This window comes from Trichosurus vulpecula, chromosome 3, assembly GCF_011100635.1.
Source record: "Trichosurus vulpecula isolate mTriVul1 chromosome 3, mTriVul1.pri, whole genome shotgun sequence".
Classification (NCBI taxonomy): domain Eukaryota; kingdom Metazoa; phylum Chordata; class Mammalia; order Diprotodontia; family Phalangeridae; genus Trichosurus; species Trichosurus vulpecula.
The window spans coordinates 30580746-30724924 of record NC_050575.1 but is presented as its reverse complement, the minus strand read 5'-3'; the positions used below and the strand labels follow the sequence as shown (position 1 = coordinate 30724924).

The 144179-nt window shown below is 39.0% G+C and overlaps 1 protein-coding gene across 1 annotated transcript; it reads right to left on the bottom strand.

The window, feature by feature from the left end:
• Positions 1–67329: 67329 nt before the first annotated feature.
• Positions 67330–129278, bottom strand: TGFBI (transforming growth factor beta induced). The gene is made up of 17 exons (XM_036751571.1): positions 129022–129278; positions 119474–119572; positions 102101–102165; positions 99964–100124; positions 99461–99625; positions 98310–98456; positions 94876–95017; positions 90834–91046; positions 90481–90618; positions 89416–89561; positions 86528–86664; positions 85345–85475; positions 80658–80782; positions 79225–79327; positions 71370–71449; positions 68954–68978; positions 67330–68018 (listed from the first exon to the last, which is right to left on the bottom strand). The coding sequence occupies exons 1-17, from the start codon at positions 129153–129155 to the stop codon at positions 67978–67980; spliced, it is 2052 nt and encodes a 683-aa protein (XP_036607466.1). The 5' UTR covers positions 129156–129278; the 3' UTR covers positions 67330–67977.
• Between the last annotated feature and the right edge of the window lie 14901 nt (positions 129279–144179).

The following is a 144179-nucleotide window of genomic DNA, read 5'->3' as shown; positions in this document are numbered from 1 at the left end:
TATACAATATCTGCTTGTAATTTCTGTTTGTGTTTTCTCTGAAGTTCAGGGTGCTGACTTTTTCCCCTGAACTAAGTAAATGATATATGTATGTTTAATTAAAGTGAGATTGTGAACCCCTTAAAGTTGCTTTCCTTAGAAAAGCAGATCAAAGAACCTGTGCTAGCAGCCTTCTTGTGTGCTGGTGTTATTGGCCTTACACCCCCACAGCATCTGCAAGCAGCATTGTTGTTACAATGACTTTTCACTTATTACTGTATGTTATGGCTTTTCCCCAATTGGGATCCCACAGAGACAAGAGGAGAACAAGAGAAAATAGAGATGATAGAGGGAGCAATACACTGGAGGAAACGGTGGAATGAGATCACTTGTTTATGTAGAGGGATTTGTCTTGCCAAGCAAAACGGCCACCTCTTCATGTGAGACAAGAGTAAAGAAGGAGATAGTAATAGAAGGCATCTGAGTAATGTGAGATGAGGAGGAGAAGAGAAGAGGGAGCCTTCAACAAATCATCTCTATTTTTTTTTCAGTAAAATATAAGGCAAGATGTTTATCTGGGCATAGGGAGGAGAAACCATGGGATACTTGAAAAGAAATTGAAGGTTTGGAAAAGCCGCTGTAGTGAATGGGATAATGAAGTAATCAGAGATGTGTAAAAGGATTGCCTTGCTTCAGGGAAGGCCAAGTTTATGTTATTTAACATAAATATGTAGTGGACTTAGAACAATTCCATTATTTTCTCTAGATGCATTCAGGCAGCTTGTGTATAGGAGCAAATGCAGCAGATGGTGGGTCAAAGGCTGAGGCTTGGCACAGCATGATAGGTGATAGGATAAGGGACTCAAAAGAAGAGGACAGTATAGAGTTGAACTGGTTCACCCAGGATTGAATCACAAAGGATTCAAGATGGGCAAAGGAAAAGGGTATAACTAGTACAGGGATCATGGCCTGGGAGAGAAGTGAGAAGTCAAGTGATGGAAGATCATAGTATGGACAAAGTACAGGGTTTGGGGTTGCAAGGTAGAGACAGAGGCAGAATGACAGCAGATTGTAATCAGATAAAGGAATTTCAGATCTCATGAGAATGAAACATTGGTGGGTGGTAACAAGGTCGAGGATATGATCTACTTTGTACGGCTGAGGTAGGTTTGTAGAGTAGGTCATTGTGAAATGAGTGAGTTGATGGACTTAGAGGTTAGGTTGTTTGATGGAGCATCAATATATACGTTGAAACCAAACAAAAGATTTGATATTTGATGCTGGAGGTAGTATGCTAAAGCATATTGATTGGGGAGGGGAGAGGGGTGCTATGGTCAAAACTGAACTTTAGGAAGACCATTTTGATAGCTTAGTGGAGGACGACTATTGCAAATAGCCCCAATTTGAGTTGATGAGGGCCTGCACCAGAGTGGTGGCAGTATCAGAAAAAAGAAAGGGTATATGCAAGAGATCTTATAAAAGCAAAATCAACATATCTTAGAAACAGATTGAATATGGGGGTGAGAGACAACGATGGGTTGATGACACGTTGGTTAGAAAGATTGCTCCAGATGGTGGAGAATTTTGAATGATGCCTTTACCCCTATTACACACAAATCTAGCCATATGAATTCCCTACTTAAAAATCATTTGACTCCCTGATCTTTGGTACCTGGGGCTACTTGTGGGGCTCAGCAGCTGTAAGTCTTATCATTTAGGGATGGTGTAGTAGTCCCTGGGTCCCATTACAATTGTAAGGATGGGGCGGGGAGCTGTTTTAAAGAGGATTAGTCAATGAGCCAGGAAGAACTTTCCACTCAGTAGACTTTAAAAAGAGATTCTGCTCTTGCTCTCTTCCCTTCCTCTTTCTGGAAATGTGAAATGGAACTCTCTCTGGGACTTCCCAGCAATAGTATCAGCTGCTCACACATGGCTGCAACCAAGTGGGTTACCTTGGCAAGCCTGAGCCTGGGCCTTGGGCCCCTGGCTGCCTCTTTTCCTTTATATTTCTTTTCTTGAACAAAGGTTATCAGTGATACTGAGACAGAGGTTTCTACCCTTGGAGATAACCTTATGAATGTGAGGTCAGTCAGTCAATATGCATTTATTAAGTGCTTATTGTATGCTAGGCACTATGTTAAGCACCGGGGATGCAAATATAAGCAAAAATAAAGATAGTACTTGCTCTCAAGGAACTTACATTCTAATAAGGGAAGACAACACATAAAAGGGAGCTGAAAAATGGGGGGGGAACGGAAGAAGACAGGGTGAATGAGAGAGAATGAAGGAAAGGGTCTGAATCCTTTCTTAAAATGGAAGTTCTAGGAGAAGCTCATTATTGGGAGAAGGGTCTCAAAAGTCAGGAGCACTTGGGTCCCTTAAATGACATTAGCTTCATGGTGTAGTGGGGGAGGGGCTGCCACCCCAATTACTACAATACATTTATAGGAAGATGAATCAAAGCACTTGGCTCACTGTAGCCATGAATCTTAAAGGAATTGTTCAAACAGTGAAGAACTGAGGAAGGTGAAATGCCTATTGAACATTCCCACTAAATGACCAGTTTTTAGTGTTTGGAACTCTCTACCTGCTCACCTCAGGCTTTTAATTATCAGTGTCCTGAAAGAGCACAGTGAGTATAACAGCAGTTATAAGTTACTGTACCATGTTTTGAGTCTTTGTAAACATGTGCTGACAAGTCATTTACATGGAGAAAATAAATAGCTGTCCTATACCTGATCTACATTTTACATTGAGTCCCTTTCTATGCCCTTTTTAGAGAAGCTGCAGACACCAGTTAAATCTAAGGTTCCAGTGATTTTCCCCGGTGGAATATTGTATTGGCAATCAAAATGGGCTCTTAGCACTTAATTCAACCACACATGCCCTTGAGGAGTTTGGCCTTTATTTCCTTGATTAAATTAGGAGTTCTTGATGACCTCCTTCCCTCAAGGGAAAGCCTAGTTTAAATGGGTTTGAGGGACATGCTTGTGACATCAGAGGCTTTTAGACCACATGGGTTTAAGTCTCATTTTTGTGACGATTTTAGGTCACAAGGGTGAGTCTCATGTGTGACTCATGCTTGACCCTGAAAAAGATATAAAACCAGAAGTTGGCTTTCTTTTTTTCGGAGCTCTGACCCACAGCAGGAGCTCCCAGGCTGAACTTAGATGTTGCTAACTATGAATTGTATTTGGCCTGTGTGTTGATGTTTGTAATTTGTTTGTATTTGCTCTGAAGTTCAGGGTGCTGGCTTTTTCCCCTGAACTAAGTGAATGGCATTAGTATGCTGAATTACAGCAAGCTTGTTAAACCCTTAACATTGCTTTCCTTAGTAAAGCAGATCAAAAGAACCTGGGCTTGCAGCATTCTGTGAGCTGGTTGTTGTTGGGTTTACACCCCCACAGCAGCTGCTGGCCACATTGTTGCAACAGATATGGAGGAGAGAGTGCAAGACAGGAAATGTTAAAGAGACTTAAAGAGTTGGAATATCAATTAAGTTAGGTGTCTTTGATTGAGTCTTACTAGGTGCTAAACCCCAGGCCCAAACCCCTATCTACTAGGTGCTAAGCCTATGTGGGCGTGAAGTCCTCAGGGTCCCAAGGGGAATTGCTAAGACCAGAGCCAATAGTAGGAGCCTAAGTTCTGGTTGCTCAGATGACAGTTGATGAAGGCTAAAGAGTATATAAAAAGAGAGAACGGAGCTATTTACAGAGGCTCTCACTCCTAGAGGAGCATTGTTGTGGGACTCTGGGCAGCTGATCTAAAGGCCTCCTGGCTGAACTCAGATGTTGAGGGCTTCTTGGTGACTATGAATTGATTTTGGTTTGTCTGTTGATGTTTGTAATTTGTTTGTATTTGCTATGAAGTTCAGAGTGCTGGCTTTTTCCCCTGAACTAAGTGAATGATATTTGTATGTTGGATTGAAATAAGATTGTAAACCCCTTAATGCTACTTTCCTTAGTAAAGCAGATCAAAAGAACCTGTGTTGGCAGCTTTCTGTGTGCTGGTTGTTGGTGGGTCTTACAGGAGCTGCTAGCCAAATTGTTACAACAAGACAAGTGAAAAATGAGTTCGACTTCTTACTTTAGAGATCAGGTTTCCCCAAGACTGAACCTTAGTCTGTATGTACCTAGTGTTTGTTTTCTGTTTCATGCATAAGGAGGAACAATCTGGCAGTAGTAGAAAGAGGATAAACGTAACTCACTGGGGTGGAGAAAAGTGAAGGGTTGGAATAAAAAAGGTAGTAAAACAAAGATACCAAATGTACTATTGTCAAAAAGTGCTATTGGAGTAGAGTCACCCAACACAAAATGCCACGAATTTAATTCATTCAACAATCAAGAAGCAGCATGGCATAATGCTTGAAAAACTGTCCTCAGAACCAGGAAAACCTGGGTTTAAAGTTCTTTTCTGATACATTCTAGCTATCTGACCTTGGGCAAGTCACTTAACCTCTTAGAACCCAAGGGAACTCCCAGAAAAGTATGTTGGTAGAAGACTGTTCCTATACAATGAAATCACAGGTCAGGTCCCTATGTCTATCTGTAAATGCTGATTTTAAGTGTTTACTGTGTATCTGGCACTGTGCTAGGCTCTAAACCTAAATTCCCAAATACTTCATAGCTAAAAATATTATCAAACAGTAAAAAACTTGGCCTTTCAAGATTATGGAATGAGGGAATAGTTATATTTTGGGATTAGAACCCGACCAAAGACCAAACATAATTTTGTATCATCTTAACTGATACATTCAGGAAATAAAGTGATCAAAGTAAAAAGCAAAACTCGTTTGCCAGTTTATCTGATCTTTTTGTTCATTGTGAATGCTAAAGGCTGTTTCAATACTTAATTTAATCTCTTCTGTAGAAATATATAATTTTAGAACTATCTAGCAAAAAATGCTTTTGGCACCCTAAGGCCAATATCTTGGACAATTACGGATGTATCTGAATTAGCAAGATAATTACACCTTTTCACCACTTTACTCTCACATAATTTCACAGTTTATTGAAACATTTCTTTCTCTGTCCAACCTTACTTCCATAAAATTAAGACTGTGTTTATATTACCAAGTAGAATATGAAGATAATTATTCAGGTCATCCAAACTTATGAAAAGTTTCACTTGAAACTTTTCCAGTTCTTGATTCTGTGATCATAAATATCTGAATAACTGGGGCGAAATATGAAGTAGAAGGGTTTGAATCAACCCAATTACTTTAATTTGTAACTGTGCAGGGTCCACCTGAGAGATTCCTCCACGTAAGGAATGCACACCCAGAGGAATCAGAAGGATGTTGTAATTTAATTGTTTATGACACTCCAGACCAAATTCATCAGAATCAGCAGTGCTATTGCATTACATGAGAGACTTGACTACTTGAGTCTTCTTCCTTCCTCAGACTGTCATGACACATTAATACAACAGGCAAAATTCAAGCTTTGTTTCTCAAGACCCTGTCTTTTGAAAAACAATCGTTACAATTTGCAGAATCTAAAAACCTAAGTTAATATCTTCAAATCAGGAAAATTCCACACATTAAATCCTTAGTGAAAGAAGCAGCTCAGTAGCTTATGTTGAACTCACATAAGTTACCTTCCTTCCTTCCTTCCTTCCTTCCTTCCTTCCTTCCTTCCTTCCTTCCTTCCTTCCTTCCTTCCTTCCTTCTTTCCTTCCTTCCTTCCTTTTTTCCTTCCTTCTCTGTCTCTGTCTCTGTCTCTCTCTCTCTCTCTCAGCATTCCTGTCTTACCCAAGCTGGAAGTGCAGTGGCCATTTGCAGGCCTAATCCCACCCCTGCTACTAATTAGCATGGAGGCTTTGACCTACTCTGTTTCTGACCTAGCCTAGTTTACCCCACCTTAAGCATCCCTATTTCACAGCCCACTCTCTTCCCTCTCCACCCCTATAGTGTTTGACTTAATGAAGACACTGGAGTGGTTTTACTCAAGCAATCCCAGCAGCCTCAGTTTCCTCAATAGCAAGGACTATAAGCATGTACCATTACACTCAGCTTGTCTAATATGTAAAAGAGGTTTTTTCACCTATAATTACATGATCTAGGCCTAACTTTTCTTGACTTCTCAGGTACTTCATTCTCAAAACTTACAATGTTTTTAACTTCTAATTGTAAATTCACCAGGTGCCATGAATTTTGGATGATGAGATAAACTTCGATACTTAAAGCATCTATGTGAGTACTTCCTTCAGTATTGCATATCACAGTTTAGTCTTCAAGTACTTCTATGGCTGGTAAATTTTATGACTTATAGGGAAACCTGTGAGAAGTCTTTAGCTAGACTGGCCTTCCAATACCAGCTAAAATCCATAACTAGGTCCCTATTTAAAGCCTTTCCACTTGATAGGACCTTGTAGAGTTTGTGTCTTACTAGCATAGACCTCAGAAACCTTCTCTGTTGCGGGGCAAGATGCTATGATGCAGACCAGGGTAGCTTGAGTTAATATTCTCCTCTCAGGCTGTTGGGAACCAGAACATCACAGGACAGACTTTAACTTCTCACACAGTTGAACTGACTTGCAATCCACCCCTGGGGCCTTTGGGCAAGGAGCAACAAGGCTGCTCTAAGTATGGGGCAGGAAGCTTCCTAGACTATATTTAACAAATCTCCTTGTGGGCTCTTTTTACCGTGTGTGGGGGGGTGAGGGCTGGTGGTGGTGGTTGATCACAGAAAATGTTTTATAGAAGATGGAGGGAAGTTGTTCTAGTCTTTTGTATTTCTTCTCAGCTTAATTGTTTATTTGAACCTTTAGGCTCAGAATGGTCCATTGCACCAGGTGTAGAACCCCTCCTGAGACAAAGGGTCAACTCCATACCATGATGAGGCACTGGAGAAAGACTAGTGGAGGATGAAGAAAAAAAGCATGAAGGAAGTCAGAACTTAAAAAGAAATCTGCACCTTATGGATTTATCAATGTGTATTTAAAATAAGGTGAGACAGAGGGGCAATACAACATACTAGATAAGTTGCTGTATTTGGAGGCATGAAAACATAGGTTCGAATGCCACTTCGCATACTTTCTAGCTGGGTGACCCTGGGCAAGTCCTTTAATCTTTCTATGCTTTCGCTTTTTCATATGTAAAATGAGAGGGTTGGAGTCTAAGGCACTTTTTACCATTAAATCTATGATTGAAATTTTAAACTTCCATGACATTCTCTCTCTCTCTCTCTCTCTCTCTCTCTCTCTCTCTCTCTCTCTCTCTCTCTGTATATATATCTATATATATAATATATATCTATATATATTATATCTATATACATATATATGCATACACACACACACACACACATATATATTTTCTCTTTCCTTTCAGAGAAATTTAGTTAGAAAACCTTGTTTTCAGCAAAGGGTCGATAGCCTTTCCTGCCTTCTTTCCTAAATGATTTTGTAATGTAGGGTATAAAAGTTTAGCCTGGCTGTATTCTCTGGACATGGACAGTCCCTGGTCTCCAAGCATCTGTTACATTAAGGGGGTCTCCTGTGGTTAGGATATGAAATATAAAATCAAAAAGGGTTTACACGGAATCACAAGACAAAGAACCTTTCTGGAACCAAAGTTTAAGAGGATACACCTTCCCTGACTCAGGAAACATACAGGCCTCCCCACCCCGCCCGCCCCAACACCACACATACCCAGAGATTACTTCTCTGAAGGTAAAAACTTGGAATGAAAGAGAGGAAAAGTAAGTAAAGTTGTCTTGTCTTGACTAAACACTTGTTGACTTTCCTCGACGTCAAGCCAGGTTCTTCTCTAGTCATCATTCCAGGTGTTTGGGACCATATAATACCACTAGTAGTATTATAACTAAAGAATCAAGTGAAATGGAGCTTTGACAATGACCTTGTTAATGTTTTCAGTACACACAGATATAGTTAGTCTGTATGATTTGTATATCAAAAAAAGGAGAGTTTAAGCTCTAAAATGAAAGTGGCAATTATTTTGTCTGGCTGTCTATTCTGATCAAATTTGATGGATTTCTGCCTCATCTGCATAGATGTAATACAACATGTACATAGATAAGTAAATATAAGATAACCGAAAAATATTAACATCTAGGGGATCAAGCAAGACTTGACACCATAAGGGATAGTACCTGAGTTGGTCCTTGAAAGATACTATAAATTCTAAGAATCAAAGGTGAGGAAGAAATGTCATCTAGACATGGGACATACCCTGTACAAAGGCTTGGAAGCAGAAAATTCTCAGTTCGTGAAGCAGCAGATAGGCCAGTTTAGCTGGAATGTAGAATGTACAAACTGTGAAATATTATGAAAGGTAGGATGGAGCCAGGCTGAGAAGAGCTTTAAATGCCTTGGTGAGGTGTTTGTATTTTATTTTAGGGATAGCTGGGAACCATGGAAGATTCTAAAGAGTTGAATGACATGGTCAGACCTGTATTTTAGAACTATTAATTTGGCATCTGTGTGCAAGATGAATTGAAGAGATGAGAAAATGGAAGCAAGGAAACCAATTAGTAAATAGTGCAATAATCCAGATTAAAGGTGATAAGGACCTGAGCTAGGGCAGTAGCTGTGGCTCATGTTAAATAGAGAGCAAAGAGTCTGTGGAGGCAGAATTTACAAGATAGCTATTAATTGAGTATTGATGGAGTGGAGATAGGAATGAGCAGAAAGAGAGGGAAGAATCAAGGATGACACTTCCTTAATGAAAGGAAGAATAGCAGCATCCTCAACAGAAATAACACCTCCGATAAAACTAATCTCATCCCATTTATACCTTTCCATTCCAGGTGATTCTTTTACATTTTTCATATAAATCCTTCACAAAGTTGATGCTGAATGTTCTAGAGACCTTCTTCAAGATTTCTTGAAAATAAATGGGCACCAGTGACATAAATGGGCTGTCTACCACTTATCCTTGGCTCTCATATTTCTTTATGTTATTTATCCTAAACATTTTATTGTTAATGTGCTGTACCTTACTCATACGCACAAAGTACCTAAATACCCTTTAGTTCTTTAGGAGACTGATATTCCATGCCTAATGGTATAACCAGATGAATACTCACATTAAAACATAGGCCTTAGGTCCAAGTATAGCCACAGAGCAAAGAGATCATATGACAGGAACCTGGGCACTAATAGCACTCGGAGCATGGGCAATTAACTGTCAGAAGAGCAGATTAGAGAATTTATAGAAGCCTTTTCACTATTTGACAGTTATGGGGATGGTATAATAAAAGAACAGTTGAGGACTCTAACAAGGTTGCTTGGGAGGAACTCCATGGAAACTGAGTCACAGAATATGTTTAACGAAGTAGGTGCTCATGGTAATGGCACAATTGGCTTTCCAGAATTTCTTACAATGATGGATAAAAAATAAAAATGAAAGTCCAGAAGGAGTCATACCCTGAAGGTGACAAAATATAGGCCATGCTAATTTTATGATGGACAATTGTATGATGACAGACCTCAGTGGTGGGTACAACATATGGCTCACAATCTAAGAGTGACAAGGTTAGGGAAATGGCAAAGGGGGAAAATAAAAACTTTTTCTGCCTCATTTTCTGCCTTTGGAAGCACTCCTACCAGTACCCATTGATAGAAGGGAACTTTAGCTTAATACTTGCTGATCACAGTCCATCTACCTGGCGGAAGATGCAAGATGCAAGACACAATTTTCAAAAGTCTTTCCACCAATCTATATATTCTATCTACAAACACCTCCCCCCCATACCTTTTCTGGGGAAAAAGATGAGAGAAAAACTGTCTGAGGATTGGATAGTACAGTAGAGTCTTATAGGGAAGGGAAAGCCCAATAGACAATGGTTAAAGGAAATGAACAGATAGTTTTCTTTTTTAATTATTATTTTTAAATTCTCAAGAATTTGTTTTCTGTCTCTCCCACATACCCCATATTGGAAAAAACAAAGTAAAAACCAAACTTTTGTAACCAGTATGTGTAGTCAAGCAAAATAAGTTCTTAACCCTGGCCATGTGCAGAAATATATTTCATTCTGTATATTAAGTATATTACCTCTTTGTCAGGAGGTGGTTAATATGTTTCATTTTTGGTCCTCTGGAATCTAGTTGGTCATTACATTGGTCAGAGTTTTGAAGTTTTTTCCACAGTATCTTTTTTTTGTGATGTTGTTACTGTAAAATTGTTCTCTTGGTTCTGCTCACTTTACTCTGTCTGCATCAGATCTTACAAATCTTCCAGGTTTCTCTGAAATTGTCTCTTTTATAATTTCTTTAGTACAATGGTATTCCATTATATCTATATACTATAATTTCTTCAGTAATTAGCCAGTTATTAGGCACTCTCATAATTTCCATTTCTTTGCCACCAAAAAAAGAGCTGCTACAATATTGTTTGCATACATAGATCCAACAACACCGTATTCATGTCAATGGGTTGCTCTGAATTGCTCTAGCCTTTCTGGAAAGTTATTTAGAAATATATCCCCCCAAAGTCATTAAACTATGTATACCCTATAACCCAGTGATTCCACTAGTTTCCCGCACCAAAGGGATTTAAAAAAAGAGGGAAAAATCTATCTGTCTATCTATCTACACCAAAATGTTAATAGTAACTCTTGTCATAGCAAAAAGCTGGAAACTAAGTGGGTGCCCATCAATGAGAATAGCTAAATAAATTATTGTATATGAACATCATGGAATGTTGTACAGTAAGAAATTATGAAAGGGATGATTTTAGAGAAATCTGGAAAGATTTGTATAAACTGATAGAGAGTGAAGTAAGCACAGACTGGACTGGAGGACAATTTATTCTGTAATAACAACACTGTAAAGAAAAATAACTTCAAAAGACTTAAGATGCAATGATCAATCATGATTCCAGAGGACTGATGATGAAACATGCTCACCTTCTCTTGATAAAAGGATAATGAACCCAAACTACAGAATGAGACATACACTTTGGACATGGCAAAAAGAAAAGCAGACTATGCAGGGAAAGGCACATTTGAAAGAAAGTGCAGTATTAAGGTGCAGAGCACAGACTAATACATATGTACTAAGTGCAATCATACATAACTTTCGTAGAATCACAGGCTCTGGAACAAGAAAGGATCTCAAAATTAATGTTGTCCAGCCCCCTCATTTTAGAGATAAGGGGCCCTAGTTGGTGGAGTGTTTTGTCCAAGGACACAAGTAGTAAACATCAGAAGCAGGATTTGAACATAGGTCCTTTGATTCCACAACCAGTAATACTGTCCCTGGATTTTGATAATCATTGGATCTATTCCTTTCTTTAAGATATCTTGCAAATCAATTCCTTAATGCTTTTAAACATATATTCCCTCCAGCACAAAATACTTCTATGTGTACTTGTTTTGGGAAAGTGTTCTATTCAATGTCACTGTCCTAAGTATATTTTCTACTTTCTCATATAGCACATTAGGTTTTGGGGTGTTCAAATCCAAATACGGCAGTTCTGTGGTTTGTGAGGTTCTATCACTATTTGAGGATGGTCTATTTTTAATTTTAATTTTTTTGCCCTCATTTCTGCTTCATCTATAAATGTTTGCAGTATAAACTGGCTTAGTTAGATGCTACATCAAGCTTTCAATAGACTTCTTTTTCCTTTGACCACCTTTGCCGTTTTGTGAAACAACATTGCTAATTATCTCTGTGATCATCCTCCATGACATCAAAAAAATTTACACTTTTAATTTTAATACAGATACTTCACAATGAACACAAGCTGTTCCCCATGCCTAGAATGACATGCCTCCTCATGGATATGTTTCCCGTCTTTTTCCTTTGTTCCAATTTAATTCTTATTTCAACCTTGGTCATATTACACTTTGATAGTTTATAAGTACATAGATAGAATAAACACATTTTACATTTCTTTTTTTCAGAGATGAAAGGGAAGTACTCCATGATCAAACAAAAGGCATAGCAGGTCCCCAAAGGTTCAGTTTAACAGAGTTTTCTGTAGTCTCAAGTCCTCTTCCTTGCCGACATGCATTAGTTCAACATATCTTCCTAATAAAGTGGCCTTTATCTTTCTTTTTGCCAACAAAGATATCATAGCCAGCTTTTTTGGTCACTTCTATACCATCCACTTTGCTTATTTTTCCTCATTCTGTCTACCAGGTTTGGTGTAATTTCTTTACTGACAAAGAATTACATACTCTTCCTCACATACTACTTGCTAATAATAGATCCATATTTGTAGTCTGTGTTTTTCAACAATTAAACAGATACTAATAAGCTATATAGTTCTGGAAATATAGAAATCTATTTAGAAAACTTGTTTCTGAGCATAGAGTTTGAAGGAGATTAGTTTCTTAGAATAGCCTTCAACAAGATGAGAAAAATAACACCAAAAAAGGAAAGTTTTTCACCCAGTCACCATAGGGCAGCTGCAAATGGGTCTTTCAGATCTGGAGGGTGGAGTCAGATGGCAGTGTCCTCCCATCAATACTCAGATTAGGATTCACAAAACATTTTACATTCAAATTGTTGAATTCAATCAAATAGGACATCATTTGCACCCCAAAATCTACAGCACCAGGATTTATCTGCAAGATACAGTACCTCGGAGGCCACTTTTATTCAAGATTATGATCCTCAGAGTATCGAGGGATTGGAAGATACTTCATGTATCTTCATCACATACTACATTTACTTCTGCCTTGCAAGTCCCCAGTCCACATCTCTTTCCCTCCCAGTACAGTGTCCAGTATATGATAGGCACTTAAGTATTTGTGTTGGTGATAGATTATCTCCCCTACTAACTTGTTACCTGATGTCGACTTTACCCATGCATTCTTCAGAGGTATGGGAGACTACACTGTTTAATTCACTTAGCCCATATTGAACACTTAATATTGAGGAGTGGTCTAGGGTGGCATGGTAATCTGATCTCCCAACTAATTGTCACTTGGTACTACTTGTTAAAAAATGTCAATGTTCAAATTTTACCAGTGTGGCTGATGCAGATTTCACACGAAAAAAATTACCCCAATTCTCCAGGAGCAAAAGATTCCTTTCAATCAAAAAATAAAATAAATTGCAAAGCTGCAAAACAACAATACTAGAAGAATTATTTAAAAAAAAGCCAAAGGGCTCTGGAGAATGTTCTTATTATTCGAAAAACTCAGCAGACCTAATTTCTATATTGCTGGACTTTTCTTAGAACTTTGAGGAGGCTGTTTTTTATTTTTTTTAAGACCCCAAAAAAATCTTAGTTTCTTTTTCTTTCCAACAAATGACAAATATAGCTTCTAGAAACAATAGCTGACCTTGGAGCCTGTTGAATTTGGACAGCTCTGCTTTTCCATTGTCCTTCACTATTCCAGCCCAGTGGAGAAGCTGGTCACTGTTATTCTTTCTTTGCCAATGCCAAGGCTGAGGGAGAGGGCATGGGGAAGTAGAACCAGAACCCAGCCAAGTCGATGTGCTTCAATTTAATTTGATTAAACAGAAGACACGAAAGTGGCTTTACATGACTATTAGATGCTTGGCACTAAGGATTCAAACCCAAAGATGAAAATCTCTCCCCTCAAAGGGTTTATGTTCTATTGGAATCATAATCCTAATATATTTCTTTTGGAAATGCAGAATTATGGGCAACCATAGAAGAGTAACACACACACACACACACACACACACACACACACCTCAATATGCCTTCAACTTGACTGTTTGCTTGTCAACTCTCTTATTAACTTGATTGAGGGAGGGGTGCAGAGCCAAAATGGAGGAGTAGCAGGAAGAAGTAGTGATATCTGCCCCATCAAACTCTTCCAAATAGATCTAGAAACTGTATCAGACCAAATCCTGATGGGAATATTCCCCAAAAGTCACAGTGAGTAATTTTTCCAACTCACGTCAACATGAGGAGACAGACAGAGAAGTCTATGGACACTAAGGATAGGATCTGACCAGGACCTTGCCAAAAAGAGCACTCCAGTGTAGGAAAGGCTATGTGCCAGGGGAAGAGACCATTGAAGATTCATACCAGGGCATCTCAACCTCTTGTGGGGTATAGGAACAGCTTTATCTCTCAGTACCCAGTTCTGGGTCACAGATCCAAAGTGGTTAGAAAGGACCACTGAAGGAAATCTGTGTGAGGCAAGGGCAGTCCTGGGTGAGGAGAAATCATAGTCTGTGGGTGATCTATCCAGTGAGAAAGAAGCTCAGAAGCAAGCAGTAGCAATGTGGCTCAAACCCCAGGAGTGGAATAGATACTTGGTTCCAAATTTTAATCCAGTCTGAACCCTGCAGAAGAATAACCAGGGCAGGAATCCTGGAACACAGGGAAGCTTACAATTCCACCATTCTGAACCAGTAAAGCTTCCCAGATGGCTAATAGTGGCTGAATCCAGGCAGCAGCAGTCTACTGCTGCATAGACCCAAACCCAAGTCAGGAGCTTGCAGAGCTCACAGGAGGGAAGGGGAAATGATCAGGCTTTGCCCTGAATTAAAGCACTTTGGGAGCATTGATAGCACTTGTAGATCCCCTGCTTAAGCCATTTCTGGGAGCCTAGAATAATACAATATTCAATATCCCAAGAAAACAGCAACAGGACAAGCCCAGACTTTTCCTACTGAAGTGTGCAAAGCCTAACCCTGACACTGAGTTTGAAATCTACTTGAAGAATGAGAGAGAGAGAGAGAGAGGGAGAGAGAGAGAGAGGGAGAGAGAGAGAGAGAGAGAGAGAGAGAGAGAGAGAATTTCTCCATAACTCAAGAGAAGATAATAACTCCAAAGCATCCATGACAAAAATCTCAAAAAAAAACCCAGATTGAGAACAAATTCAACTAGAATTTCTGGAAAAGATGAAGCAAGAGTTTAAAGAAAGGAGTTTTCAAATGTTTTTTTCATAAATACAATGAGAGTGCTAAAGGAAAAAAATGGAAAAGATATGAGAGCTATGGAAGAAAAATTTAGAAAAAGAATTAGTAGCTTTGGCACAAAAAGTTCAAAACTTTGCCCACAAACAAAATCTCAGAAAATTAGAATGAACCAAAAAGAAGTAATGAGACAACAAAAAAATATTAAAGTAGATTCAAAAAAGCTGAAAAAACCCTAGAAAATATAAGATATCTCATAAAAAACAACTGATCTGGAAAACAGATTGAGGAGAAGAAAATATAAGAATAACTGGACTATCTAAAAGCCATAACCAAAAAAATAAAAGAACCTAGATATCATATTCAAGAAATTTCACAACTTCCCAGATCTCCTAGACTAAGAGAGCAAAGTGAAAACAGAAATAACCTACTGGTCACCCCATGAAAAAACAAAACAAAACCCAAAATGAAAACTCCCAGGATTATTATAGACAAAATCCAGACCTTCTAGGTCAGAGAAAAATATTGCAAACAGAAACAATTCAGATGCTGAGGAGCCACAGTCAGGATCACACATGATTTAATAATCATCACTATGAAAGAGCAGAGAACTTGGAATACAATATTCTAAAAGGCAAAGGCTATAGGCTTAAAATCAAGAATAAAAACCTGAAAAACTGAGCATAATCCTAGAGGAGGAAAAGTAGATCTTAAACGAAATAAAGGACTTCCAAACATTCCTGATGAAGAGAACAGAACTCTGTAAAAACTTTTGAAGTCAAGCATAGCAGTTAAGACAAACATAAAAAGGTAAACAATAGTGAACAATCATAAGGGACTAAATAAGGATATACTGCTGACATTCAAATATGGGGAGATGATATATGTGTCCCCTCTCAACCCTGTCATCCTTGGGGTCGTAAAGAGAGTCTAATCAGATAAAATTAGAACAGAACCTTGGAGTGGTTCTGTTATGTCATAAGATCATTATCTTAAAAGAAGAATGGAAAGAGAGAGGAAAAGGAATATATTAGGTGGGATGGGGAAGGAAGAGGAAAGTTAGAGAAAATTAACTCACATAATCAGGAGTGAGCAAGTAGAAATCTATAAAAAAAAAGAAGGAAGGGAAGGGTGTTAGGGGCTGACACTTGAACTTCATTCTCATCTGGACTGGTCATAGGAGGGAAGAATACAAACATACACAGCTGGATACAGAAATATGTTTCAATTAACAGAGAAATAAAAGGGAAAAGGGAGAAAAGAAAAGAGGGAATTAGGGGAGGGTAGTTAAAGGGGGCACTAGTCTTTTTTATTATTAATTTATTTATTTTTAGCTTTCAACATTCACTTCCACAAGATTTTGAATTCCAGTTTTTTCCCCATCTCTCCCCCCTCCACTCCAAGACAGTGTGCACTCTGATTACCTCTTCCTCCAATCTGCTCTCCCTTCTATCATCACCACCACCACACCCCACCCCCACCCCACCTCCCTCCTTCTCTTATCCCCTTCCCCTCTATTTTCCTGTAGGGCAAGATAGATTTCTATACCCCATTGCCTGTATATCCCATTTCCCAGTAGCATGTAAAAACATTTTTTAACATACATTTTTCAAACTTTGAGTTCCACATTCTCTCTCTTCCTCCCTACTCACCCACCCTCATTGAGAAGGCAAGCAATTTGATATATGTTATACATGTGTAGTCATGCAAAACACTTCCATAACAGTGATGTTGTGAAAGACTAGCTGTATTTTCCTCTATCATGTCCCACCCTTCATTTATTCTATTCTCTCTTTTGACCTGTCCCTCCTCAAAAGTGTTTGCTTCCCCTTCCCCCAATCTGCCATCCCTTCTATTATCCCCCCTCTCTTATCCCCTTCCTCCATGCTTTCCTGTGGGGCAAGATAGATTTCCATGCCCAATTAAGTATGTATGCTATTCTCTCCTTAAGCCAAATCCAATGAGAGTAAGGTTCACTTATTCCCTCTCACCTCCCCCTCTTCCCATCCATTGTAAAAGCTCTTTCTTGCCTCTTTTATGTGAGATGATTTATTACATTCTACCTCTCCCTTTCTCTTTCTCCCAGTACATTCCTCTCAACACTTAATTTTATTTTTTAGGTATCATCCCTTCATATTCAGCTCACCCTGTGCCCTCTGACTATATCTATCTATCTATCTATCTATCTATCTATCTATCTATCTATCTATCTATTCCCTCCAACTACCCTAATACTGAGAAAGGCTTCATGAGTTACAAATATCATTGTTCCATGTAGGAATGTAAACAGTTCAATTTCAATAAGTCCCTTATGGTTTCTCTTTCTTGTTTACCTTTTCATGCTTCTCTTGATTCTTGTATTTGAAAGTCATATTTTCTATTCAGCTTTGCTCTATTCATCAAGAATGCTTGGAAGTCCTCTATTTCATTGAAATTCCATTTTTCCCCCTGAAGTATTATACTCAGTTTTGCTGGATAGGTGATTCTTGGTTTTAATCCTACTTCCTTTGACCTCTGGAATATCATATTCCAAGCCCTCTGATCCCTTAGCGTATAAGCTGCTAAATCTTGTGTTATTCTGATTGTGTTTCCACAAACTTTAATTGTTTCTTTCTGGCTGCTTGCAATATTTTATCCTTGACCTGGGAACTCTAGAATTTGGCTATAATGTTCCTTGGAGTTTTCCTTTTGGGATCTCTTTCAGGAGGTGATTTGTGTATTCTTTCCATTTCTATTTTACCCTCTGGTTCTAGAATATCAGGGCAGTTTTCCTTGATAATTTCTTGAAAGATGATGTCTAGGCTCTTTTTTTTAATTACGGCTTTCAGGTATTCCAATAATTTTAAAATTATGTCTCCTGGATCTATTTTCCAGGTCAGTTGTTTTTCCAATGAGATATTTCATATTGTCTCCTATTTTTTCATTCTTTTGGTTTTGTTTTATAATTTCTTGATTTCTTATGAAATCATTAGCTTCCATTTGCTCCATTCTAATTTTTAAGGTAGTATTTTCTTCAGGGGTCTTTTGGATCTCCTTTTCCATTTGGTCAATTCTGCTTTTTAAGACATTCTTCTCTTCATTGGCTTTTTGTACCTCCTTTGCATATGGGTTAGTCCATTTTAAGGTATTATTTTCTTCAGCATTTTTGGGAGTCTCCTTTAGCAAGCTGTTGACTTGTTTTTAATGATTTTCTTGCACCACTCTCAGTTCTCTTCCAAATTTTTCTTCTACTTCTCTTACTTGATTTTCAAACTCCTTTTTGAGCTCTTCCATGGCTGGTGACCAATTTATATTTTTCTTGGAGACTTTGGATGTAAAAGCTTTGACTTTGTTGTCTTCTTCTGGTTGTATATTTTGATCTTCATTGTCACCAAGGAAGTAAGTACCTTGTCACCAAGAAAGTAAGATTCCATAGTCTGATTTTTTTTCTGCTGTTTGCTTATTTTCCCAGACAATTACTTGACTTTGTTAAGCTCTTTGTTAAGTGGAGGGTGCACTGCCCCAAGTTTCAGGGGTTTTGTTCAGCTGTTTTCAGAGATATTTCTAGGAACCTGTAAGTTTTCAGTTCTTTCAAGGTGGTATGATCGTGCAAGAGGTGTTTACTCCTCTCCATGCCTATGCTGTATTCTGTGTGCAACCACGAGCACTCTTTTCTGCCTTGGAACTGTGAGGGGGAATCTCTCTCCACTGCTGCCATAAGCTCCACCATACCAGCACTTTTCCTCACCCCAGGGCCACCATCCAGGACTGTGATCTAGATCCAAGCATGGGCAAAGCAAGAGAATCCTGTCTCATAGCCTGCAATCTCCCTCTGATCAGAATGCTCGATTCCTCCATGGTCTATACGTAGGCCAAGAGCTCCAGAAGTAGCCACTGCTACAGCAGCAGCTGCCACCGCCCTGGGGCTAGGGCTGGATCTCAACCACGGTCCTCAGTCACCAAGGTGAGAGACCTTTCCCACTGACTGAAGCTGTCTGTGGCATTTATGGGTTGAGAAGTCTGGAAACTGCCCTCACTGCCAGTGATTCAGTCCCCTAAGCCCTGCTCTACCCCCATCTGTGCAGGCACAGCCCATGCTGGACTGTGCTCCTCTCCCAGTCTGGTGCAATAGACCCTTCCTGTTGACCTTCCAGGCTGTCTTGGGCTGGAAATTTGTTTTAGTCTGTCATTTTGTGGCTTCTGTTACTCTAGAATTTGTTTAGAGTCATTTTTTACAGGTATTTTGAGGGGCTTGGGAGAGAGTTCAAGCAAGTCCCTGCTTTTCCTCCACCATCTTGGCTCCACCCCAGCAAGGAGGCACCAGTCTTAAGTAAAACAAATTTTAACTAAAGGAATAGTATTTTGTGTATTGTCCATCAGCTGAGTAATGCCTAAACAAATCACACTGTATAAATGTGATAGAATACTAACTACCATGCTATAAGAAATGATGAAAAGGGTAGTTTTAGATAAACCTGTGAAGACTGTAAGAACTGCTGCAGAACGAAGTGAACAAAACCAGAACAATTTATAAAATGAAAGATTTGAGGAACTCTGCTCAGTGTAATGACTAGCCTTGATTTCAGAGGACTAGGATGAAGCATGCTACTTACCTCCTGATCAATAGGTAAAAGTTTTATATCAGAGGAATGAGACCTGGGTGCATACATGCTTGCATACACATACCCATACCATTTTAGTAAATATCTCTTTCTAAAAACTGCTTAAGGCTGCCTAATTAAATGATTCTCAGATGTTAACCAAATCAGGAAACACATTCCCTGGGCTTTGTTAACTACACAGGATCAGATAAAAACAAGCCCCTCCTCCCCACCCCTGGGATATGCCCTGAGGAAAAGCAGTAGCCAGGCTATGGGGACACAATTCTTCATTGTGAATCAGAGTCTGGATAAGTGCCTCAGAGCATGTGTTGTACTAACTAGACACTAAGCTCAGTTGTTTCTATGGAATTCATCCTACAGAGCTGGGTTGATTTACCATTCTAGACGGGAGAACCCCTAACAGATGGAAGAGTGGGGCACATGAACATCCCTGCATCTGGACATTTTGTATGCATGTTGTATAAATGTGTACCACAGGTGCATCAATACTTATATACTTGGATACCTGTGGTCCATAATAATAGAATTGATGTGAGCTCTTCCTTTCCATCTTCTCTAACTAAATTAAGTCTCATCTGATAATAATGCTGTTATACTTTGTCATTTTATGCTATTTTTTCCCATGAGTCTTTCTCTACAGAGGACCTACACAAGGTATTGCTGCTTACCTGCACGATCTTGAATAAGTCTCCTCCCCTCCATGTGCTTCTATTTCCTGACCTGTAAAATTAGGAGGTCAGACCAGATCATGAGGTCCTGTCAAGATCTTCCTCTGATTGTTTTGTGATTTTGGGGGACGCTCAATGTATCAGTAAGGCAAAATTCATGACCTCAAAGATGACCATGAACATGCCTGTAAAGTTCAGAATCGCAAAGTATACGAGATTTTCTAGGTAGAAGGCAGAGGAAGTATAACGTTTATTTAGACACCAGAGGATCAAACCCTAAGACCAATAACTGCAACCTGACATAGCAATAATTGTATTCCAAAGCCAGCAGGTCCACCTCAATGTAACAACAAGGAAATTATAACACAGCATTACAGCAAGGAATCAAGTCATCCTGTTACCTTCTGCCTTTCTGGGGCCTTCCTATAAACACTCACGAATCCCAACTGTCTGCTTGCCTGCATTCTCTCCCCACCTCAGTTGTCTAGTCTCCACAGTTCCCTGGTTTCCACTCTCCGCTCTGCAATCTCTCTGCAACTCTGTCTACTCAGAGTTCTTCTCTTTGGGTTGAATTCTGACTTTACAATGGCTACCTATTGGGTAAATATACTCTTTTTAGGGCCTGAGAGCTTAACACCCAATCAGCAAAAAGGTATAGGCCTGGGGCTTAGTAATTAGTAAGTAAAGAATGTAGGCCTGGGGCTTAGCGCCTATTATGTAGAGGGTATAGGCCTGCTTACAAACAAACCTCTAATCAAGCTTCCCTTAACTAGCCCCACCTGAGGACTATTGAATGGGTAGGAAAGATCTTTAATCATTGATTGGCATCACACTCAAGAATGCCCAGAAAAGAGATAGGTTGATTATGTATTGAGTTACAGATCACAGGTGGACAGCCTCCCTTTGTTATCATATGACATTTCTAACATAAGTGTATTAGATTAATTATTGATGCTATTAAGCTGCATTCTAGTTATACCTGCCACATTCCTTGCCCTTTGGATCACCTGTAGTTTTGCTTCCAAGATCAAGGTGTTAATTTCCTCCAAAGACAGCTGAACTGGAGTCAGGCTGCCCAGCCACATCACAACGACTCCAGCAAAATCCTTAAGTCTGCACCACACGTAATAGTGACCAAGAGATTTTATGAGAAACTACAGTAAACAACTTCTTCCACCCCTAAAACGGAACAAAAAACCTGTCAACAGCCTACAAATGATAGGAAAGGGGGAGCCCTCCATCAAAGCAATTGTCAGCACAACCATATACATGTAGCATGCAAGGCTCTGTGTCAAGAGGCAGCAAGAGCAGTGACTTACCCTGCCCCTTCTTCCCAGAGAAGGTAAGGGCAGGGACCTTGGAAACCCTGAGGAGGCACAGCACTCAGACTGAGGTGGCTCAATCCCAAAGGCTTTGAGATCACTAAAGCTCTCTTCTGAGTAGCCAAAGAAGGCACCAAAGATCCAGAGCTCTGGACCTTAAAAGTTCCTAGGGGAGAGTAGTTAGTGAAGAAGGTGCAAGTCAATTTAAGAACCCAGGAGAATCCAGAGTGAGACCAAGAAGGGCCCACCCAAAAATAAACCAAGAGGCAGAGACAAGCCCTCATACAAAGTTCCAATTTAGGAACTAAAGCTGGAGAGATGAGTAAATCAAAGAATATAACAATCAGTTTCAAAAAATTAGTGCAAATTTAACTCCATAATAACTGCAAGCAGACACTCAATGGCACAGCTAGGGAGTGCCCTGGACAAGGCACCAAGCCTAGAGTCCAGAAGACCTGAGTCAAATCCAGCCTCAGATGCTTACTAGCTGTGCAACTTTGGGCAAGTCACTTAATTCTGTTTGCCTCAGTTTCCTCATCTGTAAAATGAGCTGGAGAAAGAATGGGCAAACCACTCTAGTATCTTTGCCAAGAAGGCCCCAAATGGAGTCAGAAACAGTATGAAATGACTTAAGTGACTAAACAACAACAAAGACACTCAAAAGAAAAAATAGGGATTTTTCACAGGGATTACATACAAGAAGTTTTTTCTTCTTTTTTTTCCTTTCAAATGGTGGGATGGCATGGGAGGGAGAGAAGATAAATTTATTAACTGAAAAATAAAATATAATGAAATTTAAAAAAAGAATATGATATTCAATGATTTATAGCTATATAGTATTTGGTCATTGTAACCCATGTATAAACCCTGTAATTATATATCTGCCTGGCACCTGCAAATCTGAGGGACATAGGAACATGTTTGTACAGTAGATTTACTGTTAGAAGAAATCCCTGGAGGCCTTTAGTTTTACTCCTTTATTTTACAGGTGAGGAAAGTGGTGCAGTGACTTGCCCAAGGTCTTCAAGTAAGGAAGACTTAGGTTCAGGACCCACTTTGGTAATTTATTACCTCTAAGTCCAATGCTTTCTCTACTTCACCATGCTGCCACCACTCATGAATGAATGGGTTTTGTCCACATTGATGTTTTTTTTTCATTTCTGACTTAATGGTTATAATTACAGACAATTGCTTTTCCAGGTGCTAAACCAATTATGAATATTTCTTTCTTTCCAAGGCCAAGTTATTTTGAACGCTTTCCTGATGTACTATGGACTCAACACTCCTAACTTTATCCATGGCATATTCTAATGTTGCTTTGCCTGGTATTTGAAGTTCATAGGACAGACTGCAGCACTGTGTGTGGGTACGTGCAAGTGAACAGACTGAAGTGTGGTTGCAATCCTTTTCATATTATATGTGTGAAAACTCTGTGATTTGTAGTTATAGCTTCCATGGAGTATATGTAGACCATAAAGATCTTCTAGTTTAGGTCAGGATCTGGCTATAATTCAGAGGATGTTCTCCCTCTATTAACAAGGGAATTCTCATATGACTAGGGATCTTGGACTTAGTAAAGCTGTTCTCTCCAAAAACCTTCCTCATCCTGGTCAATGCTTTTGCTTATGCCGGGTACTTTTCCTTTAGATTTAGAGCTGGAAGGGACTCAGAGGTAGACTAATCCAACTTGAGCATTTTATGGAAGATGAGGCACAGGCCCAGGGAAGGTCGGGTACTTTGGCAGAGGTTTTACAAGTAGAGAGCTAAGAAGATTCAGCAGTGAAGCCTCTGATGCCAAGTCCAGTGTACTTTTCACTGCTGCCTCTTTAGGCAACCCTTCTTTTTCTTTTCTGCCTTACCCAACCTATTCATCTTTACAGGCTAAAATAAAGTCCCATATCTTTCCAGAAGTTTTTTTTAAATATTGGTACATGATAGTACCAATTAGTAAATTCTTGCTTACTGAATTGAGTACTAGGGGAGCATTCCTTTTGGTTTCATTTGCCCAACTCACACCGCACCTACTGTTCCCTTCAGGGTTGAGGGGTTCTGGCTTCTAATACTGTAGATCAGAAGCTCCCATGTGGCTTGCTCCCTCCTATTTCAAATCAACCAGTAGAATTCTAATTGCTTCTAAAAAGGGAGTACTTATTTGAGAAGATATAGCAAGAACAGTAGTTACAAAACAATCCCCCCAAATGCAGGTGAGGGCTACTCTTTCTTTTTACACAGATAAGAGAAATTGGGCTCAAATGTAAAGGGCAAAGATTGTCAGGCACAGGTGTATTGAAAATTCAGGGCTTGGGGATATGCCGCTAAACTCCTGGTTTGGTGAATCCGTTCCTCTCTTTATAGAATTTCATGAGGATTTCCCCTTAGATGTAGTTCTCTGCTGGGAGGATCACTGCCTTTCCATCCACTGCCTTTCGTTTTTCTCTATCACAAGGGGTCAGGGTCCCTAAAGCCACCACTATCCCTGTGTAATTGGCTTTCCACATCAGTCTTCTGAGTCTTCTTCCATCACAACCTAATGCTTCCGCTTTGGTGAGGGAATTTTCAAAGGTGCTTTGGAATTCTTATAGTTAATAACTCAAAAGAAAAAAAAATAATGTTGTATTGCCAGGTCATAACCCGGTAAATTCCCTCTCCAAATACTGGTTCAGCTACGATCAGGAAAGAACACATAGATGCGGAGACACTTGGTGTGTTCAGACACACAGGGGTAAGTAAAGTATAAAACGGCAACTTTTCTTTTCCCAAACTCTTGTGGCTCACAGCAGTCCTTAGGAGTCAAAAGCCATCAGGGAAGAAGAGATTGTCTTTTGGATCTTTTTGTATGCGTTCTATCCCTACTTAGCTTCTTCTGAGTCATTGATTCTTCAAAAAATCTTTTTATCATTACTCAGTCTCAGATCCTCAGTAACTGATGACCAGAAATGGGCTCATGAAAACTCCATGGGTTGGATCAGAACCTGGTAGGACAAATCTGAGCATGTTCTACTATTCTAGCCCACATTTCTCTCTCCTTTCCCTTGTTTGTAGCTTATCTTATTCTCTAATTATTTCTCGTGTGTGCCTTCAAGGTAAGGTTCATGTATTTCTTCATGCCTAGTGCTTTAGACAAGAAGAAAGAAAGGAAGGAAAGAAACAAACACACATTTATTAAGCCCCTACTTTGCCCCAGGCACTGTTATAAGCAGTGCTAAGTACTTTACAAATATTATTTCATTTGTTGCACACATATATGTGCCATTGTTCCCATTTTGCAGTTGGGAAAATTGGGTCAGACAAAGATTAAGAGACTCACCCAGAACGAAATAGTTAGTATATGCCTGAGGCTGATTTGGATTTGTTTTTCTGACTCCAGGCTCCGTACTTTAACCACTACACCATCTAGCTGTCTTACCATGCTAGGCTCTTAGTGTGTGCTAGTTAAATGTCTAGGGCCCTTAAAAGGTCATGTACCAGAATTATCTATACAATTTTGTTTAGGCAAAACTAGAGACAAACGCACTGAAATGAGGTGGGTCTGTAGGATTCACAGTAGTTAAGGAAAGGGGATAAAATAGAGGAGAAAATTCAACTTTCCTCACAGTCTCCCAAATTTTTGTGTTGTTTTTCCTAAGTATACCACCCTTTCACAAATAGTATGTTCTTTAGTGAACAACAAGCTGGATAATTAGATTCTTGGAGTGGGCTGGAGGGAGGTTCCCACCCTGAGAATGAAATCAGACCTTTTGCATAACTGCCTTGAGATTGATGCTTCAAATGGTTTTTGCCAGTAGAGGGGAGTATTTGAAGCAAAGCAGAATTGAAGTAGTGAATGTGTACCAGACAGCCTAGAGAGGGGACTGTTGAAAAGCCTCCTTCTGGCTTTCTATTGTCCCTGGGGACAGGTTGCATATTTAAGGGTGAAAAGGGTAAAGTTGATGAACTTGAGTCTAAATTAACTTTTGGGGAGGGACTCAGCGATGGGGTGGGACTGACTTAGTACTTCTGTGGGCTTGAATTCAAAGCAGGCTTCCTTAAAAGCAAAACAAAATAAAAAAAACCCAAAACAACAATAAAACTAGTCACTGGCCTTCCTTCCTGAGGTCCACCTTTCTCTCGTTATCCCTTCCTATATTTATTGTGGAAATGCTGGCCCCCTTATTTATTTAAATGGCCTTAGAAATAAAGGTATGCTTGGGGGAAAAATCTACTTAGCTCAAATAGAAAAGGTCATTCCTACTTCAGGTTGATTGCTACCAGAAGCCCTGAGTAATTGTCTTGGCTGTTCCAAGGACTTGTGTGATGTTGCCCCTCTCTGGATTTCAGCTTTCTCCTCTCCTGTTATACCTAAAAATCTTATGATTTCATTCATCTTCTGAAAGGAGAGGACTTGGCCATGATGTTAAAATCTCTTTCCTCCTTTGATGTTTTATGATTCCAAGAAATCCCATGAGATTGTCTACTGTAGTGTTGGAGAGCTATAATAGGTTGGGGGAAGAAATGTATAGTATGATAATACAAGTAACAGATTCTATTTAAGTCCCTGATAACTTCCCAGTGACCCATAGAAAAGGACAGATGGTCTTTATGTTCATTTGGTTTACATTATCCTTCCATCCTTCTCCTGAAGATGGCAGCATTGCTAAATCTTAAACATTCAGATGTCTTTGAAGGAAGAGAGCCAGGCCTAGGAGGCTCTCAGTCACTCCCTCTGTTGGGCGTGGACAGGATGGGTATCCATGAGATAGAACTGCCCAGCAAGACCTCAACTTGACTCCAAAGGGAAAAATCCCTAGGGAATTATTTTAAGAAGATAGCCATCCTAATTAGAGACAGAGGGTCTGTTCTCAAGTGTTTCCAAAGGCATTTCCTCAATTAGGAAATCTTTGGCCTCCTAGTTTAAATTGAATTAATTTGGTGGAAGATAAACTAGGGATGTGCTATCACTCAGTCAGATACAACTCATAAATAATAGCTCTTGGTGAAAAAATGCAGGGCTGGTTTTGTTTGGGGTTCCCTGTTTCTGTTGTCTGAAAAGGTTACCATAACAACTCCAGCCACATTTAGCTATTATATACCATGAAAAGCCAAAGGGATCCCTCTAAAAAAGGGGGCCCTTGACTGGGGAAATTGAGAATTGCATTTAAGAAGCCATCAAAAGGCAAAGTAAGAGCTAAGAAGACTGTGCCTCCCACTTTGTGTCAAGGTTATTTGACAACTATTGGATCGTTTCTTCAGCCTTCTACTGCATGAAAGTTTAAGAATATACCCATTTCATGTCCATTCCGTGGTTTGATGTAAGCAGAACCAGGGGTCCAGGCTCTGCTGTGGAAAGTAGATGGGTGGAAGAGGGATCTTTGAGAACTTAGGCCAGTTTGTCCAGGTGGGGTATATATAGCCCCTAGGAAGAGAGCAGCCAAGATCGACCCCTGTTCGGCAACACAGACTTATTCTGATCAATGCTAGATAGCTGTGATACCATCTGCCTCTTCGTTTATTGTGTTCCCTCTATCCCAGAGAGAATTCAGACCAACCTAATGAGGGAGTTAAAACACCTCTTGCCCCATTTGAGAAAAGGTTGCCGTTTTCCAGTCTCTGAAGGATTCCTAGATCATAGGGATGAAGTGTCCAAAAGGATGGCCATCCCTGAGAAAAATCCATTAATAATACAAACACCTTCCTCTTCCTTTTGCTGTTTGGAGTTTACAAATGTTTTCTCACAATGGCCCTCTGTGTGAGGTCAGTTGTGCAAGTAGGAGTGTAAGACAGCATGATGTAGAGCATGGGAGCTTGGAGACCTGGGTTCAAATAAACTTTGGAGTAGAACACTTACTACCTGAGGGCCCTGGGCAAAGTACTCAATCTCTGTGTTAGTTTTCTCATCTGTAAAATGGGGTAATACTTACACTGCCATTTTGAGGAAAGCATTTTGTAAACTGAGTGATAAATGATTATATCATCAAATACAGATAACGTTTTTTGTTCAAACCTGTGATTTTAGTGTTGCTGGGAGCTCCTTCAACCAAGGTAGATTAGTATATGCTCTGTAGTTTAGCCTTGAGAATTGCATTGAGATGTCAAATGACTTGCCCCAGGTTCACACAGTCATTTTGCATCAGAGGCAGAGCTCAAACCTGAGTTTTCCTGACTGAGGTTTGTCATCTCTGTTACTTGCCTCTGGCTGCACCACTATAAGTGTCAATGTTTAGTTGCAAATCCAAGCTATTTCTGCCTAGAATGCAAAGGAATTTTCCATTTTGACATCTTCAAGAGCAATCACCATCTGGCAACTGGCCACCACTGCCAAATAGCTCAGATTTCATTATGTCAGAGGCTAGCTCAACTAAAGAACTATGGGAAGCACAGAAACTTTCCTTGAAATGGCTAGAGTTCCTTGTATTTTTTTTTCCAAACTTGGGAACACGAGGCTCAAAATCTATTCCTGGAAGAGGCTACTTAAAAGAATTCCAGGAGAAATTAAAGAGTGGAGGGAAGGGGAAAGTATAAAACACTCCTTTTTTGGGCAATGCTATTTTTCTAATCATGTAAGTTCATGACTTCAGTCACCTGCACCTGTTTACTCTCACCCCTAGATCCAATCAGTTGCTAATTTCATTGATTTTTATCTCTACAACATCTGGCCCATTCATCCTCTTCTTTCCACTCAAATTACAACCAACCATCTTGGTTTGGGTCCTCATTACCTGGACAATAACTTCCTAATTAATCTCTCTGCATTTATTCTCTCCCTTATTCAATCTACCTTCTGCACACGTGCCAAATTGGTATGTTTAAAGCCCTGATATGACCAAGTCACTCCTCTGCTGAAGATGTTTCTGTGACTCCCCATTGCCTTTGGTATAAAACACAAACTTCTTTAGCATTTTAAAGTTCCTCAGTCTGTCTCCAGCCTATCTGTCCTGGCTAATCACATGATAATCCACCTCACACATTTTACAATTAAGTCAGACTGGCCTAGGAACTGTAGTATCCATATACCTGACATTCCATTTATTACCTCTGTGCCTTTTCATAAAGGATTTCCCAATTCTGGAATATTCTACCTCTTCATCTTTTCCTTCTTGGAACCCCTAGCTCCCTTCAAAGTTTTCACTCAAGTATCACCTCCTTTAAAAGGCCTTTGCTGGTTCCTCTCTCCACTGAAATCACCTATTTTTTGTGTATATGTTCTGAAAAGCAATGTGGCATAATGGCTAAAAAGCTGGTGCTGCCTTACACATAGCCAGGCTGTGAACCTGAGCAAGCCACTTTTACTTCTCTGTTAATCTATGGTATCTTCCCAGAAGAAGATAAGCTGGAGGAGTGTTCTCATTTGAATTTGTATTCCCAGCATCTAGCACATTGTTTGACACATAGTTAGTGTTTAATAAGTGCTTGTTAATTGATAGTTATCTCAATGTAGATGGGTACAAGAAATAGATTATACCTTTACCCTGGCACTCCAAGGCCATAAAGAGAATGGCTAATTACAGATTGAACTCAAAAGCAGAATTTTCTGCCATGGTGGAAGGTCTCTAAGAAAGACCCAGGGGGATGAATGGTCAAATGGACACAGATGGTAGCGGAAAGTGGGAACAGAAGCAGCAGCAGCAGCAGCATTGTGACTGGGACTGCAAATAAGTGGGGCAGTCTCAGCTCTAAGGGAAAAAAGAAAAAAAAACAAAACACAGATCGCACCTTTTGGGAGGTAACCGTATCTATAAAACACAGAGTGAGTAGACAACTATTCATTCTGATGGACTGGTTCACTCCTTCCAATTTACTCTTAAATTGATAGGTTTAGGTTCTCAGAGAAGAAAAACCATTAGAATTCTTTGTTGTACTACAGACCTGCACAGCTTGGCAGTAGCTAGTGGCCAAAATTAAAATAGGCTAAATTTCTTCAGCTTGCAGATAGATTTTTAGTGGCTCATTTTCTAAGTAAAGATATCATTAAGGATTAAAATGTTTCTCAAAAACACTTTTTTATTGGGACATAATCCAGAAACTGCAATCGGCAAACACTTCTCTATGAAGTTACCTTCATCAAAAGACTTTCCAGCAGCAGCAATTTCTTTAGAAATCTGAAAACTAACATTAATAGCTGCCATATTTACTGAGTTTACTTTAAAAAAACCATTGTCCCCACTGAGATTTTTCAACAATTTGGATGCTTTAATTTGTTTTTCATTGGTGTCCAATTTGCTTACTTCAGGATATTTTGATTTGAAATGGTGAAGATTTTATTCCTTCAGAACAGCTATTACTTCTAGGCAAACAAGGCGTGATATTTTGTCTCTCATGTAAGTAAACAAGTGTCTATTTGTCCACTCCTGATTAAACACTTTGTTCTGATTCAATCTTCCATTTCTACCACTCATTTTACAAAGTCACCCCAAAAACTTTAATGTTAGAGTCAAAATATCTCCATAGCAACTGCTAACGTACAATGAAATATTGAACTCAGTGTCTGACCTTGGAGAGAGTACCAGACACTCACGTAACTTGGAGGGTGGCAGCACAGTGAGGGTGGTGCAAGCTGCACTTGCTTTGTCCCTGTTCAGCTCCAGTAATGACCAAAAACACAGGGAAAAGATTTGACTCTTGTTCCTCTCAGACTAGAGACAGACTGACAATGGTTGGTTGTTGTGGGTCATGTGAGAAACAGGAGAGAGTATGCAGTGGTGGCAACGCACCTGCCAAGTTCCATGATGGGCACAAAAGTGACTGGTAGAAGGCAGGTTAAGTGGGGCATGACAAAGCATGCGTTACATATTAACTTTCTTTTACATCACATTTTTTCCATTGATTCCTTTCATATTCTTGACTGTTTGTTCTTCCAGATAATTTTTTAAAATTTTTTTCCTAGCTTTATAAAATATTTTTGGTAGTTTGACATAGTATTGAATAAGTAAATTAATTTAATTATAGTTGTCATTTTTATTATATTGACTTGGCCTACTCATGAACAATTAATATTTCTCCAATTCTTTAGGTTTGACTTTATTTGAGTGAAAAGTATTTTGTAATTGTGTTCATATGGCTCCTGGGTTTGTTTTAACAGATAGATTCCCAAGTATTTTATATTGTCTACAATTATTTTAAATGGAATTTCTTTTTCTATTTCTTCCTGCTGTGTTTTGTTGGCAATATATAGAAATTCTGATGATTTATGTGGGTTTATTTTATATCCTGCAACTTTGCTAAAGTTGTTGTTTCAATTAGTTTTTCAGTTGATTCTCTAGGGTTTGCTAAGTATACCATCATATTATCTGGAAAGAGTGACGATTTTCTTTCCTCTCTGGCAGGATTCCATAAGCAATAATCTGGGACACAATATCTGCACAATTCTACCATCCCTGTAGACTGCGCCCAGACTTATAAGGGGGGCCCTGACTGGGTGGTTTCTGAACTGGGTCCTTATGTATTTGATTTTGTTGTTTCCCTATTACCAAAAGAAAGGAAGGGGGGGCAGCTAGGTGGCACAGTGAATAGAGCACCAGCCCTGGAGTCAGGAGGACCTGAGTTCAAACCCAGCCTCAGATGGTTGACATGCTTACTAGCTGTGTGACCTTGGGCAAGTCACTTAACCCCAATTTCCTTGCCTTCCCCCCTCCAAAAAAAAGAAAGGAAGGAATCTGAAACTTAGCAAGAGGACAGGTGTGTTACAGGGGTAGGAGGAGAGATGTGCTCAAGGTGCAATCCATACACCCCAGCTCAATGATTTCTGTCCATTCAGAGAAACATTTAGGATAGTTCCTCTATCAATACTGGGAGACTTCAGAAACCATCAGAGGTCTTAAGAAAAGAGAAGATATAAATGTGAGTAGATTACTAGACTTTGAACAAAAGAACTAAAGTAGACCAGTACACTATGCCAGAGGTGGAAGATTCCCTGGACTGTCTACTAGACAGACAATGCCTTTTAGCCTTGGACTTAGGTAGTGGATATTGCCCAATTCCCACGTCTGAAGAAAGCAAGGAAAGACAGCATTCTTCTGTCATGAGTCTGCTAGTTTGAATGTAGTACCTCAGGGGCATCAATCATTTTCAATGTCTAGAGAAAATAGTTGGAGTTATGAACTGCCTGAAAGTACTTTGTATGATTGTACCTTGATGATATAATTTTCTTTGGTAAGGTGCTGGGAAAACATGGGAAGATACTGATGAAAGCATTGTATCAACTGGAGAAAGGTAGTTTTAAGTTAGCAATTGCTGTTCCGTTTTTCAGAGCTTCTGTTATATGGGCCACATTATGTCTCAACAATGGGTTAGCACTGATCCAGAGAAGTTAAAAGCATTTCTGAAGTGGCCATGCTCACAGCATCTTAGAGATGTAATTTGTTGGTTATTATCTCAGATTTTTAAGAACGATTTTGCTACGTCTAAATCAATGAATAGTCTCACTTGAACACATGTAATCGAAAAGAAACAGAGGAACAAAATTGTCTTAAAACTTTCAATACCTTTGGGATAGATGGACAACCAAATGTGATAAGCCCTACAAGGAGTTAATAGTCTTCCTTCCCCATGTACCAGTAATGCCTTATAACGTCCCAAGTAAACCTTTTGTTTTTCACCTAATGCCAACCTGTAAGTCCATCCTACACCTGAAGAGTAATGGTCATCAGGGATCAATTGCATTTGTCAAAAGAGATTTAATTAAGATTGAGTTCTTGACTTTATAGTGGGTAATTACCAAAAAGTTCCAACCATTGATGTATTTTGACCAGTACCAAGTATTTGCCAGGGATAAGTAGCAGCACTGGCCAATTATGAGTTCATAAACCCAGAGCAGGGACTGCAGCCTTAAGGCTACTTGTGGTCTTTAAGTGCAGTTTTTTGACTGAATCCAAATTTTATAGAACAAATCCTTTTTTAAATTTTTATTAATACATTTTTGTTTGTCTTTTATATTTTTATTTCATTTTTAAAATGAAATGTATTTAAAATACCAAAGAATAAAGTAAGTTTCAACAAAAGAATCCTCCCAGATTGACCAGCACAATTAGAACGTTAGTAATACATAAGGACTAAATTGACAGCTGCTATGTGCATTATTTAGTTCTAACTTCCCCCACCTGACTAGCACCACCACCACATGAGGCTAGTTGGCAAGAGTTTGTGGGGGTCAAGTACACCAGTCAGTCATTAGCTTTTGACAACGGTACACTGTGTTTCTGTTTGAAGTGGAACTCATGAATAGTTGCACAGCTCGACAGTATTTTTTAATTCTGTCTGCATCACTGCCCATCATGTCAAAAAGACCAAGAGAACACTGACGAAAGAAAAGAGATTTTTTACTGAGGATTGGGAATTGTAATATTATCTTATTTCTGCTAAAGATGATTTGCTTGCTTTGTGATACTGCAATATCAACATTAATGAAATTTGATGCTCATCAGCATTGTAACACTCATAAGGACCAAAAATATTTTAAATTAGAGGGAGAGAGGTACAAAAGGTTATATTGCAGAAAGTAAAAGATGAAGAGCAAAGACGATTCTTTCAAGTAGCAATAAGACCTGGAGATAATGCCACTGAAGCAATTTATAAAGTAGCTTATATATTCGGGAACAAAGAGAAGCCATTCGGTGATGCAGAAATTGTGAAAGAATGGATTATTGAAGTTCTAGGATACTTAGACCTTGATAAGGTTTCAAAGTACAAACAACTACCTCTTTCAAGGAGAACCATAACTGAATGGCAGCATGAATTAGGCTTCAACTTGACAGGACAACTTCATGCAATGCTTCAAAGGGAAAATATATGTTATTCAGTTGCTTTGGATGAATCGACTGATACTATTGACTTGTGACAGGTTTTACACTTTATTTGGGTCATAACAGAATATTTTCTTTTCTGTGGAGAGTTAGTTGCTTTGGGCACCCTTGTGAACAGAACACAGTGAATAGATAATCTTCAACAACTTTCAAGATAAATGTTGTGAAGTTGGACTGAATTTGGTAAATTTAGTGAGTGTATGTATAGACAGTGCACCTTCCATGACAAGAAATAATGAAGGGTTTATTGCATAGATTAAAAAAAGTCTTAACAGACCCAGATGCTTTCATTTCTTTTCATTGTATCTTGCATCAGCAAAACCTCTGTGCTAAAATTATTAAGTGAAACTTTGTAACAAGTTATAAGTATTGTTAACTATATTCATACAAATGCAACACAATATTATCAGTCTCATAACATGCTGAAGCTGAACAATGAGGATTTGCCATATCATTGTAAAGTGTGTTGGTTATTACGGGGATAGGTATTAGCCAAAATTTTATCTCTGTGAGAACAGTTAAATTTTTATGAATAGAATCAGCAATGTGAATTATCAAAAGAAAATTTCTATAGGAATGCCACATTTCTGTGTGATATCGTGTCAAATCAAAACAACTTGAATATTTTTTGCAAGGTAAAATTAAGTCTACATATATGATATGAGGCCAAAAATCCAAGCATTTCAAAAGAAGCTATTGTTTTGCAAAACACTTCTTTTTCAAAAGAAAATTTTTGATGAACATTTTCCCCAGCTAGAAAAGGTCATTGGAAGGTGACTGGGGTATGGAGCCAAATCTCTCCAGACACCTGTAAAAAATGTTTCTGAACAAATTCTAGAGCTGCGGAACCCACAAAATAGCAGAGGGAAACACATCTCCAGCCCAGGAGAGCCTGGATGGTCACCAGGAAGGGTCTATTGCATGGTGCTGAGAGCAGAGGGCAGCCCAGTGTGGGCCATGGAGGGGCAAACCAGACCCAGAGTCAGCCAGCCAGAAGAGGCCTTGGAGCCATGAAACAGTGAGCTGTGGCAGTTATCAGACTTCTCAACCCACAAACGCCAAAGAGCAGGTTAGGGGGAAACTGCAGGATCGAGTTCAGAGCAGTCCGGCTGCCAGCTCTGGGGGTGGAGGAGGTGCTACAGCTGTGGCAGTGGCAGCAGCAGGAAGCTCCTGAGGCTGCCTCCAGAGCGCCAGCTCAGTGGCTTCCCGAGTCTCTGGCTCACAGAGTGGGAGGTATCTACTAGCAGATCAGAGCGGGAATGCAAGGAGCACTTTGTGGGCACAAAGGCAGATTCTCTTGCTGTGCCCTGCTTGGATTTGAATTGTGGTCCTGGTTGGTGGTTCTTGGGGGAGGAGGAATGCTGCTGTGACAGAGCCTGGGGTGATGGTGGAGTAGACGTAATTCTGAAAGCAGCAGTGCTTAGATTGTAAAGCTCGGGACAATACTCTCTACTCTACAAGCAGTCATATCCTGATAAAAAACTCAAGGGTCAAGTAGTTGGCTGGGAGCATGTACAGGCAGCGAAATTGAACTCAGACTCAAATGCAGACTCAAACTCAAACTCTAGATTCCTTTTTTGGTGACAAAGAAGATCAAATCATACAGCCAGAAGAAATCAACAAAGTCAAAGAGCCTACAGCAAAAGCCTCCAAGAAGGATATGAATTGGGCTCAGGCCTTGGAAGAGCTCAAAAAGCATTTGGAAAAGCAAGTAAGAGAAGTAGAGGAAAAATTAGGAAGAGAAATGAGAGGGATGCAAGAAAACCATGAAAAACAAGTCAACAACTTGCTAAAGGAGACCCAAAAAATAGTAAAGAAAATAACACCTTAAAGAATAGACTAACCCAAATGGCAAACAAGCTCAAAAAAGCCAATGAGGAGAAGAATGCCTTGAAAGGCAGAATTAGCCAAATGGAAGAGTAGGTCCAAAAGACCACTGAAGAAAATGCCACCTTAAAAATTAGATTGGAGCAAGTGGAAGCTAGTGACTTTATGAGAAACCAAGATGTTATAAAACAGAACCAAAGGAATGAAAAAATGGAAGATAATATGAAATATCTCATTGGAAAAACCACTGACCTGGAAAATAGATCCAGGAGAGATAATTTAAAAATTATTGGACTACGTGAAAGCCATGATCAAAAAAGAGCCTAGACATCATCTTTCAAGAAATTATAAAGGAGAACTGCCCTGATATTCTAGATCCAGAGGATAAAATGGAAATTGAAAAAATCCACCGATTGCCTCTTGAAAAAGATCGCAAAAAGAAAACTCCTAGAAATATTGTCACCAAATTCCAGAGCTCCCAGATCAAGGAGAAAATACTGCAAACAGCCAGAAAGAAACAATTTGAGTATTGTGGAAACACAATCAGGATAATACAAGATCTAGCAGTTTCTACATTAGGGGATCAAAGGGCTTGGATTATGATATTTCAGAAGTCAAAGGAGCTAGGATTAAAACCAAGAATCACCTACCCAGCAAAAGTGAGTATAATGCTCCAAGGCAAAATATGGATTTTCAATAGAATAGAGGACTTTCAAGCTTTCTCAATGAAAAGACCAGAGCTGAATAGAAAATTTGACTTTCAAACACAAGAATCAAGAGAAGCATGAAAAGATAAACAAGAAAGAGAACTCATAAGGAACTTCCTAAAGTTGAACTGTTTTGTTTACATTCCTACATGGAAAGATGATGTATGTAATTCAGGAGACCTTTCTCAGTATTAGGGGAGTTGAAGGGAATATAGACAGAGGGCACAGGATGAGTGGAATATGAAGGGATGATATCTAAAAAATGAAATAAATTTAAGGGGTGAGAGAGAAATATATTGAGAGAGGGAGAAAGGGAGAGATAGAATGGAGTAAATTATCTCACATAAAAGTGGCAAGAAAAAGCAGTTCTGTTGGAAGGGAAGATGGGGCAGGTGAGGGGGAATGAGTGAATCTTACTCTCATCGGAGCCAACTCGAGGAGGGAATAACATACACACTCAATTGGGTATCTTACTCCACAGGAAATTAAGGGGAAGGGGATAAAAAAGTGGGGATGATAGAAGGGAGGGCAGATAGGGGGAGGAGGTAATCAAAAGCAAACATCATTGAAAAGGGACAGGGTCAAGGGAGAAAACTGAATAAAGGGGGACAGCATAGGATGGAAGGAAATATAGTTAGTCTTTCACAACATGAGCATTGTGGAAGTGTTTTGCATAATGATACGTGTGTGATCTGTGTTGAATTGCTTGCCTTCTTAGGGAGGGTGGGTGGGAAGGGAAGAGGGGAGATAATTTGGAACTTAAAGTTTTAAAAACAGATGCTTAAAAAAGTTGGTTTTTGCATGCAGCTGGGAAACAAGATATATAGGGAATGGGGCATAGAAATCTATCCTGCCCTACAAGAAAATAAGGGGAAAGGGGATGGAGGGAATAGGGTGAAAGAGGGGAGGGCCGACTGGGGAATGGGGCAATCAGAATATATGCCATCTTGGAATGGGGGGGAGGGGAGAAAATTTGTAACTCAAAATCTTGTGGAAATCAAGGTCGAAAACTAAAATATTAAATAAAGTAAATATATATATATATATACAGAGAAATGAAGGTGACCTAAGAACAAAATTATCAATAAGAAGTCCTATGCTAAAATAACAAAAGAAAAGGTCATTGATGAGTGGGATGATTTATGTAAATCATTTGAAGAACACGCAGCTGTCATAGACCTATTAATTAGAAAATATAATGAAAGTCTCCCTGACTTTGAGAATCATGATATCACACTCAGATTAGCATTCCAGCCTCACCTAGTTGCTATCACCAAGGCACTTAAAGAACTACAGATGGAATTGATGGAGCGCACAGTAGATAACATTGTAAAGTCATTGTTTGATGCTAAGAAAGATCCAATTGAAATATGGAAAAATGCAGCAGAAAACCCATGCCCTCAGCAATACGTCAAAAAATGCTTTCTTGCTTTTTCAACCACTTATTGCTGTGAATCTGCATTCTCCTGCCCAACCCAAATCAAGATGCCCTTAAGGTCACAAATGACTGATACCCATCTAGAGGATCAACTGAAACTGTGGACCTCCATGCTGCAACCAAATATTCAAATGCTTTCCAACAAAGAAATAGACATAACAAAGTCATTAAAAGGTTAGATAATTTTAAAACTAACAAATAGCTTTCATTTTTTTGAAATTACTAAATACATAGTAGTTAGATTTTTACAGAATAATGTACATTTTAAGTATATCCACTTGAAGTTTCTTGAATGTGGCCTTATTTGATTACAGCTAAATATTAATGTGGTCATCTAAAATGAAAAGGTTCCCCATCCCTGCCTTAAAGGCTTGGTAAGGCTAGTGTGGATGTATATGTTTTGCTCACAATGCCACAAAAAAACTTGAGCTGTGGTGATACCAGCAGGTGTGAAAGCAATCTGTGATAACCCAAGGAGTTCCACTAAAAACAAGTGGAAGTAGAGCTAAGAGCTTGGAATTTCCCCTAGATAACACAGCAAATTCACATGTAAACTTTGTTTAATTGAATAATCTTCCTTGCCATGGTTATCTGCATATGACTGGCACTGAGAACAAATCACAGAGCCTGAGGACTAAGAGAAATAATAAAAGCTAGAATGAAAGGTAGTGATTAAGTTACGTTTAGCAGAAGGCACTTTATTGCTGAAAAAAAATGGCAGAAGTGGGAGCTGTGAAATGTGGTGCTGCATCAAACTGTGACTGTTCCCCTACATGGAACCAAGAAGGAATTAATGCTACTCCTAGCATACTGCCTAATACCCATGAATGTATTCAGGATAACTTTGGATACATGGATCAAGAAAGGACCCATAAGCTGGTAAGGAACAGATTTTACCAGAACAGGATGGTTATAGATATCACTAAGAAATGTGAAATTTGTGCCAGATGTATACAAAGAAATGAATTCCCAATTGATACTGAATATTTGGAGAACATAATTAGCAGTAAGCCTTTAAAATTTTTTCTATGCTAACTTTATATATTTGGAAGGAGATAGCAAAATATAAGTTTTACCTTACTGGTGACCAACTATTTCACTAGGTGGGCATGACCAACTAGAAACCAGAAAGCGTATGTTGAAAAATGTCATGGGAAAAATTTTTTTTTCCAATGTATCTATTTCTTTTCAATGGTAGCTAGGTGGTTCAGTGGATTGAACACTAGGCCTGGAGTCACAAGTTCAAATCTAGCCTCAGACACTTACTAGCTGTGTAATCCTGGGCAAGTCACTTAATGCTGTTTGACTCAGTTTTCTCATCTTTAAAATGAACTGGAGAAAGAAATGGCAAAATGGGGTCATGAAGAATTGGACACAACTGAAATGACTAAAACACAAAATTTCCTTTTTGTATTTACTCTTTTACTCTGGTTAAAGTAGATACTTTGAAACCAAGTTACTAAAAATACTGGCTTTGGTAGTGTGTCCAGTACTATTCCATATTGTGACAAAGACACCCATAGTCTGAATGTTTTAACCTTACACTGTTGAAGATGTTGGGAACTTTGATGCCTGAAAAAAAGCTTAAAGAAGTCAACATGTGTCATTTCTAGTATATCCATTTGATTACACCAGAAATGATACTCATTGCTCATATTTCGTCAAGAAATTCACCTATCAGTAAGTTTTGGTTCATTCCCCAGATGAAGGAAGTGACATAACTATTCACACTCAGTACATCTGTCAGTTAAGGAAGATAATGAGAGAAGTCTACCAACTAGACAAAGCTTCAGCTCAGAAAAAAATGTGATAGAATCAAAAGATGATGTGATGCTCTGGTGCAGGGTCAAGATCATTAACAAAAGACTGAGTTCTATGGAGAAATCTTGACATTCAAAGGTCTCACAAGTTAACTGAGTGGTGGAAAGCTTACTCATGTAAAGTTGTTCAGACTAGTCAGCTTGCTTATTTACAAAACAGCCCCAGAAAATAGAGAGGCCCTATCAAGACTATTCAATGCAACTTCCTATTGCCTAAAGGAGAGTTACTTGGAATTTCTAATGAGCAGGTGGAGAAGATAGATAGACACTTTGGTGAAGGCTGAGAAAAAAGAGTCCACTCCAAAGACATTCTAACCCAGAAACGGGCACTGACACTGAAGTTTCCAGAGAAAGAGATTATATATACTATTGCAAAGCAGGAGCACTGAACTCAGAGGCAATCACTTCCTTACCTAGAACTGTTACAGAGACTCCTAGGGTATGGATTCAACGCACAGAACACAAGCATACTGACAACCAGTGCAGAAAAACAAGTCTATAATGATCCTGATGGCCAGTCCATAGCATCTGCTAACTTGGATAAAATATTGTGGATCAGTCAATGGAGGCTGACCCATCAGACTAGTGGCTAGACTAAAGTACAGGTAAACATAAAGACATAGTTAGACATATATTTTTGATAATGATGCTAGAGTTTTCCTGTGTGAAATGTGCCTTACATATTTATTACTACATTATCACTACCATATATTCATTACTGCATATTACTATAAGTCAGAGTATGCTTATTTCTTTTGCTGTTAAGCTCATTTGACTATGTTTTGTGTTCTGGGCAATATAGGTTCATTGTTTTGTGTATATGCTAAAACTCACAGTTAAACTGGGCAGCTAGGTTGTGTAGTAGATAGAGTCCTAGACTTGAATTTAGGAAGACTAATATTCCTGAGCTCAAATCTAGCCTCAGACACTTATTAGTTGTGTGACTCTGGGCAAGTCACTTACCCCTGTTTGCTTCATGTATAAAAGGAGCTAGAGAAGGAAATGGCAAACCTCTAAAGTATCTTTGACAAGAAAATCCCAGATAGGGTCATGAAGAGTTGGGCACAACTGAAATGACTAAACAACATCATAGTTAAATTATATTTTTACACAGGCCTACTGATAGTATTGTCTTACATCTAGCTATTTTTGCTTGTTGTTTATTATTAGTTGTAATGAATTTGGAAATTCATGTGCTTTTGATCTATATATGTCATAATAACAGTGATCACTTATATAATGCCTACTATGTTCCAGACACTGTGCTAAGTGCTTTTTACAAATATTATCTCATTTGATCCTCATAATAACACTGTGGAAATAGTTGCTATTATTACCTCTATTTTATCGATGAGGAAACTGTGGCAAAGAGATTATTTGCCCAGGGTTACCCAGCTAAAAAGTGTCTGAGGTCAGTTTTTTTTTAAATATTTATTTCTTTATTTTCACATTAGTCATGTTGTAAAGAAGAATTAGAAACAATGGGAGAAATGATGAGAATGAAGAAACAACAAAAGAGAGCAAATAGTCTGCTTCAATCTGCATTCAGACTCCGTAATTCTTTCCCTGGATGTGGACAGCATTTTCCAACATGAGCCTTTTGGAATTGTCTTAAATCCTTCCATTGCTGAGAAGATCTAAGTCTATCAAAGTTGGTCACTGCACAACGTTGCTGTTACTATGTACGATGTTCTCCTGGTTCTGCTCACTTCACTCAGCATCACTTCATGTAAGTCTTTCCAGGTTTTTCTGAAGTCTGCCTGCTCATCATTTCTTATGGAACAATAGTATTCTATCATATTCATATACCATAGCTTGTTCAGCCATCCCCCAATTGATGTATATCTCCTCAGCTTCCAATTTTCGGCCACCACAAAAAGAACTGCTATAAAAATTCTTGAACACGTGGGTCCTTTTGCTATTTTTATGATCTCTTTCGTATTTCTGGGTCAAAAGGACATAGTTCCAATTTGTTCTCCAGAATGGTTGGATCAGTTCACAACTCCACCAACAATGCATCAGTGTTCCAATTTTCCCATATATTCTCCAATGTTTATCATTTTCCTGTTTTGTCATGTTAGCCAATCTGATAGGCGTGATGTGGTACTGCAGAGTTGTGTTGATTTGCGTTTCTGTAATGCAAAAGTTATAAAGGCATAGTGATCTAGAGCATTTTTATATGTCTATAGATAGCTTTAATTTCTTCATCTGAAGACTGCCAGTTCATATCCTTCAACCATTTATCAATTGGGGAATGACTTGTATTATAAATTTGACCCAATTCTCTCTATATTTTTTAAATGAGGCCTTTATCAGAGATACTGATTGTAAAAATTGTTTCCCAGCTTTCTACGTCCCTTCTAATCCTGTTTGCATTAGTTTTGCTCGTTCAAAAGATCTTCAATTTAATGTAACCGAAATCATCCATTTTGCATTTCTTAATGTTCTCTATCTCTTGTTTGGTCATAAATTCTTCCATTCTCCATAAATCTGACAGGTAAACTATTCCTCGCTCTCCTAGTTTGCTTATAGTATCAATCTTTATATCTAAATTGTGTACCCATTTTGACTTTATCTTGGTATATGGTGTAAGATGTTGGTCTATGCCTAGTTTCTGCCATACTATTTTCTGGTTTTCCCAGCAGTTTTTGTCAGATAGTGAATTCTTATCCCAGAAGCTGGAGTCTTTTGATTTATCAAACAGTAGATTACTTTAGTCATCGACTACTGTGCCTTGTGTCTATTCCACTGATCCACCACTCTATTTCTTAGCCAGTACGAAGTAATTTGGAAGATTGCTGCTTCATAATACAGTTTAAGATCTGGTATGGCTAGGTCACCTTTCCTTACGTTTCTCTTCATTGATTCCCTTGATATTCTGGGCATTTTGTTCTTCCAGATGAATTTTGTTATCTTTTCTACCTTTATAAAATAACTTTTTGGTAGTTTGATTTGTATGGCACTCTCTTAGTCTAACTGAGAACTTATTTTCCTCCCAGCAGAAGAGTTCATTTATTCTTGTCTATTTTTCTGGCACATAGTCATCCTGATGAATATCTGGCCACTGGACCCAGATACATCTGGAGGAGAAAGTGAGGTTGGTGCCCTTTCACAGCCCTTCCTCCCTCACTCAAATCAAAGTCAACTGTGAGTTGTATCATCATCTCCCTGATATCATGGTCCTCTTCCAGAATGAAGGAAAAAAACAACAACAATCTGTAAAACTTCTCCAAGTTCTGTCTGTTGTTTTGCCTGGATATGGATTTACTTTACTATTTGTGATGGACTTTTGTGTAACAAATGTTTCCCTTGAGGGGTTAGGGCTACTCTTTCCCCTTAAAAGCTAACAACCCAGGAAAAGGCTTTTGTCCTGAACTGAAGAAAAATCATACTCTTAGACAATGATATTTAGTTGTGGAAGATAATGTAAGTCTTGGCCAGTGCCACTCTCAACTGAAGAAGAAAAGCGCCCAACCTCATGGCCCTTCTCATAGTCTCCCTTGGGGAGGGCTGGGTCAGATTCCAGAGATATTTGTTCATATTATCCCCAGCCCCATTTTAGTCAACACATGAATATATATATATATATATATATATATATATATATATATATATATGTGTGTGTGTGTGTGTGTGTGTGTGTGTGTGTGTGTGTGTGTGTGTATACATATATATATATGTATGTATATATATGTTCTTATATGAGTGTACACGAAATCTTACACAAACAAATATGTTTTATTTCTATTTTAGCCTTTATGGACTGTTAAAAGACTTTCCTTCCTTCCTATGTTATAAAATTCATTAGTTAAATCCGTTTGGATGGGTTGTGGTTGGAGGAAGCTAAATGACCATCAGGACTGGAGGGAGACAGTATTGGGCCATTTGTCTTTAATCACTGGGATTCTGTCCATCAAAAAAGGACATGGCAGATCATGGACTAGCAGTTCTGCAGACAGTGTTTGATTCATTCGCTAAACCTTTGGAGCAAAGTTCCCCTCTCTAGATTTTGTCTTTGTTCCTGAAACCTTTTCCCCAGCTACTCAAACAGGAAGCAGAGTTGGGGTGTAGGGGACAGGGGAAGGAAAAGGAGAGGCCATAGGAATGAATAGACTGCCTCTTGAGGCAGAAGCATGCTTTCAGACAAAAGAGTGGAAAAATACTAGACTCCCCTCCTCAGCTTACAGTATCCCTATTGCTTCATGGCCTATAAATAAACAAGCTAGAGCAGCAGCATGGAACAAATCTGTTTACCATGACATTTGACTGGCAAAGGGCTATTGGGATGATAGGTTAGAAAATTACATTCAAAGCTTATGTAGGAAGACTTGGTCATATGCTTGATTTCAGTCTCCTGTAATGGGGGTGAGAATCCTAATAGGGTCAGAATATAATGGTTAACTCTTCAAGAATTGATGGGTTCTAAGGTTAAAGCAGCGATGAGACTGGTTAGTACTCTGAGATGTCTGCCTCAAGTACCCAGCAACTTTAAGTATCCTGAACATAGTTAAGAATGAAGAAGTATAAAGAGCCTTTGAACAGCCAAATAGACATCACAAAGCATATATCCCCTCTTCATCACACCTCTCAGTTGGTCCCATTTATACAGGATTTTTCCTGGGGCTATTTTTTTCTGGATTTTTAGAGGTCAATAAGGGAGAGTGAGAGTGACTTATTATTTACTCTGCCATCTTGGATCCTAGAAGTCCCTGAGGTGAGTTTTGAGCTCAGGTTTTCCTGAACCCAGGCCCAGCATTTTGTTTGCCAAGTATACGGTATATCCTGCACATTTTTGTTTAAAGGTACATTTCTAATAAGCCTGATAAGAAGACTTCCTAACCCATTATGATTAGGAGATGGGGTAGGTGCCATAAGAGGCTGCTGTACATACCGCTGCCAGAAAAGTTGCAGCCAGACAACAAAGGAAATGCAAAAATTATAAAGGCATAAAATGCATCATTTAAAGGTTAACAATCTGGGGACATAAAGCCTAATCCACTTCAGATGGAAATGAACATCAACTTTGAAAGTTTTACATCTAAGTGATGAAAGTAGACCCCATCAAAACCTTCCACCCTTGTGTCTGATCTTGCTCTTGCAAGGAAGAAGGGGAAGCTGAAGTATCTGATGACCTTTACAGGGAAGTATTTTCATGCTTCCCGTTTTTAAAGATATAAGGGGAAAGTCAGCTTGCCATCTTCCAGCCCCCCTGATCCCCTGTAATTATATGGTCCATGGTGAATGATTTCTACCTCATGTCTGGCAGCAAACCAAAAATGACAAATCTGAGACTTCAGATGGTGTCTCTTGGGTGCCTAATCTAAGGAATCTGTAGGGTGAAAAGCAGAAACTTACTGTGCAGTGGGATGGCCAGAGCCAAAAGAGGTGTGTATGCTATGGAAACTATAGAAATCACCTTCTCTCTTAGTTTCCTACTTTTATGCTTCGTCCCAAGACTCAAGAATTTGTTTATTCAAGGAGAACAATGACCTCTATTCCCAACTTCCCAGGATCAAGTTCTAGAAAGCAAGAATAATACCAACTGGCATGTCTATGTCTCTTGAAGGTTTACAAAGCACTTTCCTCACAACAACCCTGTGACGTAGTGTAGCATAAGTACTATGCCCATTTTACAGATGCAACAACTGTGGCTTAACAAAAGAAATAATTCAATAATTCAAAAGACGAACTTTATGAAATAATATTTGACTCTCATTTTTTAGAAAAGCATGCCACAACATTTTCTAGTTACCATTGCTTCTTCTTACTAGTCTTCCTGTCAAAAAATGATTTGTAACCTATGTTTTTAAGTGTACGATCGAATATTTTAAATCCGTTAAATCATTCACATCTTGGCTGCAAATGGAAATTTAATAATCACTATTCTTCATCTTTTAGTCAAATAAGTATTAAAACTTTCATGAATGTAGAATATTATAACTTTTTATTTTAATCATTTTTCTTACTCTTCCTATTTGAATGATGTTGCTCAGAAAACAAATCCTGTTCCTATCTGATTCAAAATCTGAACTTGGGTCTTGTGACTTTTGGCCCAACATTCTTTCCACTTCACCCCCTTAAAGTAGGGCTGGTAACACTCATGTTAACAACCTCCCAGGGTTGTCGTGAAGAGAGCCATTCGTAAACTATAAAGTACCACAGGAAAGTGAGTTGTTTGGAATCATAACCACGGAATGACAGAGCTGGAAGAGACCGGAACATCATCCAGGCCTAGGCTGTCATTTTGCAGAAGAACCTGAGACTCAGAGAGAAGTTATTTGCCCAAAGTTCCTGGCAGAACCAGGAGGAGAACCCTGGCCTTCTGATGTCTACGCCCTGACCATCAGACCACATTTTAAGTACAGCTCTTTTTGGTAGTTAACTCTGAGTTTTTAATCATTGGATCGGTTTTCTTGGGCCCCTCAACTCCTCTTAGCTCTCTGGTACATCTAGAACCTTAAATGTCTACCAGGTTAAAAATAGTCTGTGCATAAATGAGAGGGATTTTATTTCCCCTGAGGATAGATTTTTATAAGTATTGCCTTTTTAATTAGTGTTCCTGAAAGTGGAGAATTTTAGATCAGTTAGGAGGAGAAGGGGCGCTCCAGGGGCTAGCTAAAGGAGGAAGCTTTAAATCTGAATGATTTTTCTGGGGTCCTTTAAAGTGCAACGCTAATCTGTGGCCAAGGTAAAAGCCTAATTCTAAAAAGTGACTGTGACTCCCAAGAATGGCTAGTCATGTGGGGCAGAAAACAGACTGCAAGCTTCTTTCTAGTGCTGATACTTTGGACTTAAAGGCAAAACAAACAGAGGCAGATAGATATTTAAATAAATGAGAGATAAACAAGCAAATAAATATGACCACTGATTTCATCTTTGGCTTGGCTTAATTTGATTAAGAAGATGTTTTTAATGTTGTTTGCAAATAACATAGTGTTCCTCACTTCTCCAGTTTCATGACACTTTAGGGGAACAGCAATGTTGGTGTCATTATGGAAGCATGCAAAAAGCAGCATTTCTTGAAATGAAGCCTTCGATTTTCATTACAAATTGCAGATTGGGACTCCACTCAGTCCTTTGTTCAAATACTTATTGTAGGCCCAATTGGCATCTTGAAAGGAAAATCGGTTTAATAGGTTGTCTGGTTCCAAGACCAGATATCTCGCCAATGTAATGGGATGTTTCATCCCCTGGGGCTGGTGGGAAATATATCCTCTGTAGTGAGCTGAAATTTCAGTGTCAAATTTGGGAAAGAAATAAGACCAACTACTCCCTTTTTCAACCTGTACCAGTGACTGATGCTAGGGACATTTGACTAGGGCAGGACCCTAGTTACCCTGCACTCTGTCCCTTCCAAATGTCTATCCATTTCCTCCCCCAATTATTTTATCATGCATAAATAATGGCTATAGCTACAAATGTGCTAGCCTAGATAGACTGCCCAACACCAAAGAGATTGTAGATTTTTCAGAGTCCCATGTAGCAGATGAGGGCAGAGTTACAGGTAGATAAACTCTGTGCTAAACACTTATTATGTGGAAGGCACTGTACTTAATGCTGGGCATTCAAATACAACTATACAGACAAATCCCCGTCCTCAAGGAGTTTACATTCTAATGGAAAGAAAAAAATGGGGTAGAGGGAGGAGGTGTGAACCACAGCATGGTGAGAAGATATTTGGGAAATGGAATGAAGGCCCGGCTATGGGCAAGAAAAAGACAAAGTTGACCTGTCAGAGCCAAGAAACCCAAGGGCAGACGTCCTTAAACTTCAAGTTTTACTGTCCATATCTTCCTGTAAATAATTTAGCTTTTCCTTTAACATTTAAATTTAATAATGTCATCTGTTGCATATATGTTAGGTATTCATTGTCTAAGAGTATGTACCTTTCAGCAAAATGCAATTTCCCTGTTTCTTCTAATTGTCTGTTTTTTCTGATGCTTTTTTCCCCCTGAAATCATAATTACTCCCCCTGCTTTTTAAAGTCAAGCTTATGAATAATGGATTTTGTTGCAACCCCTTATTTTAACTCTGTGAGCCTTTAAGTTTCTTTTTTTTATTTTATTCTGAACTTAAGAAATAAAACAAGCATTTCCATAGCAAAGGAGGGGCAGAAAAACAGGAGATTCCACCTGAAATTACAGCTCCATTATGTAGAACTTGCTATTCCTTTTAAATATACCACAAAATTATCATGTGATTTTCTTTTTTTCCCCTTCTCCCCACTCTAAACTTTGAGATGACTACCATTAGAGACCAATCTGCATGTATGTATGTGTATGTGTATACACACACACATATATACGCACACAATATACATACACAAATATATGCACACACATATATGTATATATACAAATATATGTCAGTTCTTTCTCTGAATTCAAACAGCATCTTCCTACATTGAATCTTTGCAGTTAATTTGGGTATCTACAATAAAGGACTTGGTTGCTGAAAGTTGTTCTTAAAAAAATACTGCTGTAACTGTATAGTGTTCTCTTGGTTCTACTTATTTCACTCTTCATTTTTTCATGGAAGTCTCTCCATTCTTTTCTAAAATCATCGAGCTCATCATTTCTTATACCAGAGTAATATTCCATCATGCACATATACCACAATTTGTTCAGCCATTCCCCAGCTGATGGGCAACCTGCAATTCCCAGTTTTTTGCCACCACAAAGAGAGCTGCTATAAATATTTTAGAACATGCAGGTTTTTTTTTTCCATTTTCCCTAATGATATATATAGAAATAATAATTTATATAATAATTTTGCTAGGTCAAAGGATATAGACAGTTTAATAACTCTTTGGGCACAATTCCAAATCTCTCTCCAAGATCAGCTTATAGATCCACCAACAATGAATTAAGTGTCTCAGTTTTTACATATCCCCTCCAACATTTGTCACTTTCCCTTTCTATCATTTTAGTCAATGTGATAGGTATAAAATAATATCTCAAGGCTGTTTTAATTTTCCTTTCTCTAATCAATAATGATTTAGAGTATTTTATATGACTATAAATTATTTTTATTTCTTCATCAGAAAACTGCTTGTTCACATTCTTTGACCATTTATTAATTGGGGAATGGCTTGCATTCTTATAGATTTGACAAAGGTCTTTTTATGTTTGTGATATGAGACCTTTATCTGAGGAACTGTCTACACAATTCCCCCTACCCCCAGTTTTCTGCTTTCCTTCTGGTCTTGCTTACATTGTTTTCTTGTATAAATCCTTTTTACTTTAATGAAATCCAAATTATCCATTTGACATCTCACAACACTCTGTCTCTTGTGTTCATAAATTGTGCAATTCTCCATAAATCTGATAGTGATATGTTCCATATTCTTCAAATTTTCTTGCAATATCTCCCTTTATATCTAGGTTATGTATCCATTCTCATCTTATCTTGGTAAATGGTGTAAGATATGGGTCTATACTTAATTTCTGCCAGATTGCTTTCCAGCTTTCCCAACAGTTTTTACCAATAATGAATTCTTATCCCCTGAACTTAAGGATTTACACTTGTCAGACACTGGGTTATTACATTTGTTTTCTGCTGTAGATTATATGTCTACTCTGTCCTACTGATCTACCTTTTTTATTTCTTAACCAGTAACAGATAGTTTGATAATTACTGCCTTACAATATAGTTTAAGATCTGGTACTGCTAACCCTCCTTCCTTTACATTTTTTCCCATTAGTTCCTTTGATATTCTTGATCTTTTGTTCTTCTGAAAGAATTTCGTTATTGTTTTTTTCTAGCTACATAAAATAATTTTTTGGTGATTTAATTGTGATGGAATTGAATATGTAGATTAATTTTGGCAAAATTGTCATTTTTATTAAATTGCCCCTGCCTACACATGAACAATTAATATCTCTCCATTTATTCAAATCTGATTTTATTTGTGTACAAAATTTTTATGGTTTTGTTCATATAGATCCTGGATTTGTTTTGGTAAGTGTATTCCCAGGTATTTAATACTATGTAGAGTTATTTTAAATGGGGTATCTCTAGCTATCTCTTCTAGCACAATCCTGTTGGTGAGATATGGGAATGCTGATGATTTATGTGGATTTATTTTATATTCTGCTATTTTGCTGAAATTATTAATTATTTTAATTAACTTTTTAGTTGAGTATTTAGGATTTTCCAAGAATATTATCATATCATCTGCAAAAAGAGATGGTTTTATTATAGCATTCCCTATTTTGATTCCTTCTATTTCTTTTTCTTCTCATATTACTATTGTTAAGATTTCCATTACAATATTGAATAAAATGGGCAATAGTGGGCATCCTTGCTTCACACCTGATCTTACTTGGGGTCTGTAAAGGAAGCATTTAATATTTCTGCTTTTCTGTTTTTAGCTATAAAGTTGTTGTCCCCTAATTTATAGTAAATCTTTGTGAAGGTAACATATGTTGCTGAGAAAAATGTGTGTTCCTTTCTATTTCCATTCACTTCTCTCCAGATGACTATCATATCTAGATTATCTAAAATTCTGTTCACTTCCTTAACTTCTTTATTTTTTTTTTAGTAAGATTTGTTTAGTTCTGAGGGGGGAAGATTAAAGGCCCCCTTTCTTATAGTACTACTATCTGTAGTTCATTTAACTTTTCTTTTAAAGATTCTATGGTATTCAGCACATATAAGTTTAGTATTGATATTGTTTTATTATCTATGGTACCTTTTATCATAACATAATTTCCCTGTTTATCTCTTTTAATTAAATCTATTTTAGCTTTGACTTTGTCTGATATCATGATTGTGACTTCTGCTTTTTTTCCTTGGCTGAGACATAATATATTGTGTTCCAGACCTTTATTTTAACTCTGTGTGTATCTATCATTTTTAAATGTTTCTTGTAGGCAGCATATTGTTGGATTCTTATTTTAAGCCATTCTGCTACCCATTTCCATTTTATGAGTGAATTTATCCCATTCACGTTTAAAGCTACAATTACTTCGGGTATTTCCCTCCAACCTACTTTGCCTCAGTATTGTCCTTCTCACTCTCTCTTTTTACCTTTTCCTTCTTCTAGTTTCCTTCTAACCACTACCTATTTATTCCACATCCTTTTAAAAATTTCTCCTTTATTCTCTCCTCTAACCCTGCTTTTCCTTGTTCTACCACTATTCTGAGTCCTTCCCTTTTCTTCTCCCCTGCCCTCCTAAATCTTATTCTACACACTCTTCTACCCCCAATCCTATTCCATTACTCTCACATTTCTTTGTACATTTAGAAGACTTTTACACTCTTTGATACGATTCTAGATGTATATGTTCTCTCTTTAACCCAGATCTGATGAGAGTAGGGTTCCAGCTCGACCAGCCCTCCACCCACACCAATGTAGTTAGCATCGATGTTAAGATTTTTCTTGTATAGTTCTTTTGTATATTCATAACTCTTAATCCCTTCTGCTTCAGTTAAGTTTATCTCATTTTTGCCTTTTATCATGTCAATTTTTTTTTTGCATGAAATGTTCCCTTACTGCCTCTAATTTTCTTGAAGAACTCTCTTGTCTTTCTCATCCTATTGTTTTCTTCTATTTCTTTGCATTGCTCATTTAAGAAAACCTTCACCTCTTTCTCTGGAAATCTGCATTCAGTTGAGTAGATCTTTCCCTTTCTCCTTTCTCTTTCCTTTTCCTCCTTTCCTTAGTTATTTGGTTTTTTTTTAATTAAGATTTTTTTAGTTTTTAGTTTACAACACTCAATTCTGCATGATTTTGAGTTCCAGATTTTCTTCCCTCACCCCCTCCCCAAGACAGCATGGAATCTGATATATCTTCTACATATAACTTCGCATTGAACTTATTTACATGATAGTCAAGTTGTAAAGAAGAATTATGACCAATGGAATGAATCATGAGAAAGAAGAAACAAAACAAAACAACAAAAAAACAAAAACAAAAACACAAAAGAAAAAAAAGGAGAGCAAATAGTTTGCTTCAATCTGCATTCAGACTCCATAGTTCTTTCTCTGGATGTAGATAGCTGTCTCCATCGTGAGTCTTTTGGAGTTGTCTTTTAACCTTCTGCTGTTGAGAAGAACAAAGTCTGTCAAGGTTAGTCATCACAGAATCCATATATCTGTGGTTGTGTATGATGTTCTTCTAGTTCTGCTCTGCTCACTCAGCATTATATCATGTAGGTTTTTCCAGGTTATTATGAAGCCCATATCTTCCCCATTTCTTATAGCACAATAGTATTCCATTACATTCATATACCACAACTTGTTCAGCCATTCCCCAATTGATGGGCATCCCCTTGATTTCCAATTCTTTGCTACTACAAAAAAGAGCCGCTATAAATATTTTTGTACACATGGGTCCTTTTCTCACTTGTGTGATCTCTTTGGGATATAGCCCTAGAAGTGGTATTGCCAGGTCAAAGGGTATGAACATGTTTATAGCCCTTTGGGCATAGTTCCAAATTGCTCTCCAGAATGGCTGGATCAGTTCACAACTCCACCAGCAATGTAGCAGTGTTTCAATTTTCCCACATCCTCTCCAGCATTTATCATTTTCCTGTTTTGTCATTTTAGCCAATGTGACAGGAGAGATGTGGTACCTAAGAGTTGTTTGGATTTGAATTTTTCTAATCAGTAGTGATTTCGAGGATTTTTTCATATGCCTATAGGTATCTTTAATTTCTTCCTCTGAAAACTGCCTGTTCATATCCTTTGACCACTTCTCAATTGAGCAATGACTTGTATTCCTATAAATTTGGCTCGGTGCCCTGTATATTTTAGAGATGAGGACTTTATCAGAGAACTAGTTGTAAAGATTTTCTCCCAAGTTTCTGCTTCCCTCCTAATCTTTGTTGCATTGGCTTTTTAAATACAAAAACATTTCAATTTACATAATCAAAATTATCCATTTTGCATTTTGTAATGCTTTCAATCTCTTGTTGTGCCATGAATTCTTTGCTTTCCCATAAATCTGATAGGTAAAGTATGTCTTGCTCTCCCAAATTGCTTAGAGTATCAGCCTTTATTCCTAAATCATGAACCCATTTTGACTTTATTTTGGTATGCAGTGTAAGATATTGGTCTATGCCCAGTTTCTGCCCTACCATTTTCCAATTTTCCCAGAAGTTTTTGTGAAATAGTGAATTCTTAGCCCAGAAGCTGGATTCTTTGGGGTTATCAAAGAGTAGATGGCTGTAGTTGCTGACTACTGTGTCTTGTGTACCTAACCTATTCCACTGAACCAAGACTCTGTTTCTTAGCCAGTACCAGGTAGTTTTGATGACTGCTGCTTTATAGTACAGTTTAATATCTGTATGGCTAGGCCACCTTCCCTAGCATTTCTCTTCATTAATATGTTTGATATTCTAGACCTCTTGTTCTTCCAGATGAATTTTCCTATTATTTTATCCAGCTCTGTAAAATAACTATTTCGTAGTTCGATTGGTATGGCACTGAATAAATAAATTAATTTAGGCAAAATTGTCATTTTTATTATATTAGCTTGGCCTAACCATGGGAAACTGATATTTTCCCATTTATTTACATCTGACTTTATTTGTGTGGAAAGTGTATTGTAATTATGTTCATATAGGCCCTGGGTTTGTCTTGCCTGGTAGACTCCCAAATATTTTATAGTGTCTACTGTAACTTTAAATGGAATTTGTCTTTCTATCTCTTGCTATTGGACTTTGTTAGTGATGTATAGGAATGCCGAGGATTTATGTGGGTTTATTTTATATCCTGCAACTTTGCTAAAGTTGTTTATTATTAAAAGTAGTTTTTCACTTGATTCTCTAAGTAAATCATCATATCATCTGCAAAAAGTGATAATTTAGTTTCTTCCTTGCCTATTCTAATTACTTCAATTTCTTTTTCTTTTCTTCTGCTACAGGTTAACATTTCTAGTACCAAATTGAATAATAGGGGTGATAATGAACAACCTTGCTTCACCCCTGATCTTATTGGGAATGCATCTAGCTTATCTCTATTACATATAATACTTGTTGATGGTTTTAGGTAGATGCTATTTATAATTTTAAGGAAGGCTCCATTTATTCCTATGCTTTCTAGTGTTTTTAATAGGAATGGGTGTTGTATTTTGTCAAAGGCTTTTTCTGCATCTATTGAGATGATCATATGGTTTCTGCTACTTTTGTTGTTGATATGATCAATTATGCTGATAGTTTTCCTAATATTGAACCAACCTTGCATTCCTGGAATAAACCCTACCTGGTTGTAGTATATTATTCTCTTAATAAGTTGCTTCCATCTTTTTGCTAATATTTTATTTAAAATTTTTGCATCAATATTCATTAGGGAAATTCGTCTATAATTTTCTTTCTCTGTTTTGACTCTTCCTGGTTTAGGTATTAGTACCATATCTGTGTCATAAAAAGAATTTGGTAGGACTCCTTCTTCACCTATTTTGCCAAATAATCTATAAAGTATAGGAATTAATTGTTATTTAAATGTTTGATAGAATTCACATGTAAAACCATCTGGCCCTGGAGATTTTTTCCTAGGGCGTTCATTGAGGGCTTGCTCAATTTCTTTTTCTGAGATGGGGTTATTTGGGTATTTTATTTCCTCTTCTGTTAACCTGGGCAATTTATATTTTTGTAAATATTCATACATATCCCTAAGGTTGCCAAATTTATGGGCATACAATTGTACAAAATAATTCCCAATTATTGTTTTAATTTCCTCTTCATTGGAGATGAGTTCGCCCTTTTCATTTTTGATGCTGGTAATTTGGTTTTCTTCTTTCTTTTTTTTTTCAGTCAAATTGACCAAAGGTTTATCAATTTTATTGGTTTTTTCATAAACCAGCTCTTGGTTTTAATTATTAATTAATAGTTTTCTTGATTCAGTTTTATTAATCTCTGCTTTGATTTTTAGTATTGCTATTTTGGTATTTAATTGGGGATTTTCTATTTGTTTTTTTTCTAGCTTTTTCAGTTGCATGCCCAATTCATTGATCTCCTTTTTCTCTATTTTATTCCTGTAAGCATTTAGAGATATAAAACTTCTCCTAAGAACTGGTTTTGCTGCATCCCATAAGTTTTGGAATGTTGTCCCATTATTGTCATTCTCTTGAATGAAGTGATTAATTGTTTCTATGATTTGTTCTTTGGCCTACCCCCCTGTTTCAAATGTGTTTCTTGTAAACAGCATATTGTACGATTATGATTTTTAATCCATTCTGCTCTCTGCTTCCATTTTATGGGATAGTTCCTCCAATTCACATTCATAGTTATGATTACTATTTATGTCTTTTTCTCCATAGTATTTCCCCCCTGTTTATTCCTTTATTTTTCCCTTTTCCCTTCCACTCCTCAACAGAGTTTTGCTTTTGACTGCGGCCTTCCTCAGTTTGCCCTCCCTCTTGATTCCCCTCCCTTATTTTACCTTTTCCCCCTTGCTACTTCTTCCCTCCCTTCTAACCACCCCCTCCCCTTTCTTTCCCCTTTCCCCTCTCCCCTCCTACTACCTGTAGGACAAGTTAGATTTCTATACCTATCAGGGTATATTATTCCCTTCTTGAACCAAATCAGATGAGAGTAAAGCTCAAATACCGATTTTCTCCCTCCCTTCTTTCCCTCTACTATAATATGTTTTTGTGCCTCTTCATGTGATATAATTTACCGTTTTCTTCTACCTCCTTACCTCTTCTCTCAGAACCATCCCTTTATATCTCTATAATTATATTTTTATCATTATATTGGTTATTTTGTACTGACACCCACAGTCTATGAATATCCCTTTCAATTGTCATAATAACTATAATATTCTCTTGATTGACATATATACACACACACACACACACACACACACACACACACACACATATATATATATAAAACAAAGTAATCCTATATTAGGGTGTAACTAATTAGCCTTATTGATTAACTAGGGTCCCCCCCCGCCCCCGGCATTCACCTTTTTATGTCTCTCTTGAGTTTTGTATTTGGAGATCAAATTTTCCTTTGAGTTCTGGCCTTTTCATCACGAAGGTCTGAAATTCCCTTATTTCGCTGAATGTCCATCTCCTTGCCTGGAAAATTTGTTGGGTAGTTGATCCTTGGTTGTAATCAAAGCTCCTTTGCCTTTCAGAATGTCATATTCCAGTTTCTCCTGTCATTTAAAATATAAGCTGAAAGATCCTGCGTGATCCTGACTGTAGTTCTGTGATTTTTGAATTGTTTCATTCTAGCTGCTTGCAGTATTTTCTCCTTGACCTGGTAGTTCTGGAATTTGGCTGTAATATTTCTTGGAGTTTTCAATTTGGGATCTCTTTCGGGGGGTTATTGGTGGATTCTTTTGATGACACATTTTTCTTCTGGTTCTAGGACTTCTGGGCTATTTTCCTTAAGGATTTCGTGGAAGATACTGTCCAGGCTCTTTTTTTTTTCATCATAGCTTTCAAGTAGACCAATAATTCTTAGATTATCTCTCCAGGATCTATTTTCCAGGTCAGTTGTTTTTCCAATCAGATATTTCACATCTTCTATTTTTTCATTCTTTAGATTTTGTTTGATTGATTCTTGATATCTCATAGTCATTAGCTTCTACTTGCCCAATTCTAATTTTTAATGTTTTGTTTTCTTCCTTTATCTTCTCTATCTCCTTTTCCATTTGGTTAATTTTACTTTTCAATGAGACATTTTCTCCATTTATATTCTGATTCTCCTTAACCATTTCACTGATTTTGCTTTTTAAAGATTTGTTTCCCTTAGTGAATTATTTTCCATTTTTCCATTTTTTTCTTTTACCTCCCTAATTTGGTTTTTAAAGTCCTCCTTGAGTTCTTCCAGGAATGCTTTTTGGTCTGGAGATCGGTTCACTTTCCCTTTTGAGGTTTCATATGTGGGTGTAGTGTCCATGCTGTCCTCTTCTGAATTGGTATTTTGATCTTCCCTGTCTCCATAATATGAATTAATGGTCTTCAAAAGCTTCTTACTGTTCTTTTTCATGGCGTTTTTTTTTCTCCTGGTTTCTAAAGCGGATCTCTGTTTCTGGGGCTCAGGGGGCTCTGTCCCAAGTTTCTTGTGTTGGGATCTAGCTTTATGTGCTATGGCCTCTGGTTTTGTGAGGTGTGGGGGAGGAGTGGTCTGGCTGCTGGGAGTCTCCTTTTCCTTTGGACTGTTCTACAGCATGGGTAGTCTCAGCTCTCATCTGCGCTGGTGTCTGCCACTTCCCCTGGCTGTGTAAAGCCATGTCTGGAGTTCTGGCATTGATGTTTGTTACCTCCACCCCCCTGGGGCTGGGTTACTCTCATTGTACTGCTGAGGTAAGGGCTGTTGGTACACCTCTCTTCCTGCACTAGTCTCCTTCCATCACCACAAGAAGGGCCCTCTCCCCAATGTCTCTCACTACTGAAGCCCCGCTTCTGGCTCCTCTGTTTCTCTTGAGATAGTATTCTCTGGGTTTATTCAAGGGACAGATGAGAGTCATTTTACCTGGACATCATGGCTCCTGGAAGTTCAAGAAGGTGAGTTTCAAACCTTTATACTGTGGGTTGGAGGCCTCCAGGCTACCTGCTCCTACAGGTGCAGGCTTTGCGCTCCGATGAACTCCAGTCCTAGGTTGAGAGGCCTGGGGCTCGATTGTGGCCATAGCAGGTGCTTCCACCCTGGGCCTGTTCCTGCTACCATGTTTTGCTCACCCAGCAACCTCCCAGACTAGTGCACTGGCTGGATTCCTCTGCTGTTGCCGGTTGGTTTGGTCTGCTGTCCTTGCATGTTCCTGGTGCTTCTACCCCTCTCAGTCTACTAGTGGCTTCTAACTCTCTCAAATCTTTTTTAGATGTATCTGACAGATTTTGTGAGAGACCTCTGGTAGTTCATTCTTTTCACAGCGCCATCTTGGCTCCACCCCCCTCCTTAGTTATTTGTAAAGCCTCATCAGACAGCCATTTTACTCTTTTGCTCTTCTTTTTCTTTGAAATGTTTTTTTTCTTGCTGCCTTCTATACAATATTGCAAACTTTTGTCCATAGTTCTTCAGGCACTCTATCTATGTGACATAATTCTTTAAATCTATTCATCATCTCTACCTCATATTCATAAAGGATGTTATTTCAGTCATACCTGTATGGTCTGATGGTTTTTCCTACTTTCTCAAATTTAAATCTGAATTTTGCAGTAAGAAGCTCATGATCTGAACCTCAGTCAGCTCCAGATCTTGTTTTAACTAATTGTATAGAGGTTCTTTACCTGTGGCTGCAAACTCTATAATCAATTTGGTTTCATTTTTGACTATCTGGTGATGTCCATGTGTAGAGTGGCCTTTAGGTTTGTTGAAAAAGAGTGTTTATTATGACCAGCAAATTATCTTGACAAAATGCTATTAGTTTCTGCCCTGTTTCATTTTGTACTCCAAGGCCAAACTTGCCTGTTATTGCTATTATCTTTTGATTTCCTGCTTTAATATTCTAATCCCCTATGACGAATATGACATTTTTTGGGTGTTATTTTTAGAACATGTTGTAAGTCTTCCTAAAACTGATCAATTTTGGCCTCTTTGGCATCAGTGGTTGGAGCATAGACTTGTATTACTGTGATATTGAAAGGTTTGCCTTGGATTTGAACAGATATCATGCTGCCATTTTTGAGATTTTATCCCAGTACAGCTTTTTTTTTAACCCTTTTATGGACTATGAGGGCTACTCCATTTCTTCTAAGGGATTCTTGCCCAGAGTAGTATGTAGTGATCAGCTGAATAAGATTAACCCATTCCTATCTATTTAAATTCACTGACACCCAAGAAATTCATATTTGATCTTTTGTATTGGCAATCAAGATGGGCTCTTAGCACTTATTCAACCAAGTGGCCTTGAAGAATTTGGCCTTTGTTTCCTTGATTAAATTAGGAGTTCTTGATGACCTCCTTGCCTCAAGGGAAAGCCTAGTTTACATGGGTTTGAATGACATATTTGTGACATCAGAGGCTTTTAGACCATGTGGGTTTAAGTTGCATTTTTGTAACAATTTTAGGTCATGTGGGTGAGTCGCATATGTGACTCACCTTTGACCCCGAACAAGATATACAAACCCAGAGGCTGGCTTTTTCTTTTGGAGTGGCACGTGACTCTGGGCCAGCTGTTGTCGAGCTCCCGGCTGAACTCAGATGTTGATGGCTCCTTGGTAACTATGAATTGTATTTGGTCTGTTTATAAATGTATGTTTGTAATTTGTTTGTATTTGCTCAGATGATCAGGGTGCTGGCTTTTCCCCCTGAGCTGAGCGAATGATATTTGTATGTTGGATTAAAGTAAGATTGTTAACCCCTTAACGTTGCTTTCCTTAGTAAAGCAGATCAAAAGAACCTGTGTTGGCAGCTTTCTGTGTGCTGGTTGTTAGCATGTCTTACACCCCTACAGCAGCTGCTAGCAGATTGTTGCAACATCTTTCCATCTCCTGTTTGACGATCTCCTGCTTACCTTGGTTTATAGATCTTACATTCTAGGTTCTTAAGTAATATTGATCATTACAGCATCAGACTTTCATTTCATCAACAGATGCATCTGCAGCTGAATTTCTTTTTGGCTTTGGCCCAGCCACTTCATTAGCACTGGAGCTACTTGTAGTTGTCCTCCACTCTTCCCCAGTAGTCAATTGGACTCCTTCCTACCTGAGGGATTCATCTTCCAATGTCATTTCTTTTATCATATTAGTACTATCCATGGAGTTTTCTTCATACCCAGTTGAGTATGTATGTTATTCCTTCCTTAAGCCAAAGCTGGTGAGAGTAAGGTTCACTCATTTCCTCTTACCAACCCCTCTCTTTCCCACCATTGTAAAAGTTTTTTCTTGCCTATTTTATGGGAGATAATTTACCCCATTCTACCTCTCCCTTTCTCCTTCTCCCAATACATTCCTGTCTAACCCCCAAATTTTACTTTTTAAATTTCGTCCCTTCATATTCAACTCACGTTGTGCCCTCTGTCCGTCTGTCTGTCTGTCTCTCTCTCCACACATACACACATATACATACATATACACATATACGTATCCACATATACATACATGATACACACATAATACGCACACACATACATGTATATTTCCACCAAGTACCCTAATGCTGAGAAAGGTCTCATGAGTTACAAATATCATCTTTCCATGTAGGAGTTTAAACAGTTCAATTTTAATAACTCCCTTATGATTTTTCTTTCCTATTTACCCTTTCATGCTTCTCTTGATTCTTGTATTTGAAAGTCAAATTTTCTATTCAGCTCTGGTCTTTTCATCAAGAATGCTTGGAAGTCCTCTATTTCATTGAAATTTCATTTTTCCTCCTGAAGTATTATGCTCAGTTTTGCTGGGTAGGTGATTCTTGGCTTTAATCCTAGCTCCCTTGAACTCCAGAATATCATATTCCAAGCCCTCTGATGACTTAATACAGAAGCTGCTAAATCTTGTATTATCCTGATTGTGTTTCCAAAATACTTAAATTATTTCTTTCTGGCTGCTTGCAGTATTTTCTCCTTGACTTGGGAACTCTGGAATTTGGCTACAATATTCCTAGGAGTTTTCCTTTTGGGATCTCTTTCAGGAGGTGATTGGTGGATTCTTTCAATATCTGTTTTCCCCTCTGGTTCTAGAATATCAGTTTTTTATCAAGTTTTCCTTGATAATTTCTTGAAAGATGATGTCTGGGCTCTTTTTCTGATCATGGCTTTCAGGTAGCCCAATAATTTTTAAATTATCTCTCCTGGATCTATTTTCTAGGTCAGTTGTCTTTCCAATGAGGTATTTCATATTGTCTTCTATTTTTTCATTCTTTTGGTTTTGTTTTATAATTTCCTGATTTCTCATAAAGTCATTAGTTTCCATTTGCTCCATTCTAATTCTTAAGGAATTATATTCTTCAGTGAGCTTTTGGACCTCCTTTTCCATTTGGCTAATCCTGCTTTTTAAGGCATTCTTCTCCTCATTGGTTTTTTTGGACCTCTTTTGACATTTGGGTTAATCTATTTTTAAGGTATTATTTTCTTCTGTATTTTTGGGGTCTCTTTTAGCAAGTCATTGACTTGTTTTTCATGATTTTTTTTGCATCCCTCTCACTTCTCTTCCAAATTTTTCCTTTACTTCTCTTACTTAACTTTCGAACTCCTTTTTGAGCTCTTCCATGGCCTGATACCAATTCATATTTTTCTTGGAAGCTTTGGATGTAGGATCTTTGACTTTTTTGTCTTCTTCTGGTTGTATGTTTTGATCTTCCTTGTCACCAGTGTAAGATTCTATATTCTGATTTTTTTCTCTGCTGTTTGCTTATTTTCCCAGTCCATTACTTTACTATTTAGCTCTTTGTTAAGGTAGGTCTTTGGTTCCAACATGGAGGGTATACTGTCCCGAGCTTCAGGAGTTTTGTGCCGCTGTTTTCAGAGATATTTCTATGGACCTGTAAATTTTCAGTTTTTCCAACATTGTATGATCAAAGGAGAGGTGTTTACTCCTCTCATGGTCTGTGCTCTGGTCTGTGAGTGACCAAAAGCACTTTTTTCTGCCTTGGAACTGTGAGGAGGATTCCCTCTCCACAGCCACCACAAACTCCACCACACCAGTGCTCCTCCTTGCCCTAGGACCGCCACCTAGAACTGTGACCCTGACTGAAGCACGGGCAAAGTAAGACAAACCTGCCTCAGTGCCAGCAAAGAGATCTCTGCAGTCTACCTCTGATCAGCAGCTTGATGTGCCCACTGGTTGCGGGCTGAGAGCTCCAGAAGCAGCCACTGCCACCCTGGGGCTAGGGCCAGACCAAGCTCCTCTCTCACCCAGATCTGACATACCTTTCCTACTGACCTTCTAAATTGTCCTTGGTGTTTCTGGATTGAGAAGTCTGGAAACCATCACAGCTTCCAGTGATTCAGTCCCCTGAGGCCTGCTCTAGCCCTGTCTGTGCCTGTGTGGCCAGCATTGGTCTGTACTCCTCTCTCAGTCTGGTGCAACAGAACTTTCCTGTTGACCTTCCAGGTTGTCTTGGGCTGGGAATTTGTTTTACTCTGTCATTTTGTGGGTAATCCTGCTCTAGAATTTGTTTAAAGTCATTTTTTACAGGTATTTGGAGGGATTTGAGGGAGAACTCAAGCAAGTCCCTGCTTTTACTCTGCCGTATTATCTCCACCCCAGCTATGGGGTTTTCTTGACAAAGATCTTGGAGTGGTTTGCCATTTCCTTCTCCAGTGGATTACCTTTTTGTCAGAACTCTCTACTGTGACCTATCTATCTTGAGTAACCCTACATAGCATAACTCATAGTTTCATTGAGCTATGCAAGCCCCTCTGCCAAGACAGGGCAGTGATCTTCATGGAGGGCAGAGTGGGGAAAGGAAAAGAAGAATTCCTACCAAATTCCTCATTTTGATAATAAATCAGAGAGAGCCAAAACAGTGAAAAAAACCTGTGGATCAATATCCTCAATAAATATCAATGCAAAAATATTCAATAAACTAATAGCAAGGAGATGACAGCAACATATCACAAATATTATATGCTATGACCAAATTGGATTTATACCAGGAATGCAAGATTGGTTGAAAATTAAGAAAACTATAAACACAATCACATGTATAAAGTATGAGTGTGTATGTTGTCCATTTGTATCTTGTACATGTCCACATGTATATGTCTAGTTGTGGCTCACAACTACGTATTGGATAGATGTCTCTAGTCTCCTCCTCCCACCATTTTCCAAGGGAGAATTTGATTCCTACAAGGAGAGGAAGGAACAGATGATTAAGGCCCCAAGGCTGGCCACTGTGCTCTCCTAAGAGAGATGGGTATATATCCACCCTTCTAAATATTGTTAGTCTAGGAGAAACAATTTTTAGATTTATGCTTAGCTCCTGGTCTCTATCTCTTAATGGGGAAGAAGTGCTCCAAGTTATGGGGCAGCTAGGTGGCACAATGGATAGAATTTTGGTCCTGGAGTTAGGAAGACCCATCTTCCTGAGTCCAAATCTGGACTCAGACCTTTACTATCTGTGTGATCCTGGGCAAATCACTTATCCTGGGTTTGCCTCAGTTCCTCATCTATAAAGGAGCTGAAGAAGGAAATAGCAAATCACTCTAGTATCATTGCTAAGAAAACCCCAAATGTGTCATGAAGAATTGGATATGACTGAAAAACAACTGAACGATGAGCTCTAAGTTGTATTTCCAATACTTAACTCTCTTCTTGCCAGTTACACAAAAACCACAAATAAACCAATTTATCCAAGCTGATAGCAAACAGAAATCATAAAAGTTATACACAAGGCAGTAATATATCAAACAATGCACAGAGTGAATGAGTTCTCCCACTGGAGATAAAAGGGGAATATCTCATTTCAACCAAAAAAGAGAGTCCCAGATCTTACCCAAAGATAAATTTCCCAAAATCTCTAATGTAAGTTGGTGATATGGACACAGTTGAGGCACCACATCCTCTATATGTTGATTTCTTCCAAAAGTCTTCCTCTCTTTTTGGGGACTTCCTTCTGAAGAGAATATTGAAACTTATGCTTTCTTTTTTGAAGATGGAACCAGAAGACCAGGCTCCCTCTCCCAAGGTCTCATGTAGGCATCAAGTCATCAATCTCTGTCAGTGATGAGAATCTTAGCAAGTGGGCTTGAACACCTGGGGATAGAAGGCTGATGTATTTCTAATATAATCGAAATGATAATATTGTCTAATTTACCTATTCAGTGTCATACCAATCAAACTACCAAAGAATTGTGTGAAACACTGAAAGATTAAGCACCCCATGGGAAATAATGGGGAAAAATTTAAAAAGAAGGGTACCAGATCTCAAACTATTCTACAAAACCATAATCATAAGAACAATTTGGTTTTGATTAAGAAATACAGATTTATCAGTGGAACAGTTTAGGTGTACAACAGATGAAGGGAAATGAACGTAGTAGCCTGGAATTAAACCCAAAGAATCCTACTACCGGGCTAAGATCTAACAATTAGGCAAAAGGTGTTGGGAAAACTGGAAAGCAGTGCATTACAAAGGTATACACCAACCTATTATACCTTAAATTACACCAAGGTAAGCTCTAAATAGGAATGTGACTTAGAGATAAAAGATGGTATTATAAACAAATTAGAGAAGCAAGGAAGAAATTACCTGTCAGGCATATGGCTATGGGAAGAATTCATGACCAAAGAAAAGATAGAAAATAAAATAGACAACTTTGGTTACATAAAATTTAAATTTTTTTAAAATTTTGCCTAAACAAAATCAAGGTAACTAGAGCAGAAGCCCTTTTCTTTCCAAAGACTGAGCTGGGGCTCTTTTCTTCATCCTAGTAGCTGAGTCCAAGGTCCTCCATCTTCTGGGCATTAGTACCAGAGTAACCTTGCAGAGGTGGCTGAATTCTGGAAGTTCGGCAGCTGAGTTTTTAGTGGTGGAGAGGAGCTGAGCTGTACTTTTTTCTTCTAGTCTGACATTTTGGTTAGTCTCCCTCACATTTACTTTTTAGATTTCGATGAGAATATCAATATGGGGCAGCTACGTGGTATAATAGATAGAATGCTGGGCCTGAATTCAGGAAGACTCATTAGTCTGAGTTCAAATCTGGCCTCAGACACTTATTGACTGTGTGATCCTGGGCAAGTCACTTAACCCTGTTTTCATCAGTTCCTCATCTGCAAAAGATGAGCTGGAGAACAAAATGGCAAACCACTCTAGTATCTTTGCCAGAAAAACCTCAAATGGAGCCACGAAGAGTCAGACACAACTGAAATGACTCAACTTAAAAAAATACCAATACATGAGAACAAAAAACTCAAATAATACAAAGTGGCCAAGATTCTTACAAATTTCTTATATACATAACTTGTGATTTTTGAGCATTATCTTCAGAGGATCCATGGATGGACTTGGCATCATAAAATGGTCCATGCCATTCACATATACCTTGATTTTAGTAAAACGTGCTACAAAACAAGGATTGAAACAAACTACATGCTCTACATATATTTATATGGACCATGGGAAACTTCAGTCGCTAAAGCTCCTTTGTAAATCCTCCACCCCATATGCAAATCTTTTTCCAGAAGAAAGTGTGGCTAAGCATCCAAGGCCCTATATGGGACATAGCTCTCTCCTCAAGGTCTTCTTTGATACATCTACTCATGGGACACTTGAGCAGTGGGTGCCTTCTCAGCCAAATGTATAGGGACTATTGTCATTCCTTCAAGTCATTTCATAAGAGTCTTATGCAAGAGGACAGAGAGAACTCTGGTGAGTGCTACAGTTTTTTGTTTCTCCTCACCCTTGAGCAGGAGCCCTGGTTCATCTTAGCTCTAGACTTGAGTTAGCTCTGAAATCTATAAAGCTTCCTTATCTGAAAACACTGGGTTGTTAAGAGCTTTTCTGTTTGTACCCTAGAGTTTATTTCACAGTAGATGCTGACAAGTACAAGGACTGCCACCATGCCTGCTCTGAGATGAGCAAACAGGTTGATGGCCAAACAAATGAGCATGCCACCCTTATTGAGCAACACTGTGATCTGGCTTTATAAGTGTGAGGATAAACTTCTCTTACTGCATCCGTATTGTGATAGGACCAGTGCTCCCCCTCTTTCCTCTCAACAAGGATTAATTTTTCCTAAAAGTCGACAAAACTCTTCCTGGGAGTTTGGAAGGCTTTCGGCTTTTCCCTAAAGATATATTTCAGCCTTACTGCCAAGGATTCCTAATTACGGCTTTTCACATAGGCCTAGTCTTCTTGGGCATAGCTCCCCTGTCCTAGCCTCAGTGCCTTCATCTCTAGCTGTTAGTAGGATTGAGACTTCTGGGGCCGTCTTAAGCTTTGAGATGGCCAAAGTGAAAGTTGGTAGGACAAAGACCTTTTCTATTCCTTTTATGCCTATCAAAACTCTTGTCCCATGTCCTATCTGCTCAGGACTATGGCCTTACCCCTTTTCCTTTGGGTTTGAACATCAGTCTTTGCTCTGTAGGCCTGGAAAGAGTCGAATTTTCTCAGGTGGCACAGTGGATAGAGCTCGGGGTCTGGAGTTAGGATAGACCTGAGTTCAAATCCAGCCTCTAGACACTGAGCAGTTTTGTAACCCTGGCCAAATCACTTAACTTTTGTTTGCCTCAGTTATCTCAACAATAACATCTACTTCCCAGTGTTGTTGTAAGGATCAAATGAGATAATAACTGCACAGGGCTTGGCACATAGTAAGCACTGTATAAATGTTAGCTAGAATTATTCTCTCCTGTCCCCTCCTACATTTCTAAAGTGATTTGCAAATAAAGTGAAAGCTAAAAAATTTTTAAGCTTTTTCCATGCTCCAACAAATACTCCCCTCAGAGATAAAAAAATGCTTTAGACCTTGGGGATTGAATCCTAAGAGGCCCCCATAGCCTGGAGCTCAAGAACAGCAAATACACATCTCTATCCCTCTTAAGGTTCCACTCAGCGGGTCCTGACTCTGGACCCTAGATAAGTTTGAGCTGCAGCAACAATTGAAGTGAGATCTAGAAAACTCCTTAACGCTGAGGCTATAGAAGATATGGAAAAGCAGAAGATTTTCCTTGGGTAGTTTGGAGGTTGGCCAGCTTCAAGGAAAGAGACCAGATGAGATGGCTTTAGAGATTCTTTCTGACATGTAAGACCCTAAGATACCATCAATTCTCGAATCCTGTTTTATTTAGCAGATGATAGCAAAGCAGGGCATAGCTCCCCTGTCCTAGCCTCAGAGCCTTCATCTCTAGCTGGTAGTAGTACTGGGCTCTTCTGGGGCCACTGTAAACTCTGAGGTAGCCAAAGTAAAAGCAGGTAGGATAAAGGCCAAGAGTTAATGACAGGATGTCTTCAACTGGTTGTAAGCTGGGAGTCTGAGTTTTTGGTTTCCTCTCTGGAGCTTTGGGTAGTGAAGAACAAATCAGGAACCATTCCTGAGTACACTCAAGAAACTCACCATCTCTCTGAGCTTCGTTTTCCACTTCTGGAAAATAGTGATAATCCTTGCCAGGCTGTAGTGAGGCTCAAATGAGAGAACAAATGTGGAGGTGTGCTGGACATCATAAAATACTAAAAAAAGGGAGGAATTGTGAAGTGTGGATGACAGTGCACAGGCAGGTTGCCAGCTCCGAGTGGCTAAGTTTGTAAATGTTTCCAGGTGCCTGGGAAGGGCTTAGTCATGGCCCTTGCTTCTGATAGTCATTTCGTCTATATGCTGGATCTTGTCTTTTGATGTTGTTTTCTACTGTTGACCTAGGGAGGGGGAGGGAGATGCTTTGAAGACACCAGAGTCCCAATGATTGGGGGAAAGGGATATGGGTAAAGGGACAGAAGAAAGAACTAATAGTTCCCTGACTCAACCTCCATTCATAAGCACTTCTTAAGAATAGTACCCCACAGAATCTTAGCTCGATCTGGGTGTATTCACAGGAAATGACCTTGTGCTCTATGTGGAGTGTGGTGGCAGAGTTGAGGTACAGGAAACCAGGTTGGGATTGCTTCCTGTGATTCTGGGAACCTCCTAGCACCAATAGCACATTTTTTTGCCTTCTATACACTACATCGTGGTGTCTCTTGCAATGACCGTTTATGGTCTTCATTTTACAAATGAAGAGACTAAAAGGCTGTATATGGAGTGAGGAAGTCTTAGGTTTATATCTTACCTCTGACACGACGACTATGTGACCTTACCTCTGAGACTCAGCTTCCTCATGACTAGATGGCCATTAAGGTCCCTTCTAGCTCTAAACCAATGAGTGTATGATATCAAGTGACTTGCTGAAGTTTGCATAGCAAGTCAATGTCAGACTTGGAAAGGAACTCGAACTCAAGTCTTTTATTTTTAGTCTTGTGCTCTTTCTACTTTTGAGGCAATACCCATAAAAATATCTCTCTATAAGGTAAACAGAAAGAGTATGAATTTGAACAAACTCATAAAGGGCGCACTAAAAAATAAACTGTCCTCTACCTGGTAAAACAAAGACTGAGAGGCAGTTATGATATGATGGAAAAAAACCCAGGATGGGAACCTGGAAGCCTGAATTTTAATTGGGGCATTGTCACTAACTCACTGCATGATTTTGGGCAAATTTTCCCCCTCATTTTGGACTTCAGTTTCCCTACATGTCAAATGAGGTTAATTTCAATGATCTTTAAGGACAGTGAGTAGCACCACCTGCAACAGAACCTAGGTCTCCTGACTCACGGGCAGCTTAGACCCCTAACAGACTTTTAAGGCAAAATTAGGGGATGTTCAGGATATGAGCCTAAACTCTGAGGACAATGTCACTGAGGTATCTCACAAATCATTCTTTTCTGACTTGCCAGAGACTGAATGTGGTGGGCTCATGGTCTAAGTCATCAGAATACTTGGGTGTCCCCATTGCCTTCATCCTAGGAGACTGAACAGGTGAGAAAAACAAAACCAGACCACAGTGAACAGACACACAAATTATATTTTCTCTTGTTTTATTATTACAAATTGTGTCATTGCCATACTTCTTCCAGGGAAATTCACGTCCACACACTACACAGACCCACCCCTTCTTTACATCATGGGGATAATAACATAGAAATGCTCCAACCCTAAGAGTCACAGAACACAAAGAACAGAACCATTCAAACTATAGCTTATATAATGCAGTTTCTCCAATTGAAACAGGCTTTCAGAATAATGAACTTTAAATGAAGTGATGATGGAGAACAATTCTGGCTGCTACCAGAGCTCTGGTCAAACATGGTCCACAGGATGTTGGGTGAGTTCTCCCAAAGAGCTTCTATGCTTCTCAGAAAGAACACTCAGGATGTGCTTCACTTTGTTTTGTTTTTGACTGACTATGTGTTTTGGACTTTTCAAAATGTGAATCACACAGTGATGTTAAAGACTTGGTATGTAAGTGTGCTTGTGGCCATGAAATATATGTCCCCCACTACCCACATCCTCCCCAGATCAGTGGCATTCTGGGGTCACCCTATTTTAGAGGCAATCCCTGGATAATGAATTGTGAGATTGGTTTCTTCTGCAAACCAATGTTGTTTGTGGTTGGGAGTTGTCATGACACATTCCTCCAAAGGTCCTTTGGCTTAATGTTTCATCCTCTCCAATAACTGCTGGTAGACTGGAGCTGAAGTGGGACAGAGGGAGGACGTGTGTGAAAAACAAAATATAGCTCACTGTACAAAGGGTGAAAACTCACTTTCCCCGCATTTATCCTCAGTACATGACCTTCCCTCCAAATGTCTTCCTTTATCTCCACTTCTACAATTCAGACCAAGGTTCTAAGTAGGCTCTAAGTAGCAATCAGAGACTGACAGTTTTTTTTTCTTTGCCTCAATAAAAATATTTAATTTCTTTTCTAATAGGCAATAATATCACCCATTGTTTCACTAATGTTCTTAACCATAAGTATCTCTCCTCATAATGACTGATAACCCTCATAGCCTCCATGCTTACCTTCCCTCAAATCAAAACCATGTTTCTCTTGTCTCCCTCTTGACTTGCCACTGCAAGCATTGTTCTTATAGCCTAAAGGTTTCATGAAGCCTCTCCAGCTAAGCAGCCATTCGGTTTTTGCAGCTCTGATTTCCATAGCCCTCTTCCCAGATTACAGTTTTCAGGAAGATGGTGGCTTGAGAGCTGGCAAAGAGGCCAGGATCTTTATGGTCTTACTCAAAAAATGGCAACAGAAATAGTGACAAAAATTGCTAAACATTTTAATAAAGATATTACTATTCAATGAAAAGAGAATTAGCAAACTGAAGAAAAACTCTGCTACAACATCCTCTCCACTTTCCTCTGAGATTCCTGGGGACTCTGGGCCTCCTATCTTGCATTAATGTAAGCCCATGAGGTTATCAATATTTCTCTCAGAGACGACTTTTAGTCTCTGTAGAGGAGGATTTTTTGACTTTCAGAGGTGACTCTTTCTGCATTTGCCTCGATTTTAATCTGAATGCTTTGCAAATTGATAGTCTCATGCAGAATATGCCTACTACACCCCCCAAATAAACCACACTGCTGGGTGACAGACAAAAGAGAAGACACAAATATTAGCCTTACCTAATCGTATAGATCGTTCGGAAGTCTGAGGGGAGAAGAAAAGTTACTTGTTACATTTTTCTGGGAGCAATAACATTGGGATTTATTTACCCCCCTGGTTTTCGGATGATCAGTGACCCCTTTCATCCAACTGTACTATATGACAGATGATGCTTGATTGTTTGCACTCATGGTGGGGCAGAGGAAATGCAGAAAATGAAAGCATGTCTTAGTCTCCTGTCTGCCTCTGCCCTCCTGTGTAATGTGCCAGGAATGCACACTAGAAACAGTGGATCAGTGGGAACAATATCTGCTCAGTTATCCTTTACCTGTATTCCCTGGAGTCAGGGATAAAGACAGGGATCAGACCTGTGATTTCATTTGATGTTGTCAAGGTATTTGGAGACACCCTGTTTCTCAGAGGTAAGGCCCAGCAAGCAGGCTGTGCCCTAAGCTTGGCATAACAACAATCCTTTGCGCTCTGGATGATCTCACCCTCTGGCAGTGTATTGCTTTGACCAGCACCAGGTGTTCACTGAGGGATTTATGATTTTCATATTAATCAATAGTTGTTTAGATTTGTTGGAGCTCCCACTATTTCCTGGGGACCTAAGAGCGAACGTGCTACAGCTAAAGCCATCCATCAAAATCTCCTGACATGCTAACAATTCCTGAAATCTTGTGCTTGTGTAACTGAACCAGGTATTGCACTCCTGTCGTGGTCATGCTAACTCTGATTCTGTACACCACTGAACAATCACAAAGCTCAGTGATCCTTAAGATTGAAGATAATCCACTTAAGAAATGGCCCCAGTAACACCTGCATTGTCCACGCATGAGCCTGCTGTGAGAACTGCTAAGAATGATTGTGTCATGGTCCAGCCCACTGGTAGTTTTTTATGTATATAAAGACCTGCCTTTGCCCCAGCATGTTAAGTCCTCCCTCTCAGGGGGCCGGGGGGGAAGGAGAAGGAAGAGTCTGCTTGCAAGCATTTTCCTCACTCTGAAATTAAACTTCTGTTTAATCCCTGACACACCTGTCTCTGGCCTGTTCTGAAATTAATTAAACTTCTGTTTAATCCCTGACACACCTGTCTCTGGCCTGTTCTGTTTGGCTCTGGCCATTCCCAGGTTAGATGCTGGTGTCAGTCTGGTTGACAGTGTAAGGAACTCCCAGGTGAAGAAACTCTTTTTAACAATGCTGATTGGCACCTTCTTTACTTAAAGTCTTAGAGAGTTGCCTAGAGCACTGAGAGGTCAAATGATTTACCCAGGTAAAACAGCTAATATGTGCCAGAGTGGGGACTGGAAAACAGGTGTTTCTGGCTTTGTGACTGGCCGTCTATACATTATACCATGCTGTTTGAGTAAGGAAAAAGGTAAGGGGTCTGAAAAATTCATAAACTTGGTAAACTGGTTCTAAATGAGGGAAAATTATTTATGCTATGAGCGAGTCATTTCTAAGGGAACTCCAAAAATGGGTCTTCTCCCCAGAAAACAAGAGCAGATGATCAGCTTGTAATAGTGGAATACAGGCAGTGTGACACTCAAAACTAACCAATCAGGATCACCCTTATTTAGATTAGGTCTCTCTAACAACCTAAAATCTTTTTCTTCAGGTTCATCTGTTAAATATGTAATGACGTACAGGGATAACATAATTCCAAAGAGTGGCCCAAATTATTTTGAAGTTACAGAATTTTTTTGCATTGAATTACTGGTCATGGCTTAATAATTCCTGTTTGTTTTCATGGGATTTGTTCCATTGTATCTAGGACTGGCCATTGTCAATGCTGCCTATACTTGAGACTACAAAGGTGAAGGGTGTCCAGTATAGAGAAAAATGTAAAGTCATATATTTAGGTTTAAAAAAAAGCAACATTAACAAAATGGTGGAGTCAAAGTAACAGTCCCTGTATTGAAAAAAGACTTAGGGGTCTATTGGACTTAGTCATCACTGTGGGATGGCTGAACAAGTCAACAAGCATTTGTCAAGAGCCTACTGAAAATATTTAGTCTGGAAAATGGAAGACTCAATGGGGTGCATAATAACTTGCTTTGGAAGAGCTTTCACATGGGAAACAGATTAGATTTGTTCTACTTGGTCCTTGAGAGCAACGGTAGAAAGCTGGAGAGAGACAGATTTTGGCTTGATACAGGGAAAAACTTCCTAACAATGAGTTATCAAAAAATGGAATGGGATACCTTGCTGGATGACTGCTTTATTCAGATGTTGTAAAAACTGTAAAAATCAATACCTATGGGGTACTGACTGAGTTAGATAGCCACTGAAGCCCACTCTATCTCTGAGATTTTGTGAGATTAGCAGAACTGGGAAAACACCAGGAAGTCTAGCTTCTGAGGATGGCCAGAAATGCCTGGTTGAAGGATCTGAGGTTATTTAGAATGAATAACAGGCACTGAGGACTAGTCTTACCTTAGAAAAAACAGATGCTTGTCTGAAGATTTTTAGGGCAGAGTCTGCAAGCTCATCTCCTCGATCCTGAGGTCTGTTGGCTGGAACAGAAGGAAAATAATAGTATATGTTGGAGAGAAGTAACAAACAGTGGCTGGCATTTATTACCTCTACTCATTCCCCTCATCACCAAATAGAGAATTTCTGAAGCATGTCCCTAGGGCAGGGCTTCTAATCTCCTGAGGATGAAGTATCTCCATGGAAGAGGAGCAAGGGCAAACTTAAATGTCCAAACTACCATTTTTTTTTGTACTGTGAAAACAAACTCAGGAAATCAACCACAATAACATAATGGCTGGTATATACAAAGTGCTTTAAAATTTGCAGAATACTTTACATAGATCATCTCATTTGATTCTCATAATAACCCAATGGGATAGGTGTTATCTCCATTTACAGATGTGGTTGAGAGGCTTGCCCAGGGTTATACAACTAGCAAGCATCTCAGGAAAGATTTGAACCTAGGTCTTTCTGATTCCAAATCCAGCGAGTGCTCTAACCACTGTACCATCTAGCTGCTTCAAAGCTGTGTTTTTCAATGGTGACTGCCATGGATAAAAACAGCCCTGATCATGAATGTATGAATGTAATGCAATATTGTATACTTTTTTTAAATGATGAATTTGAGTTTAGAGGAACATAGGAAAACTCACATGAGCTGATGCAGAGCTAAGTAAGAATAAAAAAGATAAAAGACAATTAGTAAAATAACATAAATGAAAAGAATTATAAAAGAAAGTTGAACTCTGAGTAATTGTAATGACTAATTTTGATCTCAGAGAACAAACAATGAAGAAGAAAGTGGAATGACTTTGGGAATAGAAAAGTATGCATGCTGTCAGGCATGGGCATTGTAACAGTTACTTTGATTTGTTTTTCATTGTGACAAGGGAATATTATTTGTGGGAGCAGAGGTGGTAGAAGGCTACATCCAGAAATGATCATGATGTTCAAACAAAATACAATAAAAAACTTAAATGCTGCTGGAAAAAAAGACTATAAGAAAGTCTCATCATTTCAGATCCCAGCAATTCAGAATTAACTACTGAAGTGAGATTTCTGTTTCAACTGACATTTGACTTTTGATTTGACATTCCCCATCTGTAAGTCTGTTCTAACTATAATATTCAAAAGAGTTGACTTATTTTCAACAAATTGACATAGAAAGGAAGAGTAGCGTGATAACTCTTGAAGTCAATTTGTGGGTCATTCTGGCATCATAAAACAAAATAGTGCCAAGGTTTTCAAATGGGCTTATCTCCAGTAATTTTTTAATAAATTTCATTGAACTCTACCATTACTCAGTGACTTTTTCTTTTTCGAAGTTCTATTTTTATTATCCCAATCAAAATCTGTTGAAGCTATCTGATCTTCCAGGACATTCTCTCTTCTTTCTTAAGCATGTCAGTATCTATTTCAATCCCTACCCTCATATCTAGGAACTTTAAAATATATATTTTTCCCAATTAACAAAAATCTATTTTATTTCTCTACCCCATTTTACCCTACTCCCATAGTGGGAAAAATTTCTTATAACAAATATGCAAAATTAAGCAAAACAAATTTTTGTACTGGCCATATCCAAACAATGTATAGTTCATTCTGCATTCTGAGTCCAACTCATCTCAGACAGGAAGTGGGTAGCATGTTTCATCATCAATTCTCTGGAATTTTGACTGGGCATTGTGTAGATCTGAGTAAGTTGTTTGTCTTTAAAAACTTCTTATTTTATATATTATGCTCTTGGTTCTGCTCACTTCACTCTACACTCTACAGGTCTTCCCAGGTTTCTCTGAAACCATCTCTTCACTCATTACAGCATAATAGTCCATTATATTCATAAGCCATAATTTGTTAAGCCATTCCCTACATGATGGGCACTCTCTTAGTTTCCAGTACTTTGTCATTATAAAAGAGCTGCTATGAATATTTTTGCACATATGGGTCCTTTTTTTCTTCCTTTGTTCTCTTTGGAGTGTAGGCCTAATAATGACACCAAAAGGTATGTAAACATTTTGGGCATAGCTCCAAATTACTTTCCCGAATAACTGGACCAATTCGCAGTCACACCAACAGTGCATTAATGTATCTGTTTTCCTGCAATGCCTCCAAAACTTGTCATTTTCTTTTTTTGTCAACTTTGCCACAATGATAGGAATCAGGTGAAATTCAAAGGAGCTGACTTATTTTCAACAAAAGCATTGCTTTAACTGGCATTTCTCTAATAGTAATTTGCAGCATTATTGCATGGCCAGCCATTGAAACCTTGGGATTTCTTTCTTAGAAACACAAGTAAGGCTATTTGTATTAGTTGGGGAATGGATCTTATTCTTATAAATTTGAATTGCTTCCTTATATATTTTCAGAATGAGATCCTTATTAGAAAAACTTGTTGCAAAGATTTTCCCCCAGTTACTTGCTTCCCTTCTAGTTTTAGTTGTATTAGTTTGTTTTTTGTTTTTACATGTGTGTGCAAAACTCAAATTTTATGTAATGAAAATGACCATTTTTATCTTCTGCAATACTCTCTAGCTCGTGTTTGGTCATGAATTTTTCATCTATAGATCTTAAAAGTAATTTCTTCCTTGCTACTATGAATTTTTTATGATCTCCCACTTGATGTATGTTATGTATCTATTTGTAGATCATGTTGGTATATGGTGTGTTATGTTGATCTCTACCTAGTTTCTGCCAGACTGCTTTCCAGTTTCCCCAGCAGTTTTTGTTGAATAGTGAATTCTTACCCTAGTAATAGCTGGAGTCTTTGTATTTATCAAACACTGGGCTATTTGCTTCTATGTGTTGTGTACCCAATCTGTTCTTCTGATAGAACTCTGTTTCTTAATCAGTAACAAATCATGTTTATAATTACTGCTTTATTGGTATAGTTTGAGATCTGGCACTACTGGCATCACTGACTTCTTACTTTTTATATTCTCTTTCCTCTTGAACCTGTTCTTTGTCCTCTCCTCAGTCTCTAGTTACTTGATCCCTGTTTTTTCCCAGTTCTCCAGCCCTATTCTAGCTTTACTTTTCTCCTTTCACAATATTGTCTATTTAACCAGTTCCACTCACTATGTATTGTCCTTGAATCCTTTTCTTTTTTTGTCCTATCTCTACTTGTACTCAACTAAATTCCAATCCTGTTTTGTATTCACCTACTTATAGCAGTAACTTTTCATGGGACATTGAAAGACACTTGAGGGAGTCATACAACCATGACACCTTGACCTACCAGAAGCAACATGTGCTATCTAATTTCAACTGGGTCTTAACTCCATACTTTCTCATCTCTAGGATTTTGTGACACTATTTTCTCCTAGTTCTCCTCCTACTTTAGGCAGCTAGGTGGCACAGTGGACAGAGCACTGGACCTGGAGTCAAGAAAGTTTTAAGTTGGAATCCATCCTCAGATACTTACTAGCTGTGTGACCCTGGGGAAATCACTGACTCTAAAATGGGAATCCATTTTCTTTTCTCTTTATACTACTACTATGGGTTCTGTTCTGGGCCCTCTTCTCTTATCTCTCTATACTGTACCATTTGGTAATTTCATTAGCTCTCATGGAGTCGATTGTTAAATCTATTCAGATGATTATCATACCTATTTATCTAGCTTTTACCTCTGTCAGACCTCCAGTCTAGAATCATAAACTACCTATTAGACATCTAGAACTGGATGTACCATAGATATCTCAAAGTCGTCATGTCCAAAACATATCTTTTCCTCCAACCTTTCCTTTTTCCTCTATTACTACTGGGGGTTCTACCATCTTCCTGGTTACCCAAGCTCACAAACTCAGTGCTTCCTTGACTCCACACACACACTCAACCCATGTATCCAATCTGTTGCCAAGTCTTTTTTTCTGTCTTGCTGATATCTCTGACATATACCTCCTTCTCTTCACTCACACTGCCACAACCCTGATATGGGTCCTTATCACCTCACAACTGGACTATTTCAAAAACCTACTGGTTTGTCTCTCTGCCTCAAGTCATTCTCCTTTCCAGTGCATCCTTAACTCACTTGCCAAAATGATCTTCCTTAAGCATAGGTCTCACTGTATCACCTTTCTATCAGTAAACTTTGTTGGCTTCCTAGTACTTCTACACTCATATAAAATCCTTTGTTTGGCTTTTAAAAACCTTCACAACCCTGCCCATTCTGACCTTTCTAGTCTTCTTACTCTTTACTCCCTTCCACTGATTTTATGATCCCACAACTATGGCCTTCTTGATACAACTCCCACGCAACACTCCATCTCCTAACTCAGTGCCTTTTTGCTGATTCCTGGAATGCCCTCCTTCCTCACACCCACCTCTTCGCCTCCCTGGCTTCTGTCAAGACTCAGCCCCAATCACATCTTTTATAAGGGGACTTTCTCAGTCTCCCTCCTCCCTTTCCACTACCTTCCCCCTGAGATTACCTTCCTTCATACTGGATATATCCTTTATGTCCATGGTTGTTTACACATTTTCTCCCCCATTAGAATGTGACCTCCTTGAAGGTATGGACTTTGCTTTTTGCCTTCTCTGTATCCTCAGTATTTAGCACTGTGCCTAGCATAGGAGTACTTAATACATGATTGTTGGTGACAATAATGAAGGGGGGCCCTTCTCTTTGTAGACCAATTCTTCCCTCCTATTCCTTAATCTTTCTCTCTCTCTCTCTCTCTCTTTTTATCACTCTGTCCCTCATTTTCAGTCTCAAATTATCTACTAGTTTCTTTCCTGATATCTAGAACTATGAGCAGATATCCCCCATTCTTCAAAACTTTACTTTTCCATCTCCACTTAAACGATCATCCCAAATCTCTTCTCTTTTTCACAAACTCCTAGCAAAATTTGTCTATACTTGCAGTTTCTGTTTCCTGACCTCTTTACATTCTTCCCAACCACTTATAACCTCTGGCTTCCAACCTCACCATTTGACTGATACTGCAAGGTTTACAATGCAAACCCATCCGCAAGGTTACCAATGAAGTTTTAACTGCTAAATGCCATGACCTTGCCTTAGAATTCATCCTGCTTGATCTCTCTGCAGCTGCTGACATGGTTGACCACTCCCTCTTCCTGGAAACTCTATCCTTCCTTGGCTTTTATAACATTGCTCTTCTATGGTTTTTGTGCTGCTTGTTTAACCACATCCTCAACCTGTTTTGCTGAATCATCAACCATCTCCTATACCCTAAACAAAAGCGTCTTCTGAGGCTCTGCCCTGGGCCAGCTTCTCTTTTCTCCATACTTAATTCCTCATTAGCTCCCATAAGTTCAATGATCATCTTAATGAATATGACTCCAAAATTTATCTAGCTCTAATCTCCCTTCTGAATTTCAGTCATACATCATCAACCTCCTGCTGGACATTTCTCCTGGATAGCTTATTAGCACTTCAAACTCAATGTATTTAAAATGGAACTATCTTCTTCTCTAAACCCACCCACTTCCAAATTTCACCCTCTCATTAAGGGTACCACCATTCTCCTAGCTACTCAAATTTGCAACCACAATCATCCATGACTCTTCCCTCTCCACTATCTCTCCTATCCAACCAGTCACCAAGTCTTAAGAACTCAGTCCCCACAAACCTAGCCCATCTTTCCCCACCTCTCCATTTATATTGCTATTACTCTGAGACGAGCCCTTATTACCTCCTGCATGAGATATTACAATGGCCTGTTAATTGGTTTCCCTGCTTGTTGTTTCTTTCTTCCCTTCTACACAATTACCAAAATAATCTTCTTAAGGCACAGCTCTGACTGTATCACTTCCCTGCTCAAAAACCCTAAATGTGTCACTATTACCTCCAAGATAAGCTTCATACTCCTTAAAGCCCTCCCTAATCTGACTCCAATCTACCCTTGCAAACATTCCACACTACTCGTTTTTATGCATTCGACATTCTAGTCAAGCTAACCAACTAGGTATTTATTCTTCATAAGTTAAAATTCCATTGCTTGTGTCTGTGTTATACATATCCAGGAGGTACTCTCTCTTCATGGCTACCTAGCCAGGCTGTTTTCCATGCTCAGAATGGACTTTCTTCATGTTTACCTTGTTTCCTTCAATGCTCAATTCAGGTGCTGCCTTACAAAGTTTTTCCCATTTCCTCTAAATAGTTCATGTTTCCCTCCTCCTCAAATTATCTACATGATGCAAGTGTTCAGGAGAAATGAGATCCTTGATGATAGAAACTGTTGTAACTCCAGTGTCTAGCGCAGCGCTTTGTACGTAGTGTTTAATAAATGTTTATTGACAGAATGAATTAACGGTGCTTGTATAGAAATAGTCTATTCACAAAGAGTTAGAGGACCTATATTTGACTACCCTGTACATATACTGTCATAGAAACTAGTATCAACCAAAATACCACTTAGCTGAAGAGCAGACTTCAAATAATCTCAACCATCTGTAACAGCTTTCATTACTAAAGTGGACAAAGGGCCTCTACATACCTAGAAAAGTTCTGGCAAAACTCCAGCACTTAAGTTATGTGCCTTACCCCCAGAAGAGACCTTGACACACTCAGAGCCTATTTACTTTTACTCAACGCACCATTCTATCAAGTTTGGCGATTGGGTTTCTCAGATTTCAGCACATTAGGAGGGGAATCAGAGAAGGAGCTGTCCTGATAGCAGGAGAAGGAATTGCTGCCAGTAAGAGAAGAGAAAGAACTAAAAAGCAAATCCTGGCCTGTACTATGTATTACACCATAGGATAAGGACTAGTATTTATAATGAATCTGAATCATCAAAAAAGTTATATGATGTTCAGCAGCCTCTCTTCCTCAGGAGAAAGGAGTACTTCAAAGGCATAAAACTATGATTCTTTAAGAAAAAAAATATAATTCATACTTCCCAGCAGCTCCCATTAAGCTTCCCTCTACATCCAAATTAAAGAGGGGTTTATCTATACCTAAAAAAGCTATTTGTTCCTAACTCCTCCCCACCCCCAGCCTCCATTTGAGGTGGCTGCCTGAGTTTATACTGTAATTTCACAGGCAATGTAAAGTCTATACATCACAGTGAAACTGGTTTAGAAGCACCAAAGGAGCTAAGACTCTTTAATAGGCATGCCCAAAGACAGCCCTTTGTCTGCTGCCCTTTTATTGTGTTCACTGAGAGTGGATAAGACAGAAGGAAGGAGCAACTGGGTCTACTTACTGGGTCCCTATGAACAAAAAGCAATAGTGCTCTCTGGAATTTATAGGGGGTTCTTAACTCTTTAAGAGCTAAGATGAATTGCTAAGGAAGTGAATGGAGAAGCAGGAAAACAGGGTATCCACTGCGATCATATAAGAGGAAAAATTAATGAGAATGAATGGACCAAGAATCTTGATGGACAATTAGAAGGAGTCACTGAAAAATTGGGATATTTTATGTGTTAAAATTAATTTATATGTAAATAGTTGCTGAACAAGTTTGGTTGGCTATACTAATGTTCAATATTAAGTTTTTAATAAAATATTTATTTTTTAAAAGAACTCATAGCACTATCACATCTTTAACATCCTCAAAATTTACAGGATGATTTCTTATAAATAGGGCTACTATTCTCATTCTTATTTTAGAGACAGAAAAAATTCAGAGGTTAAGAAAAATGCCTAAGAATACACAGTGAACCAGCTGGATCAGATGAGGACTAAGGCTCAGCTATTCTGACTTGAAATCCAGTGTGCTTTCCTTTACACAGATCTATAATTCCAGCCCCTCTGCCTGTGCTGTGCTCTCCCTCTCTCCCCCCAGCTCAGTTCAGGAAAATCTCTGAGGAATAAACACAAGGTATCCAAGACAGGCCTGCGACCTTTTGTCCTTACCTGGAGGTTGCAAAACATTGTTGATAGCATAGACCACCCCATTAGTGGCCATGATGTCACTTTCTGCAACAGGCTCTTTGTTGACATTTATAACAGTATTTTTCTAGGGGAAAAATGTTTTAAAAAATCATTTGATACAGAAATAAAAGCGATTCTTCATGAACATAACACGAATCAATATAAATAGTGAATGCTATTTATTCTATTGGAATAGATAATTAGAATCCACAGGGAATTCAAAAATCTTTACCGCTTGTCCTTTTTTGTACCTTGAACATTCAACAATCAACCAAAAATCATTCATTAAATGACTGTTATGTGCCAGTGACTGTGCTAGACACTGGGGATACAAATACAAATAAAAGTATGTAGAAAATAAATACAAGGCAACATTCATGGAGATGCCACTAACAGTTCAGGGGGTCAGGATTTTGAGTTGAGCTTTGAAAGAAGGGGAGGATTCTAAGAGAGCGAGGTGAAAAAGGAGTGCATCCCAGGCATGATGGATAGGCGATGCAAAAACATGAAGGCAGGAGATGGAGGATGTATGTGAAGGACAACATGAGGGTCTGTCTAGCTGTACCATCAAGTATGTAAAAGACAGTAACATATAAGGCTGGAAAGGCAGGTTCCCAAGAGGTTAAATGTAATTGTATCCCATTGAGTTTCCCTTCCTAATACTTTGAAGGGCCCTACAGAACAAAGAAATGGCCCAGGCATCATGGATGTGGAGACAGATGGAGCGTCTTTTTAATTTACAAGCTGTAAAACAACCAGGAATCAATAGACTCAGAAGTTACGGAAGACTAATGAGACAGTGAATAGGAATCTAAAACCAGTTTTATTGTCCCTTCTTCTCCCTCCCTTCCAGAATCGGGGCATAGTCTGAGCAGACTTACACAACATCATGGAGCTACATGCCTGGGATGCTTTTCCTCCTCACCTCTACCACTTAGAAACCCTGGCTTCCTTCAGCACTCAGCTCCGCACCACCTTCTGCTTGAGGCCTCTCCAGCTTTGCTCCCACCTCCCAGCTACTAAAGATTACCTTGTGCTTCCTTTGTAGGTCTTCCTTTTTAGAACACAAATTTCTTGTGGGTAGAGATTGTTTTTGCTTTTTCTTTGTACTCCTGGCACTTAGACTGTCAGGCAATACTCAATATTAGCATTAGTCTGTAGTAACTAGCATCTACATAATGCTTTGAGGTTGCCAAAATATCTCACATATATTGTCTCATTTGATCTGTATATTTTGCCTTTGTTCATAATGACAGGCTATTTCTATTGTAGATCTTTATTTTCTACATACATCGTCACTTTCATGAATGTGCCTTCTTGCTATCTGGGGTTCAAAAGTGATGTGGTGCCCAGGTAGGATCTAATTTAGCCTGAGCGTGTATAAAAAGATGAATAAACAATAAAGGAACACTTACCGAGCTGACTTCCAGTTTATCACCTTGTAGAGACTTTAACCTCACCAGGGCCCCAATGGCTCCACTGACCAAGATCTCATCCCCGATGTGGTATTTTAGAATGTTGGCCAGTTCTTTAGCATTTCCTAAGGGGGAAAATCATTTGGACAGGAATTTAATTCCAGGGTTTGTTAGGAAGACAAAAGACACCAATCAGAAGGACTGATGAATGGATGGACACGTTATTGTGATAACTGTCAAAAAGTGTTTAGAAAGCTATTAACCACACATAATGACATATAGAACAAATTCAATGCCATGGCACCTATCCTTTGGGGGACTTACAATCTATGACAAATGTCACTGAAAAAAAACAGGTACTCAATAAATACCAAAAAGACAATAACCAGCTATCTAAAAAGGGATAATATTAACTATTTATTGGAACTACATAAAATTTTAGTTTGAGGAGTTCCACCTTCCACCCATCTGACACAGATATAGATTGTAGCCTATAACTAATTTAATAGATAGTACTAAAAAGTTACCTGAAGTAATACAACTAGTAAGTCTCAAAGGAAAGATTTTAAATCCAATTGTCTTTCCCTCCAAGCTGTCTTCTGTTGTTGTTCATTTGTTTCGGTCATGTCCTACTATTGGGTTTTCTTGGCAAAGATACTGGAGTGCTTTGCCATTTCCTTTTCCAGCTCATTTTACAGATGAGGAAACTGAGGCAAAAAGGGTCTTGCCTAGTCTGATTTACCAAGGGTCACATAGCTAGTGTTTGAAGCTAGATTTGAACCCAGGAAGATGTGTCTTTCTCACTTCAGACTCGGTACTCTATCCTCTGTGCCATCTAACTGCCCTAGGTCTTCTGTACATTGGTTCATGCTGTCTCTTCTATTTAACTATTTCCATGTCTAAAAAATCAAGGGAGACTAATGAGCAAAGGAGGAATCAACTGATTTCCCAGACTGGATGGGGCGAATGAACTTCACCAGTCTTACCAATTAGCCTAGAAAGGATTGATGAAGAAACTAATCTTCCAAGTAAATCCTGCTTGGCAAGAACCACCTGCCCTGTACCTATCTCCATTACAAGCCTTCATGCTATTTCTAAGATTACAAATGAGTTATGATATAGGGTTAGGGCACTTGTTTTACCTCCATATCTCAGTTTTACATTTGGAAAATGGGATATTTGTTGTTTATTATAATAATTACTGATACTGGCTTAGTGCCATAAAGTTTGAAAATCTTTTTCTGTTAACTCATTTACACCTCACAAACAACCATTTTGTAAGGTAGGTACTCTCAGTATTGCTACTCCAATTTTATAGAGAAGGCACAAAGGGATTAGATGTCTTGCACGTGATCAGATAGCTAATAACTCAATTCTCTGAACTTGGGTCTTTCTGACTCCATATCTACCACTCTCTCCACTACACTATCTTGCCTCGAAGGCAGCAATAGGAGACATTTATACCGTGCTTTATAATTACAAAATGCTTCATTTACATAACCTTACTTGATCCTAATAGCAACTCTGTGAGATAGGTAGTCAATCATTCTGTACACAAGCATTTATCCAGCCCTAGTATCTAGCCTCGTGGATACACCAAAGTAGTATATGGCTTAGTTCTTGATCTTAAGATTTACCATCTCATACTTTTCTTTTTCTTAAAATTTTTTTTAAGGAGGGAAAGCAGGGCATTTGAAGTTAAGTGACTTGCCCAAGGTCACACAGCCAGTAAGTGTGTCAAGTGTTTGAGGCCAGATGTGAACTCAGGTACTCCTGACTCCAGGGCCAGTGCTCTACTCACTGCCCCACTTAGATGCCCCCGTTGTTTTTCTAACAAAACTATAGTGCCTTGAAATGAGTAATGGGATGCATTTGTCTGATGGCAGGTCAAAGCAAGGGGACCAATGTGTGTGAAATATTTGAAAATGGGCTACAGGTTGGGTCTAAGCCTTGCCCTAACCTACTCAATCCCAAAGCTCACTGAGCTTCTGGAGCTGGGAATGAGTTAAGTCACAAGCATGACTCATGTTTCCGGAAACTAAATATTTGCTTCAAAAGTCAGGGACTTTTCCAGCTTCCACATCTGGGATGCTTCATCAGAAGAGTGGCTACCACTGGGTATACACAGTAGTGATATATTTATACTTTCTACACTCAAATGCATTTTCTCTCCAAGATTCTGGTTTCCTGATGGGTGAACTCAGAAGAATAAACAACTGTTATCTGGGAAGACTGTGGATATGGTGGGATTGGTGGTGAGCTGGGTATTACCCCCTATAGTGTCTCCTCATCACCACAGTGCAGCATTCTTTCTGAACCACATCGGTATTTTGATGGACTAGATAAAACACCCCATTGCTTGTATCAATAAGGCTGCACAGATGCTTCCCAAATCAAGCATGGGAATCTTTTTTTTTAGTCACTAGCTGCCTCCTAATCTCAATTGAGTTTGATATATTATCAGCCAAATGGTTGGATTTCTCCGATGGTCATTTAAAGCTCATTTGTACTTTTATAATACCTTTCATCTGAGGAGTTGGTAGATTTTTTTCCCAGCATTTGCAGAGAGTCCACTCAGTCTCTGGAAAATCTGTATTACTATTAAGCAATAGAACCTTTAAGCACCAAGGCTCAATATCCTACATACACAAATGAATAGTTCTGGATTCCCCCACAGAAAGAACAGATTGTGGATGGCCAAAGACAGAGACAAGAAGAATTGAGGAATCTAAAGTCTCATCAGAACTGGACAGAGCTTAATATTGAGTGTTTGTGTATGTGTTCTGACCTTACACTGAGGAATGGCATTGGGAGCAGTGACAGAAAGTACCAAGATCATGGGATTTGGAGTCATTGGATTGGCAGGGGTGGTGTTTGGTTCAAATGTTTTAAATATAGTTAATATCTACTTATAATCATAGGTTCATAGATTCAGAGCCAGGAAAGACCTCACTGACTCTTTAGTCCAAGTCTTTCATAGATAAGGAAACAGTCCCATGAAAGTTAAACAGTTTGTACAAAATTACACAGATAGCAAGTGGGCTTTTAATGTGGGTTCTCTGATATTGCTCTTTCCTTTGCACCTCTGACAGTGTTACCTTCTGGGTTCAAATCCCAGCTCTTGTACTTCCTACTTGTGTGATCTTAGGGAAGTGTGATCATAGGAAGATTTAGGGAATTCTTAGGGAAGCCCTTTCTATAGCTTAATTTCCTCATCTGTAGAATGAGGGAGTTGGGCTAGTTGATCTCTGAGGTCCCCTCTTCTAAACCTATGATCTGATGAACCTCCACATAGACACTAGAATGGTATAGACCATTATAAAAATAAGCTAGCTTTTTGCCTGAAGATATTGGTGTATCATAGCTGATTTAGGTTTAGCTTTGTGTATGGGTAGGGAAATAGATTACATAGCTTTTATAACACAAAAAAGTGAAGAACCATCTTCTTTTCCTCTTCCCTGATTATGCTGTCATGAATGGAGGTCCAACAATCCCTATCTATATTAAGAAACATTTCTTTTTAGAGAGACAAAATGAAAAGAGTTGATGTTTAGAAGGAAGGCAAAGGCATCCTCTTTAGGAACGTGAAATAAGGGGGCTTATTGGACAATGGTTAACTGATCTATGAAGACAGTTGTTGGTTGCCTGTTGGTTTGGAGAGGGAGGAAATGAAGTTGGAGGAAGTTCAAGCTCAGCCCTTTAAGGGACTACAAACTAAACTTTCTGCTTTCCTTTCATAAAATGGACAAATGAATGATAATGGAGTGTGAGTTCCAGAGTTTGGATGGATGGTGTAATTCCTAACTGTTCATGCTATTAAAAAGGAGAGAAAGACTTACTAACCTGGGATGAGTTGAGGTAAGTCTGCCTGGAAGAAGAGGGTAGGTTAGAGCAGACAGGGGCTTTCCTGACAGGTCTTTGATTCTAAATCTATAGATACTAGGTAATAACTATGAAGTAGGACAAGGAAGTGTGGTGTAGTGGATACAGTAGGCCTCAAAGTCAGGTAGAGAGAAGTTTAAATTTTGCCCGACATCTACTGGCGGTGGGACCCTGAAAAAATCACTGAGCTTCTCAGTGTCCCAGTTAGCAAAAAAGCTCCCTACCACCTGTGAAATCTCCAAACTAGACCAAACTCTGTCCACTCTCTCCACCCCGCCCCCCTAAATAAAAGAAAGAGGGAGAGAGGCAACATGGTCCAGTGGATAGTGGCCTAACCTTGCTGGGTTCAGATAGCACCTTTGGCACATACTATCTTCATGACCAAAGCTAAGCCTGAAGAAGATACTTAGTGCTCCCAGGCATCTCTCTAAGATTATACTGTTACCACTGAGGAGTTGCTGGTCTGTATTGTGGAGGAAGTTTCCACACTGAGAGTTTTCCATATGGATGATATCAAAAGTTCATCAGAGAAAACTCAAACCAAACCAAAACAACAAAGAAGGAACAGAATATAAGTAATGATCAGAAGGTGGCTTTTCTGTTCACCTTCTAAACAAGACCTCACTTAACCTAACTGCTAAACAGACATAATTTGATGAAAACCTCTGGTTTTGGAGGTCTTCCCATGTTTTTTCTCATGAGAACCACAGTTGGGGAAGGGAACAAACATTTATTAAGCAAATCCCTGAGAGAAAACAGCTCCTCAGTTCTCTTTCCTGGATGTGTGGCAATGTGAAGCACTTACCCATGAGTTTATTCAGCTCCCCTGGTGGCAGGGCCTGGAAGGCTTCGTTTGTTGGAGCAAAGATGGTATAGGTCCCTTCTCTGTTGAGGGTTTCTGTCAGACCTGCAGTTTGAATGGCAGCCACTAACATGCTGGGGAAAGACAGAGATGACAGCTATTGGAGAGGTTTTTGTTTTTTTGCGGGGCTGGTTAGTTCTCAATTTTCCACAGAGAATGGGGGAGAAGAGGTGGAATGTGGATGAATGAAATTCACAATTATCAGTTTAAACCCCTAACATTAAGCTCTCTCTGCTAAGATTTTTGTCAAAAAGAACAGCACAGTCTGGTTTGAATTTGGACTCCTCTCTCCTGGCTCTCTCTCTCTCTCTCTCTCTCTCTCTCTCTCTCTCTCTCTCTCTCTCCTTGGCGTCTTCTCTCTCCAGTGTAGGGCCCTGCTGCCAATGCCACGAGTCAGTCAAACAACTGGACCCTCAGAGGATGACAGTGAGAAGGCGGAAAAGGAAGAGGTGCAAATAAGCCACACACTAAGGAAGCAGCTCAGGAATCAGAGCATTTAGCATGTGCATGGTTTCTATTGTGCTCAGAATTTTATTAGGTTCGACTTAATCTTGCTGGCAGCTGTGCTTAGTCATGAGGAACACAAGGGAGGGGAAATAAATGTGCCAAATGATGAAGTCACAAGCAAATTAGACACAAAAAAATGCTGGAAGAACGATTGGATGAGAGTGATGAAGCCTTCAAAGAAGGCAATGGCAAGGAACTTTACCTGCATTAGATCATGTAGGTAAAGAGGGAGAAGAGGGAAAGAAGCGAGAAAAATTGAAAAAATAGACATCTTTACTTTACTAGATACTTAAAACAGTAGAGAGTAGAATTTTTCTTTGCATTTTATCATTGCAAATAAAGTTATTTTCCTATTGATTCAGGGATCACTTTAAAACGACATGTTTTAGGCATTTATATCTTGTTTTAGGTATGCCATCCATCTTTTCCACATTCCTGTTAGCAAAGTTCACCAAAGGCTATAGTTTACATAAACACTTAAGATGGAGGGAGGGAAGGAGGAAAGGAAGAAGAGAAGGAGAAAGGAAATTAAGCCCATGAAAATTGCAGACAATTGTCATTGTAATGTTAATTGCAAAGGACATCTCTGGGATGGAGAAGTAAGGAACATGGTTATTACCTGAAACGGTTGTCAACTTTAAGAACATCCATGATGGTCCCTATTGGTGGTGTCAACATCCGGTCCACAGTAAACAGAGTACCAAATCTCCCCCTCTTGTCATGGGCTGCAATGCAGCTGTTCTCAATACACAAGCTCTGTGGAAGTAATGATGGAGGGAAGAGAGGCAAGGCTATTTATAGCATTCTTCTTGGCATCCCTGACTCTCATCCATGACAACAGATTCAGACTTGATCAGGGGGAACAAACTCATTTCCTAAATCTCAAGTGAAATGTTAGAAAGGCTCATCAAGGCTAAGAGAATATGACACATTTTCTATGTAAGTGGAAACAATATAAATGAGTATCTAAATTTCCTGTTCAGATATCCTTAATGCATTCCCTATAGCATATGATATAAACTTCTTAGCCTGACATTCGAGGCCTGCCATAATCTGGGACCCACCTGGTTTTATTTTTATTTCACATTCCTCCTTTTTATACATTCCACAAATTGGACTATTACCTACTTCTTGATTTCATCCTAATTATTGAAATCTTCTGTAGGTTGATCTTTGTAACTGGAATACACACTTCTTTATATATGTCTATTGAAATTCTTTTCCTTTCAAGGTCATCTCAGGTTCCAACTTTTTCATGAAGCTTTCCTTGATTCTTCTTCCTCACCTTTCTCCATTGGCAGTGAAATTTCCTTTTGAAAATTTCTCATAGAACTTTGTCTGGATCTCCCTTTCGCCCTTCTAATGTTCTACTAAAGTTCTAACATTTAATTTTGTACATGCCACATTGTGATCATTAGATGGTAAACTCCTTATGCCCTTGGTACAATGTTTGATAGAAGTATTTGTTAAATCACTGTTAATTCAAAGAAGCTATGAAAAAAGATTTTTGAAAGGTGTAAAATAAGTACCATTTTAAAAAAGATATACCAGGACGAGTATCTAATGTCCATTAACCATCAAATCAATAGATTGAACTCACCTTGGGCATTTTTGTTCTCAATCTATTGTGACCATTTTTAATAACAGCTACATTTATATGGTGCTTCAAGGTTTGTAAAATGCTTTTTATAGATATGGTAACTAATTCGATCCTCACAACAGCCCTGTGACGTAGGTACTTTGATTGTCCCCATTATATACTGAGGCACAGAGAGACTGCCCAGAATACAAATAGGAAGTTTCTGAGGCAGGCTTCAAGTGCCTTTTTGACTCCGTTCATATTCCTTAGAAATAGTTAGCGCATGAAAATTATATTTATTGAGTAAAAATTATATTTATCGAGGTAAAGTATTTGTGTTTGTCTTCTGTCTTTTGAATTCTGGAATAATATGCTTGGTTTCTCAAAATTGCCCTTTATTATATAGGGTAATGGGATATACAGGGTAATAGGATATATAGGGTAATAGGATATATAGGGTAATAGGATATGTGGGGTAATAGATATAGGATATGTAGGATAACAGAATCTTGAAGTTAGATGGAACCTCAGAGGTCACTTTGTCCAACCTGTACCTGAACAGGAACCTCTTCTATAACATCTTCAACAAATTTTCACCTAATCTCTACTTAGAGTCCATTAGGTATGGGAAATCATTGCCTTCCTTAGAAGCCCATTTTTCAGCTGCACACATCTAAGTGTTAGGAAACTTTCCTTCTATGGAGTAGAAACCAATGTATGCCTCTTTCACCACTGTTATTCATTTTTCCTCTGGGATCAATGATTCTTCCACATGATAGCCCTTTCCATACTTCACAGAATTACAGAATCAAAGAATTTGAGAGATGGAAGGGACCTCATTAATCATCTAATCTAACTCACAAAAGAGAGTTATGTTCCCTAATGCCACAATTCCCCTCACTTCCCACCCTGGTGCTAACTTCTCCAGGTTGAACATCTCCAGTTCCTTCAAGTGATCACCATATGGCATAATTTCCAGTTCTTCTGGACATACTCTAGCTTGTCAGGCCCCTTCCTATGATATGATTATGAGATCTGATGAGGATAGAATACAACAGGGCTATAACCTCCCTTGTTCTTCAATTATTTCAATGTAAGATTATATTATAAGGTGGTGTATTGTAGTTGATAGAGAGCCAGACTTGGAGTCAGGAAAACCTGTGTTTAAATCTTGCTTCTGTCTTATACTGTTTGTGTGACCACAGGCAAGTAACTTCTCAGTTTCTTAAGCAATTCTCTAAGAAAGTCTTTTCTATACTTTTGACTAGCCACATCTCTCACCTTATATGGTTGATTGTTTGAGCCTAAGTGTAGGACTTTACATTTATCTCTATTTAATTCTAATCTTACATTTGGCTCATTATTGCACTTTGTCAAGATCCTTTATGATCTCAATTTTGCCATTTGCTATGTTAGTTATTTTTTTAGCTTCCTGTCATCCAAAACTTTAATAAAATACATTGCCCATGTCTTCATCCTAGTCACTGATAACAATGTTGATCAGGTAAGGGCCAAAGATAGATCTTTGGAGTATTCTATTAAATAAGTGACAAATAAGGATGACTAAATAAATGAAACATAGTTTTGAGAAAAGAAGTGTAAATATAATATTCATTGACAGTGGATGGATATCTGCTCTATTCCTTTGCCTGATAGCAGCCCATCCCTTAATTCTCTGAGGTAGATAGTGTGTCTAATTTACCTTCAAAGAGCTCTAGAAATAATCTTATATTCCCAACATAAGATTTTCTTCTGGCATTACCCTCAGGAACTTTTCCTCTTGGCTCTCAGAAAGATTTTTAGTATAAGATCCCTCTACGATTCCCCTCATACTGCAAATAACCAGAGAGGTGATGATAATCTGACAACCTATGGAACTCATCCAAAGAGGGAGCACAATTACCAAGTGATATAAGATCAGAACTTACATTACGATAAACAAAAACTCTCAGTTTCTTGCCACCCAGAGTGTCCAGGGTCTGTCCATGGTACAGATACTTGGAGGACAGCTGGTCTTTAACAATATGATTCAGAAGCAAATTCTTCATATTGGCATCTACATAAGGGACACCATCTGTAAGAGAATATTAAAGTTCAGTGAGGTATTTTTCTACAATTAACAAAAAAGATTTGGAAAGTGAATATAGTAAAAGCACCTGAAACTCAATGAAATTTAAAAATTCTATAGACACTGTCTTCCTCTTGAGTGCAGGAGAGTCAGACCCTGAAGTTCAAACTTTCACTAAGCTCTGGAATCTATCTTGGAAGATATCCAGAGAATGGCTGGTGTTGGAGTGTTAAGTTTTGAATAGGAGGTTTGCAAAGCACTCAAAGGTTGAAAATTTTCTGGCTCCTTCCCCCAATGGCACGGTTCACATAAGGCATGAAAATGATTAACTTTACATTTTGGGGTGTTTGTGGTCCAGACCTGTGATGTCTTTGGTTTTGGAAATGCCCAGTATGGAAATTTCCTCCTCCATTGTAGATCAGAAACAATCTATAGCATATTCTTGGAGTGTTGTCTGGAGTACTGAGAGATTAAAAAACTTGTATGGAGTCAGATATACCAGTATATGTTAGAGGCAGGATTTGAACCTACCTCTTCCTGACTCCAAGGTTAGTCTTTTATCCATTATACCATAAATTGCATCTATTACTCAGTGTCACATTTGTCAAATGTTCTCATAAATAAAAAGACAAGAAAATAATCTTTGCCTAGAAGACATACACTCTATTTTTTAAGGAAACGATCCTGTCACCTTTTCCTCCTCATACATTTTTTGCCAGTTAAAACATAAGAAAATCTCAAGTTCACCCTGAATTTGTGTTCCCCCTTTCTGTGGTATTAAAATGCGACCTATTTAGTGAGACTCAAATTCCATGGGTATTGTGCTCATTATTTCAAATGGAGAATTAGGGGTGGGGGTATAGTAGTAGAGAGAGGGTCTTTACTCCCAGGTAAGCTGTCATGCCTCTTTTTGTGTTAACTTTACCTTTGAATACAGAATTCAGAGGGGCAAGAAGGGTCAAGCGTTCTGTTCCAGAGAGATGAGAACCAAGGCCAGCTTGTTTATAGAGGTCAATAGACGTTGAAACATCAGACTCAGCAGCCAATTCAAACAGAGTCTTAGCTAGAAGAGAAAGCAAAAGTTGGTTTGAAAATTTTAAATGCTGTTTTTATTTGTTGTTCATCCACTTTAAGGCATGACACACACCAACAAGAATGTCATATTGGGAAGTAACCATCTCCTATAAACACCATCAGTGCAGAGAAGGGCCAGAGAATTAGCATAACGATGTCTTGGAAAAAATAGCTCTAGAGTATATGGATATTGCCAAGCTTTACCTGAGTCTGGTATCAGTAGCTCATCCACATAATGGATCACTCCATTGGTCGCCAAGTTGTCCTTGTTTGAAATTATGGCCTTCCCATCAATAGTGAGGACATCGCCATTACAGCCCACCTCCAGGGTGTTGCCCCCTAGAGTCTCCATGGACAGTCCTGCAATGATCGCTTCAGCACACATGGCCGATTTCAGGATGTGGTTGTTTAACAGGTCTGAGGAATAAGCAGGACATAGCTCAAAGCAAGAACTGAAATCATCACAAATCTATATTATTGGGAGAGCAATGTGGTAAAAACCTGGGAAGATGGAGAATGAGCCTAGGCAATTGTCATCCCTGGTGCTGAGGGATAGTGCCATCTGCATTGGGCACTGCTGTATCCATAATGGGAGTGGCTAATGAGGGGGCATAGCTGATTATGGCTCAAAAGTTCACATGATTTAGACCCTGAAGAAAGAATTTTTCTCAATCCTCTCATTTTGGAGATGAGGAAACTGAAATCAATGGGAGTGAAATGACTTCCAACCTAGAACCAGTGAATAATTACGCTACCAGGAAAGAAGAGAAGGATTAGTGTATGGATAATTTGGTTTTGGGAGGAGACCATGCTTGGAGGTAAAACGACATAGCATTTGATAAGAATCAAAAGAATGAGAGTGTTAGAGAAATGAATAGAGAGGTTAGAAGGTATGAGAGAATCTGAGGTGTCTGGTCCCAGGTCTCCTTCCCTTATGTTATCTTTGTGGTATATTGTAGTAGCAACTTAGATTTGAAGATCCTTCCCACCCATTAATAGGCCATGTGACCTGCTTATGTCATAGGAAGCCTAAGTCACATGTGGTGGGAGAAGCTTCCTAAGAGGAAAAGGAAGTTATGTCACATGAAATGGGGAGAGGGGGAGAGAGAGAGAGAGAGAGAGAGAGAGAGAGAGAGAGAGAGAGAGAGAGAGAGAGAGAGCAGTAGTTATGGATGCCAATGGCTGCTAATGGCTGCCATCATGATAGTTAGAGCTGAACAGGCTGATTTAGCCGTACTGTGAGTTTGTTTTTGGGAAGACCCCAGCAGTGGGTCAGAGAGGCTTTTGGGATGGTGAGGCTCCATGTTGTGATATTGTGTTTTGGGTTCCTTGCTGTTATGATAAAGTGGGCTGACTGGCTGTGGGAGCTGAACATTTGGTTATGGGATATGGTTCTCTGGTGTCTGAATAAATGTTATACTTCTTCTACCTTCTTTATGGAGAGTCTCTCATACTTTGCTATACAGAACTACATTGATGTGTTTATTGCCTTACTGATACATATAAAGGGGTAATCACAGGTGTTGGTGTTGATGTTGGTTTGACTTAGTACTTTATGAGGTACTAATACTGCCCCCCCACCACTACCACACACACAATGTGCTCCATTATGAGAATCCAGTAATGGTGAAGCTATGGAATCAGATCCAGTCTAACATTTGCAGTATGAATAGTCACACTGAGCTTTCTTCTTTGTATCCCCAGTGCCTGGCACATAATAAGGGCTTAATAAATGCTTTGTTGGGTTTCTTGATTGATTCCTGACTGGTTCTGCCTCCTCTTAAATGTAAAGCATAACTTTGGGTTCCTGTGGAGTTGCAAATTTCCTCTTACTACAGAATACAGGAATAGAAACATGATAATCATCAGTAGGGGGAAGTTGTAATGCACTGTGGAGTCATTTGGTTCTTAAAAGAGCTGTTTGTGCCTCCAAAAGAACAGGGAAGAGTTTTTCTACTGTTCGATGTTTCATTTCCAGGGACCAAAGGGCATGTAAATGCTTGCTGAATATAGCATTTGCTAGCAAATAGTGGAGCCCAGCCCTATTATAGGATGGGTTTTGGTTGTCCAGACTCCCAGACTCTAAATCTAATGCTTATCACAGTGCTGCTTTGGCCTTTCTCCAGGGCAAGTCTGAATGCTTTAAGGCTGACTCAATTGCCAGAGGGACAAGGACTCAACCACATCCAAAGCTGAATAGGGCTGAAAGCACTAAGGTATGCTGGAAAGAGCATTGAACTTGAAATTAGAAAACATTCTATCATTTACTATTTTGTCTGACCAAGGGTGAATGGCATGCCCTGTCTGGACCTCAGTCTCCTCCTCTGTAACATGAGGGGAGAGCACAAGAAGATTTTTAAGGTACCTTCTAGCTCTAATCGTCTGTGATTGTATGGCTCCCAGGTGGCTTATTAGTAGCAAGTCTGCTCCCAGGTTCTCCTGGTTCCTTTTACACCTTCTTTGGAGGTATGAGAAAGATTCAGGAGGGAAACAACTGAGTTGACCTGAAGTTAGCAAGGTCTCTGTTGCCTCTCTTGCCAGTTCTAATGATAAACTCTCTGCTCAGCCCTTCATGGACACAGGGAACCACATCTGATCCTTGGCAGCTTTACGGCTCAAGTTACCTCAGGGAGAATGAACCGAGTCCATTATGATTTGAAACTCTTCTTCCTAAATACAGACTCATTTGCCTGCTTTGACTGCTCTGGATCTTGACTAGATTCCTTTAGGGGAGGGAGCAAAATGTAGTGTAAAGGACACTGAATTTGGAGTCACAGTCCCTGAGTTCAAATTCCCACACTGCTACTCATTCCTAGGTATAAGATCTGTATGGGGTATGTCAGGTGGACTCAGGTACACACTGTCGCTAAAAGATTAGATATTTACTATCTCACTTTTAAGGTTTGTGTTTTTAAGTAAAGTTCGTGAAAAAAAATTTAGTTAAGTTTTAGTTTCTTTAGTTTGACAAATAAATTTCAAGTCTTTGTTATTGAGTTGAAGCTTCAGTAAACATTTGCCTAAAAAAATTAGCAAAAATTCCCTGCATGTGCACGCTAAGGATATGTGCTATATATGCCTATGTACTTATCAACTGTGTGAACCGGGATAAGTTACTTAATCTACGTCGTTCTCGGTTTCTTTATCTGTCAAATGAGGTCATGCTAGATAACCTCCAAAGTCTTATCTATGATCCTTTATTTACTATGCTTTTATGCATCCATTTCTAAGTCTAGTTGTGCTTCATATCTCACAAGGTTAACATGAGGATCATATGAGATAATGTTTATAAAATAATTTATAAACCATAAAGTGCTATATAAATGATTTAATTTCAAAAGATCCATGGTCTTAATGGGAAGGGTCATGACTTCCATAAGTGGGAACCCCTCTACTCCTTAGGAGATATTCTTACATATTGTAACTACTTAGGAGCCAAAACTTCTGGTGATGAGCCCTTTCTGAGCTTACTAACTAGAGTGACTTTGGACAGACACAGTCTGTTGGGCTTGTGCTGGAAGGAAGCCTTATAACTCGAAAGGACTGCCGGAGCTTGTGCCCAGGTATCATCCACACAAACAGACGAGGACTTTCAACATAAGACTACTACTACTACTACTAATACTACTACTACTACTATTGCTGCTACTATTACTACTTCTACTACTACTATTACTACTACTACTATTACTACTGCTACTACTATTACTACTGCTACTACTACTTCTACTATTACTACTACTACTAGTACTGCTACTATTACTACTTCTATTACTACTACTACTTCTACTACTACTATTACTACTACTACTATTACTACTGCTACTACTATTACTACTGCTACTACTACTTCTACTATCACTACTACTACTAGTACTGCTACTATTACTACTTCTACTATTACTACTACTACTTCTACTACTACTATTACTACTACTACTATTACTACTGCTACTACTATTACTACTACTACTATTACTCTACTATTACTACTACTACTTCTACTATTACTACTACTACTTCTACTACTACTACTACTACTTCTACTACTACTATTACTACTACTACTATTACTACTGCTACTACTATTACTACTGCTACTACTACTACTACTACTACTATTACCATTATTATCAACAATAATGATGAGGATAATAACTGCGATTACTGAAACGCTGCCTTCAGACTTAGCTACTAACTTTGGTGCCAGACCTTCCTTTCCTGCACACTTGAGGAGGGGAGCACTCACCTTTCAGTGCTTCAGGGTCACCCAGAATACGGTTCAGGGTTTCCGGATCGATCTTCTTAAATGCTTCATTGGTTGGGGCTAAGAAAGTGAACTGACCATCACTTTCTAGCAGAGTGTTAAGGCCTGAAGCAGCCACCGCAGCCTAAAAAAACGGGAATGAGACCTCCATTTAGGGAATTCATCTTTCCTAAGTGCCTATGCATACAATGTGCCAAGAATATACTACAACCATGAAGACTTAAAAAATTTCTGCCTTTGAGCTACCTGTATCCTACATGGAAAGGGGCTCTTCTGGGCTTTGTATAAGAGTCATTTTCTCCAGGCAGAAAAATTAGAGAATATGCAGATGGCTTTAGACTGACCTGTCTTCAAAGGGTGTAAAATTTTAATGAAACCCCAAATCAAAAGGCAAGTAAACTGTATCTCTGCCTACTAAGAGGCTTAAAGAGCCCCTGCTGCTAAATAATTAGATTAGCTTCTGGTACACATGTATTCCATTTTTGTGATCCTAGTATTTTATGTCCTTTGTTTCTTTTTATTTCCTAGAGGCATGGTGATACAGTGAAAGGAACACTGGATTTGCTGTAGGAAAGCCTGGGTTCAAATCTCAACTCCATCACCTAAATACTTATTTGTTGTTGGACAAATCTGACCTTGGACTAAAAGGTCCAAGTTTTAACCTCTACATTTTATGAAGTACTAAATCAGAACAACTCTAGGATATCACCAAACTCATAAGATTGGTTAAGATGACAGCAAAGAAGAATAACAAATGCTGGAGGTGATGTGGGAAAATAGGGTACACTGCTGGAGCTATGAACTAGTCCAACCATTCTGAAGAACAACTTGTAACTATGCCGAAAGGCTATAAAATTATAAAACTATTAAAAAAACCGATAAAACTATAAAACTGTTTGACCTGGAAATACCACTACTAGACCTAAGCCCCAAAGGGATCAAAGGAATAGGACCCATATGTACAAAAAATATTTATAGTGGCTCTTTTTGTGGTGTCAAAGAATTAGAAACTGAGGGGATGCCCATCAATTGGGGAATGGCTAAGCAAATTATGGGAAATGATTGCGATAGAATATTATCGTGCCATAAGAAATGATGAATAAGATCATTTCAGACAAAATACTTGGTAAGACATATAAACTGATAGCAAGTGAAGCAAGCAGAACCAGGGGACCAATGTTCATAATAATAGCAATATTGTAAAGATAATGAACTGTTAAAGACTTAGCTACTTTGATCACACAATGATACACCACAACTCAAAAAGGACTCATGATAAAAAAATGATATACACCTCCAGTAAGAGATCTGGTGAACTCTGGAGAAGAGTCTGAATTATATTTATTTCCTTTATTTTTCTCATTGTAGTTGTGGGTTTTTGGCCTGGAACGTGGCTAATTCAGAAATATATCTTGCATGACTTTAGATGTTTGATGGGCATCATATTTCTTGCTTTCTCAATGGATGAGAGAGAAAGTGGAGAAAGAAAATTTGGAACTGAAAACTAATTAATTAAGAACCCCAAATCCTATGATCTATTATTGTAAAATACTGCCTTAGGAGGAGCCCTGTGGGAATGCAGAAGCAAAGAAACTACAAAATTCCATAGTAAAAAGAAACAGCATGGCATTGTAAAAAGAGTGTTGGATTTATAGACAAAGGACCTGTGTTCAAATCCAAGCTTGGCACATGCTATGTGACCTTAGAGGCATCACTTAATCTATCTGGGCTTTAGTTTCCTCATCTATAAAATGCAGTGGTTCTATTAGATGGACCCTAAGGTCTCTTTCAGGCTCTCAGTCTATGACACTATTCCCCTTCAGAGCTCAGCTAGTCTATGGAAGAGCTATACCCATGTAAGCCTAGACAAGAGTTTTTCAGTTTAGACTTGGAAGTCTCCAGGGAAGCAGACACCATAGCCTACCAATTCTGATGTCTCATGGATATTGTGGTCAGGAAGTTTTCCTCTCAAAGAGTTATGAAATAGCTTACAAAACAATTTCATTTCCTCTTGTTCATTTACTCCAATGGAGAGGAGAACAACTGCTCCTACCGACGTAGAAAGACAAATGTCCAGTAAGACCAGTGAGAGAGGAAATTGCTTTCCTGTAGCCACACAGAGAGACAGGATCTAAGCCAATAATTAAACCCGTGACTCCTGAATCTCAGTCTTTGCCATCACCACTGACATAGGTTACCATGAAAAATGAATATGGCTCAATGCAGTGGGCCCAAAGTTTCCAGAAATCAATTCTTGACAGACCACTTGTTCTAGTCCAGCCAGCATCTACAAGAGAGAGATTCCTACCTCTGGAGCCAGAGACACAATCAGTAATTTTTGCATGAGGCAAGTGACACTGGGGAGGCTTTAGGAAAGGGGCATTAGTACTGGGAAGGGCCTGAGCTGGAGCACGGCTGCATGGGAGAAGGCTGACTATTTTAGTTAGTTATTTTTGCTAAGCATGTGTTAAGCTCAGTAGTTTCCACACTGCTGAAGGCCTACAAGTGAGCACCCTCTAAATTTCAGCACCCTAGAGCAAAGCCCCAACCAACCCCCCTTAACTCCTGTCTATAACTAATGTTTTCCTGTATTTTAACAGTGGTGGATAGTAGCTAGCCTAGCATTCAATAATAAATAGTGAAATAAAAGACAGCATGGTATAATGAGGATAAAGAGCATTGGACTTAGAATCAGATATCCTTGGTTCAAATCCTAATCTTCACTTATTAGATTTATAATTTAGAATGGCATGGACCCTGATTCTCAGTTTCTTTATCTGTAAAATAAGGATAATGATATTTGTACTACTTATCTCATGGCATTATTAGGAGGAAAGTGTTTTGTAAACTTTACCATACAAATTTGATTTACTGTTACCACTTATGATAGATGTAGAATTATGTAATTAATTATATTTATAATTCCCAAGTAGCAAGTAAAGAATACAATATAAATTTCTTTAACCAAAGTGTGTCCAGTGTTTCATTTTCTCAAGGGCCTGGACAGACTCTAAAGGGCCATACAAGATCCCCGCCCTTCCATATGTTGCGTGTTTCAATCAGAAGTCCAGATGTGACCTAGTTTATAATAATAATAATAACAAACAAGTGAGCTCCCCTTCGGTATCCAAGAAAATCCCTCTATTTCTGCTAGTGAAGCCAATAAGATTAGAAAGTTTTGTAACTAAGAAGGAGAGACCCAGGAGTGAACTCACTGGAATAAATAGTACTCTTTTAGTGTATAAACTCCAAATGATTGATACTGTAATTAATTAATTTCATAATATGTATTTCAAAGAAGTTTATTCCAAGTCTTCCAGTTAATTAAGAATTTTTTTTTCCTGATCACTCAAATATTGCATTTCTAAAGCCAGCTCTATCAGAACAAGTAGAATTTATCCAATCAAAGGGCTCACCCGAAGGGTTTCAAATGTATCTTCAATCTCAATGAACTGTTGGATGCTGTTGGTAGTGGTGGAAATGACTTTGTCTATGAGGTGGACCACACCATTGGTAGCATGGTGGTCTGCTTTCAACAGCCGAGCACAATTGACAGTAACAATCTGCAAGAGGAGGAAATACAGAATAAGAGCTGAAACAGAGTGGAAACAAAATCTTTATATGAAATGAGCTGAGTTTCATTTAATCAGACTGCTAATTGTCCTTTATTAGCAGGATTCCCTCACATGCTACAACCTTCCAACTGAACTCCAGATGGAACCTATTGCTATCTACTCAAATGTCCCATTCTGTGAGTCACTTCAGCAGGGGCTGAGTTTCTGTGGACCACACCGAATCATTTTTTTCTCCTGTGACCCCTAAATAAAAACTACTAATTTTGTCAGTTTTTCCTGGTCAAATAATGATGACTATTTTCTATGTTTTGTGGGGTTTTTTAACCTCACGTAGTTTAAAATAATTTTGACTAGACCTGTGATTGGAGTGGTATATTGTGATCCTGGTGAAGAACATAACAATAAAGCCTGGATCTGGGATTTTTTTGATAGAATGTTCCTAGTAAATGACTTCCTTGACTAGTACTGGTTGGCACATTCTGTGCAACCTAGAGAGTTGGCAAGTTGCCTAAAACATTAAGAGGTCAAGTGACTTGTCCAAGGTCATACAAAGTAAGTGTAAAGGACAGAACTTGAATCACCCTCGTCTTCCTGTCTCTGAGGCTAGCTCTTTCTCTCCACTGTACCATATAGCCTCTCATATGGGAGAAAAACTACTCAGAAAACAAGTCGTGCTGAAGATGGTGGGCTTTTACTGATAAAGAGCAATAGTGTATAAATAAATAACACCCCTGCTCTGAAAAACAGCATGCCATAATAAGAGGATAGAGGGTTAGCCTTAGAGTCCGGAAGACCTGGATTCAAAACTTGCCTCTGAAAACATACCAGCTGTGTGACCCTGGACAAATGATTTAATTCCTCAATTCCTTAGGGAAATTTCTAAGACGTGCAGCTACAGACAAATTAGTGATCTGTACCAGTGGAAGGAATCGCTACATAGGGAGTTTGACATACTGATGAAATCATAGATCTGGACAAAAATACATACTTACCCCATTGGGGTAATGATGGATATGGATGTCTGAGTTCTGGTACATAGAGGTGAGCGTTGTTCCGTGTTTCAGCTCATCAGTCAGGACTCGTCTGTCTATCATGTGGTATCGAAGTGCATTGAGTAGTTCAACGTTAACATTGCTGACCAAGGAATCCAGAACTTCCTGGAAGAAAGGAAGGGGAGAAGGAAAAACGTTTGTGGATCTGTGGTGACAGTCCCTTGTGTAGAATCTGATACTAAGTGAAGCTGACTACAATTTTTAGATGCAATATAACTTTCTAAATAGGTCATAGTCTATGGAAACAACAGGTAAAAAGATGTTTAAATGCAGCTTTCACCAGGGTTCAGTAAGGGAAAAAGAAGAAAGTTTCCTGATGTGCTAACACTTGTTTATCTGTGGATTCTGTGACACAATCCATTATACATTGACTCTTACAGAAACATGAATGTCTCTGACAAAAGAAGCAAGAATAGCTCAGAAGTAAATTATCATTTTCTTACAGCAGGCAAATCAGCCCAGGCCTCGTTGCTGGGAGCAAAGATCGTGAAACTTCCTGGGCCTTCCATCTCAGGTCTCAGTTTCTCGGTCCTGTCGGTGTAGAGTTGAGTGGTGGTAGATCCAACAATACCCAAAGTCTCATAAATGTTGGAGAGAGGCAATGCTGCAAAGATCAAGGGGTATATTTAAAAGAGGCGACATTGGTGGCCTATAACAGATATGTCAAACTCAACCCACAAAACTGACAAACCAGATAAAAATGTAATTGGTAAATGTTTAACAAAAATCAATTAAGATAATGTTAATTTGTGACTTCCAAAGTCAATATATCATCTGTAGGAATTTCTATTTGAATATGCACCACTGTCTCCTTCTCTGATGAAGGAGATTCAATGTTCGATTTGTTATCAGGGTAGCGAAACCTGAGGGCTTAAAACTCCTCTGAAACACAAGTGCTCAACATATTTCTAGGAGGTTCATTGTGTATTGAAGTCATCTCAATTATTTTCCTCAAAATCCTGAAGTAGAAAGGGTAATAAAATATAAGAAAGTCTTGCTGGTTTGAATTTAACTATTTCAGAATGTGTTAATTAAAAGAAGAATAGTGCTGAACAAACTTTTTCTTCATAGCCAATTGCAAGTTAACTGTGCAGGTAAGACCGCTGGAAACGTTTTCATGAACTTAGAAGCATCTATCACATGCCCTCCAACAGCAGTGTGTGAATTACAAATCATATCATTCTTATTGAGACAACTATTAAACGGTTCCAACAAGGATCTCTGCTAGAGAATAATTTGAATGAATGAACTTCAGAATCCTCATTTGAACTGAATTATACTTTATTTCCTTTTCTTTGGAGGGGAGGAGGCAAGGCAATTGGGGTTAAGTGACTTGCCCAAGGTCACATGGCTAGTAAGTGTGTCAAGTGTCTGAGGCAAGATTCGAACTCAGGTCCTCCTGACCCCAAGGCTGGTGCTCTATTCACTGTGCCCCCCCCCCCCCAGCTGCCCCTTATACTTTATTTCTTTAGAAGCATTCTATAACTCTAACAGGTATTTTTTTCCCCAGAGGACATGGATTCATGTGTCAGGCACTATGATAAAGCTATATGCATTTTTAGTAGATAGTAAAACTGAATTCTAGTGGTGAAATGATCTTCTCAAGGTCAGTCTTCTCCTAGTCCCTGCTATCACTTAAGCCAGTAATGCTATGCCCTATCTATGAATAACATTTTTCCACCCTTCCATGGCCACGGTACCAACTGTTATGGCATATTTTTCAGGATCTCATATTTTATAGTTTCTGGAGAAGGTGGAAAACGTGTCAAAGAAAAAGAAATCCATTCAAGGCTAATGTAGTCTGTGGGGGTAGGGAAGATGCTAAAATAGAAGAGGTACCAAATAAAGGACTCAGGGAAAATTCAACTGTGGCCGTACAATTTGTTTACTGTGAATGTCATCATTTTCATGTCTCTTTTATATAAAGTCTCTAAGCTCGATCTCCGCAGAAAAAGCTATTTCTCTACATGGCTCTAACATGATAAGTGTAAAGAAGTACTTCTCATCACAAAGACAATTTTGGAGATTCGGGTTGGCTTTGATTGTACCATCCAAATTAGAAATAAAAAAGCCCATTAGTAGGATCCTACAGGTCCTCTCAATTTCATTTGCTTTCCTGCAGGGATTTTCTACCATGTATTTCCATCCGAATCAGGAATGAGATGGGCCATTAGGCAGACACTGCTGCTATGTGCAGCTTGGAATTGCTCTCAACCCTCTTCAACAATCAAGATTAATAAGAGGCAGTGAGTTCATCCCGCCTAAGCTTACCCAAGAACATCTTCAAAATTAGACTCATTAAGGAAAAAAAATCTATCTCCCTGGTGTCAGGAACAACAACATGAAAAGAAAGATGAGGATGACATTGCCTTTAGATTCTATTAGACTTTATTTTACACTCACCATACTAGCATGACTCTCAGAAATGTTAGAAGAATATTAATGCTTCAGAATTCCAGCCATTCATAATCTGAGAGTGTCACGGAACCCTATAGACCCTCCCCTTTTACCACCTTCCTTTATCCCAACCCCTTTTAGCTTTCCTATCCTGCTTTGTCAGTAATTTAGGGAATGGTTTACCAGCAGGGCAGCCTTTTTCTCCTGGGACTTTCTCGTATCCAGGGCAACATTCATAGCTGATGATTCTAGAATGAGAAAGAAAAATAGTGCTTTAGCATAGATTTTTCAAAAACCTTTTCAAATGCCCTCATTTTTATCACAATCCACCAAAAGGTAATCTCCATATTTAAATTAAAAAATCAGCAAAATAGGAAAACTTGTTCTGATATTTCTTCAGAAGTTAATTCAACTCAATTTGATACATATTTACCAAGTGCCTACTATTCATTCACTCATTTGTTCAACACTTATTTGTTTAAAAAACCATTGCTGTAAGGATAGCCCACATGTGTGTATAACACATTTTATATATATGACCTCATTTAAATATCGCAACCCTGTGAGATGAGTGATATTATTATCATTCCCACTTGTAGGCCTCCAAGAAGTTAATTAACCTGCCTAAGGTCACACATCTGATTGTCTTCCTGATTATAAGTGCCGCTTGCTTCCTTTTCCTATGTGTTAGGTATTAAGGCAAACCTGAAGACCTGGTTCCTGTTCTTCAAACAGCTGACATTCTGGCAAGAGTGGATAAGGATGGAGCTTAAATAATTGTGATACAAAGTAACATGTGGTATTTTAAGACAGGGAAAAACAAGAGGGAAGGAAGGGAGATCAGGGAAGACTTCATGGCAAAGACGACATTTGATATGAATAGCACTTTGACAGACGGATGGGGGTGGTGTTCTAAGAATAAGGAACAGCAAAAACAAAAACTCAAGATCCAGAGATTCGTGATATGTTAAGTTGTCCAGTTTTGTGGGAGCACACGGGGGTGGGGGATGGAGTGGAATAGTGGGAGATAAGACCAAAAGGATAGGATCAGGGGTCTTAGGCCAAAGCTGGAAGGATTCTGATCCAAGTATCTCACTTTATAGAGGAGTCAGCTCTCTGGAGAGATTTCACAAGGTCATATAGGTAGTATATTACAAAGCCAATATTCAAGCCTAGATCTTCTGATGCAAAATCCAGCATTTTGCTACACCTTATGGCCTACAGTGGAAACCAATCATAGATAACCGGAAATGCCAGGTTAGGGACTTTGGACTTTATTCTGAAGACAATGAAGATATACTGGAGTGTCTTGGTCTTAAAGCAGCATGCCATAACAGGAATATCATGAGTCTGGCAAGGAAGAAACCAAGTTTTGGTTTTGTTGCTGACTCAGTATGGGACTTAGAACAAATTACTTCCCTTTTCTAGGGCTCAGTTTTCTTTTCCAAATGAGAAGTTTGAAGTAGATCTCAGTGGGCACTTCTAGTCCTGACTCAGAATGTGAAGTAGGCCAGTCTATAAGAAATATTCAAGACCTAAATATTAATGAGCTTTTGAGATTCAATTTTAAAACTTCTTTTTTATTTTATTTAAGTCATCAAGGTGATAAAAATAAAAAAAAACACTCATGAAAGTGTTGCAATCTGCAATACTTTCACTGACAAAAACATGGATGCACTGGCATATTTGAGATTTTTTTAAGGAACCTAATGTCTTGTTAAAAGAAAACTTTCCATTTCAATTCAAATACTGTTGAATGATATAAAAATGCAAAATTAGGAAATTAGGAAGGTTCAAAACGCTCTTTCCTAACTTATGCCAATCCGTTATGAACACTTCACCATCAAGAATCATTTGCTCCCTGCAATACAGAATGAGCATGAACTTAATTGCACCGAATTCAACAACACTCACAAGAGAATTCTCAGTAGCTCTGTTATTGTATCATGAAAAGAGAGATATATAAAAATAGGGCTTGGCATATCAAAACATATTAATCACTGATCAATATTTCCCCCAAAGTGCTAAAGTTGAGAAGAAATCAGGGCTGGAAGGTACCTGAAGAGGTGATTAATCCAGTGGTGGGCAGCCCAGAATTGTTAGAGTTCATCATGTACATGGGTACCCCATGCACCACTGTGTAGAATCCATTCAAGTCCATTCAGAGTTTTCTTTCCACTGAGTTCAGTCTTTTAGCTTTATCCTATGAAAGTGCTAGAATGTATGTGACTTAGTTGTCCCAACAAAATTTTCCAAGACTCTCAGAGGATGAAATAGTTACTTTCTCTGGTCAAAAAAAAGTTTGCTGGGGAAGGGAAGAATCAATACAGGAAGGGCGGATTGAAAAGAAGGCAGAAAGGAGAGTGGAGACAGGATAGTGGAGTAGCAGGAAGAAGTACAGAGAGCTTCCTCCCAAAAGATTCCATCAAACAGATTTATAAAAAGCACCAGACTGAATCCTGATGGGGAAATCCAGAAAGTCATAGTGAGTCATTTTTTTCTAGCCTGGGTCAGCATAGGGAGGTAGACAAAGAGGTCTGCAGACGTTACAGACAAAGTCTGGCCAAGAAATGTGTCACAAGGGAGCTCAAACAGGGAGACACTATGCACTAGGGCAAGAAGAGGTCCTAGATCCATTCTGGGACACCCCCAGAACCCTACCAGGGTACCCTGAGATCAATACCAGGCCACCACAGTGGAAACAGGGGTCAATTGGCAACTCTCTTGATACTATCCTTTTCTGGGAATTAGGTCAGACTGAGGCAGGTATATGACATTCTGGGGTAAGAAGCTGTCTCTGGCCCTAGATGGTACACTGAAAGGAGCAAGCTCAGAAGCAAGCCACAGCAATGTGGCTCAGATTCCAAGAGCAAGGAGGGTAGGGGTGGGTGGCGGAGGGGATAGAATGGTTCTCAGTTCCAGTTTTTAGCCAAATCGAAACCTGCAGTGGCATAGCCAAGGCAGGAATCCCAGAACAAAAGACAGCCTGTAGTTCTGTCATTCTGAACCAGCAGTTTTCTAACTGATTGACAGTGGCTGAGCCCAGCAACAGTCTACTGTTGCTTAGATCCCAAACCCGGGTCAAGAACTTACAAAAACTCAGACCACAGGGAAGTGATCAGACTTGCCCAGGAGCAGCTCATTTTGGGAGCCCTAAAAGGTTGCAGATTCCCAATCTGAGCCGTCCCTGAGCTCTCGGAACAAAACAAAACTCAATATATGCCCAAGAAAACAGCAACAAGACCAGCCCAGACCTTTATTCCAGAAAGCACAGAGCATGGTTGTAACATCAAGCCTGGAAGTAAGCTGGAAGAATAAGCAAACAAACAAACAAAAATCCCACCTTAAAAAAGTTATTATGTTCAAGACACAAACCCTGAAGAAGAGAATGATTCCAAAATGACTATAAACAAAAGCTCAAAGAAAATAGGGCTCAGGCATAAATTCATTTAGAATTCCTGGGAGAGATAAAGCAAGGGTTTAAAAATAGTTAAAACTATTTTTTGCTAGTAAAATAAGAGTGCTAGTAGAAAAAAAATGGAAAAGAAATGAGAGCTATGGAAGAAAGAATTAGAAAAGGAATTAAGTATCTTGATACAAAAAAGCACAAAGTCTTCCCCAAACAGCAAATTCCTTGAAAACTAAAACGGACCAAATAGAAGCCAATGACTCTATGAGACAAAAAGAAATGTTAAAACAAAGTCAAAAGACTGAAACAAAAATAGAAGAAAATATAAAATATCTCATTGCAAAGGCAACTAATGTGGAAAACAGATCTAGGGGAAAATTTTTAAGAACCATCGGCCTACCTGAATGCTATGAAAAATTAAGAGCATAGGCATTATATTTTAAGAAATCTTAAAAGAAAATTGCCCAGATCTCTTAGAACTAGAAAGAAAAGTAGAAATAGAGAGAATCCAAAGGTTATCTCTGGAAAAAGAGTAAGATAGATATACTAGGATGAGTGGAAAAGTGGCACTACATAGAAAAAAAATTCATGATGATGAAATCATTATATAGTAAAATTATGTAATAAGAGCATAGTAAAATTCTCCAATTGATAAATGTCTAAGGATATGAACAGGCACTTTTCAGGGGAGGAAACCCAGGCTATCTTTAGCCATGTGAAAAAAAATGATCCAAATCACTATAAATTAGAGAAATTCAAATCAAAGCAGTTCTGAGACTCTACCTCACAGAAAAGAAAAGGGTAAATTTTGCAGAGGCTATAGAAAAATAGGCACATTAAACGAGTACAACCTTTTTCTAGAAAGCTATTTGTAACTATACAAAAAAGTTACTAAACAATGAAGGCCCTTTGACTCATATATATCTCTGCTAAATCCATATCCCAGAAAGATCAAAGAAATAGGGAAAATCCCTATAAGTACAAAAATATTTGTATTTTTCTTTTTATGGTGACAAAACTGGAAACTAAAGCAACGTTCATCAATTTAAGAAATGGCTGAATAAGTTGTGTTATGTGCATGTGATGGGATAATATTGTGGAAAGAGACAATTCAAAAACATGTGGGAAGCCTTATATAGATTGATGCAGAATGATTAACAGAAACAGAAAAACCAATTTATGTTATAACATTGATATTGTAAAAATAAGCCATTTTTAAAATGTCTATAAACTGTTGAAGAACAAAATGTGCAGAGCCAGGGGAATAATTTACTCAATAAGAACACTGTAAAGAAAAACAACTTTGAAAGCTGTAAGAACTATGATCAATACAATGACAATGTGTGATTCTACAGGACTGATGATGAAACATACTATTCACCTCCTGTCAGAGAGGTGATCCATTTAGGATTGAAAATGGGATGTACTTTTGCATAAGTTGCTGGGATAATTTGTTTTGCTTGACCATGTATATTTAATTTTTTTTCATTTTTATTGGGATGGGAGAGTAAATACATTTCTATTAATTAAAAAGAACAATATGGAGAGATGAGAAAATACTACATATGTGGAATGTTGCATTGCTTTCAAATGAGGACTAGCTTTACTTAATTGTTTTACTTAGTTACAAGAGATGGCTCATAGAGTGGGGGTAATCTGTAAATATAATGTAAAAACCAAAATGTAATGATAAAACTTAGAAAAAGAGGTAAGAAGGGGACTCGGCCTACTTTAACAGAAGCTTTTAAACAAGGCTCAATGCTCACACCATGCTACTTACTAATCCAATCCTACCTTCCAAATCCAAATGAAACAAACATAAGTGAGATGTTATGGTAGTTATTGGAAATTCAAAGACAAAATGAAGAATGGAGGAGGTAACATCCTATTGGAAAGATACAACACGTAAATGAATAAGCATATACATGATTTGAGGAGGGAGAAAATTCTAATATCTAAGGAGATTAACCAAGGCTCCCCAGTCACAAATGTACTCATCAGAAACTAAGGATATTAAGTTAAGAAAGCTAGGATGTTAAAAGAGAATATATTCCAGGCATGTAGAATAGCCCGGACAAAGGAAAGCCAACTATAGGAAACAATGAACAGCCTCATTTGGCTGGAACATGGAATAGATGAAGAAAAGTCAGATGAAAAAGGCTGGAAATGTAGTTCTTAAGCAGGGAAATGTCTCCAGTAGTGCAGTGGGCGGAGTATTGGAATTCGAGTCAGGAACTCCTAAGGTTGAATACGACCTCAGGCATTCATTAGTCATATTAACCTGGGCTTCAGTTTCCTCACCTATAAAATGGGAACAGGAATACCATCTATCTGGCACAGTTGTTACAAAGATCAAATTTGGTAATATACATATGATGCTTTGTAAACCTTAAAAGTGCTATATAAACACTAGCTATTATTATCGCTTTAGGAATACCATTTTGGCAGCTTCATGGAGGATGGGCACAAACTGGGGGTCTCTTCAGAACTGTTTGTCCCCAGAGCAGCCTGCTGGGACTCAGTTGTTTGTGGATGATGAGAGAGATTATCCTTTTTTTTGGGAAAAGGACAAATTCAGAAGAACTAACTGTGCTCAGTCCTTTCTGGGACTGAATGTCTATATATTGCTAATGGCTATGATCACCCAACTTCCTGTGAGGGGTCCCCTGAAAATGGCTCCTCCTGGTTTTAAAGGTGTCATATTTATGTGAATTATTTGGCTTTGAATGCCTTTTTGGAAAGGACTATCTAGCTCAACCACCCATCTTCATTCTATGATTGTACATGGACATAATTAGCCATTGAGGGATGAGCATGAAGGACCTCAGAAGTGAAAGAATGAATACCAAACCAGATCCCTAGAATATTAGGATTGTCTAACAAATTATCCTGAAAAACTGTTTCAGTTTTGTTCGTTTCAGTTTGAAAGACCAAAAACAATTTTGCCATGAGAATTTTGTGAATTCAGTGGTAACACAGATGGCCAACAACCTTTTGCATCATGGGGCAGTCAGGCCTTCCATAGTGGGATAGAATCAGGACCCACCGGTGGCTGTACAAGTGTGCCCAGTCTACAAAAACACTCTGTTCTAGCATAGGGAAGAAGAGATCAGGCCATAGTAGTAGCAGTTAACTTTCCTTAGCACAAGAGATATCAGTTGACCCTGGCATATCAGGCAGAGGGCACAGATGTGGGCTCCAGTGGCAATAGTAGATTCTGGATCCAGTGGCAGCAGACAGTGGACAGTGGATTGATTCCAAGCAGTAGTAACAGCCCAGTTACAGGGGAGTGGGCACTGGCACGTGCAGTCACACAAGTCAGTTTAATCATTATAGTCCATTGTTTAATGAAATGTAGAATTGATAGTCATTCCCCACATTACCACTACCATTATAGAGGTCTTCCCCAGGGAGGCTTTACAGTTGAGCTTCATTGCAATAAGAGAGAAAAGAAAGCGTCTAACTAGCCGCTCCAAACCTCTCCTAGGGCAAAGATTTTGTCATGTGGCTCTGAAGACCGGGGAAACTTTGGCTGCAGGCCAGCAAACCCTGAAGGGATGGTAGTATGGAGCAGGCTTCTTAAACTTGTCCTACTCCAGCCCTCTTTTCACCTTTTGGCAGCATTCTTTGGTGTTGCATGGCCTGAGGGCATGTGCAGTGCAAAGTGTGCCTGTTTTGTGTTCACCAAGGCTACAATGAAGTTGCAGGATGCAACATGGGCAAGGCCTGCCAGAAACACCTCGGATCCATTACACGTTGATTTTTAATTAATTTTGGTTGTTGCCCATTCAGAAGCCTTTTACTGTTGCCAAATTTTTCATGACTCCTGTGGGGTCCCAACGCACAATTTAAGAAGCGCTGGTATAGAACAGAGTAATTCTCCCTGACCTATGACGAGGATCAGTGACTTTGCAGGAAATGCCATCATCTTTCTTGTAACCCTGATGTTCCTAGTGCTGCTCCTGCTTATGGTCAGTTTTTTTTTAACATTGAGAGATACACTGTGAACTACAAGGAATTGGCATCACCCACCACATGGACCTGATCATCTACACCAAGGCTTCTTTTTCTCCACTCACAACCCCTTTTTGTGTTTTGGCAGAGTTCCTTGGTGTCGCATGGCCCGAGGGCACATGCAGTACAAAGTGTGCATGCTTTGTGTTCAGAACCAGGCTGCAGTGAAGTTGTGGGATGCAACACCAGCAAGCACTGCCAGAAACACCTTGAATTCATTATGTGTTCGATTTTTAATTAAGTTTTGATTGTTGTGCATTCAGAAACCTTTTACTGTTGCCAAATTTTTCAGGACCCCATATGGGGTCACGACCCACAGTTTAAGAAATGCTGGTTTAGACCTGGTACTTGGTCCTTCCTGAGACTCTCTCAGATACGGTTACTTCTTCAGAGAACTGTTGCATTTTTTGTTTTGTTTTTATTTTAGTTTTTCTCTTCCTCCTTTAGTGATGCCATTATAAGACTTCTTGAATATCAGAGGTCAGAGGTCTCACCTTTCTTCCCATAGAAGTTAGGCAAGTTTTTCCTTAAACGATATTGTGACAATTTCTCAAGACTTGGTTGGCTCAGGGGACTAAGTTTTCAGATCAGGGCTGTCCAAAATGTAGCTGCCCGCTGCATGTGGCCTGCAGTGCTATTTATGCGGCCAACCAACAGGCATAGAAATTTACATAAATGCTTTAGTAAAGGAAGTCTAGCTACCACAGAGCTCTCACTAAAATGGCAAATCAAAATATGTTGTCTATTGTTTCAATAAAAACCTAAGGTTGGACAGCCCTGTTTTCAGATTATTGACATCACCTCCTCCTCATTTGAGTTCAACGCAGCCGCTTGGAGCTCTAGGAACACTTGAAGGCTTGGCTGATTGGTAACGTCACTTGGCAGAATCAGGTGTCAATATTTATCCTTATCTAATTTCCTCCTGCTGCATTAATTGTTGAATGCCTTACAAATGTCTCATTTTGTTTGAATATAGAAATTTAAACTATTAGAGTTTAGTGAGTCAGGCCCAGTCCCATGTTTTACAGATGAGGAAACTGGAATCTATAGAAGTTAAGCAGCTGGCCTAGGGTCACATGGGTAGGAAATAGAAAAGGTAAGATTTGAACTTAGGGCCTGTAACTCTAAGTTCAGCTCTTTCCCAACTCTTCCAAATAGCTCTGAAAACATCTGTGCTTGGTAGTATAATAGTCAATCAAAGAATACAAGTATTATGTCACAGTGAAGAATAGATAGCATAAATTTGTCATGTACCTAGCAGGCCCAGTTGTATGACTTCTAGTAACCGTTAGGGATTCATATGTAGGAGTGGAGAAAGAAATGCCTAGGGGAGGCAGGATTGGAGTTTGGTTAAGTATGAATAGTGACAGACCTGAGAGTACAGGATGGTGCCAAGTAAAACTATCTATAGGACCAAGATAGGGTTGAGTAAGAGTAAGGCCAGATTGGGAGCTATGATGGCAATGAACAATAGATCTAGAAGGAAAGAGGCCTAGGGAAAGATGGAAGAATAGGAGTTTGTGGCCAGAGAGAGGCATTTATTACCTCTGTATCATGGAGCTAGTCACAATGGACATGAAGGGTTACACATCCCTGTGTGGAACTATGGTAGAGGGAAAGTACAGGTCATAGGAGATTAAATAACATGGAGGGTGGGGTGTTTGAAAGAATATCAACCAATATACTGAAGTCTCCAAGTAGAATGGCAGTTAGTGAAGTGGAAGAAAGAGCCAGGTGCTGAACTCATTGAGAAAGGAAGAAAGACCAGTTAGACAGTGACTCTCAAGACCAGAATAGGCTGATGCCCAAGAGGAGTAAACATGCCCACTCCAAGGAAGAGAGGCTTCTGACTGAGGACAGTAGTGGGAAGAATTGGAAGTGGTAGAGGGGTGAAGAATACGCTGTCTCCTGCTAACCCAATACATTAGAGGGCTTGAAAAATGTATCCAGTCATAGAGAAGATGGTCAGGGATGAAATGCCAGAGCAAGAGGTGTGACAGGAAGGGAAGTTTGTTAACAATAGAATGGAGGGCTCCTAAAGGCACAAAAGGTGTAGTCAATATAGGTGATACAGAAGACTTTTCACTTAAACTTTACTACAAAACAAGAATGAAAACAAACAGCAACAGGAACACCTTCTTTCTTGAAACAACTTATTGACTAAGTATCATTTAGACCCTTAGATGAATTTAGGCATCATTACCAAAAACTAATTTTTAAGGCTTATAGTATTGGCTCTATAAAAATAATCATAATAATTATGTGAGAGGCCTCAAAGCCAAGAAGATCTGGGTTAAAGTCTTTGACACAGACAGAGGTGTTAGACATATGGCGCACACAGGCCTACAGCACTCCTAAGTGTAGCATAGCAAGATTAAAATGTGATTGGTAAATATTTAAGAAAATAAAATATAACAGAACGTGGATGTTACATTTGAAAACTAAGCTAATATGTGGCATGCACTGATCCTTATCTATGTATTAGTGGCCCCTATTTCTATTTGAGTTTAACCTCACTGGTCTACACAACTCTCTAAGATTACATGTTGCAGAGAAGATGCTAGCCTACATTGGTAAATGGAGTTTCCTCAGCCTGGAGTTCCCTATACTAATGAAAACACAGGCATGTTCCTTTCCTTATTGTTGCTTTTGTTGATATCATTTGCCTTGTCTATCATGAAGTGGTCAGCTTGCTGGGGAAGAGCCTCTCCATATTTGGCTAAATATTTGAGTATTATCGTGCTTCCTAATCTCTTACTAGGTCCTACAATATTGTTATTACTAATCAAAGTCTAGCTCAGAGATGAAGTGCAACTTGTGGGTAAGGGGGAAGATAAATACATAATTAAGATGGGGTCAAGTGATATATGAGAACAGAGAGTGTTTTCAAGTTTTCTTCCCATCTCCTCTTACATCTTCTTTTATACTTTAATCAGATTAAGTAGGAAGCATGATGTTTTCTTTCATAAATTAAGTTCCCATGAAACTAAACGAAAAGAAGAAAAAATCCAGCCTCTCCTCCATGTGCTAGCCCTTCTATGATCACTGTCAATGCCTGGGGATAAGCTGAACTCCATGAGGGGAAGGGATAGGGGTAGAGAGTGATCTGAGCAAACATATTCTCTTTCAGGGTTTCCAAGTGAAATCTTAAAACAAACCCAGATTGATTAACTAGATATAAGCAATTCGTTTCCTATATTCCAGCTTACTTTTACCTTTGGCTGTAAAGGGCCCCTAGCATTAGAAAAGCAACCCAATTTGAACCCCTTTTTCACTGCTAAAAGATTTTCTATTCACCAAGGACTGGGACCACAGAATAAACTTGCCCAGTACTATAAAGTCAAGCACATAGATTTAATTCAGATGAATTCTGTGGATAAGTGATTTGAGTTCTGGAATATTTAGGCAGTCTATGCATGGTACTTTATTTATAGACCTGTGGTTCTGTTCCCAATGTGCCATGACTGATTTTCTCAGCATCTAGCTGGCAGGGCCCACTTCTTTGGGCCATTTGCAGACTTGCTTATGCCCCATGTTACTGAATGTCCTTCTGCTTGAATAGGAGGATTGGGTATCTCCCTTATGAAGCATGTCATCAAAGGGGCAGTGAGGAACAAGGAGTATTAGCTCCCTTCTCCTCATATCCTTATTCAATAGGAGCTTTGAGAGAAAAAGCAGCCAGACTTAATAAGGAGAGGATCAAGAAATGTGGGGTCCTCAGTGTATCTCATAGAGAAAGCTTGATTTCAGTGAGTAGCAGAACAAAATTAGGATAGAAAATATGTATAAAGACCACACTTTAAAATTTATAAAGCACTTTATAATAAGAGCTAACATATATAAAGATAGTGCTTTATAATACAACCATCCAAGCCAATTCCAAAGTACGCTTGATGAAAAATGAATGCTATCCTACTTCAGAGGATAGAATTTCTTCTCCAGAGAAAGAATTGATGGAGTCTGAATGCAGATTGAAGCATACTATTTTCCATTTTATTTTTTCATGTTTTTTGTCTATGTTTTCTTTCACAGCATGACTAATATAGAAATATATTTTTCACGACTGCACATGTATAACCCTTATCAGATTGCTAACCATCTTAGGGTAGGGAAGGGGAGGGAGAGAATTTGGAATTTAAAATAAAAACAAATGTTAAAAATGTTTTAACATGAAATTGGGCAAAAATATTATTCCAAAAAGAAATAGATAGTGTTGTAAAGTTTGCAAAGTACTTTACATAGACAGTCTCATTTGAGCCTCATTATAAAACTGTGAGGTAGGTGCTGAGACTGAGATTAAATGACTTTTTTTGGGGGGGAGTGAGGGGAGGCAATGGGTTTGAGTGACTTGCTCAGGGTCACACAGTTAATAAGTGAGGCTGAATTTGAACTGAGGTCCTTTTGACTCCAGAGTCAGTGGTCTATCCATTGCTCCACCTAGATGCCCTTAAGTGACTTTCCTAGGGTCACATAGCTGGTAAATATTTGAGCAAGGATTTGAACTTGTCTTATGAATTCCAAGTCTAGAGCTATGCGGCCCAGCCACCTCAATACGAGGAAACAAATGCAAGAAGGTGAAGGGGAGGTCATTAACAATAAAGGAAGATTTAAAAAGGCACAATGGAAAAAGAGGATGAAATGAATAGAGTCTAGGGAGGACTAGGGCTGGAGTAGTGGCTGACATATACTGTCTCTGCTGCAATTCCAATGTTTATTCAGGTCCGCAGGCCAGGTAGTATGGTGTATTTCAAGTTAGAATGAGAGAAGAGTGCGACAGCATCAGGACCCTGAGGGATGGCAACCCAGGGGCATGACAGCAGAGGGTCTGTGCTTTGCTGAAGCAGGGAGACAAAGTATATTCCTTCCTCCAGGACATCGGTGCCTGGGGCAAAATTCTGGCCTCTCCAGTAAGCTCTGGTTCTGGGGTTAGAAATGTTGCTTCATGCCAACTGTAATCAGTAAGAGGTCAATTTCCAAATTTTTGACACAGGACTTAAACCACTGTCATTTTATAGTTCTTGGGCAAAAGTGCCAGTTTCTATTAGTCCCTGGTGACATCATGCCAGTCTTAGCACCATCTCCCAGCTCTGGCAGATCTTGGCTTTTATCCCTTCATTAAATATCCAACTTATTAAACAACGTTTAGACTTGTGAAACAGACATGCAGTTTTTTTTTAACTTGACTACACCTGAACTGGTTTAAACCAAACTGCGTTTATGATGTCTGAGCCTTGGTTACAAATCATTCCAATTCCATGATGTCAGGGTCAAAGCTGCACACTAAATAAGCAGGCCTTTTTTTCAGGGAGATCCTTGCACAAAGACAGCCTGTCGTACAGGCGGTGAGGCCTGCTGACCACAATTTCCTGCAGTATTGGTTGAGTTGCTGAATGCAAAAATGTTAGGGTAACTAATCAGATTTGGGTCTCAAAGCACTGCGTGGGCCGCATGTTTCTCTGACAGGAAAAAATGGGCCCTGAGCTCCCCTTTTGTATGATCAGCCTCTGTGTCACCCCTGTTGAGTTTTTAAGATCTGAAATGGAATCTGAAGTGAATTTTCCAGGGTAATAAAATACACTCAAGTCACTGAATAGAGGGTCATTTGTAATCATTTCCTGTAATAAAATCCATATGTCGTGTTTGACAAAGAGCACCAAAGACTCATGTCTTTTCTTTTACTTGAACTAAAGAAAAGTTACTTTTGAAGGAAAAAAAGAGACTTTTGGTGAGGCAGTGGATGATGCAGATACAGAGCACAGCCAACCCTCTATCATTCATGACCCTGGAGGTCTGGGGCAAGCAGAATGAATGAAAACCAAAGATTTCCACTGACCAGTGCTTCAATCTGCCCTTTTATCCACAATGTAAATAAATTCCACTGACATCAATGCTGACAGGATTGAGTTTTCCTTCTCTTCATTTCTCTTGGTTTAGGTTCTCAAGTAAAACTTTCCTGCTCACTTCAAGGCTATCCACAATTTGGCTCTCTCTTAGTTATCCAGTCTTCCATGTTCCTCTTAAGAGTTCAGTCTCCTCAACGTCCCAAACACGTCATGCTAGTTTCCACATCTGTGCCATTTTATATGCTTCTCCTTTGACCTGGAATGCCCTTTCCCTCCTCCCCCCATCCAAATTCTTATCTTGGCTCCCCTGTGAGATCTTCCCTGATGACTCCGGTCAACGTCTCTCTCCCACCTAAGCCTCCAAAGCACTTATTATACATACCGCATATATCACCACTTGATTTTTTACTGAATTTAGCACTTTATTAATACACTTTCTTGTATAGTTTCCTGCTTTACCTGTAAAAATCTCCCTTAGAATAAGGTTCATGCCTTCTTTTCCTGTCCTTTCCCACAGCATTTGGCATAGTCCAAAGCTCAAAGTAAGAACAGGTTGAATTCGACTGATGTTTCTCCTTAGTCCACTCTCACCAGTGTTACTTCTTTGGGCCTTTCCTTCTGAACTAGTCCCTTCTTTTCATTAATGGCCTTTCTTCCTTTTTCTGGATCCTTTCCAAGTCATTTCCTCATTCTCAATAATCTACAGAATGAATCAAAGAACTGCCGCAGGGACATTGGAGATACTCTTAATTCCAGGGCTTTCCTTCTTTTAATTATCTCCTAGGTATCCTGTATATAGCTTGCTTCATATATATTTGTTTGTATGCCATCTCTCCCATTAGAAAAGAGAGCCTTGAGGCAGAGACTGCTTTTGCTTTTCTTGGTATGCCCTGTGTAAGCACCATTCCTAGCACACAGTAAGCACTTAATAAATGCTTAACTGACTAAGGTTTTGTCTGTCTCTTAGAATCCTCAGTTTCCTTCAAAACATAGCCCACGTGCCACTTTTAAATGAGGCTTTCCCCATTTTCCCCCAATGATACTGCTCTTTTAAATGACTGTATCATTTTGTGTATATACTTTGCTTGCTAACTTTTCAGGAAAACACTTTAAAACAAGTGAGAAATTTGCAGTTTAGCACATAAAAGAGGAAGGAAAAATTGCTTATTTAGTATCATTCTTTCTGGACATCTTTACAAATCTTACCTATGATAGAATTTGGGTCTGGCTTTGGTATCAACCTACTTTACATCTGGATAACATCAAATTCGTAGAACCTGCATTTGCCCACTGCCGAAATAATTATTTTTTGACACGCACAGAGCAACAGAGCTGAGTATCCATAGTACATCTAGCTTTTGGCTTTAAGGATAGGCCTTGACTCAGCACACGAAATGCCAGCTCTATTCACTTGAAATAAGTCATCTGCTTGTTGTTCAGTCATGTCAGACTCTTCATGACTCCATTTGGGGCTTTCTTGGCAAAGATACTGAAGTACTTTGCCATTTCCTTCTCCAAGTCATTTGACAGATGAGGCCATGGAGGCAAACATGGTTAAGTGACTTGCCCAGGGTCACACCAAGGCTACTAAGTGCCTAAGACCGAATTTTGAACTCAGGTGTTCCTGACTCCAGGCCTGGTGCCATTTGCTAGTCTCTTCTTAAAACCTCCATCCTGACCTGGACTTAGGTTAGCAATAGTTTGGAATTTTATGATACAACAAAGCTGACAATGTTCAATGAAGAGAGTATGGACTCTGGAGTCAGAACACATGGGTTCAAAGAGGTGGGAAGCTCTGCTACTTAATGTTTGTGTGACATTGGGCATATCGTTTTACCTGCATGGGCCTCAGTTTCCTTACCTATGAGATGAGGAGGTTGGACTCAACAAGGTTGGCCTTCGTGCTGTTCCACAAACACAACACTGCATTTTCTCACCCTGTGTATTTTTATTGACTGTCCCCTATGTCTGACATCTCCCTCCTTCTCTCTGCCTTCAGTCTTCCTGCTACCATTCCCCCTTAATGATCATGCCTTCCCTCTGAGATCTATTTTATTCTCTAATTTATTCTTTATATATCTTATTGTACAGAGTTGGTTGCATATTGTCCCTCTCGTTAGATTGTGAACTCCTTGAAGGCAGGAACTCTTTTTGCCTTTCTTTGCATCCCTTGTGCTTATTACAATGTCTGGCATATAACAAACTCATGTTGACTTATTGACATGAGTTGACTCAGTAGTCTTAAAAGTTCCCATTAGTTCTAGATCAACCAATAAATATTTATTAAGCACCAATTATGTGCCACTGGGAATATTGAAAAGTGGCAAAAGTCAGTCCTTGCCCTCAAGGAATTTGTGATCCAAGGTGGGGGGAGATAACATGCAAACAAATATATCTACAATCCTATGCCCTTGGGAAAGGGTGCTTGCATGTCCTTGGGCAAATCACTTAACCTTTTTGGGGGAGGTTAGATTAAGCTCAATGGTGTCAAATATGTGCGGCTTGCAACACTCCTAAGTGGCAATGAATCAGATTAAAATATAATTAAGAAATATTTAACAAAATAAATAACAATGTCATAGAAGATAATTTTAAATTTAAGTCAATATTGGGCTTGCAGGGATCCTTATGGATAGTTTAATGGCCCCTGATTCTGAGTTTGATGCCACTGGCCTAGATGATCACTAACTTAGCTTTTAGTTTTAAATCCGATGAGCTCAGCATCCCTATTTTTCCTCAGCTAATAGTACCAAAAGTCACTTAATATAGTTAAAACTAGGATCACAAATGGGAGAGCATTTGGATTTAAGAATAAAGAAAACATATCGTCTCTCAGCCATTAGGATGGAGGAAATGATACAAAATGATGTTAAAAGCAATAAAATCTTAAAGTCAAGAACCTGGAAAGCATTTTGTAGATATAACATCTTAACCTTTCTTTTCTAGAAATAGGAGCTGTGCAGGACCTCCTAGACAAACTAATGTTGCTCAGAGAACACTTTCTCTGCCTAGATGAGACAGATAAGCCAGCTTGAAAACCAGCTTGTCTATTTCTGTGACCGGAGATAAACACGCCTGTTTACTGTTGGCTCCCAAACAGATCTGTTTCACTGGAATTCTGAAGATCTCTGTTAGAACACGCAAACTACTCTGTTTTCATGCAGTATCGGGCAGTGCTGACGGCTGTTGCCTCCACCCATGCTAACCCAGTCACTAAGCATATATCTTGAATAGCTACGTGGCTCCATGTCCTCTCACTGCAAACCAACTTAACTCTCACAGTCTTCATTTGCAAAGACCTTCTCTACTTCTATGCCGATGCATAGAATCATAGATTTAGAGCTAGGAAGAACCCTAAAGATAATCCATTTCAGGGGTTCTTAACTTTTTTTTGTCTCAGTCTGATGAAGCCTATGGACCCCTTCTCAGAATAATGTTTTTAAATGCATAAAATAATTTATATTTTTGTAAATATTTGTAAAAAATACCAACTACACTGAAATACGGTTATCAAAATATTTTTTTTAAAATTCACAGACCACAGGTTAAGAACTAGATCTAGTCCAATCCCCCCATTTTACAGCTGAGAAAACTGAGGCCACAAAAGACTAAGTGACTTGCCCAGAGATACACATACATTGTCAGTGGCTGAGCCAAGATTCAAGCCCAGGTCCGAATTAGCACTCTAAATCATTAAAAAAAATCTCTTTTTTCAGGCTCTCCAGCATTTTATCCTTTTGCTTCCCATCTGGCACAATCCCCATTACTGGGCTCCACACTCAGAGAAGTTTCAAGTGCGCTTATTGACTGATCTTCTTTTCTAGCATCACATGATATACAACAAACACATATGTCATTGACTAAGAATTAGGAAAACCTCACACAAGAGGTTTCATGTCTTTCCCTGAGTCTTAAATCAGCTCTAAAAAATCTGTCACAGTCCCTTCAACAGTAAAAACAGGGTAGGGAGTGGGGAGGCAAATCAAAATTGGCCCATTTGTTCTGTAACTTAATAAAGTGATATTTTAAAAGCATATACATCTCTAACATGTTTGTACGTGTTTAGTAATATCTTTTTCTTTTCTTCTTTTTTTTGCACAGCAACATTTCAGAGATTTTGAGGCCAAACCCTGCTCTATTCACAGAGCTCATAAGCGTTCTTATACACAAGTGTATACTCTCTCTCTCTCTCTCTCTCTCTCTCTCTCTCTCTCTCACACACACACACACACACACACACACACAGCAGCCTTAGCTGTGATTCCTTGGGGGTGCCATGCCAGGACCTACGTGGATTTTCCGCAGATTTTCCTCTGGTACCACTGTTTACAATTCGTGAAGTACTTCCTGTTGGTTCCAATGAGCTTCTGCACGGCACAGACATTGGGGCTGAAAGGAAAGCCAAACATATCAGAAAGATGTTAAACAGTCCAACCATTCACACCAAGCTAGAGTCTCCTGGGGCTTGAGCTGCTCCTGGATTGACAGCCACCTCTACAATTTCTGGACCACTCAAGTGCCATGGATTGTTGAGCCCTACATTTGCAATTCAGAGGATCTAAGTCCTGATTTTAATGTTTGCTACTGTCGCTAGTGGGAAGTCATTTAATAAAATCATAACTGATGCTTACATAGTGTTTTATGCATTACAACGAGTTGTGCATTGTAACATCTGATCCTTAGAACAACCCAGGGGAGAGGCACAGGAGATGGAAGGGCAGTACTAGAATTCGGAAGCCCAGGGTTTGGGTCCTGCTCTTATATGCTATGATTAGATTCTATTCTATTCTATTCTATCATATCATATCGTATCATATCATATCATATCATATCATGTTATTATATTAGCTAGTTTCATGACCAACAGCAAATTACTTAACTTCTTAGTACCTAATAACTCTCTAATACTCTGTTACAGACATAGTCTTGTCTTGACTCAAAATCTAAAACAAAACAAATGAAAAAACCCTCCTAACTTGTAAGTACTATAAATATAATTATATCTATTTTACAAATGAGAAAATTGAGCACCTGAAGTATGAAGTGGCTTGTCTTAGTCACCCTGCTAATTGTTGTCGGAAGTGGAACTCAAGGGTTTTGAATCAGTTCTAGAGTGTTCCCATCATACCATATGACCTATTTGTGATTCTGTTTCTTCATCTGTAAAATGGCAATCATCACACTTGTACTATCTACTACATATAGTTACAATGAGGGAAGTGCTTTGTAAAGCCAGAGACAGCATGGTATAGTGGAGAGAGTGCTCAATTTGGAGTCTGAGGATCTGGGTTCAAATCCTATTTCAGTCATTTACTATAATGTAACTGTGGTTAAGTCATTTAAACCTTCTTTGTCTCAGTTTCTTCCACTGTAAAAAGGAGAGTGGTGTCTGTGTTCCGCTTCTTTTCTAAACCTATGATCTATTAGAAAAATGTAAATTATTATTATCACATTGAAATAGCAATATACTACAAAAATTCTAATGTCCTAGAATGGTGAAGGCCACTTCGAAAGATGCTTAACATGAGAGCAGAATCAGCCTGGAGGATCAAAGAGTGGTGCTGATGAGGCCAAAACCATGGATAGGTCATTCATACACAGAAAAACTCTTTCATGTTTACAGGCCACATCTTCTCACTAGCTATCAGGGGCAAAAGAGGCATTTGGTTTGAAAGCTAATGGATGGTTGAAATTCCCACTACTACAGAAATGTATCCCCTATTGTTGTCTGACCAGGAGAGTCTAGCGCTCTCCCTCCCTTCTCTTTTGTTCCTGTCCAAATCTAACTCATCTTTTACAACCAAACTTGAGTCCCCCCTTTCCTGCTATGCAACCTTCAACCTGAGAGCCTTCACCAAGTATTGTAACCTACTCCTGTTACCTCCTCCTCTGATCCTTACCATTCCCATTTAGAGACCGTAGCTATTAATGCTTAATATAGGAGGCCTCATTTGCTTCCATAGCAACAGACCTCTTCTAATCAACTAGATTACAAGTTTACTGAAAGCAGGCATTTCGGTTTGTACCTCTTTTATGTTGCCTCACAAAGCACAGCATGAAGGCATCCAGGTGTGATGGAAAGAGCGGTGGATTCAAAGTCAGAGGAACTAGGGACAAATCTCAGCTCAACTGTGGTTACCTCCTAGCTGTCTGAACCTCATTTTCCTCATTGGTAAAGTTGGGGGTGGAGGGTGTGGACTAGTGGAACTCTGAATGTCATTTTCAGCTATAAATGTAAAATTAGCACATAGGAGTAGCTGTTACAGAAATATTTCTTGGAAAGACTTGTTGAATTTGAAGGACAGCACATACAGGTGAAGGAAAGAATGGAGAAGGAAATAGCAAACCACTCCAGTATCTTTGCCAAGAAAACTTCATGGACAGCATTAGTGTGCTATGGTCTATGGGGTCATGAAGAGTAAGACATGACTGAATGACTGAACAGCAACATACAGGTAACAAGACATCTGTTCGGGTATTTAAACTTCCTATGCTCCTCAGAAATAAAGGATTTGGCCATCCACAGTCTTTTTAGGCAGATCCCCTGAATGCTGGTAAGATGGTTTCAGCTTCTCTTATAAACAAATTGACTGGTTTCCTACTTTATCTCCCTCCTCTCTCACTTCAAATTCAAGCATAATCTCATTGATTCTTTCATTCAATAAGACATTTACTAGGGGAATTAGACTCTCTGCCTTTTTCAGAACTAAAGGAGTTGTTAGGAAGGAGTCTTTCATAACTCCGAAGGAGGACTGTATTGTGTTTTTTTTCCTGTTTTGGGGTTTGTTTTGCGTTTTAGAATGTAAAGTTACAACCCTCTTTCCCAGAACTTGACCTAAGTTATATCAATGTTTCCATATGAACACCTGGAGAATCAGAGGGACTCATGACTCAAATGTCAATGGGGCTTCTGGCTGAACCCCAAACAGGCAGTTCATCTTGGCTGGGTCACAAGTCAGAAGAAAGCAGAAGAAAACAAATGAAGACTTTCTGAGTTCAAAATAGTTTTGCATTTCAAGAACTCTGGATGACTTTTTGAAAAAAGTAAGGCACTTGGGTCTCAGAGCTCAAAACTGAAACTATTAACTGCAAAGGAATCACTGATCATTTTAAATGCCAATCCCTATCTACCTTGCTATAATTAAAGATCTATTTTCCACTTCAATTCCTTGATTCCTTGAGCATAAAATATGAACTTCTTAGTCAGTATTGTGAAGCCCTCCAAAATTTGGACCCACCTACCTTCTTTGACTTATTACACATTAGTCCCCTTTACACATGATGAAAGTCAGTCAAACTAACTTACTAGCTGTTCCCCAGACTCTATATACCATCACCTATCTCTGCACTGTCCTCCATCCCTAGAATGCACTCCCTCCTCACCACTGCACCAAAGAGTCCTTAGCTTCTTTCAAGGCTTCGAATCATTAATTTATATAGAAACTCAACTCAAGCAACACTTTCCATGGGGAGCCTTTCCTGACCCCTGTTAGTGTTCTCTAGCTCAAATTATATTGTTCATTTGTGTATTTAAATGTATCGTCTTAGCTGCAGGTAACCTACACAAAGAACAGAAATGTCTCCTGTATTGTTCACACCTACGTGTTGTACATAAGGAGATTTATGATTTCATTATCAGAGGGAACTTCCAGGGGAAAAAAAAATCCCTCTTCCCAAAGCAGGTCAGCACCAAGTCTCCCATTTATCCCATTTATAGAGCTGTCCAGATTACTGAGAGTTAAGTGACTTGCCAGGGTCACAATATGACAAGCTAGGAACTTTGAACAAAGTAATGAACGTGGCACCCGAAACAATGTAGACACTATACCTCCTTGCTCAAGGACAGTCATTGTATGCTACTTTCAGATCTGTGATCTACAATATAGACAGAGCTTTGATGATAGTCATTCTGTAATCCATCTGTCTTTCAATTTGTGTGTGTTGTGTTGTGTGTGTATGTGTGTGTGCATGTGTGTATATGGGGGAGTAAAAGGAATGGTGACACCAACCAAACTTGTACCAGATTAAAAAACAAACAAATGAAGCCAACTACCTCCATACCCCATCATGATTAGGCATTCCAATTTTCTAAATAAAGGTATGATACAGATCATGTAATTCCAGATCATCTTATAGCATCTGTATCAAAATGAACACATTATCCTAGCCTAAAAGGATGTCCAATCCTCTTCTTGAGTGTCTGAAACCTGGCCAGGTTTTTTTAAGAAAGAGGTAAAAATAGTAGTAGTAATACTACTGCCAGTAGTAGTACTAGTAGCAATGCTACTACCGGTAGTAGTACTAGTAGTAATAGTAGCAATAGTGGTGGTGGTAGTAGTAGTGGTAATTGTAGTGATGGTGGAGTGTTGGTAGTAGAGGTAGTAGCAATAGAAGTAGTGATAATGGTGGTGATGGTAGTAGCAGAAGTAATGGTGGTAGTAGAAGTAGTAGTAGTGGTAGTGGTGGTAGCAGAGGCAGTAGCAGTAGAGGTAGTGATAATGGTGGTGGTGGTGGTAGTGGTAGTAGTAGTAGTGGTGGTGATGGTGGGAGTAGTGGTAATGGTAGTGGTAGTAGTATTGATGGTATTAGAAGTAGTAGCAGTAGTAGTAGTGGTGGTGGTGCTGGTGGTAGTAGTAGTGGTATTGGGAGTGGTGGTAGTATTGATGGTATTAGAGGTACTAGAAGTAGTGGTAATGGTGTGGTGGTGGTAGTGGTGATAGTAGCAGTAGTGGTGGTGGTGGTGTTAATAGTCCTAGTAGCTCACATTTATATAGCACCAACTATGTGCCAGACACTGTGCAAAGTATTTTGCAAATATCTCATTTGATCCTCCCAATAACCCTGAGAGGTAGGTGCAGTTATCATCCCCATTTTCCAGTTGAAGAAACTGAGGTTACATGACTTGCCCAGGGTCATACAGCCAGTAGGTAAATCTGAGGCTAGATTAGAACTCAAGTCTTCCTGACTCCATGCCCAGCTCTGTATTCACTGCGCCACCTAGCTAAAATCATAGGGTTATTGATTAAGAGCTAGAGGAAACCTCAGAGCCTATCAATCTCAATCACTAATCTTAGAGCTGAAGAGACTGATGTCCAGGGCCTCAGTTCAGGGTCATACAGGGGCTAAGTGACAGAGCTGATATTTGAACTCAGGTTTTCTGACTCCAGAGCCAGTGATTCCCCTCTTCTATGGTGCTGCCTCCTAACCTCTGATGCCAGCTGGAAAAGCCCAGTGTCTAAGTGAGTGTAATATGTCTCTGGGTGTGTCTGCCAGAAGGGGAGTGGGGCACAGACACCCCTTCAGATTACCATAATGCAACAAGACAAGGGAGGGATTGCAATCTGAACTCCCAGGGAGCTCAGTTCATCAGGTTCTTAAACAAACCAAGGTCCTAAGATGGAAATAAAAGCACTCTAGGCCAAGCATGCGGTCCAAATATCACTCAATTCACTCCACGAAAGATAGAGGGGGATATAGAGAGAGGAAGAGAGGCAAAGGGAGTCTGGCAGACAGACAAGTATAGACAGAGAAGAAACAATGTGACTTCCAACTCATCAGCAGGCAAACAGAAGCAGCCTGAGCTTTCATGAAGGGGTAGCACATTAGTCTGTTCCAAGTGGATTGATGTGTGCATCTGGGTTCATCCACAGTCAGTCTTTTTAGGCACATCCTCTGAATGCTGGTGGGATAGTTTCAGCTTCTCTTACAAAGAAGTTGACTGGTTTCCTACCTTATCTCCCTCCTCTCCCACCTCAAATTCAATTATAACCTCACTTATTCCTTCATTCGGTAAATGTCTAGTTTAGTCCTTAGTGGAAAATAAAACTTCTACAGGCTTCTGCATTTCCCTAGCCAGCTCCGATCTCTTTCTCTTCTTTGGATGAAGCTATGGTTTGTGCTCTCATGACGCTGGCCAGGCCAGAGACTTACTTTCTTGGTCATGAGGCTGGAGGATGGACCCAGGTACATTGCACTCAAGTCCAGACCTAGGCCCAGTTTCTCAAAAGCTTCTTCGAAGCAGTGGAAGGACAAGATACCGAAATCATGAGGAAGGAAAGTTCCTTCCTTACTGCTCCCCTGAGGAGGAGAGAGGTGACCAGGGATATTCTTTACTCCATTCTTCTTCTCAGTGGCGACTCAAGATCACTCTGGAGGATTGGGATGTAGGAGGGGAATAAGCATTAGTGTCTACCATGTGCCAGGCACTGTGCTAAGTGCTTTTTATAAATATTAGCTCATTTGATCCTCACAATAACCCTTGTGCTATGTTTTATAGTTGTGGAAACTGAGGTAAACAAACAGAAGTTAAGTGACTTGCCCAGGGTCACACAGCTAGTAAGTGTCTGAGGTCAGATCTGAACTCAGGTCTTCCTGAATTGAGGCTTAGGTGTTCTATCCACTGTGCTATAGCTAGTCTTCTCTTTCTGCCCCCAACTCTTTGGAGTTAGTTGAATAATCACTAGAAAGAAGAGTGGAGGAGAGAGTACTCTAGGGTAGGGGAAAGGAAGATCTATAATTGTTAATTATAGGCAGATATGTCTCCCTACTGCCAAGAACCCTCATCTGAATTCTCCATTACATTTGGTTTTGAAATCTACCTCAGTCTGTCAGGCCTGAATCCCGTCTATCAGTAAAGTTCCTTTTCCGGGTCTTAACACCGGTCACAAATGTTAACTGGTTTGAAAGACACATCCAGGAATCAGCTATACAGGCCTAGCCAGTGTTTCTGCACTCATGGAGAGTGTGATACCAAGTGTGAGATGCCCATCTCTGTAGTATATTCCAAACCCTTTACCACATCCTAACCTCTTACTCTTTGTCAAGAAAGGTAATTGCTGATTGTTTTGTAAGTGCTCCGAGGGTTCAGTGCACAAAGACAGCACTCCAAAAATCCAACTGAGCTGGGAGCTTGAAGATATTAGCTCTAATCTTGGCTCTACCCATTCCTGGGTAGGCTTTGGGCAAATTACAGCCTCTCTGAGCCTTGCTTAGCCTTGCTTAGCCGCTGTATCTTTGATGGAGATAAGCAGACCCAGTCTCCTGAAGAGGGGTATGATAGTATATGCATAAAAGTTCTAGGAGTTTGGAAGAGGGGAGCTACTAAATGAATTTGAGGTATTACTATAGAATATTATTAGTCACTGTCTTGTGAACTGGGTTGAACTGGGACAAATAAATCTGTTGGGGTCGCTGCCAGAATTCCTTGAGTCATCTTTATGGCTTTATCAATATTTTATCCTTCCCGTCCAAGAAATCCTTTAAAAGTATTTTTAATATAAAAACTTGACTTCTAAAAACTTTCATCAGGAGGAAAATTACGCCTCTACCTAGAAAGACTGAAATTAAGCCAAGAATGGAGGTTGGGAGACAGACAGAGGACTGAGTATCGGAATAGCTGAGCCGGAAGGAACTTTAAAAATCTAGTCATCTCCCCTTAGTTTACACTTAAGGAAACTCTCTTTCACTGAAAGAATAACTGAATTGTTAAAGGTCACTTAGTAAATTAGTAGCACAACTGGGTTTCAAATAGTGGTTCTCTGATAACTCTATACACTATTCTTTCCACTAGCTAACTCATAAAGTCCCTTCAGACTGATAGGACCTTGGACTAACCCCTTAACTTCTTTGTGCCTCACTTTCATCATCTGTAAAATTGTGGGGATGGACTGGATGATCTCTAAAGCCCTTCCTCGCTCTTATTTTCCAGGGTTCTGGCTTATCCTCTCGCTGCTTAGGCAAAGGGAGCTATCCCAGGTGGAGGAGGGAGGAGTTGGTTTTGAAAAATTTTCACAGGAAGAAACCCCTACCTCACACCAAGGGACTTATTATACCCATGGGGCAGACATGATTGTAGGACCATGGAAACCATTTGTAGATCCCAGTAGGAGCCTCCTAAGAGCCTGAAGGCTACTTCCAGCATCTAACATTTGTATAGAACTTTATGGTTCACGAAGCACTTTATAAATATTATTTCACTTTATCCTCACATCAACCCTGGGAAATATTGGCTATCATTAGTTCCATTTTACATGCGAGGAAACCAAGGCAGGTGGAAGTTAAGTAACCTGCCTGTCTAGAAAGTGTCTGAGGCTGGATTTGAGCTCACGTCTTCCTGATTTCAAATCCAACACTCTACCTGTTGCATCATCTTCCTTGGATGTGGAGAGCTAAAGAGGAGATCAAAGAAAATCTATAGCTGCTGCTTCCTTCCTCACCTCAGGAGAATAGAGGGGTGAGGAGGGTGAATCAAAGGTCTTCAGGCTTTCAACAAGATGAAAATTACTCCTGTACTGCCTCCCCCCTTTAACTTGGGATCTTCTCGGTGGCAGCGGTGTCAGGAGCCACGGAGATTGCTTTAGTCACTCATGATCTATTTCCCAGAGCCACTGCAGAGTGAGTGACTCAGTCACAGAGGGGCAGATCATACGGATGAGTCTTCCCCCAAACATATTATGGGCTTTCCTAGCTCTGTATCACTTACTCACACTGTTTCCACATGCCTAGAATATCTTTCTTCTCCATCTTAGACTGTTGAGTTTCTGCCTTTCCTACAAAGCTTGATCTTAATGTCACTTCTTCTATGACACTGTCTCTGATCCCCTCACCCCCATGACTTTCCACTTTGGAGGAAAACTCCTCTTACTTCAGCTTGATTTGCATTTCCCTAACATATATATCATGTATTATCGTGTATTGTATTATTCCCTCTTTGTAATTTAAACTCCACGAGGGCAGAGGTCATGTCTTTTCAAAGTTTCTAGTTTCAGATGTCATAGAATCATAGATTTAGTGGCGAAAGGGACCTTAACAGTCATGTGGTCCAGCCTCTTCATTTTACAGCTGAGGAAGTTACCTTACTTTCCCCAGGTTGTAGAGAAAGGAAGGATTTGAATGAGAGAGAGAGAGAGAGAGAGAGAGAGAGAGAGAGAGACAGGATTTGAATCCAAATCTTTTGACCCTAAGTGCTCTTTCTACAATGCCATGCTGCCTTTCTTCTACTACTTTTGCAGATGGCGAAAGTTGTGACTTCCCTAAAGGAACACAAGTGGTTAAGCATCAGCGGTAGGTTTTGAACGCACATCCCCTCACTGCAGAATCAGTATCTGTTTCATTGCACCAAGCCGCCTCAGACCACCTTATCCAAACTTTGTCCATCCCACTTCAGAGCCTGGAGCATAGCTTGGCATATAGGCTGCACTTCATGATTTGTTGAACTGACTTCTTTTCTCCCTCTAAAGAGTTAAGCCCACGTACCGGGTCCGAGCACCAACCCCCGCCAGTGACCAGAGAGGGAAAGTAGTGGAGATCCACCCTCTGTCATCCCGGGGAGCTCGGGTCCAGCAGAGGAGCTCCGGTTCTGCAGAGGAGCTCAGGAATAGGGGTAGTCCATTTATCTACGCCGGACAGACTCATGCCTCTGGCCAAATACTGACCCCAAACTTTTGTCCCAACCTGTTCCCATACCCACTCCCTTACACCGTCCACCTATCCCAGAAGCAGGAAAAAATCAGTCCCCTTCAAGCTGCAAACCCCTAAAAATAATGGGAAGCCAGTTCTGGGGGCAGGGCCCTGGAGCACATGATTGAGGCAGAAACTTTGTTTTCTTTGGTGGGAGGGAGGCTGGAAATTCAAAAAAGGTGGCTGCAGTTTGGGATCTTTTAGTTTTCGTTTAACTCCCAAAACACCCTGTCCAGCAGGAAAAAAGAAACAGAGGAGACAGAGGCAATGAATGGCCTGAGAAAGAAACACATTTGTAGTGGTTTGCTTTCTGAAGCCCCTGGGTCCCCCTCTCCCTCCTCTCTCTAGCCCCCTGTTTTTTTTCGCTGTCCCAGGCTTACCCGTGCTGCCTGCCTCGGAGCCGGCTGTGTTGGAGTACAAGCTGGTAGGGAGACTTGGCTGGCCCTGCAAGGGTCTCCCCTAGGGTCAGGGCTAGAGCCAGAGCCAGGGGCAGCTGCCACACAAAGGACTTCATGGTCTTGGGACAGGAAGGGAACGAGGCTGCGGAGCTGCAGCTCCGTGCACACACACATACACACACGCACACGCACACACACACACTGTCGGGCTCCCAAGTGGAAGTGAGAGATCCACCAACTGGGAAGCCAGGTTAAATAAGAACCAGGGAGCTGGAGAGGGAGAGGCCGGAAGGGGGCGGAGAACCCCCAGCGCCCGAGCAGTGGATTGCAATGGGGAGTGTACCGTCCATCCTCAGACAGCTACCCTCAGCACCCCCTCCCTAACCCACCGCCATCACGCACTTGGGGATAGCCCCGAGCCTTCTGCAGTGTTCGTTTTCCCTTTTCTTTGTTCTCCTTTCTAAGGCAACTCCCCCTTTCCCCACCCTACACATATATGTTGGTTCACTCATACAGGTCCTGAGAAGCGAATCTGGATAGATTTTGAAAGGGGCTAGAGACTACAGGGATCCAAAAGCAAAAAGTGAAGGGTGGCAAGCAACCTTCCCCACGTTTCTCCAAAGAGACGCCAGCCCCAGTCCGAGGGGCAGTCCATTCATGGGACCCTGTGAGCCTGAGCTTTGTCTAGGAAGCACCTTGAAATCGCCTCGCCCAGTAAAAATCAATGAATCCACCAGGAGGCATTGGGCACCAAACGGACTTTTGAGGGGCCTTGCTAGACCTCAGGGGGGATCGCAGGGAAAAATAAGATGTCCCTGCCCTCAGGGAGCTTGCCTTCTAACTGGTAGCGCTTAGTAACTGATTCAATGCAAGAAATGGGGACTGGACCTCTGGTTTTCTGAATGTGGAAATTCTCTAGTAATTAATGTACGTTGGCATTTTCTCCGCTATTTATAATCTTAAAGAATTGCCTAGAGTACTATGGACTTGTGTCTTTTTCAGAGTCACAGGGCACAAGATATGAATATTCTATGAGTTCAAGGGAGAAGAGTGAGAAGGCATTGAGGGTGAAGTAATTAAGAAAGAGTCCCCGGAGGAGCCAGAACTTGAGTTCTGGGTAGGAACTACCCTAGAAGGGTAGGTAGGGTGGGTAGGATTTAGGAGAAGTTGAAGATTGTTTCGTAGTGGTGCAGTAGAAAGAGTTGGGAGGAGACTTGAGTAACATCTCTGCAACAAACAAGCTAGGCATGTTTGGGATGCCTCTTTGGGTCCAGTTTTCCCATTTGTACAATAAGAAGGTTGGACTAATTGGTGTCTATAAGTCCTCCCTGGCATTCTTTGACCCTATAAAATGAATCTCATAATAACACTTCTGGAACAGCACGTAGCATGCCTAGCATGCAGTAGGCACTTAATAAATGTTTATTGATTTACTATTGAGGGGAAGCGTCAGCAGTTGCCCTGTTGGGGCTAGATTGGGCAATTAGAGTACTGAATTCCATTTTCCTCCAAGCAGCATTTTTGTATTTCCCAAAGTGCTTAGGCCAACTAGCCCAACCTCTTTTTACAGATGATTAAAAATGATACCCAAAGAAGCCCAAGATCACTCAGGGAGTAAGTGGCAGAGTCAGGATTAGAACCCAGGTCCTCAGATACCAAATCCTCTCCTCATTCCATGACTCCATACTCTGACTTATAAGAAGTATGGTTACATCTTTCATTGATGCAAATCATAATCCCTTCATTCACGAGTTGCTGTGGCTATACAAAATATCATCACTTGATTGCCAACTATCCTATGAGAAACCTTAAAAAAACTTAGCTAGATTGTACTCATTTGGCAGAGCCAGTCCATAGATGAGTCCTTTTTCTAAGCTTTTCTGGCTTGGTAAAACATGCCGGAGTTCATGGTTCACTGTTATACCTTCCTTATAGAGCTCTGTCGTCATGGTCACCTTCGGGCCAAGGTAAGGAACAGGATAATTGTGGTTCAAACAAATATTGCTTGAGTTGCTGGACATATTTATTTCCCGTCTAGCTTGTAATTTTTCCAGCTACAAATCTAGGGGCAGAAGTGAAGGCATAATGGAAATAAATGGAGTTGGGATATTTAAAAAATGACACAGATTATCCAAGGACTGACTATATTCTAGGTCTGCGTCCTAAAGCTGAGAACAGTAATAACAGTTCACATTTATATATTATCTTAAGGTCTGTAAAGCAATTTCCTTACAACTCTGTGTTATGGGAGGTACAAGAGTCATTATCCTCATCAGGAGTGTGCTGGAGCCTGCTCCAACTGGCTCTGAGAGTGCATTGTTGGAGCATTTACACCCTGGAAAATGCTACACATCAGGATTTGATTTATTGTTTTGTTGATTGTCTAGACTTAAGAAAGTAAGGGAGAAAATGTTAATAATACAAATTAAACGTAAAAGTGCGTCAGGTCTACATTTCTCACCCTCTCAGAGCGGGGTTGGCTTTGTTTTTGTTGTTTTAACTTTTAAAATTCTTTTCTAATTACATGTAAAAATTTTTAAACATTCATTTTTTAGAATTTTGAGATCCAAATTTTCTTTCCCTCCCTCTGCTCCCCCCTCTCTGAGACAGCAAGCAATTTGATATAGGTTATACATGTGTAGTCACGCAAAACATTTCCATATTAGTCATGTTGCAAAAGAAAACACAGACAAAATACCCAAGAAATAATTAAGTAAAAAAGAAGTATGCTTTGAGCTGTATTTAAACTCTATCAGTTCTTTCTCTGTCATTTTTCATCATAAGTGTTTCAGAATTGTCTTAAATCATTGTGTTGTTGAAAATAGCTTAAGCCACTCTCAGTTGTTCATTGTACAATATTGCTGTTACTGTGCACAATGTCCTAGTTCTGCTCGCCTCATTTTGCATCAATTCGTATATATCTTTCTAGGTTTTTCTGAAACCATCCTGCCCATTATTTCTTATCGTACGACAGTAATCCTTCACAATCATATACCACAACTTGTTCAGCCACTCCCCAGTTGATGGGCATCCCCTACATTTCCAATTCTTTGCCACTGTAAAAAGAGCTGCTATAAATATTTTTTGTACATATAGGTCACTTTCTTTTTTTAAAAAAATCTTTCGGAGTTCCGAGCTAGTAGTGGTATTCCTGGATCAAAGGGTATGCACAGTTCTATAGCCTTTCGAACATAGTTCCAAATTGCTCTCCAGATGAATTCACAACTCTACCAAAAGTGCACTAGTGTCCCAATTTTCTCACATCCCTTCCAACTTTTTCCTTTTTTGTCGTGTTAGCCAATCTGATAGGTGTAAAGTGGTACCTTAGAATTGTTTTAATTTGCATTTCTCTAATCAACAGTGATTGACATTGTTTTCATATGACTATAGTCAGCTTTGAGTTCTCCATCTGAAAACTGCCTGTTCATATTCTTTGACCATTTATCAATTGGGGAATGGCTTATACTCTTATAAATTTGACTCAGTTCTTTATATATTTGAGAAATAAGGCTTTTATCAGAGAAACTTGCTATAAAATCCTCCTAATGCTTTCCTGCTAATCTTGGATACTTTGGTTTTGTTTGTGCAGAAACTTTTTATTTTATTTTTTTAAAGTTAAATGTCTTTATTTGCATGGAGAATATTTTATAATTGTGTTCATATAATTCCTGTGTTTGTCTTGGCAGACTTCCAAGTATGTTGTGCTATGCAGTTATTTTATTTTTATTATTTTTATTTTAAAAATTTTATTAATTTTTAGTTTACAACATTCAGTTCCACAAGTTTTTAAGTTACAAATTGTCTCCCTCTCCTTCACCCCTTCCTCCCTCCTTCCCACTTCCCCCCAATCTGGCATGTAATCCCATATAGGTTCTACTTATACCTTCACATTAAAATTATTTACACAGTAGTCAAGTTGTAAAGAAGAATTATAACCAATGGAATGAATCATGAGAAAGAAGATACAAAACCAAAAAAGAAGAGAAAAAAAAGAGTCTTAATCTGCATTCAGGCTCTGTAATTCTCTGGATCTGGATAGCTTTTTCCATCTTTTGGAGCTATCTTTGAACCTTGTACTGCTGAGATTAGCCAAATCCATCAAAATTAGTCATCACAGATAGTGTGTGTCTGTAATTGTGTATAATGTTCTCCTGATTCTGCTCCCCACATTCAGCATCAGATCACGTAAGTCTTTCCAGGTTAATATGAAGTCCATCTGCTCCTCATTTCTTATAGCACAATAGTATTCCATTACATTCATATACCACAACTTGTTTAGCCATTCCCCAACTGATGGGCATGCTTTTGATTTCTAATTCTTGGCCACCACAAAAAGAGCTGCTATAAATATTTATGTACATATGGGTCCATTTCCCACTTGTGTGATCTCTTTGGGATATAGCCCTAGAAGTGGTATTGCTGGGTCAAACGGTATGCACATTTTTATAGCCCTTTGGGCATACTCCCAAATTGTGCTCCAGAATGGCTGGATCAGTTCACAACTCCACCAACAATGTAACAGTGTTCCTATTTTCCCATATCTTCTCCAGCATTTCTCAATTTCCTGTTTTGTCATGTTAGCCAATCTGACAGGAGAGATGTGATACCAAAGAGTTCTTCTGATTTGCATTTCTCCAATCGATAGTGATTTAGAGCACTTTTTTCATATGACTATAGATATCTTTAATTTCTTCCTCTGAAAACTGCCTGTTCATATCCTTTGACCATTTATCAATTGGGGAATGACTTGTATACCTATAAATTTGATTCAGTTCCTTGTATATTTTACAAATGAGGCCTTTATCAGAGACACTGGTTGTAAAAATCCTTTCCCAATTTTCTGCTTCCCTCCTAATCTTCGTTGCATTGGCTTTGTTTGTACAAAAACTTTTCAATTTAATATAATCAAAATTATCCATTTTGCATTTTGTAATGCTCTCTGTCCCTTGTTTGGTCATACATTCTCCCCTTCTCCATAAATCTGACATGTAAACTAATCCTTGCTCTCCCAAATTGCTTATAGTATCAGCCTTCATATCTAAATCATGAACCCATTTTGACTTCATTTTGGCATATGGTATAAGATATTGGTCTATACTCAGTTTATGCCATACTATTTTCCAGTCTTCCCAGTAGTCTTTGTGAAATAGTGAATTCTTAACCCAGAAGCTGGATTCTTTGGGTTTATCAAAGAGTAGATTGCTATAGTCATTGACTACTGCATCTCGTGTACCTAACCTATTCCACTGATCCACCACTATTTCTTAGCCAGTGCCAAGTAGTTTTGATAACTTCTGCTTTATAATATGGTTTAGAATCTGTTATGGCTAGGCCACTTTCCCTAGCATTTCTTTTCATTAATTCCTTTGATATACTGGACCTTTAGTCCTTCCAGATGAGTTTTGTTATTATTTTATCTGTAAAATAATTTTTGGTAGTTTGATTGGTATGGCACTGAATAAGTAAATTAATTTAGGTAAAATTGTCATTTTTATTATGTTAGTTCAGCCCAACCATAAGCAACTGATGTTTTTCCATTTTTTAGATCTGACTTTATTTGTGTGAAAAACGTTTTGTAATTGTGTTCATATAGGCCCTGGGTTTGTCTTGGCAGGCAGACTCCCAAATATTTTATAGTGTCTATAGTAACTTTAAATGGAATTTCTCTTTCTACCTGTTGCTGTTGGGCTTTGTTAGTAATATATAGGAATGGTGAGGATTTATGTGGGTTTATTCTATATCTTACAACTTTGCTAAAGTTATTTATTATTTCAAGTAGTTTTTTACTTGATTCTCTAGTATTCTCTAAGTAAATCATCATATCATCTGCAAAGAGTGATAACTTAGTTTCTTCTTTGCTATTCTAATTCTTTCAATTTCTTTTTCTTCTCTTATTGCTAAAGCTAACATTTCTAGTACCAAATTGAATAATAGGGGTGATGATAAACAGCCTTGTTTCATCCCCGATCTTACTGGAAATACATCTAGCTTATCCCCATTACATATAATGCTTCCTGATGGTTTTAGGTAGATGCTACTTATGATTTTAAGGAAGACTGCATCTATTCCTATACTTTCTAGTCTTTTTAATAAGAACGGGTGTACTATTTTGTCAAAGGCTTTTTCTGCATCTGTTGAGATAATCGTATGGTTTCTGCTAGTTTTATTGTTGATATGATCAATTATGCTGATAGTTTTCCTAATATTGAACCAGTGTTGCATTCTTGGAATAAATCCTACCTGGTCATAGTGTATTATTCTCATGATAGGTTGCAGCAATCTTTTTGCTAACATTTTATTTAAAATTTTTGCATCAATATTCATTAGGGAAATTGGTCTATGATTTTCTTTCTCTGTTTTGACTCTTCCTGGTTTAGATATTAGTACTATATTTGTGTCATAAAAAGAATTTGGTAGGACTCCTTCTTTGCCTATTTTCCCAAATAGTCTGTGGGAATTGATTATCCTTCAAATGTTTGACAGAATTCACATGTAAAACCATCTGGCCCTGGAGATTTTTTCCTGGTGAGTGCATTGATGGTTTGTTCAATTTCTTTTCCTGAGATGGGGTTATTCAGGTATTTACTTCTTCTTTTGTTAATGTGGGAAATTTATATTTTCATAAATATTCATCCATTTCCCTAAGATTATCAAATTTATTATCAAATTGCCCATACATTTGGGCAAAATAATTCCTAACTACTAATTTCCTCTTAATTGGAGGCGAATTCACCCTTTTCATTTTTGATACTGGTAATTTGGTTTTCTTCTTTCTTTTTTAAATCAAATTGACCAAAGAGTTATCAATTTTATTGGTTTTTTCCTAAAACCAGCTCTTAGTTTTATTTATTAGTTCAATAGTTTTCTTGATTTCAGTTTTGCTAATCTCTTTTGGTTTTCAGTATTTCTAATTTGACATTTAATTGAAGATTTTCAATTTGTTCTTTTTCTAGCTTTTTCAGTTGCCTGCTCAGTTCATTGATCTCCTATCTTCCATTTTATTCAAGTAAGCATTGAGAGATATAAAATTTCCTTTAAGAACTTCTTTTGCTGCATCCCATAAGTTTTGGTATGTTGTATCATTATTGTCATTCTCTTGAATGAAGTCATTGATTGTTTCTATGATTTGCTCTTTGACCCACTCATTCTTTAGGATTAGATTATTTAGTTTCCAATTATTTCTTAGTCTGTATTTCCATAGTCCCATATTAGAAATAATTTTTATTGTATCATGATCTGAAAAGGATGTATTGACTACATCTGTCTTTCTGCACTGAATTGTGAGGTTTTGTGTCCCAGTACATGGTCAATTTTTGTGTATGTGCCATATACTGCTGAGAAAAAAAAAAGTATATTCCTTTCTATCCCCATTAAGTTTTCTCCAGAGGTCTATCATATCTACCTTTTGTAAAATTCTTTTCACATCCTTAACTACTTTCTTGTTTGTTTTGAGGTTAGATTTATCAATTTCAGAGAGGAGGAGGTTGAGGTCCGCCACTAACATAGTTTTGCTGTCTATTTCTTCCTATAACTCTCTTAACTTCTTCTCTGAGAATTTGGATGCTATGCCACTTGGTGTATATATGTTAAGTAATGATGATACTATGGTGCTTTTTAACAGGATATAGTTTCCTTCCTTATCTCTTTTAGTTAGATCTATCTTTGCTTATGCTTTGTCTGATATTAAGCTTGCTACCATTTTTTTTACTTCAACTGAAGCATAATATATTTTACTCCAGCCTTTTACCTTTACCTTGTGTGTATCCCCCTGTTTCCAATGTGTTTCTTGTAAACAACATATTGTAGGATTTTAGTTTTTAATCCATTCTGCTATCTGCCTCAGTTTTATGGAAGAGTTCATCCCATTCATATTTACAGTTATGATTACTATCTGTGTCTTTTTTTCCATCCCTTTTTTCCATCCCTCCTCCCTTCCTCTTCTCAATAGAGTTTTACTTTTGACCACAGGCTCCCTCCATATTCCTTCCCTTTCAGCCCCCTTTTATCTTACCCTTTTCCCTTAATACTTCTTCCCTCCCTCCTAACCACCCTCCCTTTTCTTTCTCCTTTCCCTCCCTACTGCCTGTAGGGCAAGTTTTGTTTCTATATTTAACAGAGTATGTTATTCCCTCCTTGAACCAAATCCTACGAGAGTAAAGCTCAAACACTGCTCTTCTCCCTCCCTTCTTTCCCTCTACTACAGTATGTTTTTGTGCCTCTTCATGTGATGTAATTTACTCTTTTCTGCCTCCTCCTTACCTCTTTTCCCATTACAATCGCTTTTCATCCCTTAATTAAATTTTTTATCATCACATCAGTTAATTTATACCCACACTCTCCATCTACGTAAATCCCTTTTAGATGTTGTACTAACTATACCATTCTCAAAATTAGCAAATATCATCCTCCCATATAGGATGTAAACAATTTACCCTTGTTGAATAATAAGGTTTTGTTTTTCTTTCCCCCCCACTGTTTATCTTTTTATGCTTCTCTTGAGTCTTGTATTTGAAGATCAAATTTTCCATTGAGCTCTGGCTCAATGTGTGTAAGGGAATGTGTGTAATTCCCTTATTTCATTGAATATCCATCACCATGCCTGAAAGATTATGCTCAGTTTTTCTGGATAGTCAATCTTTGGTTGTAGTCCAAGCTCTTTTGCCTTACGGAATATCATATTCCAATCCCTCCAGTCTTTTAATGCAGAAGCTGCAAGGTCCTGTGTGATCCTGACTGTAGTTCCATGATATTGTAATTGTTTCTTTTTGACTGCTTGAAGTCTTTTCTCATTGACTGATAATTGTGGAATTTGGCTACACTGTTCCTTGGACTTTTAAATTTCGGATCTCTTTCAGGGTAGAATCTGGGAATTCTTTCAAGGGCTATTTAACATTCTGGTTCTAGGACCTTGGGGCAGTTTTTCTTGATGATTTCTTGGAAGATACTGTCCAGGTTTTTTTTTTTCATCATGGCATTCCAGTAGACTAATAATTCTTAGATTGTCTTTCCTGGATCTATTTTCCAGTTGTTTTTCTGATGAGCTATTTTATAGTTTCTTCTATTTTTTCATTCTTCAGGTTTTGTTTGACTGATTCTTGATGCCTCATAGAGTCATTAGCTTCTACTTGCCCACTTCTAATTTTTAACAAATTATTTTCCTCAGATAGCTTCTACATCTCTCTTTCCATTTGGCCAATTTTACTTTTCAAGGATTCATTTTCTCCTGTTAGATTCTATATTTTTTCTTTTACCTTTCCAATTTGGTTTTTAAAATCCTCCTTGAGCCCTTCCAGGAATCCTTTCTGGGCTTGAGGCCAGATCATATTTCATTCTGAGGTTTCAGGTGTGGGTATAGTGTCAATGCTGTCCTCTTCTGAATTCATATTTTGAGCTTCTCTGTCCCCATAATATGATTCAATGGTGTTTTTACTTTTCTAGTTTGCTTCTTCATGGTGGTTGCCTTTTGCCTGGATTTTAAAGTGAATCTCTGCTTCTGGTGCCCAGGGGGCTCTGTCCCAAGCTTCTTGTGCTGGGAGCTATGGGCCTGGTTACTGGTTTTGTGTACTGTGGCCTCTTGTTTTGTCAGCTAGAAGCAATATAATGCTGCAGCTTACCTGGTGCTGAGCTGGAGCTGGCTGGTGTGTGCCTGAGTTCCCCCAGGGTTACACTGAAGCTCACAGTGTGAGATATGGGGGAGGGGTGGTCTGGCTACTGGAAGTCTCCTCTTCCCCTAGGGCTGTACTGTATAGCACAGGTGACCTCAGCTGTTGGTCTGCGCTCATGTCTGCCTATTCCCCTGGCTCTGTGAAGGCACACCTGGGGTCCTGGTATTGGTGCTTGCTGGCTCCACCCCCCTGGGGTTCAAAAATCCCCTCCGGTCTGCTAAAGTGGAGCTTTGCTGGGTTGCCTTCCTTCACTGGTCTCCTTCCATCACTGCAAGAGGGGGTCTCCTTAGTTTCCCAAACTCAAAGACTACTGAACTCCCACTTCTGGCTCCTGTATTCCAGAGTTTCTCCTAGGGCAGTATTCTCTGGCTTACTCAAGGTCAGCAAGGGAGGGAGGAGAGCTCTTAGAGTTTACTCCATCAACACAGCCCCTGGATGTTCAAGACAATGAGTTTCAAACCTTTAGACTGTTAGCCCTAGGAGGAGCTGCTGCTGCTACCACAGGCTCTGTGCTTCTGTCTTACCTAGCTCTGACAGACTCCCATCCTTTGCTGAGAGGCCTGGGTATTGCCACCACAGCCAGCAGGCTGGGACTGCTCTCATTGTGGTATGGTGCTCTGATATGCTGGGGGTAGTTCCATGTACTCAGCGCTCTCCCAGCCCTGTGAAACAGATCTCTTTCATCAACTTTCCAGGACTCTCCTGGCTTGGAAATCTGCCACACTCTTTTTCCTAGTGGATTCTACCTCTCTCAAATGTGTTCAGATTCACTTCTCAAAAGATATTTTAAATGACTTTGTGAAAGAACACGGGCATGTCCCTGCTTTTACTCCACCATCTTGGCTCTACCCCCCCCCCCCACAGAAACTTTTTAGTTTCATGTAATTAAAATTATCAATTTTACATGTTCTCTCTTTTTTGGTAATAAATTCTTCCCTTATCCATAGATGTGACATATAAACTATTCCTTGATCCCCTAATTTTTTTTTGAATTAGAATTGTTTTTATTTATTATTGTTTCAACACCAAAGAGAAATTTCTATACATAAAAACATGCAAAAATAGAACTGTATATGAAACTATGAATTCTGCATCATACCATTTGCCTTAAATATAATTCTATACTTTCATTTCAAAACAGTTCTGCTTGTCATCTTAGCTGAATTTCCCTCGTGTGAATTTACACATATTAAAATGGCCCTTTAAAACATCATTTTTACTATTATCACATCACTTAACTCCCACCGCCTTTCATTAACCTCCCTTTCTTCCTCCCAATTAAAAACACAAAAAGGCACTGTTACATTGTTGGTGGAGTTTTGAACTGATTGATCCAATTATTCTGGAGAGCAATTTGGAACTATGCCCAAAGGGCTATAAAAATGTGCATTCCCTTTGACCCGGGGAACACCACTTCTAGGGCACACAAGGGGAAAAGGGGCCTGTATGTACAAAAATATTTATAGCAGCTCTTTTTGTGGTATTAAATAATTGCAAATGAAGGGGATGCCCATCAATTGCAGAATGGCTAAACAATTTGTGGTATATAAATGTAATGGAATGCTATTGTGCTACAAGAAATAGGGGAAGATACGGACTTCATAATAACCTGGAAAAACCTACATAATAAAATGCTGAGAGGAGCAGAACCAGGAGAACATTGTACACAACCACAGATGTATTGATTCTGTGATGACTGACCTTGGTAGACTTGGCTCTTCTCAGCAATACAAGGTACAAAGACAACTCCAAATGACTCACGATGGAGAGAACTGCTTACATCCAGAAAAAGAACTATGGGGTCTGAATGCAGATTGAGGCAAACTATTTGCTTTCCTTTTTCTTTCTTCTTTTGGGTTTTTTTTGGTTTTGTTTCTTCTTTCTCGTGATTCATTACATTGGTCATAATTTTTCTTTACAACTTGACTATTATGCAAATAAGTTTAACACAAAGTTATATTTAGAAGTTATATCAGATTCCATGCAGTCTTGGAGAGGGGGAGGGGGAGAAGAAAATCTGGAACTCAAAATTATGTGGAGCTGAATGTTGTAAACTAAAAATAATAAATCTTAATTTAAAAAAAGAACACAAAAAGGAGGGGTGGGGAGGGGTGGAACAGGGTAGAGAGTTGTAACAATTAAATCTACCAAGTGACCATGCCTTAAAATGTATGCTTTTTCCATCTTGTGTCATCTTCTGTCTGAAGGATTATTTTCAGGTCTTTCTGGAGAGTTGCTTGTTTCAAAAGTTGTTTCTCTTTGCATTGTTGTTGTACTGCTTTAAATTCTTCTGATTCTGCTTATTTCACTTTGCATCAGGCCATACTACCCAGGATTCCATGAAATCACCTCTCATTTCCTTTCTAGATTTCTCTGAACTCATGTGTTTGTATTCCAAACTTCTTACTCAGCTCAGGTCTTTCCATCAAAAATTCTTCAAAATCTTCTATTGTGATAAATGTCAATTTTTTCCTGTATAAGATTATACCAAGTTTTGCAGGGTAGCTTATTCTTGGTTGTAAGCCCATCTCTTTTGCCTTTCTAAAAATTGAATTCCAAGATTTCCTCTCATTTATAGTTGAAACTGGTAGGTCTTGTGTGATCCTGACTGTAATTCCTTGGTACTTGAATGGCTTCATTCTGGATTCTTGTAATATTTTCTCTTTGACATGGGAGTTCTGAATTTTGACTATGACATTCCTGGGAGTTTTTATTTGGGGATTTAGAAGAGGAGGTGATCTATGGATTCTTTCTATATTTATTCTGCCTCCTGGTTCTAATAAACCTGGGCAATTCTCTTTTATGATTTCTTGAAATATAGTATCCAAGCTTTTTACTATATCAATGTTTTCAGGGAGCCCAATAATTTTTATGTTATCTCTTCTTGACCAGTTTTCCAAGTCAGTTGTTTTTGTTACCAGATATCTTACATTTTCTTCCTCGAGTTTTTCAATCTTTTCATTTTGTTCTAATATTTCTTGCTGTCTTACGGAGTCATTGATTTCTGTTTGATCTATTCTTGTTTTCAAGGACTCCACTTCTTGCATAAGGCCTACCATTTTCTCTTCTAAATTATCTATTCTACTTCCAATTCTTTCCTCCAGGTCTTTTATTTCATTTTTTATCTCTTCCTTCATTTCTTCTAAGAATTCATGCAGTCCTTGTGGAAAATCCATTTTTTTCCTTAGAATCTATGTTTAGAGTTGTTATGGAATTGCCTTCTTTTGGAGGATCTCCAGATTTGATACTGGTTGATGTTTTCATATTTAATGTATTTATCTCTCCAGGTTTAGGTTCAGAATTGAAGCTTTGTACTAGGCCCAGGCTATGACCCCTGGTGGCATAACCAACCAGGCCCAGGCTCCTTCTTATCTTCAATTCCCTGGATTCTTGCACAGACTTAAACATCCTGGGTTTAGGCCTCTTCGGATTTTTGAGGTTTAGAGCTGAAACTTCAGCACCCTGGCAGTTCCAAACTTGCCACCCCTGGGTTGATCCCCTAATTTGCTTAATGTTATGACCCTTTATGTCTAAATCATACACTTATTTTGACCTTATCTCAGTATGTGATGTGAGATGTTGACCTATACCTAGTTTCTACCAAACTGCTTTCTACTTTTCCTACAAATTGTTGTCAAATAGTGAGTTCTTATTTCCAAAACTTGGATCTTTGGGTTTATTAAACACTAGATTACTATGGGCATTTACTACTGTGTATTTTGTACTTAATCTACTCCACTGATCCATCACTCTATTTCTTAGTTGAAATCAGATTGCTTTGAGGATTACTGCTTTGTAATACAGTTTGAGATCTGGTACAGCTAAGCCACTTTCGATTAATATTTTTTTTCACTGGTTCTGTTAATATTCTTGACCTTTTGTTCTTTCAGATGAATTTTTGCTATTATTATTTTTAGCTCTATAAAATAATTTTTTGATAGTTTGGCATGGCACTGAATAAGTAAGTTAATTTAAGTAGAACTGTCATTTTTATTATATTAACTCAGCCTACTCATGAATGATTAATATTTTTGTAATTGCTTAAATCTGATTTTTTTAATTGGGACTTCTCTTCCTATCTCTTGCTACTAGACTTTGTTGGTAATATATAGAAATTGTGATTTGAGTTTATTTTATATCCTTTAACTTTGTTGAAAACGCAAATTGTTTCAACTACCTTTTATTTGATTCTCTAGGATTCTCCAAGTATACCATCATATCATCTGCAAAGAGTAATAGTCTTGTTTCCTCATTGCTATTCTTCATTTCCTCTTATTGCTATGGCTAGCATTTCTAGTATAATATTGAATAATAATAGTAATAATGGGTATCCTTGCTTTACCCCTGATCTTACTGGGAAGTCTTCTACCTTATCCCCATTAAAGATAGGGGTTGGTGACAGGTTTAGATAGATATTACTAACTTTTAAGGTGAACTCAGAGCAGATTTTTAAGCATTTACCAGCCTATCTCTGATCATTATTTTATAGGTAAAGAAATAGGCTGTGTTTGGTTATGTCTTGTTAAATACTCAACAGATTTTGTCAGTGTGACTTTTCTCTATTAAAAGTGAAAATCACAACCTATTCCCACCTTTAAACTAATCAAATCCAATATAGTATTTATCAAATGCCTACTATGTGTCAGGCACTGTGCTAATTACTTGGAATACAATTAAAAAAATGAAAGATGGTTTCTTCCCTTGAGGAGCTTATAATTTAATGGAGGTGGGAGGAAGCAAAGCAAGCAGGGATGGGAGGAATGAAGTGAGAGTTAAAAGTCCATTTTCTGTCATCTGTAAAGGAAAGCATTGGGAAGATTTTGGTACTCCACCAAATCAGCTCTTCAATCAGAGGGGAGAGAAGGCTGGGGGAGCTGGTGTCAATTAAGGCTTGAGTTAGCATCTGGTGGTGAGATTAGAAGTGATGAATTTAACCTGGGTGGGGCTTCTTGTTCTCTGAAGTTAAAACCAGGCAGAGCAATAGATTACAATGCAGTGACTCCTGCGCAATGAATTACTTGTCTATTTTCTCCTCTAAATTCTCTAATGGGGTCTTCTCAATATACGAGATGCCTTAAGTCTTTTAACAGTCAATGAGGCAGCAGTGCTTCATTTGGGCAGTCAGGCTGTATTAGGAGGGCAGAGTTCATAATCTCAAAGAGGATCATATATATGTCTGAAAGGTTTGGAACCGCTGGATATAAGAAACTCTCAAAGTAGGAGGCAGAAGAATCAAAGCATATATTTAGGCTCCACAGTAACCAACCCATGAACCAGCATACCTATTTTGACATATTGATCAAAAGCTTCCAGGCCCAATAAGTACACCTTACAAGAGTAACCAGGAGGCTACAGAGAAGCATGATGGTGTAAAGCAAAATCATGCTTCCCCCTCTATGTTAAAAAGATTACCCACTGGCCTCAAGTCCTTGTTCAGCTTCCTTCCATAGGTCAGCTCTGCTACTGGCAGCTCCT

What these genes read in the sequence shown, in the direction of transcription:
- TGFBI (XM_036751571.1), bottom strand. Translation starts at nt 129,155, where the DNA reads ATGAAGTCCTTTGTGTGGCAGCTGCCCCTGGCTCTGGCTCTAGCCCTG. An exon ending in ATACATTTGAAACCCTTCGG is followed by an intron (nt 95,018 to 98,309) that starts GTGAGCCCTTTG and finishes CCGTTTTTTTAG; the next exon opens with GCTGCGGTGGCTGCTTCAGG. An exon ending in CGAACGATCTATACGATTAG is followed by an intron (nt 68,019 to 68,953) that starts GTAAGGCTAATA and finishes GTCCCACTTCAG; the next exon opens with CTCCAGTCTACCAGCAGTTA.